This window comes from Schistocerca nitens, chromosome 8, assembly GCF_023898315.1.
Source record: "Schistocerca nitens isolate TAMUIC-IGC-003100 chromosome 8, iqSchNite1.1, whole genome shotgun sequence".
NCBI lineage: Eukaryota > Metazoa > Arthropoda > Insecta > Orthoptera > Acrididae > Schistocerca > Schistocerca nitens.
This window is the reverse complement of record NC_064621.1, coordinates 594269696-594413874: the sequence shown is the minus strand read 5'-3', so window position 1 is coordinate 594413874 and position 144179 is coordinate 594269696. Positions and strand designations below refer to the sequence as shown.

Genomic DNA, 144179 nt, shown 5'->3' with positions numbered 1-144179 from the left:
TGTTATTATTTTGTGGCTGTTCCGTATTTCTATGTCCCTCTTCCCGTATTGGGGCGCGAGTGTCCTCTGAAATATGAAATTTTTGTATTACTTGTGCCAACTGATCTTGTACTTCCCGGATATCTCTTTTGTATTGCGTATTAATTTGATTCTGATTTTGTTTGAATTTCCTAATTTGTTTGCACTCTTCTGTGTCATTAAAGACTACCGGTTTTGTGTCATTCAGATTAACATCTACCTTCGTAGATAAATTATTTAGCTGATCCGAAAGTTCAACTACTTTCTCTGATAATGAACTAATTTCCTCCATGTGTCTTTCTGAACCAATTTTCAGAGTATCTACTGTGTTCTTTAAGTTTCCCTGAGTTTTTGCAAGTTGCGTAACCGAATCGGTAGATGCAACTGAGTCAATTTTAGCTTGCAAGGTGTCGTGATTTTTATGAACAATAGTTTGCAGTTCTTTTATGGCTGCTTCGTGATTCTGTAATGCGTTTTCATGACGCAAAAAATAGGTTGGAAATGCTCACAAATTTGTGTTTTTACGTCATTACAGACTTTTTGACATTTCGATTCGATGTTATGTAACTCAGTAGTTAAATCTTCACGTGGTGTCTAACTTTTGAAGATTTTGTTCCATTGTGTCTAACTTTTTAATATTTTGTTCCATTGTGTCTAACTGTTGCTGTGTTTGTCTCTGGTGTTGTTCCATTGTGTCTAACTTTTGAAGATTTTGTTCCATTGTGTCTAACTTTTGAAGCTTTTGTCCCATTTGTTGCATTAATTGTAATAACAATGCACTGGTGTCTGAAACATGTTCCTCAGTGCTTTTCGGCATTGAATTTGCACCGGCAACATTCACATTTTGACAAACGGAAAATGTGTCTTGACTCATTTGAGAAAACGGTGAGAACCCAAAACCTGAGTCTACAGTATTTGCAATATTGTGTTCTGTCATTCCCGATTCCTGAGGCGAGCTGTTGCCAACCGATCGATCGATAATGCTTCCCTGTTCACTACCTGTTTCACTGTCTATACCATTATTTGACGCCCGCTCCATTTCCCTATGCACAGTTACCAAATTACTACTTTGAATGTCTGTTAATTCATTACACAGTGGTGCTGATAAGCTACGCTCGTCGTCACTATTATTTCTCAGTTTACTTTGGAGCCTAGTGTTACGTTTTTCACACGCCATTAGTGTCACAATATTTCACACGATAACACAGAAAATAAGAGAACACATTAACATAGCGCTGAAAATAATATCTAGTTAATTGCAAGCTGCGAAATACTTGGTGCAAATTTACATGCGTGCCACACCTGTTTTACTGTACAACAATGAAAGACTGCAACTACAAAGGAGATTCTCTCTACAATTACGCGCTAGCAATAAACAAAATCTACACTAATTACACAAACTACAAGAAAAAATCAGAAGATTCCAGTGAGGTATCCTCGGCTAAAGTTCGACATATGAAACGTCCCCTTTTGAAAAATTATATACGACTGTGCTTAACCTGACACACAATATTTTTAACGCAACGCAATCTGACTTTCAAAAATCCCTACAAAAGAATGGCTCTGACTATAACATTAACCTATACCTTTCACAAATCACTTACCTCGCAAAAATCTTCGTTACTCGAACTACTGGAATACAGCGAGCGCCACTACTGCCAGCTAAATAAAAGATTCAAACTACTGAAGGCACTAACTACTGATAGGCGTAGTTAGCAAATGAAAGATTTTGATAGAGAACAAACAATGTATTTACCTTAATAGTCATAATTGACATCCAGTCTTACAAATTTCAAAACTCCGCCATCTCTCTCCCCACATCCACCACTGCTGGCGGCTCACCTCCAACTGCGCAACGCTACGCGCTGTTAACATCCAGCTGCCGCTGCCCAACACTACAATGGCAGACAACAATGCAAACTAGCCACAGACTGCACACAGCACAGCCAGTGATTTTCATACAGAGCGCTACGTAACGTTGCCAATAAGAAAACATAAACAGCCTACTTACACGGGAAACAGGATTTTTCTTTTGGTCTTGAACATTAATTCTCTTTCCAAATTTCTCCTTGCTTCCTTTTACCGCTTCCAAATGTAGAAATTCAATAGCATAGGAGGTAAGCCGGCCGGAGTGGCCGAGCGGTTAAAGGCGCTACAGTCTGGAACCGCACGACCGCTACGGTCGCAGGTTCGAATTCTGCCTCGGGCATGGATGTGTGTGATGTCCTTAGGTTAGTTAGGTTTAAGTAGTTCTAAGTTGTAGGGGACTTATGACCACAGCAGTTGAGTCCCATAGTGGTCAGAGCCATTTGAACCATTTAGGAGGTAAGCTACAACCTTGATTCACTCCGTTCTCAATTACTGCCTTTGTTTCATGTTGTTTGACTATTATAATTTCAGTCTGGTTCCTGAACAAGTTGTTGTTAGCCTTTCGCTCCACATATTTTACCACAGCAAGTACGTATTCCAGTAAACATTGTCAAAAATTTTCATTAACTCTACAAATGCTACATATGTAGGCTGCCTTTTTTCAGTTTAAGATAAGTTGTAATTCAGTATCACCATCTGTCTTGCTACATTTCTACAGAATTCCAACCGATCTTCCTCGAGGTCAGATTCTGGTAGTGGTAGCAGGAGTATTATTAGAAGTAACAATCGTAGTCGTGGTGGGGTTGGTGGTTGGTGAGGCGTTAAATCACTTTGACAAGGGTACTGGACATTTCATAGTATTACAGTTAAAAAACGACAACAAAAATTTCATACATACATGAAATTACGTACTTAGAGGTCTAGTATGTCAAGCACGGGAAGGTAGTCAGTCACGGTCTTGTAATATGAAACACCCAGGTATTTGCGTGTAGTAGTGTAGGAAAATCACGGAAAACCCAAATCAGGGCCAGAAGGAGATTAGAACCTCAATCCTATCGAATACAAGACCAGTTTACCTAAAACAGGACAACCTTATGCTGCTTACCCCTAATTTACAATACTGTTTTGTTTATGCATACTCAAAAGGAGGTGTTTAATAATGTAATTAGCTAGTGCTACACTCTTCATTCATTTTCACTAAAATGGATAAGTTTATGAAACTGTGTGGCAGTTTGTAGGTTTAAGTAGACTATCTGATCAAAAGTATCCAGACACATCTGAGTAATGCAGAATTGACCACCACATGTCACAAGAGGTGCGTCTGCCAGAATAAAAGGAGGCGGGAAGTATTGTTCTGTCAGTAGAGAAGCAGTACAAACATAATGGGTGAGTGGGGAGACTACAGTGACTTCGAATGTGGGCCAGTCGTTGGATGTTAACTGAGTAACAAATCCGTCAGCGAATGTGGGCCAGTCGTTGGATGTTAACTGAGTAACAAATCCTGCAGCGCCATCTCAAATTTCTAAAGCTGCTCTAGTCGACTGTTGGTGACGTCATTGTGACGTGGAAATGCGAAGGAGCGACCACAGCTGAGCGAGCACCAGGCAGACCCCATGCACTTTGTGCACAGGGACCATCAAGCACTGCACGTAGAGTCTGTACAAAATCGGATGTAATCTGGAGGAGGACTCACTCGTTAGATCCAAAGTGCTACCAGCCCAATGACTGTATTTAGGGAGTGAAAAAGAATGGGATGCAGTGGTAGAGCAGCTGCTAATGAACCACACATTTCTCTAGTCAGTGCTAAGCGACACTTGAGGTGGTGCAAAGAGAGACGCCACTGCACAGTGGATGACGGGAAACGAGTAATTTGGAGTGACGAATCACGCTACACCCTGTGGCAATCCGATGGAAGGGTTTCGGTTTGGCGAACGCCTGGAGAATGTTAGCTGCCATCATGTGTAGTGCCAGAAGTGTAGCTTGGAGGGTTGACATGGTATAGGCATATTTCTCGTGGTTGCATGTGGACCCCTTATTATGCTTATGAAAACACTAAACGCTGAAGGATACGAACACATTTAACAATGTTGAATACTGTGTACGGTAGAGGAACAGTTCGGCATGGTGATACACCTTGGCATAAAGTAGCAAAAGTGAGGCAATAATTTGTGCACTGTAACATTCCCGAAATGGACTGGCCTGCGGAGAGTCCTGATCTTAACCCAAAGCGCCTCTGGAGTGAGTTACACTACTGGCCATTAAAATTGCTACACCACGAAAATGACGTTGTACAGACGCGAAATTTAACCGACAGGAAGAAGATGCTGTGATTTGCAAATGATTAGCTTTTCAGAGCATTCACACACAGCTGCCGCCGGTGGCGACACCTACAACGTTGTAGCCTAACGTGATTGCTGTTTATGGTACCACGACATTGGTCGAGATCCGTTGAATATGGAATCGGTGGGTTCAGGAGGGTAATACGAAATGCCGTGTTGTATCCCAGCCGCCTCGTATCATTAGCAGTCGAGATGACAGGCATCTTACTCGCATGGCTGTAACGGATCGTACAGGCACGTCTCGATCCCTGCGTCAACAGATGGGGACGTTTGCTAGACAACAACCATCTGCACGAACAGTTTGACGACGTTTGCAGCAGCACGGACTATCAGCTCGGAGACCAAGGCTGCGGTTACCATTGACGCTGTTTCACAGATAGGAGCAGCTGCGATGGTGTAGTCAACGACGAATCTGGGTGCACGAATGGCAAAACGTTATTTTTTCGGATGAATCCAGGTTCTGTTTACAGCATCATGATGGTCGCATCCTTGTTGGGCGACATCGCTGTGAACGCACATTGGAAGCGTGTATTCGTCATTGCCATACTGACGTATCACCCGGTGTGATGGTATGGGGTGCCATTGGTTACACGTCTCGGTCACCTCTTGTTCCCGTTGACGGCACTTTGAACAGTGGACGTTACATTTCAGATGTGTTACGACCCGTGGCTCTACCCTTCATTCGATCCCTGCGAAACCCTACATTTCAGCAGGATAATGCACGACTGCATATTGCAGGTCCTGTACGGGCCTTTCTGGATACAGAAAATGTTCGACTGCTGCCCTGGCCAGCACATTCTCCAGATCTCTCACCAATTGAAAACGTCTGGTCAATGGTGGCCGAGCAACTGGCTCGTCACAATACGCCAGTCACTACTCTTGATGAACTGTGGTATCGTGTTGAAGCTGCTTGGGTAGCTGTACCTGTACACGCCATCCAAGCTCTGTTTGACTCAATGCCCAGGCGTATCAAGGCCGTTATTACGGCCAGAGGTGGTTGTTCTGGGCACCGATTTCTCAGGATCTATGCACCCAAATTGCGTGAAATTGTAATCGCATGTTACTTCTAGTATAATATACTTGTCCTATGAATACCCGTTTATCATCTGCATTTATTCTTGGTGTAGCAATTTTAAAAGCCAGTAGTGTAGAACGTCAGATTGGATCCCAGCGATCTCTGGTTTAGGGTCTTCAGGAATGATGTGCTGCCACTCCACAGATGTTCAGACACCTCACTGGAAGTGTCCCCAGCAAAGTCGTCATAAATTATGTCCATTAAGTGTGTCCGGACACTTTTGATCCGGTAGTGTACAGTGAACATCTGGTGTACGAGTAAGGTGTGAAGTGCCTTGCAGGACAGTGTTTTCTGGCGGTCGCACGCAGGTGGGCGAGTCCCTGCTAGGCCCCAGCGCGGCCATCTTGGGCCTGCTGCGGATGTGGCGCGCCCCGCCGGCGGCCAGTGGAGTGCGCGCCTCTGACGGCGCCTGCCTGCTGCTGCTGGCCCTCTGCCCTCTGCTCATGGCTCTCAAGCTCACCACGGAGCGCTCGCATGACCTGCTGGATCTCACCTGGACCGTCTTCATTCTGTTCGCCAGCAGCCTCGTCTTCGTCAAGGTGAAGGCACCGTCTTGTTTACACAGTATGTGCAAAATGAAAGTGCCACTCTTCGAAAGTGCCAGTATACACATTTCTTAAAGCACACAACAAAGAACACGGTTAGGCTAATGGGAAAAGTCGCACGTGGTTACATGCGCCACAAAGCAAATATCATGTAAGATTTCTCACCCGATATTATATCTCATAATTGCTCGATTTTGGTTGAGTTACAAGTGTTAAAGGATTTAACGACCATTTATGTCAAATAACGTACACCATGCTGCGATAATTAACCTTTTCATGTTTATTTACACTGAACAGCCAAAGAAACTGGTACACCTGCCTAACATCGTGTAGGGTCCCCCCCCCCCACAAGCACGACATGGCCTGGAGTCGACTAATGTCCGAAGTAGAGCTGAAGGGAAGTGACACGATGAATCCTTCAGGTCTGTCATATATCTCATAATTGCTCGATTTTGGTTGAGTTACAAGTGTTAAAGGATTTAACGACCATTTATGTCAAATAACGTACACCATGCTGCGATAATTAACCTTTTCATATTTATTTACACTGAACAGCCAAAGAAACTGGTACACCTGCCTAACATCGTGTAGGGTCTCCCCCCCCCCCCCCCCCCCCCCCCCCCACAAGCACGACATGGCCTGGAGTCGACTAATGTCCGAAGTAGAGCTGAAGGGAACTGACACGATGAATCCTTCAGGTCTGTCCATAAATCCGCAAGAGTACGAAGGGGTGGTAATCTCTTCTGAACAGCATGTTGCAAGGCATCCCAGATAACCTCAATAATGTTCATGCCAGGGGAGTTTGGTGCCCAGCAGAAATGGTTAAACTAAGAAGTGTGTTCCTGCGGCCACTCTGTAGCAGTTACTCTGGACGTGTGGGTGTCGCATTGGTCTGCTGGAATTGCGCAAGTTCGTCGGAATGCACAATGGACATGAATTCATACTGGTGATCAGAAAGGATGCTTACGTACGTGTCACCTGTCACAGTCGTAGCTAAACCTTACAGGGGTCCCATATCACCCCAACTGCATGCGCCCCACACCATTACAGAGCTTCCACCAGCTTGAACAGTCCCCTGCTGACATGCAGGGTCCATCGACTCATAAAGTTGTCTCCATATCCGCAAACTTCCCTCCGCACGATAAAATTTGAAACGAGACTCTTCTGACAAGACAACATGTTTCCAATCATCCACAACCAATGTCGGTGTTGACGGGTCCAGGCGAGCGTAAAGCTGGGCTTACACTAGCAAGTCGCTTGCAGAAGTTATTGCTGCAAGTTATTGCTAGCCGCTTGCAGCTGTGTTTACACAGCAGCGGAAGAATTAAGCAAGATTCTTCCGCAAGTTCTTTGGCAAGAAACTTGCGTCAACAACTTGCTGATACTGTTTACATAGGCTTTCAGTACCACTACGAGTGTCAGCCGAAGTGTAAAATGACAAGTAGGCGAGTGAGATATGCTGCAGCTCTTGTAATTGTAATGCAAAACGTGAAAAACAAAAAAGAGAATTATTTTGGTTAGAGAGTAGATAATGAGAAGATCGCAAAATGGTGCCTGTAATAACCTTTTGCAAGAACTTAGTATCGAGAGCATGGATACTTTTGCAGAATGTCCTCAAGTGATCATGAGTATTTGTTGATGTTAATAGCGCCCGTCATATCAAAACGAGACACAAACTTCGGTACTGCTATTTTAGCAAAGGAACGTTTGCTAGTCACTCTATGATTTATAGCTACAGTTGAGCTACGAATGAAATAGGCATTTCATTTATTTATGTGAAACATACAACCAAAAAAAGTTTGAATTTTGATATCTTTTCTTTGTAGGAGACTCATACAAGTCCGTAATGTACTTGTTTCATATTCCCGTCTGCACGATTTCTCTGATCGTACCCGATGTATGTAGAGCCTTTTTTTAAAATCTTGAAAAGGGAAAATTATTTGAAGGTATGTGAAAACACAACAATGAAATTAAATTTTTATTAAAATAAACTGCATTTTACAGAATGATATGCTTGTAAAAATGTTTTTTTTTCTAATGCTCATAAAATAGAAAGTGAATAGCTAAGTAAATAGAACATGTAATAATTACACATCGTCTTTTCCTAGACTCCTAAAACAACAAGCGAGTGGATGCAGGTGGCAAAGGGGTTGTGTCTCCAAGTTATGCTACTTTCTATGTATTCTTTTATAGATGTGTCGAATATCGACGAGATTTCATTTAAAGCGCTCACCTTCTTCACTCTATCCTTAAAGTCTCGGTTATGCACGTTCCGTATTTCGGGGTAGCTCTCCACGGCTTCAATAAAATGTTCTGTATCCTGCTTCCCGTTTCTCCTCCATTTCTGAAATTTGTTTGCATATAATACGTAAGATGGTTGCATAAAATTAAGTCACCACATTAAGTAAAATGTTAAATATGAATGTTATGCAGACGACATACTTACTATAACTTGCGCTTCCTACTTGCAGGAAATAGAAATAAATCCTAAAAGCTGCAAGTTACTTGCAGATACTTCTTGCGTGGTGTTCACACTGGAAGCGGAAAACGTGCAGCAAGTCACTTCCACAATAAATTGCTACGGTCGCAAGCCGACTTGGCGATATGTTTACACCCGCAAATCGCGCGGCAAGTTCCTCCGCGCAAGTAAATTGCTTCAATAACTTGCTGGTGTAAACCGAGCATAAGGTTTTGTGTCGTGTCGTCATCAAGGGGCTCCGAAAGCCCGTATCAATGATGTTTCGTTGAATAGTTCACACGCTGACACTTGTTGATGGCCCAGCACTGAAATCTGCAGCAATTCGCGGAAGGGTGGCCTTCTGTCGCGCTGAACGATTCTCGCCAGTCGTCGTTAGTCCCGTTCTTGCAAGGTTTTTTTTTCTGCCGCAGCGATGTCGGAGATTTGATGTTTTACCGGATTCCTGATATTCACGACACACTCGTGAAATGGTCGTACGGGAAAATCCCCACTTCATCACTACGTCAGAGGTGCTGTGTCCCGGTGCTCGTGCGCCTCTTATAACACGATGTTCAAACTCACTTAAACCTTGATAACCTGCCATTGTAGCAGCAGTAACAGATCTAACAACTGCAGCAGACGCTTGTTGTCTTATGTAGGCATTGCCGACCGCAGCGCCGTGTTCTGCCTGTTTACATATCTCTTTATTTGTGTTCCCCATCTGATGATCAGCTTCGTCACAAGCAATTTGAACCAGATATGACCCATAATGATTAATAGACACCATATCAAAAGGTACCCCGGTGACAGGCTACTATCATGCTCAAAGATATCTGATCGATCTGAATTCCGTTTCGGCCGATTTGTCTGCAGTTCACATAACTTAACTGTCTTGCAGGTTCTCTTCTCTCTTTCTGGTACAAAATTATTACTCCAAGAGACCACAAGAGATAACTGCTTTGCTTGGCTATCAGTACAGACGCAAATTAATCTCACGATAATGCAAAAATCACAAAACTCATCATTTTAGAAATTACATAACATTAAGCTTGTAAACATAAATTTATTACAGTTAATGACATTTCATAAAGCAAGTTTCAACTTGAAAATACATTTTCACTGAACTGGGCACTCCAATCCAGCAATTATTGTTCCTGTTAATTAACCACGAAAGATATTAAATATGGTTTCGATCACAAGTAATAAAGTGCGGCATTACGTAAAAATTAGTTTTGGAGCAGATTCGAATCCAACACGTAATATGATTGTTAACTATGCACAATCAAATGTTAGAATCGTAATTTTTTCACCAATAGCGATCTGATTGAAATTGGAATGACGAGATGAAAAAGTTTTGGCCTACCTGGATTCGTATCTGGTACCTATCGTCGTTAACTTCTAGTCAAGAATAGGCGTTGAAAGTCGGTTTATTTCACCAGTGACGAGATGTGCACGTTTGTGAACTTCATAACATGACGTAAAGTTCTGTGCTGGCTGGGAATCGAACCCTGCACGTATTATCGCCGTTGACTACACACGAAGAGATGTTGACTTTAGAATTATTTTTCACCAGTAACTACGGATGGCATGTTTCAATCTGAAATGATATGATGGAAAGTTCTTTCTCTGACTGGTAGTCGAAACCAGTACCAATCATTATTGTCGAACACGTTGTGGTGGCGCGGTTACGTTCGTCAATTACCTGCACCTACCTGTGAACTCGTTGCGCCAGATCGCCAGTAGGAAAGTCGAGCAGAGACCTATCGCACTGCAACTCACACCAGGCTGCATACAATGTAACAATTGTAAGAATCGGGAAAAGGTCTTAATTTTGAACGAAAGGTAGAAACACTGGCAAAACGTCGGTATATTCTGCAACTTGAAAACGTACACGTTCACTGCCAATCCCGTGCTATTCTTAACACAGACGTGTATAAACCCTTTCATTCACGTTATCAAGTTTATGGTAACGTATTTCCCGAATTCTGAACAGCTACTAAGCACGGATTGTTCTTAAATGAAAATGATCGCCGTTCATCGGTGTCTAATGCCCTCAAGTTTTTAGTCACCGATCTGCTTAATTGCTGTCTTTTCACAAACACAAAATTACTTAAAAAATCGGTACTTTCTAAAAAACATACCGGAATAAGTATGCCTTCACTTTAAAACACTTTTGAAACATGTTGCACCACTAAAACAGGCAAAGTATAACTTCCTTCTGAGCTCATACTACACACGACCGTACAGTTGTAACTATTTTCATTTGCACTCGAATTAGCTTTCCTTTTACCATAAACTTACTTAACATATGATGATACAACTTGTCTGAGGTAAAGAGGGTCTGCTTGTGCTCGTTAAAAATGCTTGCCTGATGTGTGACTCGAAACTCGGACCATAAGCATGCGTAGCTAGAATCATTCTGATAGGCCACCAACCTACATACAGCAGTGGTTCCTGATTGTACCGTTAAGAAGGCTGCTCGACGCCGAAAGAGAACTGTTTCTCTGGAGGTTGATTACAACCTGTACGATACATTCACTTCGTTCACTGTACGAACTAGTGTGAGAAAGTCTTAAGACAGAGTGAACGCAGACGATGGGGATTTTTGTATCGTTTTTCATCCACATTGATATTCACTAGCTGTGTACCAAGTGAGTGTTTTTGAGTAGATTTTTTAATCGCTGAGATAAAGTCTCATAGCAGCCAGCTGCGCGAACTGACAACGCGACAGGATGCGGAAATTTTTGCCAGAAGTGTTGTTTTCTACTTGTAATTCTGTTCTGATGTATGTATTTATGGACTGCTCATAAATACGGCGCAGAATACACGCAAAGGTCAGATATCGAGCACACACTTATCTTTACATTTTTAATCCGCATTTCGTCTCATAAAATTACGTAGGTAAGGTCGTAGTGACCTTTCCTCGTGCAGCATATTATGTGAAGAGTACTGATGTATGTAATCCACCGGAGCAAAAAAAAAAAAAAAAAAAAAAGAAAAAACTGGACAAGTACGAATAGGGCTCGTGCTCAGAGGATTCCATACGTACCTAATTACGATATGTCTATAGATGATAATAATAATAATAATAATTTTGTGTGGCGCAGAACTCTGGACGAAATTTTTCTAATGGACACTGGCATTTTTATAATTCTTTTATATTTCAATTAATTATTTTTTTGTTTCCGTTTATGGGTCTCCTTGCTCCCCTTTAGCCCTTCCTTACGCTTGCCATCAGCGCATTCCAGAAGTTTCTTGAATGAAGTAATTAAATGATCTCTTCTTGAAATAAAGAGCAATGTCTTTCTTGCTGAGAACAAAAAATAAACGCCTACTACATGAGTAAAATGTTACAGGTGTAATGATAAAGCAGATTAAAAGTTCCATTCTTTGAAAATATAAGACGCATTCTTCGTAAAATAAAAAAATGTTTCTTGAAAACGTAAATAAGTTTGCTTTTTCAACATTACTTCGATGACTTGCGCGTCCATAATCCACGCCAGTTTTTTTTTTTTTTTTTTTTTTTTTTTTTTTTTTTTTTTTTTTTGAGGTCGGGACAGAGGTCACACGACATCCGTACAATTTCATCATTGATCCCTTCACTCAGCCTTTTTTTATTATTATTATTATTACAGAGGGCAGTCAGCCCTCTGGCCGAACACGCTGAACTACAGTGCCGGAAAATGGTTGGTTGCTTGATGCGTGAATCGACCTCAGACCTTAAGCAAACGTAGCTAGAATCATTCCAATAGACCACCAACCTACAATCCGTTAGACCACCAGGAGCAAGATTAATATACGATCTTCATCTATATGATTTGCTGCGTGAATTTACGAGTCTCAGAATATGGGACATACTTGGCCATATCTTTTGATTGCAATGACTTAAGAAGCTTAATTTATTTACACCGCCAAGGAGCCATAGACCTTGGATTTGACAAAAATTTCAGCTTGATACCCTTACCCGTTTTTGAGATAAAGGGATCTTTGAGAAGGCCGTATCTTCTGATTGCCTTGAATTAGAACCTCAATTTTTTTTTTTTTTTTTTGCACCGCCGAGGGACTAAAACATTAGTATTCGACATAAATTTTAAATCGATATCTCTATTCGTTCCTGGAAAATAGAGCTCTTCATAGCTGACAGCTACAGACGAACAACAAATGGCAAAAAAGTTGATTTAAGGAAATAACGGAAAATCTAAATCAGGATAATCAGACGGGGATTTGAACCACTGCGAATTAACTTCATAAACAGAAAATGACGGTTGGCCCTGACAAAAAAAGGAAAAAAAAAAACAGAATCGTATGCCAGTGTGACCTCTTAAAACGAAACGTTGTGCATCCAGTGGCACGAAGAAGAGGTTTTGTGTTAAGAACTGCATCCCAGAGGTGTATTCATCGCAATTGGCATGTGTTACAATAACTGAGGCGTCTTACCATGGCCACATTTTTGCCACTTTTAGAGAACGCCCGTCTGCACACTGCTGACTTCACTCAAAGAATCTGTCCAGGAGCTTAGGAGCTTTTGTTTTTTAAATGAGAGAATTATCATGAAATATCAACGACCACTTATTTCTTATTGTACCTGAACTTGAGATGTCGAAAACATTGTGATTCGTACTCAGATTTATCCATCGATGAAGAGCACGTGTCTCGATTCGAATCCTGCTCTGGCACAAAAGCTTCCTTTGTGTCATTTCAGGTTGTAGCATGAGCACACCAAACTACAGGTAACAAAAAGCTACGATTTTTAACACCTCTCCGTGCGTTTTCTACAATATCGATCGGTACAGGTTTCGACTCCCAACCAGACACAGAACTTTTCGTCATATCATTTTAGGTTGCAACACGCCACTTTTAGTTATTGGTTTAAAAGAATTCGATAGTCAACGTCGTGACTAGAAGTCGACGATAGGTGCTGGGTTCGAATCCAGATAGGTCAAAAATTTTCGTCTCGCCATTTCAGTTTCAATCAGCTCGCTATTGGTGAAAAATTACGATCTCTAACATTTGTTGTACATAGTTAACAATGCTGTAAGGAAATAATTCGAATCGCTGTCCAACACAAAACTTTAAGTCCTGTCATTTCAAGTTTAAACCTGCATACACTTTGTTGCTTGTGGTTGAAACCATATTTAAGATCTTTCGTAGTCAGTTAACAGGAAAAATAGTTACTGGATTGGGGTCCCGAGTCCCAGTCTGTCATTTATTGTAATAAATTTTAGTTTACAAAATGGTTCAAATGGCTCTGAGCACTATGGGACTCAACTGCTGTGGTCATCAGTCCCCTAGAACTTAGAACTACTTAAACCTAACTAACCTAAGGACATTACACACATCCATGCCCGAGGCAGGATTCGAACCTGCGACCGTAGCAGTCGCACGGCTCCGGACTACGCGCCTAGAACCGCGAGACCATCGCGGCCGGCTTTAGTTTACAGACATAATGGTTGTGTCATCTGTAATAATGTGTTTTCTGATATTTGCATTATCGTGATATTAATTTACATCTGGATTAATAGCCATTCAGAACAGTTATCTCTTGTGACCTCTCATAGTAACCACTTTGAATAGTCAAACGACTGTACCGAAAAGAGAGCAGAGGACCTGCGAGACAGTCACGTTATGTGGGTTGCATACAAATCAGGCGAAAAGCAAGTCAGGTCCTTCGGAAACTTTTGAGTATGGTAGGACATCCACACCTATACACATACTCCACAAGCCACCATATGTTGCATGGCAGACAGTATCTTGCACCACTACCGGGTGATTCTTAGTCGAAATGTACGTTGGTGGCAGTAGAAACCTTATGCAGTCAGAGTCAAATGCCGGTTCTATACGCTTTCTCAATAGTGCTTAGCGAAAAGAAAAGCTTATTCCCCCCAAGGATTCCCATCTCTGTAATGTTGATGTGTTGATGGAAATTACCGATAACAAATTTAGCAGCGTGGCTCTGCACTGCTTTGATATCTTCCTTTAATGTGACTGACTGGTGTCTCAAACACTTCGGCAGTACTCAAGAATTGGTCGCACTTGTGGTCTATAAGCGATCTTCTATATAGATGAGGTACACTTTCCTAAAATTCTCCCAGTGAACCGAAGTCAACAGTTCACCTTCCCTGCTACCATCTTTACGTACTCGTTCCATTTCATACTGCTTTGCAACGTTACAGCTAGATATTTAATCGACGTTGCTGTGTCAAGCAGCAAGCTTCTAATGCTGTATTCGAACAGTGCGGAATTTCTTTTTTCCTATTCATCTGCAATGACCTATGGTCTTTTTTTTTTTTTTTTTTTTTTTTTTTTTTTTTTTTTTTAAATAAGAGCAAGCCGCCATTCACCACACCAACAAGAAATTTTCTCTAAGTCGTCTTGTATCCTCCTACAGTCACTCCACAATGACACCTTTTCGTAAACCACAGAGTCATCAGCCAACTGCATGCTTTAGGAGAAGGTACCATAAAGTTCTCACTTCGAAAATTCTGCGAGCATTTCCTGCTGAAATATGTCACAAATGGGTTATTCATGCTGGAACTGAAGTATTGGAAGGAGATATATTGAGATTACTGAACTTTTTGGAAGAAGGAATTATGGTGTTCTTATTGCACAAAAGGTTCGTGCAGAACATTTGTCTTCCTCTAACTTCACACCCACTGCAGCAACACTTCACATAAATTCAAAGCAAGCTAAAACTCGCTAAAACCTACAGGAGAAGTATGACCATTTTGCAAAGCTCACACTCATTCGGCCAAAGAGTGCAACATAGTGACTGACAATCAATAGCGTAGCAACAACTTAAAGCTACGTAACGGTCATTTTATATGTCGAAACCGAGATTAAAATGCTGAAAACTGCTGTAAGAGAAACAAGTTCTCGTGTTCTAGCTGCAAGAAACAACATTATAAAGCTAAATATACTGACACTGCTACCTCTACTTTATCTTCTTAGCAAGTACTACTACTTCTGTAGTGAAAACCAACGTAAGTTCAGCAGTTTTTACTTATCTTCAGACAGCTCGAGTTTCCGTCAGTGGACCCAGAGGATTAAGCAGACTTGCTTCCTGCATTCAGAATAATATAATAAGTTAAGCTTCATTTGCAAGTTCCTCATTGATGAGCTGGGCTTAGAAACAATGGAACATTGCGACATATGTGTCAGCGCCTTTGAAGTGCCACCCGCAACTTCTATTCTTCTGGTCTCTACAGAGGAAACACTTTTTCACCACCAACACTACCAATCAGACTCAACCCAAAACCAATGTTGAATCCTGCCTGACGCAGTGCACTCCTCCATCAACTGTGATCCACCGCACTGACCCCAAATCACCCCTGCTAGTATTCCAGAATTTCTCAACCTTAAAGCCTGTCTCACCCCCATTCCCCAAATCCTTCAACACGCAAGCCAACTTCACATCCTCAGAAAGAGCCACAATCCACCACCTTAAAACTGATCCCAAGCTTATAATGCTACCTGCTGATAAAGGCTCCACTACTGTGTTTTGAACTGCAGGGATTACCAGGTGAAAGGACTCCACCAGCTGTCAGTTTCTTCCATCTACAAATCCTGCCACAGTGACCCCATTCCAGAAATCCAACAGGACTCCAATCTCTCCACAAATCCTTAGGCCTATCTTAGAACCTCTCCCCTGGGTCCGTCACTCTCCTTACCTGTACCATTCCCTGCACTCCTACTTTTTACATGCTTCCTAATGTCCATAAACCCAACCAACCAAGATGACCCATTGTGTCTGGTTACTGTACCCCCACTGAGAGTATCACTATACTCAGAGACCAACACCTTCAGCCTATTACCCACAGTCTACCCTCCTATATAAAAGACATCAACAATTTCCACCACCAGCTCTCCACAGTTCTTGCTTCTTTAACCCATGGTGCCCTGCTCCTCACTATTGATGCCCTCTCCCTTTGTACTAACATCCCTAATGCCCCAGTTCTTGCTGCTATTGAACGCTACCTTTCCCAATGCCCAATAGACTTGAAACCTGCAACTTCCTTCCTGGTCACCATGACCAACTACATCCGCTCCCACAATTACTTCACCTTTCAAATCACCACCTACAAATAAATCCGGGGTACAGCAATGGGCACCCACATAGCACTACCCTACGCCAACCTATTCATGGGTCATCTAGAGGAATCCTTTCTAACCATCCAAAGACCAAACCTCTCACTTGGTTCAGATTGATTGACAACACCTTCATGACTTGGATCGAGGGTGAGGACACCCTATCCACATTCCTCGAGAACCTCAACAACTTCTCCCCCATTCTCTTTACCTGGTCCTCCTCAACCCAACAAACCACCTTCCTCATTGCTGACCTCCACCTCAAAGATGGCTACATCTTTACCTCCGTCCATATAAAACATATTAACCACCAGCAATACCTCCACTTTGACAGCTGCCACCCATTCCATACCAAGAAGTTCATTCCATACAATCTAGCCACCCATGGCTCTCACATCTGTAGTGAGAAGCAGCCCCTCTCCAAATATACCAAGGGTCTCACTGAGGCCTTATCAGACCGAAATTACCCTCCCACCCTTGTACAGGAACAGATCTCCTGTGCCCAATGACCCACTAACTCCCAAAGTCTCACCATCTGGCCCCTTATGACTCAGTACTACCCAGGACTGGAGCAACTACATCACATTCTCTGCTAAGGTTTTAACGACCTCTCATCGTGCCCTGATATGAGGAATATTGTACCAACTATCCTTCCCACCCCTCCTACTGTGGTATTCCACTGCCCACCAAACCTACACAATATTCTTGCCCATCCCTACTCTACCCCTGCTCCCAACCCTTTGCCTCATGGGTCATATCCCTGCTATAGACCTAGATGCAAGACCTGTTACATGCATCCTCCCATCACCATCTTGTCCAATTTGGTCAGAAACATCACACAGTACTACTTGTAGAAGCAGTCATGTGATCTACAATCTAAGCTGCACCCACAGTGCTGCATTTTATGTGGACATAACAACCAACAAGTGTCTATCCACATGAATGGCCACCAATAAGCTGAGGCCTACAGACAACTGTATCAGTGAACAGGGTCTAACTGAAACCCGGATAGCTAACTTGACAATAAAGGGCTATATCTCATCCAGTTACTTCTGTAGATCTAAACATAAAGATGATGGAGTTTCCATATATATTAAAACAGGAAAGCCCCTAAAGACTGCAAACAGTAAAGGTGTGAGATTGCCTATAGCTAGAGAAAAAGACTTTGAAATTGCTGGTGTAGTGACTGATGACTTTAGATTGTTTTGTGTGTGTGTGTGTACAGATCAGCAAGTGACACGACTATCATTTTTCTGAACAAAATGGCCAACTTATTAAGAATCAATATAAAGAAAGTTCAATATTGACTTCAATATTGACAAGGGGAAAAATCAAAACCAAGACAAGTTTTTTTTAGTTTCTGTGATATGTGTTTTTTGGTGGTGCGGTTTATCAGCCCACAGCCCCCGAGTATCCTGGTGGGGCTGCCACCTCATGGTCTGGACACCTGCCAAGGTTTTATTTCAGGGCCTTACCCCTTAGATAGCTTGTCTTCACCACGACTACAGAACACTATCCATCCCTTCGCAGTAAGGCCTATGTGCATCAACATTGTCCTGGTTTCCAAGGATCTTCCGCTGTCCACATTAGGGGACTGTGTATGCTGCCACATAATCACAAGTAGGAAAAGGAAAGGAAGGGAATGTATGGGATGGGACAGAACAGAATAGGATAGGACAGGACACTAGATGGGACGTTGTGAGACACACTTTGTCTGGATCCTCTATGGAGACCTGTCCGGCTTGGGAGGCCCTGCCGGTAGTTACACCACCGCTGGCATAGCCCACCACTTCATTGGATCACACAAACCCCCTCGCCCACACGGACAGTGTTTCGTTAAGGTGGTGTCTCCTGAGGGGGAAGACAAGATTTTGAAGAATTGTTAATACAATACAATATAGCGGCAACAATACCTGCACCAACAAGAGTGACTTCTCTTGTCAGTTATTGACAACATCATTACTGATATTAGTAGGTCTAACTATGAGTCACATGTAGTACATCCAGAAATACCTGATCATTATGGACAGTTGATCTGCTTCTGCAGGAGTAAGGACATAATATCTGAATCAAATCAAACAACCAAAGAAATCAGGAACATCAGTGAACAAAATGTTAACATCTTTAGAACTATATTAAGCAGGGAAACCTGGAATGTAGCCCTACAGATGCAGAATGTAACTGAAAAGTATGATTCACTTATTACAACATTTAAACATCATTTTAATGTAGCATTCCCCAAAGTAAAGAGACAAGAAAAGATGCAGGATCAGACAAAGTGGATTAGCAGTGAAACAACAAAACTGTGAAGGAAGCTGCAGGATCTGAGGCAGAGGGGTCAAGCAGAAAATCATAAAATGCTACAAAAGAAGCAAAGGAAAATAACATGAGAGGCAAAATTGAGAGCAGACAACTGTAGTGAACTCAAGAAACAAGGCAGCTTGGAATGCAATTAGTGGTGAAAGACAGAAAAAAGCTGGATAAACAAAGAAATAGGTATCAGGTCAATGAAAATAAACAACACAGTGATTACAGATGGTACAGAGATAGCTAACATACTCAATGATAACTGTATAAATGTGGTAGAGAACTAAAAATTGGAAAGAAATAGTCCACAAAAGAAGGTTACTAAGATATCGCAAAAATCAAGCAGAACCATGTTCTTGAAATCAGTCACAGAATCTGAACTGAGGAAAACTATACAGAAGCTGAAGTCCAGGAAATCAGCTGGTGATGATGAAATACTGAATCATGTAATAAAACAGGTGCGCAATAATCTCACCAATGCTGGACATAGCAAACAGCTCTCGAAGAGATGGAATTTTTCCAGAAAAACTGAAGATAAGTAGGGTGATACCAGTGTACAAAAAAGGAGATAAGGACAATCTCAACAACTACAGACCAATTTCACTGACATCAGGTTTCTCAAAAATCTTGGAAATGCATATGTATCATAAATTAATTGATTACCTGGACAAATACAATATTCTCATACTAACACAGCATGGTTTCAAAAAGAGTAGATCTACAGAATCAGCATTTGCCAGTCTGACAGAATATATTATGCAGTCCTTAGATGAAAAACAAGTTGTATCTGCAATGTTTTTGGATCTCTCCAAAGCATTTGACCCTATTGACCATGAAATACTAAAAAGAAAATTGGAAAACTGTGATATTTGATGGGAAGCACGGAAGCAGATATAATCATACCTATGCAACAGGAAGCAATATGTACCAGTAGTGGATGCATATCAGACACCAAAACCATCAAATATGGAGTGCCGCAGGGATTGATAATGGGGTCATTGCTGCTTAATCTGTTTGTTAATGACATAAATGTTGAAGAGAAAATTTTGTATCAGATGACATGACAATACTGAACAATGACCAAACTGTGGCACAGCTTGAGAAAAGAGCATACATATCAGCAAACACCACAGCTCAACAGCTCCTGGAAAATGGACTTGTTATAAACTTAAAAAAGACTGTGTATCCAGTGTTCAGAAATAGAGAGAAGGCTGTGCACGTGGGTTTAGAGGTGGATGAAACAAGACTAGAAGAAGTAGAATTGACTAGATTCTTGGGTATTACTGTGATTAACAAGCTGAAATGGAAACAACATATTGATCCTGCCTGTAAGAAACTCAGCTCCATCATATTTATAATGAGGCAGCTAGCACAGTATGCAGACAAACAGCTTCTATGAAACTTCCTGGCAGATTAAAACTGTGACCCAGACCAAGACTTTAACTCAGGACCTTTGCCTTTTGTGGTCCAGTGCTTCTGCACACAGTATACCATGGACACTCTGAACCATACCTGCAGTATGGACTGGTAGTGTGGGGAAACTCAAACATTCAAGAAATAAAAAGTGTGTTCACATTACTAAAAAAGGAGTCAGAATAATATTAAGAAGAAAGACTTCTGAAACATGCAGAAACTGCTTCAAAAGACTTGGCATCTTAACTTTTTCCTTCTTTTACATATATAATACTGTACTACATGTCACAAAAGATAGTCCAGAGTGGACTACAAACACTGGTGTAAACACCCACAACACACAGAGGAAGAATGACATACAAAGCATACTCCACTGACTGGCAATGCTTGAAAAAGGACCCCAATACACAGTCATCAAAATATTAAGAAGTTTGCCTAAAAAACTGCGTGACACTAAGTTTCCAAAGAACCTAAAAGACTATCTAGTGGAAAAGGAATTTTACACTGTTGATGATTCCTGCTCACATTAAACTTGTAAATATTGTAAATTACAATCAATAATGTTAGGGTTAGGAAGTATGTGATAATGATGGTTTATGTATTTTTGGCATATCCTGTACTATATGATTTTCACTGTACATCATGTAATCCTACAGGATCAAATAAAATTCAATTCAACCACCAATTGCTGAGTACTCTGACCAACACAGCATTCATACTTTAGAAGAAGGCCTTTTGCCCAAAAGCTCACTTATTTAGGAGCCTTTTTGTTGTGCCTGTCTGCCACTCAGTATCTTCACTATTTGGTGAACAATAATCTATCCTTTTCATAATATTGTCAACCACATAGTAATATATCTAAAAACAAAGATGATGTGACTTACCAGTCCTTTTTTTCCCCCTAAGGTAAGTCTTTCCGCTCCCGGGATTGGAATGACTCCTTACCCTCTCCCTTAAAACCCACATCCTTTCGTCTTTCCCTCTCCTTCCCTCTTTCCTGATGAGGCAACAGTTTGTTGCGAAAGCTGAATTTTGTGTGTATGTTTGTGTTTGTTTGTTTGTCTGTCGACCTGCCAGCACTTTCATTTGGTAAGTCACATCATCTTTGTTTTTAGATATATTTTTCCTACGTGGAATGTTTCCCTCTATTACAACCACATAGTAATGTAGATCTAAGCATAAAAAAGCACATACTTTTGATAACAGAGCAAAGAAACACAGACAATAATCATTTGATGATGATCAACATCTTGAAAACAATATGGTGCATAGAGTACAAAATAAATAATAACCAAGGCTGTAAGTTCTCAGTCTACATTTTATAATGTCAGTGATGCAATAGATAACCAATATTTATAGCTTTTCACTCACCAATTTATGGCAGTAATGGTAGAATTCCATCCAGTTCCCCGTTGTCACTGTTGCCAAAACATCTTTATCATTGTTATCACCAGGCCAAATCATTAGTTGTTCATGGTCACTGATGATACCTTCCATTGTCCATGCTGCTTGAATAAGTTTTTTGGCATGCTCAACTTTTTTTCCAGAGCTCCACAAAACAGCCTTCCACCTCTACTATTTTAAAGGACTTGTTGTTGTTCCTGTTGTATGTCTTCACATCGCTCCATACTAACTCACTGTAGTTGAAATAGCAGTCACATGGTAGTACCCTTATCAAAGTATGATGCTGTTCCTTGGTGATTCCATCTAGTACATATATAGGCATTGTAGGCTTATTTGTTTCACAAGCAAATATAACAGAAGCTCTGCCATACGCACATCAGCAGTAATATTTTGCATCTGTAACCACTGCACCAGAACTTCTTTATGGTCATTTGTAGTTAGGGCTTTGTTCAGTATTACTGAACGCTGTGGAGCATTGTACACTACAGTTGTAGAAGGTACAGGACCATTCAACAAATCATGAATGGCCCATGTTTTCATGGTAATCACCTGTCTTGTTGGACCTAAAAACTAAAAGTGCGTCAGGGATAAAACCACTGGAAGAGCCTGCATGTACCACAACTAATCTCTAGCTCCTCTTCCCATGGCTTATGACTACTACTGCTTGGGTTGTCATCCTCCCAGCATTTACTGACAGCTCCCCCAGTGTTAATCTACATTTCATCTAGTCACATTATTGAATGTATGTCTTTGCCCACAATTTTGTGCAAGAATATGCTTTCAGCCTTAACAATGTGTGCCTTTTCTAACAGGACTTTTCAACCATCTAGAACTTTGTAACACAAACTCATACTTTTCAGCACAATTTTAGTGACATTTTCCCACCCCTGAAAAGTTTACTTTCTTTTAAAGACCCTAGAAATTTTGGTACAGTAGGTTACTATTTCCTGCTGTAGTAAGCATAAATATGGCCGTGAATAAATGTGCCATGGTGTCAGTGGTATACAACATGAGACACATGTGCCTCCCATCAGGTATACAGGGTTATGGTGTATTACAACAGAGAGAGAGAGAGAGAGAGAGAGAGAGAGATGAGTTGTCAGATATGATCTTGTGGAGTGGGAGGACGGTGGGAGGAGGATGAGGAGCGAGGGTGATACTATTACCTAGTCAGCGTTGTTCACCAGCCATGGCCAGGCAGATTGCTTTAGATCTTACTGATTATCTATTAAAACCACTACTAAAACTAAGATAACAGACAAGATGTTATAAACAATGGTTATAAACAACACTTCACAGCTCTTCATATTTCCAGTTTGTGGCTTCACATGTGGCAGTATCGTGTCGACCAGTCTCCAGTTCCAATTGTAGAGAAAAATTAATGTACAGAATATAGTGGCTGCTGTTTGGGCACATGTATCAGTCTAGCTCTGAACATCCTAAGTGGCAATGTTTGAACATCTGGTGATAAGTGGTTGACCACTTTCTGGGCTATTATGGGAAAACTATCCAGTGTTTGCATAGGCAACGGCTTGGAATATCAATGCCAGCTTTATTTATGGTGTTATAACTGTGAATGTCTTGTCTCTTGTAGGAGGATCCTAGGCTACAGAGTTGAAGAAATCATTATTCCCAACTGCTTGAAAATGGATCTGCAGTGGTCAAACTTATTGCTGGAAGATATTATTCTCAGAGCCCTCATTTGTACGAGCAATATGTTTTTACTTCTAGTAGAGTGTCCCTACAGCAGTGGTCCATGTGTGATGTGGCTGTGGAACAGCAACTGCAATTAAGTACTGATCTGTTATCATACATTTGAGCTCCCCGAGGAGGTAAATTAGTCTTGACAGTTTGAAACATATATTGTGCAGTGTGTTTGATTGTCAACTGTGATTCCTGGAAGTTTTCCAGTATAAACATTTGCTATGGGTCCACAGCCACCAAGGATGCATAACATTTTCTGGATTTTATCTTCATTTAATTTAATTTCATTTGCTTTGGACCTCTTTTTGGCTACTTCAAACAAAATGTCAACATCCTTTAGTGTTTTCTACAATTAGTCATTAATATTGTACCATCTGCAAAGAGCAGGGAATGACCATCACAGTTTAAAGTAATTGAAAAATATTAAAAAGAGCAGAGGACCAAGTTCAGAGCCCTGTGGTACACTGTGTTCAAGTACCATTTCACGAGACATTGGTTGCTGGATACGAACAGACTAGGGAGTTAGACATTTCAAAATGTGGTGTACTTTCATGATTTTTCAGACTTTAGATATTAACTGATCAATGATAGCATGGAATGTGTTAAAAAAGATGTGGCTAAAATAAAATTGAATTAATTATTGTATTTTGGGTAAGTCAGAATTTGGAATGGATCTGCATTCGCTGTAGTGTAGTATAGTGCAGTGTCATCTGCAGCATCTGTTCTGCCCTGGCAAAGCAGGTGGCATGCTTCGTTCACCAGCGAGCAGCCATGCAAGAAGCGGTGCAGCTGCTGCTGAGCTGCAAGAACTGCCATTATGGTGGAGACAATGGCAGTACCACACGGCACTCCTACCAGAGGCTTGGGTGCACCATCTATTTTGGCATACAGGTCAGTCATCAGGTACAGCACACACAATTCAGGTTTTGCATTCGCTCGAGGCTTATGTGTCGCAACATGCTAAATCTCCAAGCCACCAGAAGCAGCCCTTCAGCATCAGTTCTCACCAACTGCTGATGGTCACATGTAGCACATGTGGACTGATCAACTTTATGGCAAAGCAGGGCATGAAAATGATTTGTAAGCCCACCAGGAAAAATATACATCATTCACTGGTGCCACCTGGTTTGTATAATTTTTGCGATTGTGGCCAAGAATGTATGGAACCATGAAAAGAATTATTAACACCTGTTTAGCCAGACACACTCTCAAAGTGTTTATTAATGATTCAATATTAACATCTGTTTAGCCAGATACTCACGTTCTACTGTATTTATTAATGATTCTGTCAACAGTCTGTGTACTGTGCATTGCAGGTGTCGATCAACTACGTTTGGTGGGTGCTTTGAATCCAGCATCTATGGGATGGCCAGGATGTTCGGGTTTGTAGATCGTAGGAAGAAGGTAAAAGATGGTGGTGCATGGTTTGTGTGGGCTAAGAAGTTTTATGGATTGAGGTATTAGTACTTGTGAGGAGCCTGGGATTTTAAGAAGGGATTTCAGGTCAGTGTGAATCACAGGGACGGCATCTTGAAGACAGATGCTGTATGTAGAGGTGTCAGACAGCTGGTGTAGACCTCCACTAACATATTCCTGTCAGTCAAGTACCACAGAGGTAGATCCTTTGTCTGCTGAAAGGAGCCATCAGCTTTTAGGGAATGAATAGCATGGAGCTCTGCATATGATGGGTTTGGGTCATGTTGTAGGGATCTGAGGGATGGTTGTGAAGCAATGCTGGATGTGAAGAATTCTTAGAAGGCTTGTAAATGATGGTTTTGAGGTAGCAGTAGTGGATCAAGGTCGGAACTGTTCAAGACAGGGATGAATGTCAGGTTTGCTGTGGGAAAGGTTCCGGGATTGGGTTGCAAAGTGATATTTCCAGTTGACATTATGTGTGAAGGAAAGTAGGTCCTTCACCAAAGCAGCATTATTAAATGTAGGTTTAGAGCTGAAAGTGAGACTCTTGGATAATACAGATAATTCAGAAAGGGAGAGTGCTTTAGATGAGAAGCAGGGAATACCGTGCTGTTGTGACTCTTTCTTGTGATTATAAGCTATTATTGATCTGGGAGGCAGTGCTGATGGCTGGGGGATGTTAAGGAGTTTGGCCAAGCTCAGTGTATAGAAAAGGAGTGGTGGCTGATGTGTAGATTTTTAGGGAGCTGCAGAGGGACAGGAAGGGAAACACCACTATTGAGATAGCTTAGGAGATGGTGGGATCATTTTTTTGAGGTCAAGTCTGGCATGTTGTTGCTGTTTGAAGTTGGCTTGGCAGATGACACCATTCAAGGAAACATAAGAGGCAGATAATTGCAGGATTTTGTAAGAGAGAAGTCTGGTGGACTGGAATGTGGCAGATGAGGCATATAGGGTAAGTGAAAGAGATTGCTGTATTTGAATCTGTGAAAGAGGCTGATGTAGACTAGGACTACATCCAGAAACAGGGACTTCCAGTGTTCAGCCTTTGGGAGAAACTCCAAAGGATAACAGTATGTGGGACCTTAGTTTTGATAGCGCAAAAGCATGTTTTCGCTATCCCCCTCCCACCCCTATCACATACAATGCATGTAGCTTTTTGCTTTTATTAACTCACGCGACCCCCCCCCTCCCCCCCCATGAACCATGGACCTTGCCGTTGGTGGGGAGGCTTGCTTGCCTCAGCGATACAGATAGCCATACCGTAGGTGCAACCACAACAGAGGGGTATCTGTTGAGAGGCCAGACAAACATGTGGTTCCTGAAGAGGGGCAGCAGCCTGTTCAGTAGTTGCAGGGGCAACAGTCTGGATGATTGACTGATCTGCCTTGTAATATTAACCAAAACGGCCTTGCTGTGCTGGTACTGCGAATGGCTGAAAGCAAGGGGAAACTACAGCCGTAATTTTTCCCGAGGCCATGCAGCTTTACTGTATGATTAAATGATGATGGCGTCCTCTTGGGTAAAATATTCCGGAGGTAAAATAGTCCCCCATTCGGATCTCCGGGCGGGGACTAATCAAGAGGACGTCGTTATCAGGAGAAAGAAAACTGGCGTTCTACGGATCAGAGCGTGGAATGTCAGATCCCTTAATCAGGCAGGTAGGTTAGAAAATTTAAAAAGGAAAATGGATAGGTTAAAGTTAGATATAGTGGGAATTAGTGAAGTTTGGTGGCAGGAGGAACAAGACTTCTGGTCAGGTGACTACAGGGTTATAAACACAAAATCAAATAGGGATAATGCAGGAGTAGCTTTAATAATCAATAGGAAAATAGGAATGCGGGTAAGCTACTACAAACAGCATAGCGAACGCATTATTGTGGCCAAGACAGATACGAAGTCCATGCCTACTACAGTAGTACAAGTTTATATGCCAACTAGCTCTGCAAATAGTGAAGGGTGACGAAAATTTAATAGTCATGGGTGACTGGAATTCAGTAGTAGGAAAAGGGAGAGAAGGAAACGTAGTAGGTGAATATGGATTGGGGCTAAGAAATGAAAGAGGAAGCCACCTGGTAGAATTTTGCACAGAGCACAACTTAATCATAGCTAACACTTGGTTCAAGAATCATAAAAGATGGCTGTATACATGGAAGAAGCCTGGAGATACTGACAGGTTTCAGATAGATTATATAATGGTAAGACAGATATTTAGGAACCAGGTTTTAAAGTGAAAGGCATTTCCATGGGCAGATGTGGACTCTGACCACAATCTATTGGTTATGACCCGTAGATTAAAACTGAAGAAACTGCAAAAAGGTGGGAATTTAAGGAGATGGGACCTGGGTAAACTGAAAGAACCAGAGCTTGTACAGAGTTTCAGGGAGAGCATAAGGGAACAATTGACAGAAATGGGGGAAAGAAATACAGTAGAAGAAGAATGGATAGCTTTGAGGGATGAAGTAGTGTAGGCAGCAGGGGATCAAGTAGGTAAAAAGACAAGGGCTAGTAGAAATCCTTGCGTAACAGAAGATATATTGAATTTAATTGATGAAAGGGGAAAATATAAAAATGCAGTAAATGAAGCAGGCAAAAAGGAATACAAACGTCTCAAAAATGAGATCGACAGGAAGTGCAAAATGGCTAAACAGGGATGGCTAGAGGACAAATGTAAGGATGTAGAGGCTTATCTCACTAGGTGTAAGATAGATATTGCCTACAGGAAAATTAAAGAGACCTTTGGAGATAAGAGAACCACTTGCATGAACATCAAGAGCTCAGTTGGAAACCCAGTTCTAAGCAAAGAAGGGAAAGCAGAAAGGTGGAAGGAGTATATAGAGGGTCTATACAAGGGCGATGTACTTGAGGACAATATTGTGGAAATGGAAGAGGATGTAGATGAAGATGAAATGGGAGACACGATACTGCGTGAAGAGTTTGACAGAGCACTGAAAGACCTAAGTCGAAACAAGGCCCCCGGAGTAGACAACATTCCATTGGAACTACTGAGGGCCTTGGGAGAGCCAGTCCTGACAAAACTCTACCATCTGGTGAGCAAGATGTATGAAACAGGCGAAATATCCTCAGACTTCAAGAAGAATATAATAATTCCAATCCCAAAGAAAGCAGGTGTTGACAGATGTGAAAATTATCGAACTATCAGTTTAATAAGTCACAGCTGCAAAATACTAACGCGAATTCTTTACAGAAGAATGGAAAAACTGGTAGAAGCCAACCTCGGGGAATATCAGTTTGGATTCCATAAAAATGTTGGAACACGTGAGGCAATACTGACCCTATGACTCATCTTAGAAGCTAGATTAAGGAAAGGCAATCCTACGTTTCTAGCATTTGTAGACTTAGAGAAAGCTTTTGACAATGTTGACTGGAATACTCTCTTTCAAATTCTGAAGGTGGCAGGGGTAAAATACAGGGAGCGAAAGGCTATTTACAATTTGTACAGAAACCAGGTGGCAGTTATAAGAATCGAGGGGCATGAAAGGGAAGCAGTGGTTGGGAAGGGAGTGAGACAGGGCTGTAGCCTATCCCCAATGTTATTCAATCTGTATATTGAGCAAGCAGTGAAGGAAACAAAAGAAAAATTTGGCGTAGGTATTAAAATCCATGGAGAAGAAATAAAAACTTTGAGGTTCGCCGATGACATTGTAATTCTGTCAGAGACAGCAAAGGACTTGGAAGACCAGCTGAAGGGAATGGACAGTGTCTTGAAAGGAGGGTATAAGATGAACATCAACAAAAGCAAAATGAGGATAATGGAATGTAGTCGAATTAAGTCGGGTGATGCTGAGGGAATTAGATTTGGAAATGAGACACTTAACGTAGTAAAGGAGTTTTGCTATTTGGGGAGCAAAATAACTGATGATGGTCGAAGTAGAGAGGATATAAAATGTAGACTGGCAATGGCAAGGAAAGTGTTTCTGAAGAAGAGAAATTTGTTAACATTGAGTATAGATTTAAGTGTCAGAAAGTCATTTCTGAAAGTATTTGTATGGAGTGTAGCCATGTATGGAAGTGAAACATGGACGATAAATAGTTTGGACAAGAAGAGAATAGAAGCTTTTGAAATGTGGTGCTACAGAAGAATGGTGAAGATAAGGTGGGTAGATCACGTAACTAATGTGGAGGTATTGAATAGGATTGGGGAGAAGAGAAGTTTGTGGCACAACTTGACCAGAAGAAGGGATCGGTTGGTAGGACATGTTCTGAGGCATCAAGGGATCACCAATTTAGTATTGGAGGGCAGCGTGGAGGGTAAAAATCGTAGAGGGAGACCAAGAGATGAATACACTAAGCAGATTCAGAAGGATGTAGGTTGCGGTAGGTACTGGGAGATGAAGAGGCTTGCACAGGATAGAGTAGCATGGAGAGCTGCACCAAACCAGTCTCAGGAGTGAAGACCACAACAACAACAACAACTCATGCACAGTGTTTTAGCAGTAATCTCTATCTTGCATATTACCCTATTTTCCACCTTTAAGCTCTCAGGTTTTCAAATTTCATCTGTAGCAGTTCCCAACTATCAGTCTTCCTTCTAATCCTGTCTGGTAAGTCTCCCATGACCCAGGATTCTGGATGACTTTCCCAAACTCTACCTTTTTTCTAAACCTTACCAGTCCTTTTCCTTAACCCTTCTTCTTTTCCATTCAACCCTTCTGCCAGAAGAAGGAGCCACTGGCTCTGAAAGCTTGCATATGTAATACCTTTCGTATGTGTATTCTCCTGCTGCCACTTGGTGAATAGTTTTTTTATGCATCCAATTACATTATATTTCCCCCAATGATGTATGCTTCTGCATCCCTATATTTCTTGTCTAGCAGTTCCTGCTTTGTCATTGTGCACTTCGTGGCAATCTCATTTTCTAGATGTCAGAATTCTCTGTGTCTTCTCCATTTCCTGCTTTTTTTAATCTCTTTTCATCTGTTAGATTCAATGTCACATGTGTTATCCAAGGATTTCTGCTTTGCTTTATCCTTTTCCTGTTTGATCCTCTACTGCCTTCACTATTCTATCTTTCAAGACTCCCCATCTGTCTTCTGCTGTGTTACTTACCTCTGTTTTCTTATGCTTCCTTTGAAATTCTTGGCCACCTCTGGTTCTCTCAACTCATCTAGGTCCCATCTCCTTAACTGCAGTTCATAACCAATAAACTGTAGTCAGAATCCACATCTGCCCCTGGAAACATTTTGCAGTTTAGAATCTGGTTTCAAAATCTCTGTCTCACCATAATGTAATCTATTTGAAACCTTCTTGTCTGTAGTCTTTTCCATATATACAATTTTCTTTCATGATATTTAAACCAGCTACCAGTGACAATTAAATTACAAGGGTGGTTTGAAAAGTTCTCAGAATCACCACAAGAGGTGAGCACTAGCGCAATGAGTTGTTCACGTGATATTCATTGGACTGTTGCCTGTAAACACATGCTATGGCAGTGCTCTTGGAACAGAGCTGTGGCAGTGACATGGCTCTGTTGTTCCCCCCTAGTGATGTTCAAAGATGGAAAAAAATTGAGATTCAAGCAGTGATTAAGTATTTCGTAAAGAAAGGTATGAAAGCAAAGGACAAACATGCCGATTTCCAGAATACACTGGGGGACTCTGTTCCTTCATATTCAGCTGTTGCCAAGTGGAAAAATGAATTTAAATTTTGTCAGGAGAGCTTAGATGATGATCTGTGCTGTTGTTGGCCAAGATGTCTCACTCCCCCAGAAATCATTGCAAAAGTGCACAAAAAGGTAACGGAGGATCGCCGATTGAAAGTATTTGAAATTGCTCACGCTTGCCAGATGTCATCTGAAATGGTATATCACATTTTAACTGAAGAATTAGAAATGAAAAAAATTATCTGCCAGACGGGTGCCCTGATTCTTGATGCTGGATCAAAAACACATGAGAATGGACATATGGGAACAATGTTTGGCCCATTTTAGGAGAAATGAGTAAGATTTTTGGCGCCAGTTTGTGACCACAGATGAAACTTGGGTGTACTAATATCTCCCAGAGACTGAACAACAGTCAAAGCAGTGGAAACATGCTGATTCTCCATCACCAAAGAAAGCAAAGACAATTCCTTCAGCAGGAAAGGTCATGGCTTCTGTGTTCTGGGATGTGAAGGGGATTCTGTTTGTAGATTATCTCCCCACTGGGCAAACAGTTACTATAGAATATTATGCTAACCTTCTGGACAAATTGCAACTAAAGATACATGAAAAAAGGCCAGGTTTAGCAACAAAGAAAGTCATCTTCCATGAAGACAATGCGCGCCCGCACACGTGATGTTGCCGTGGCCAAATTACACAAACTAAGGTATGAATTGTTGCCATGCCCACGTTATTCACCTGATATGGCACCATCAGACTTCCATCTCTTCCAAAAACTGAAAATTTTCCCTGGTGGATGAAGATTCACTTCAAACAAAGAATTGATAGCCGGAGTTGACAACTATGTTGCAGGCGTGGAAGAAGCTCATTTCTGAGATGGGATCAAGGGATTGGAACATCATTGGACCAAGGACATTAATCTACAAGGAGACTACATTGAAAAATAAAAAAAGTTTCAGTGATGTAAGTACTCCTTTGCCATTCTCTTCTCAGAACTTTTCAAACCACCCTCGTACTTTCTCTGCAAATTTCCACCATGTGGCTTCCTATTTCATTCCTTTCCCCTAGCCAATTTTCTCCTGCTATTTTCCCTTCTCTTATTTTGCTTTCTGTCAAATTCCAGTCCCCTATAACAAATAAGTTTTCATCTCCCTTAACTATCATTTACCTCATCACACATTATTTAAATTCAGAGCTAGTTGGTGTATAAACTTGAACTACTTTGGTGGGTGCTGGCTTCGTGTCTGTCTTTGGTACAGTAATGCATTCACTATGCTGTTCATGGTAGCTTACCCACATTCCTATTTTCTTGTTCATTAACTGACCTACTCCTTCATTACTCCTGTTTGATTTTGTGTTTTTAGCCCTGCACTCAACTGGTCAAAAGTCCTGTTCTTTCTGCTACCACACTTCACTAATACCCATTATATCTGACTTTAAACTATCCATTTCCCACTTTAAATTCTCTAGCCTATCTACCAGATTAAGGGCTGTAACATTCCACACTACAACTCAAAGATCGCCACTTTTGTTTTTCCTGGAGATGACATTCTCCTAAGTAGTTCCCACTTGAATATCTGAATGGCAAACTATTTTATGTCCGGAATATTTTACCAAGAGGAAGCCAGCATCATTTAAGCATACCAACAGAACTGCATGCTCTTAGAAAAATAACAGCTGTCCTTTATTCTTGCTTTCACCCATTTATGGACCACCATAGTGAGGTCAAGTTGACTAATGTTACATGGCCATATCAGTCGATCATTCAGACTACTGCCCATGCAACTACTGAAAAGGTTGCTGCTCCCCTTCAGGAGCCACTGATAAGTCTAACCCCTCCACATATAACCCTCTACAGTGAGTGCAACCTCAGAAGAGATATCTGTATCACTGAAGTATGCAAGCAACACCACCTCGGTAAGGTCCATCTTTCGTGGGGGATTCAAGTTTATACCATCTAAATTTAATCAAGTTCATTAGTGAGAAAGCTGCTGCTGTACTTTGAAAACAACTGCTGAATCTTCAGTTTTATTGTATCGCTGCCATTTATATGCTATTAATAGCTTAATATTTACTCAATTACAAAGGTATTTTTGAAAGAAAATATTTTTTTACGTCTGTAAATAATGAGTGCTATTTACAATATATTACTACTTGTTGCACAACTTTATAATGAATGCTGCTAATTCCTAAGTGGTGTATCCTATATTAAATATAAAACTTCTTATATCTTTTGTGTCATAATGAACATAATATAAAATATGTGGGGCTAGTTAGTTTATGAGAGGGACTGTTGGCCCCAATCTTACCAAGTTAAATAAATCAATTAAAAATAACTAAATAAATAAAAAAATAAATGCACTCTTTCCTTAAAAACAGACTTGCTGCCAGGCCGAAAATCTTTTTCCTTTCACTCATATCTGTGGAGCTGGCAACGGGAGATACTCATGATTTTGTTGCTGATGTACTTTGGAACTGCATACAAAGTGTTTAATTTCAGCAGGTGATGGTTACGATGGCATGGATGGGCGTGGTCTTTCTACCACTTCTGAATCATGGAATCTCTACCACTGGAGAGGAACTGACAGCCAAAGAATATGCCCCACTGCCCATTTGGTTGCCTTTCAAAGTGCACAGTTCACCTTCTTATGAGTTCACATATGCTGTTCAAGTGTTATGGCTGGCATTTGTTGCAGAAACATCTATTTGTATAGACTGCATATTTATGAACCTAATGCTAATGATTACAGCAGAGCTCCACATCTTGAATAGCACATTATCAACCCTGCAGAAGAACTCATTTGTTAATAAAGTTCCAGTGGTTTCTACAAATGAAATTACAGAAAACATGTTGCCTTTCACTCACAGAAGAGGAATCAAATACAGTAAACAAATATATGAAAATCTGATCCCTGTTGAAGGGACTGAAGATAGCCCATCTGATACTTGTAATTCCTACTACGCCAATTCACAGGGAGAAATAAAGCAGCGAATGTACCAGCAACTACTAAAAAACATACAGTATCATCAAACAGTTATCAAGTAAGTATTGATTTATTGTCATTGTTCGCAGTTATCAGTCAAAGAAAATAGTTGCTGTGCATTCTCCTGATCTTTCTCACTAGTTTTATCATTGAAATCCTTCACTAAATGCACTTACAGAGTTTTTTCAGCCCATAAATGTTTATATACCAGATTTCTATCCATGGGCTTCACCTGAATATGCATATGTCACAAATATTGAGCATTTATATGTTTGAATCTCTGCTGTTTTGTACACAGGACTCGAGGTAAGATGTTAAAATTATCTATCATATTCAGCATGATCTTCGGTCTTTAAACACACAGACAAAATTATTGGCTTGTCCCAGTGCTTATGCAACCTGGTTGACACACCAAACAACACAAATAAAACGCAAACTGCACTTCCTACAATTGAAGTATTCCAAGTCAACTAAATATAAAAAAGAAATATGAAAATCATTTTAGCATAATTTTGCATGTCAACCCCTTCTCATCCCTAGCGACAGTACGGGCCTCTTACTCTCACAGTACTTTTATACACATAATGAGTCTTGTAAATTTGGTTGAAACTGTTCCAGATATTTCTGAGTTATGCTTCTATGTCACCACATTTTCACCCCACCCCCAACGAAAGTTGGTGATTCTTACTTATAATTACACAGTGATTTTCTTTCCAGTTAGTAAATGACATGTGTATGAAGTATGGCTAAGCCTGACATGGTTTAGCATGTGATGTGGTACATTCATACATACATATTTTTATAATATACTAGCTTCATGTCCTTGGTTTTACCAGTGTATGCACACACCACAGACATTTCACATGTAATTAAAATACTCCACTCATATTTGTACATGGATTTCATCTGCATGCATAGCAAATTTTTCCCAGCAGTTTCATAAGAATCCTGAGGAAACTTGTAATCCTGCAATGCTAAGAAGTATGCAAAATATCATGAGTCATATATGTACCAAATTGGTTGAATTTGCTCCAGGTATTGATGAGTCATGCTTTTATGTCATACCTTTTCACTCCCATCCTCAGTAAAAGGGGTACTAGGAATATCTTAGTAACCAGAGCATTTTTTTCAGATATCAAGTGACAACTGTGCCAAGATTAGTGGATATTACTTAAGGTGTTACAGTAATATGCTGATGTATCACTGTTTTGCACCCCATTACACATCATAAGGGTGAAACATCACTGGGACAGTGACCATTGAGCTCAGGGACACAGAAACAAAAACTAAAATCAAATGATATGGAACAGTTTTACATGCCATTGCTTCTCATCCCCTCCTCCACCACTAAGGATGGCAAGGATATATTTCCCCCACAGTATTTTTATACAAATAATACAAAGAAGATGTGATATATACACCAAATATGACTGAAATTACTCTGATGTTCCTGAGTTACGCTTCTATGCCATCCACCTATCACGCCCATGATCACTGTTATGGAAGAAAGGAAGATTAAGAGTTTAACATCCTCAACATCATGGTCATTAGAGGTCGGCCACAAGCTCAGATAATGAAAAGATGGGGAAAGAAAGTGGCTGTGCTTTCAAGTGAACCATACTGGCATTTGTGTAGGTTTAGGGATATCATGGAAAATTTAAATCTGGTTGGATGGATGGGGATTTGAACCCTCCATCTTCCTGAATATGATTTCAGTGTGATGACCACTGCACCACTTTGGTTAGTCACTCTTATGGAAGGTAAATGGTTCTTCCACCCTACAGTGCTCCTTTCCAGTTAGTAAGTACTATGTGACAAAGGCAATAAGAGCTTGTATCTTAGGAGGACACCAACAAATGGGCCCTAGAGGAAGTACTGGGGAAAACTACTGAACATCATTTATTACCAACTGCTCTTTAAAACACTTTATTAACCAACAATATAAGGCTCAACTAAAAAACACATTAAAGGTAACTTGAGCTTCCACCCTTTTACAAAAGGGATTAAATGTGAAACACAAGAAGCAAACAATTTAGATATTCTTAAAAGCTTTTTCAGCAAGGATTACAATTAATCAAAACATTAAATTTTAATAATTCAACTGAAAGTCATGCCGAGGCACCCCATAATCTGAAAATTACAATAAAGTCAGGTCAGGGCACAAACCCACAGATGACACAACAGACCCCAGATGTAGACATTTGGATCCAACCCCATGGTGACAACAAGCCGAGAGAGGATAGGTAGTGCTCTACAACATACACAGCAAAGCTCTTTTAAGCAGTGAACAGTTCAAACAACACCCAAATCTTTGCTCTGGCTCTAAAAGAAATCCAATAACAAATACAGAGGGGTGCAGAAAAATGTAAACATTCTTTGATAGTTCATATCTTTGAAACAAAATGACATACCGTTGCAATTTTGCGTCGTAGCACAGTCCATTGTTTTCTAGCAGATCTTGGCATGCATGTCCAAGCAGATGACAGTACAGCAATGAATGAAGTAAGATTGTCATTTGAGCATTGAGCATTGCAAGGCCATATTGAAGTGCTCCTGGCAGTACAAAAACATGATGGAGGTACAGTGGCAATTGCATCATGTGTATGGAACTCAGCCACGAACAAGTACAACAATTTATTGCATTCAGGACAAATTTGAAGCTGATGGTACTATTCAAGATGTGCATAAGGGAAGGTCTGCCCAACCAAAAACATCAACAAGTCCAGCTTCCAGTGATGTTGTGTTGCAACATTTTACTTGGTCACCTCAAAGACCTAAGAAGCAGGATGCACTTGAAAGTGGGTTAAGCCAATCAAGCGTACGATGAATTCTGAAGGCTGCAAAGAGGAAAGTGTACATTCCAAGATCACTGCACACTATGAATGAAGACAACCCAGATCGAAGGATCAAGTACGGTGAGTGGTTTGAAGGTATGCTTCATGAGGATGAATGATTTTCAGGAATGGTTATCTGGTCTGATGAGGTGCAATTCAAACTGAAAGATACTGTAAACTGCCACAACTACAAGTACTGGGCTCTTGTAAATCCTCACATTCATCTAGACAAACATGTTAATTACCAGGTGTTAACGTGTGGTGTGATCTGTCACTGCACAGTTTGACTGGCCCATTTCTCTCTGAAGATAGCATAACTGGTGAGGTGTACCTTTATATTCTGTGAACATCAACGTTACCTGCCTTCCAAAAGGTGTTTGGAAATGAAAGACTTTACCCATATGGGAACAGGATCAGTAATCAGGATAGAGAAAACTTAATTCCCATATATGTCATATCTCACGTATATTTACACTTGACACTGTGTCCATACAGAATTAAGTATAACAAAGAACTGACTAAAATAAAGTTAAGATGGAGGCTCGACAGAGCACTTACAATTCGCATATATTAAGTTTCTTGGTCGTTACGAACTGTCGATGCCACACAGCCCCCCCCCCCCCCCTTCCTTGCAGTATGGAGTACTACAGATGTGCAAGGCTGAGGGCGTGCGGGCGTCGACGTCGTCAGTGGAAATTGTGTGTGTAGGCAGGTGCACCACAGGTACTTCCATCTCAAACGAGATGGGTTGTGCAGGCGGAGCGGCGAGAGGCAGGTCCACTTTGTAGTCAGTCAGCCACCATGGCCAGATGAGACGGTGGCCAGCGTGGGAGTAAGGCGGCGGGGCAGTCGACGGCGTGATGGAGGCGTGTGTGGCCCTTAAGTGGATCAAGCCGTCCATAGAAATGAAAGCACGTAGAGATGCTCGGTCATACTCGTGCGAGAGTGTGAGGTTGTGTGCAATGTTGACATACCCCTTGTAGGGGCCAAAATAAGGAGGTTGAAGAGGCTGCCTAACCACATCATCGCGCAGCATGATGTGGGAGCAGTCGCAGAGTGCCGTGGGAACATAAGTCCCGGGCCCTGAGTGACTGATGGGCGGGTGCAAACGCAAATGCGTGTGCATCTGGCTAATGAAATCTGGCGAGGGGGGGGGGGGGGTGATTCTTGCTAAACTGGGGAAGAATAAGTTCCCCCAGTAGGACCAGATTCTCGCTGAAAACAAATTCAGATATAGTCCCCTGTAGGTCAGGTTTATAGGTTGAGTGTAGACCAAGTAGCACCCACGGGAGAACTTCCGACCAGAGACAATAATGGCATTGAAGGGCCGTCTTGAGGGTGCGGTGCCATCTCTCCACCAACCCATTGCTTTGTGGGTGATAGACAGTAGTGTGTATTTTTTTAACACCGCAGATCTAGCAGAGGATGGTGAAAAGGGAGGATTTGAACTGTTGATCCTGATCGGTGGTGATAGTGGTCGAGCACCCAAAATGAGCAATCCACGAGCCAATGAAAGCCTTGGCTACCATCTCAGCAGTAATGTTAGGGAGAGGGACAGCCTCGACCCCGCAAGACAACCAGTCGATAGTTGATAAGATATATCTATGGCCCTCTGAAGGAGAAAGAGGCCCAATCAGATCAATATGTACGTGACAGAATCATCCTGTGGGAATGTCGAACTTTCCCAGAGGCAGGGAGGTGTGGCGGATGATCTTGTTGCACTGGCAAGTGACACAGCTGCATGCCCAGGTTTGACAGTCCTGTTTGATATTCTTCCAAACAAAACATCCTGACACGAGACGTGTTGACTCAAACGCCCGCGTGGGCTAGGTTATCCAGGGCGTCAAAAACCTGTTTGCGCAGCCCAGTTGGGAGCAAAGGGCGTAGGGTGTCAGTCAAAGACTCACACCACACCTCATCGGAAATGCCAGGAAATTTAGCCTTTGTGAAAACAAGTGATGTTTGTGGGTTTTGTAGGAGAGCCTGAGAATCTTCATCAGAAGCATGGAAGGAGGCCAGATCGGAAAGATCAACGATGCAGGAAGCAGCACTGATCCATGAGAAGCAATCTGCAGCAATGTTACCTGCACCCTTGATGTAACGGATGTCCATTGTGAATTGAGAAACCAGGTAAAAGTGGCGGTAACATAGTGGGAGTGGGTCCTCAGGTGGGTTGCAGAACACTTCTGTCAGTGGTTTGTGATCGGTGAGGACGAAAAACAAATGTCCCTCGACGTCAGGGTGGAAATGCTTGATTGCCTCGTAAACAGCAATGAGCTCTCTATCGAATGCATAATATTTTCTCTGAGCCATAGATAGTGTCTTGGAGAAGAAATGAAGGGGAGAAACCATGTCCCCCTTGCGTAATTGCAACACTGCCCCCACCGCGATGTCACTGGCGTCCATAATAATGAATAACTCGGCCGAGGGGTCGGGGTGGGTGAGTGTCACAGCGTGAGCTAAGAAATTCTACAGAGCCTTGAAGGCCTCTAGCATCGGAGCAGTCCAAGAGACGGGTTTGATACTGGAAGTTTGTTTGCCTGATAGCACGTCCATCAGGGGTGCCTGAACAGTGATGGTGGAAGGCGGATCATGACGATAGTAATTGATGCTGCTGAGGAAACAGCGTAGCTCTTTGTAAATATCCAGGGGCGGCAGTGATGTGATATCCTGCACATGAGATTTGGGAGGCTGTATTCCATTAGTGGAGACGGTGTAACCTAGGAAGGAGACTGACACCTGGCGCAACTGAAACTTGCCTTTGTTGACCTCAACACCATTGGAGTTCAAGGTCTGGAGGACCATACACAGGTGATTTTCATGTTCCTCCACTGAGTTGCTGTAAATGAGAATGTCATTCAGATAAGCAAAGCAAAACTCGAACTGTCGCAAGATAGATTCAATTAAACGTTGCCATGTTTGCACTGCGTTCTTTAAGCCGAACAGCATGAAGTGGTATTGGAATAAACTGAGCGGCGTGATAACAGGCGTCTTAGCAATGTCTTGCAGCGCCATGGGAATCTGTTGGTAGGCGCGTTTACAGTCAATAACACTGAAAATTGTGGCACCAGGTAACATATGAGTGAAGTCATTAATGTTCGGCACTGGGTAATTGTCCATGACGGTACGAACGTTTAAGCATCTGTAATTGCCACACGCAGTGGTTAGCACACTGGACTCGCATTCGGGAGGACGACGGTTCAATCCCGTCTCCAGCCATCCTGATTTAGGTTTTCCGTGATTTCCCTAAATCGTTTCAGGCAAATGCCGGGATGGTTCCTTTGAAAGGGCACAGCTGATTTCCTTCCCAATCCTTCCCTCACCCGAGCTTGCGCTCCATCTCTAATGACCTCGTTGTCGATGGGATGTTAAACACTAACCACCACCACCACTGATTGCCACACAATTGAAAAGATGCATCGTGTTTGGGGAAGAGGTGGGTTGGTGAAGACCAGTTGCTGTCTGAAGGTTGCAGAACACCTGCCGCCAACAGTTCATTAATCTGCTGCAGGCAGAGAAACTTTGAGTTGTCATCGGACACATAATGTAACTGTAACAGATGCTCGACGAGCGTGAACCATGATGCCAGGTTGTCCTCATATAAGAACGGTAGCTTCAGCAGGCGGCCAGGAGGGGGTGAAGTTGGCAGCTTCGGCGTCTCCTGGGGTAGTGGCTGAACTGAGTTTAAGTCGGAGGCTGGCACGGTAGGCCCGGATTTTAACCAGGTGAGCGAATCCATAGTAGTGACAGCTGGCATAGTTGACTGTGTGTCACAAAAACATGGTGCGGCAGGCATGGACAGTACTATGGAAACAGGTGCATGGACAGCACACAAGGGGGGCCCAGAAATTGGACCGTGAGTGACGAGTGCTGGATGGAAATGACCCGCCTCTGGAACAGGGCGAGAGACTGGCGCAGCAGACACAGGTGGTGCTGCGGGAGCGGCAGGCAGCTGAGCGACCAGAAACGGGGAACCCCACAAGTGAGGGGGCGGGAGGGGGGGGGGGAGCAGGAAGGGTTGGGAATACCACCCACATGGAAACTATCTGATGCATAACATGCCTGTAGTGCATGTGGCAGGCCACTGAGGCGAGGGAAGGGGTCCATGTTAAGCGAAACACTGAATTGTGCATGTAAATTAGTCACAACTGGAACACCAAGTGTGCAGAATGGATCTGGCATGGTTTGTAGTAGTGATGGAATTGCACACGGCTTGACAGTAACTGATGTAGCATGCCAGTGAGTGGCTAAACACGTGTTCGAATGGAGAACACTTTGTTCTTGACACACTCGATTTGAAGAGAGACAATTCGAAATATTGTTCAGTTCACATTTCACTGTCAGAATTACATAATCCGGTGATGTGAAGCCTGAGTCCCTTGTTTGCTCTAGCGGTGTAGTTGTTGGCAGTTGAAAACTAATGAGGTTAGCACACGGTGTTGGTTGAGCACGAGAATCACTGTGCATAAATGATGAATACACCATTGGCAAGGAAATGACAAAACTCTGTGAGAGGAGTGGTGCTTCCACATCTTCAAACAAGGCATTGTTTGGCATGGTCATTGCGTAGTGCATAAAACCTGTTGCATAAACACTGGTGCAGAAGACGCGAAACAGGAACGAACTTCGTGTCCACCACAATGGGAGTGGGATCGGTAATTGGGATATAGAAAACTTAATTCCCATATATGTCGTAGCTCATATATATATCTAAAAACAAAGATGATGTAACTTACCAAACGAAAGCGCTGGCAGGCTGATAGACACACAAACACACACACAAAATTCAAGCTTTCGCAACCAACGGTTGCTTCATCACGAAAGAGGGAAGGAGAGGGAAAGACGAAAGGATGTGGGTTTTTGTCATTCAAATCCCGGGAGCGGAAAGACTTACCTTAGGGGGGAAAAAGGACAGGTATACACTCGCATACACACACATATCCATATATCCATCCATCTTTCCCTCTCCTTCCCTCTTTCCTGATGAAGCAACTGTTGGTTGCGAAAGCTTGAATTTTGTGTGTGTGTTTGTGTTTATTTGTGTGTCTATCAACCTGCCAGTGCTTTCGTTTGGTAAGTCACATCATCTTTGTTTTTAGATATATTTTTCCCATGTCGAATGTTTCACCTCTATTATATTTGTAGCTCATATATATTTACATTTGACACTGAGTCCATACAGAACGAAGTATAACAAAGAACTGACTAAAATAAAGTTAAGATGGAGGCTCGACAGAGCACTTAGAGTTCACAGATATTAAGTTTCGTGGTCGATACTAAATATTGACGCCACACCTACAACAAGAGGGCACTCCATCTCACTACCACAGAGATGTCAGAGCCTGCTTGTATAACAATCTACCTGGACAGTGGGTATGTCAAAGAGGGGCTGTTGAGTACTCACCTTTGTCTCCAGATCTTACAACTCCTGATTTCTATCCATGGGGAACGATGAAAAATGAAGTTCAGAAGCCATCTGGTCTGAATGAGCTACAATAAACCGCTGAGGCATCCTGTATGGCTATTGCACCTGCAACACTGACAGCTATAGTTCAGTCAACAGTCAACAGTTCAGTGGTGTCAACATTGTTTCTCTCTTAATGGGGGTCACTTTGAACACATAAAATAACCCAACCCAACCCCCCCCCCCCCCCACCAATATGTGTGCATCTCCTTCTTCACCCTCTGTCTGTCCATGTCCTCCTCATCCCCTCCATTTCTCCATCCATAACCATGTTATCACTCCCCCCCCCCCCCCCCCCCCCCCCGCCACCACCAATACTAACAGGCGACGTGGTTCTTACTGCCACAATATTTCTTTGCAGAAAGTATATAATATATGTACCAAGTTCAGTTTAAATTGATCCAGGGGCTAAGAAGAAGCTTTCTACCCATAGCTTTGGCTTCATTCACATGTCATATACATTTCATATATTTAATGTATTTCACCTGTACCTGTGGTAAATTTTACCCTGCAGTTTTGTTTTCACGCAGCTCAATATTTATGACCTAGTATATCTCCTAAAACATGTGTTGTATAATGATATAATTTTGTAGGTACTTTCAGTGGTATATGTAAACACTGTCTGTGAAAAGTGTTGCAAGTACTGTTAGTAGTAAAGAAGTAATAAATTAAAATGTCATGCCTGATGCAGCACTTTTATTGTATGAACAGTGAAAGTGCAGTAAGTGATAATTTTTTTCCTTTTCATCATTTTGTGGGGGGATGGGGGGACGGTGTCAGCAATAAAAATTTTTGTAAAGATTTGAAATCATGTGTAAAATTTGTTGCAAATCATTAAGTGCTCTCATTCTCCAATATTGGAAGAATATAGTCAGGATATTTGCATGTCGTGAACTGTCCTTCTTTTTCAACGCCATCCCCATGTGAATACCAAATTTGTTTGAAATCAGTCCAGTGGTTTAGGAGGAGATGTGGAACATGCAGACATACATCCATTTTATGATATGTATAGATACAGATATTGATTTTTCTGGCATCAGTTTTTCAGGAGTTCAAGTATAAGTTTCATTTTTAAATACTCCTTATGTCCCAGTTATGTTCCTGTAATTCACTGCCTGTTTGTTGAAATTTTGCGAAGAGCGTACGAATGGTTTCCGCATCGGGTCCTTTTGGAACATTAAATCATGCTTGAAAACTTCGCCTTGTTGCCGTAGGACTCTCTTCTAACCTGTGGTACTCTAGCACCAGAAAAACGCGTTGTTCAATGGCGTACATGGTTTTAATTTCTTCCTTCAGTACGCTAACCTCCTTTCAAGTTTCAATAGTGGAACTGATCGCTCTGGGCTTCGGATCACTATTTATACTAGGCATTACGTATGGCGATTACAGTGCCATCTGTTAGCAGCTTTTGTAACTATTATTTCAAACTGCTGTATAAACTTCTTACAGCTTTCACAATAAACATACCATTTACTGCATTCTTCTATCGATCTTTGTTTTCGAGATATTTAATTTTGAAATGAGGGAGTCATTTCTGGACACCCAGTATGAGCACAATATAAAGGTTAAAAAGAACCATGAAGTTTCATCCAAAATAATAGACTGCATTTTATGTGGAGACTTTGAAACTCATTTACATGAACATGATGAAAAAGTTGATTCAGTTTATCTATGAGTAGTTAGAGGATTCATAAATTCTGCATCTAAATTAGATTCAGATTTGAAGAATGACTTAGACATCAGTGCAGTGTTCAAAAGTGTTCCAAAGACCATTCGGAATGAAATATTTGACTGCCTGCAATATACATACTATGAGGAAATAAGGGCAGAAATTTGGAAAGCTTCCTTTGTAGCCACTGTGGCTGATGACACAACATCTGTTTCAAAACACAAACAGTCCTTCTTTTACAGTACATATTGCATGGAGAAATAGTGGGTCTCTTTTGAAGACTCTTTATTCCAGAAATCAAACTACAGATGGCATATCAAAACATATTTTAGGACAGTTGGGCATAATCCCTCAAGAAAATTGACAAAAACTGATAGCTCAGACATTTGATTATGCAAATGTCATAAAATGTAACAAAGCAAGAATTCAAGCAAAAATAAAAGCAGTTTATAATAATGTACATTTCATTCATTTTTGTGAACATCAACTTAATTTAATCATGTGACATGAAACATGTATTAATCAGAAATCAAGAATGTTTTTCCATAGCACATCCATCCTCTACTAGGTGGCAGTTCATTGTGTGGATCATAAACAGAGAGCGACCTTTAAAAAGGTGCCTAGCTGAAATCCTGTCAATATTAGATGCAGGTCAAACAATTGCATAAGCAACAAGAATTTTAAAATACCTGATTGATGATAATTTCCACATTGGTTAGAGACTTTTCATCAGATTATGCCTCATGCTGAAATAAATTTCATCCAAACACGATTTTGAGCAGTTGGTGTGTTTAAAGTTAATGACTATATAACAAATTCCAAGACTCAGAAACTCAAAATATACTGTGAGAATCCTTCAAAAACACTCATGGCAGAATCTAAGGAATGTGTGACTGTATATGTGTAGGTAAAATGGACAGACATTCTCCCACTAATCACTTAGTAGCTGCTTAGCAGCTCTTCAACAAGAAATGCTTCAATAAGAACAAGAGGGGCTGGGGGGGTAGCCCCCAGCTCTCAGCAAAAGGAAAAAAATATATAGTGTAATCAGGTGTTTTTACTTCAAGAAAATGATCTGAAAGCCAGTAATATGTAGGCTTTTGGCAGGGGTGGAACTAGAACATTTTTATGGCTAGTTACAGGTCATCATTCATCTTCCAAATTATTAAAAATACTCCATCCCCTCCCCCCCCCCCCCCCTCTATGAACTATCAACCTTGTCATTGGTGTGAAGTTTGTGTGCCTCGGTGATGCAAGTAGCTGTAAGCTGTACCACAACTGCAACCACAATAGAAGGGTATCTATTGAGAGGGCAGGCAAACGTGTGGTTCCTGAAGATGGGCAGCAGCAGGAGCAACAGTCTGGATTATTGACTGATCTGGCCTTGTAACAACCAAAATAATCTTGGGAAACTACAGCTGTAATTTTTCCCGAGGGTATGCAGCTCTACTGTGTGATTAAATAATGATGTTATCCTCTTAGGTAAAATATTCCAGAGGTAAAATAGCCCCCATTTGGATCTCCGGGTGAGGATTACTCAGGACAATGTCATTATCAGGAGAAACAAAATTGGCATTCTACGGGTCGGAGCATGGAGTGTCAGATCCCTTAATCGGGCAGGTAGGCTAGAAAATTTAAAAAGGGAAATGCATAGATTAAAGTTACCGTATTTACTCGAATCTAAGCCACACCTGAAAAATGAGGCTCGAAATAAAGGGGAAAAAAAAAAATCCCGAATGTAAGCCGCACCTGAAATTTGAGACTCGAAATTCGAGGGGAGAGAAAAGTTTTAGGCTGCACCTCCAAATTGAAACAAAGTTGGTCCATTGTAATATGAGACACAATTTAGGTCGAATGAATGACGATACAGCTACAGTAGTTTGGTTCGAGTCGTAAACTTAGCAGTTAAGCTTTACCAGGTAGCCATTGCTATGCGTCAGGCGCTCCGTCCGTATTGATACGGGTACCCTTCCTTTTTCACGTGCTTCGTCTGGTTTGAATCGATTGTTTATTTTGCTTTGATCTGATAAGTGCTCTTTTCTTTGTTATAGGTGTTTACGTCACTCTAAGCTGAAAATGCATTACTGTACTGTGTCATGCATTGTTTGTCGCACTCTGATAGTGCGTGTTTACGGCCTGTGCCGCTCGTGGCATGGCCTGCTTTTGTGTGCGCTACCGCCGCTTACAAAAAAAAAAAAAAAAAAAAAAAAAAAAAAGAGGAATTGTCTCATTAGCGAAACAATGGCAAGAGACTGCTATTTGTTGTTACTTACACTGCTGCTTTCTTTGATAATGATCAACAAGAACCAAATAATAGACTGCGTATGATAGAACATGTTCTGAACGAGAGTTAGGCGAAAATTTTTCTCCGTTTGAAAATCTTTGCGGCCGCTTCTTTAGTACATCAAATTCTGCACAGAAATTAGAGTCATCTTAGATTTAAAAATCTAGTCAGTTGCCTTGCTTCATTTCTGACTGTATCACTATTAGGCACAAGAATAATACAAATATAAACATGACACGATACGTATATTCTTCCACGTTTGCTGTTGTCTCACTCTAGTTTCGTAGTTTATTAGGCAGACAGGATTTAAATGAGATAGCAGCAAACATGAAAGAATACATGGCAAATGTTTATATTCGTATTATGCTTATGGTGAAGAGAATACTGCATGTGATTGACATTTCATCAGGTTCCTATTAGCAACCATCTCTTCTCACAGGTAGGAAAAAATTCAGAACGTAGAGTTGGCCATATTGACAAACATCCCAAACAGTTTTGCCAGTCGGATTTTCATAGTACATTGAAATTCTGCTACATTCGAAGATGAACAATACAGAATTTGTATTTACTTTGTTGGATAATGCATGAAAATGCAGTGGTTGAAACTTGGGGCGGAAAAAAAAGCTCGTCTTCAACCTTTTTTTTTTTTTTTTAATTTATTTACTGACGCAGAGCTTTTGGCACCAGTATTTATCATTGTGCCTACAACGCATGCCTGTGTAGCGCTACATATATTCGATGGCAGAAGTTAGTTGTGGCGGCACCTATCAACATTTTTCAGAACTTCCACTTGCTTTGCACTCGATTCTAAGCCGCAGGCGGTTTTTTGGATTACAAAAACCGGAAAGTGCATCTTATATTCAAAATTAATATAAAAATATCCAGTGTTTGATTTAAAATTCCCCCTAGTGTTAAAAATGGGCATATATTTAACCCATGAGAAACCTATCTTTATTAGCCAACATTGGATCCAACTGGCAGCAGCAGTGCAATGAACATGAGTTGCAGGGACTTATGGGCTTGCTAACATTGTCTCCCTCCCCCTCCACCATCACAAACTCAGAACACTCTCTGGCCTATGGTGCATCCTTGCAGTCTATGGTGCCAATGAACTGGAATTGAAAGTGATATTTGTTATTGGTAACAGTACAATATTTTTGTTAGTAGCATGGTCATAATGGAAAAAATAAAAGATATTCATATGATGCAGGCTATAAATTGAAAGTACTAGCATATGCAGAAGAACATGGAAACAGAGCAGCTGAGTGCCATTTTGACCTTCCACCAACAGAAAAAAACCATTTGCAATTGGTGAGCTAGTAAAGAAGAACTGAAAAAAATGAGGAAAGGTAATGTGCAGATAGAGGACTGAATGTAAAATGGCCAAAACTAGAAGATGGTGTATTGAAATGGATTCAAGGACACCATCAAAGTGGCATTGGAATTAATACAGGGTGTATACGTGGTTCAAATGTCTCTGAGCACTATGGGACTTAACTTCTGAGGTCATCAGTCCCCTAGAACTTAGAACTACTTAAACCTAACTAACCTAAGGACATCACACACATCCATGCCCGAGGCAGGATTCAAACCTGCGGTTGTAGCGGTCGCGCGGTTCCAGACTGTAGCCCCTAGCACCACTCAGCCACTCCGGCTGGCTGTATACGTGGACAAGGAAAAAAAATTCCTGCGTTTTTCCTGGATTTCCCGGTTTAAAAAAATACTCTTTCTCCCGGGTGAAAATACACTTTTTCCTTGTTAAGTGACAGTATACTTTCACTTGGGATCGTAAAACTTATCAATCCTTTGAATAGTTAAGATTTTGTACACCGGTGTAGAGCCTCCCACCACTTTAGGAAACGAACCCCAGAAAAAAAATGCATTTTTGGAAGGATCTTTGATTTGCAGCAACATGTATGCTGCATATTTTAGTATTACAAAAGTATATAGTGGGGCCACCAAACACAGAACATTAGTTTCCGAAGCATTGAAATCGAGATCGTGATGCACTTTTGTAAGCCAGTCATAGCTCATGTTACGTGATATCGCGAGCCAATGATAGAAGATATTCATCGCGTTTGCGAGGGGCTCCCAAAACAGGATTCCGTAAGCCGATCTCCCAATACCGCTCCTGAGTGGTCTCGTAAACACTTCAAAATCGATTCTGGAAATACGATTCTGGATGCTGGTTTTCCAGTTCCGCAATCGATTTTCGCTGCATGTAAACGCAGCTGGTATTGAAAGTGCTTGGGCTTTGTCTAACTGAAGAGAAATAGTGATTGTACTGACTAAATCAGAAATTACATTTGCTGTTTTCCAGGCACCTAGTTAACTGGGCTAGCAAATCCGCTTCAGACCCTCACATGCAAATACACCAGCGAAAAACGGTTTCTGATATTCAGTTTTCGTCTTTTGAAAGATGTTTCGCATGTAAAAGTAGGGATTCAGAGCATAGGACACGAGATGTAGTCAGCCTATAGTAACATCACTGTTAAGTAGCGCGAACACACAAATAGGAAAATTAATGTGCATAGTGTAGCTACAAGAAGATCTAAAGTTTCACATATAATATTTGTCTGTTTTGCTTGTGTTACACTTCGATACATCACACAAATTTGCCAGTAAAATTTTAAGTAATGACGTAAATGTCTGGTCTTCTGGGCTCTTAATTCATCTAAGTGGCTGCAACTCAAAGTGTTAAGCTTTAAATGAAAATCAAACACACTGCAATTTAAGAAATTCAAATCTCGCTCACACACTTATCATAACTCATATTGTGTAAAATCAAATGCACTTTGAAAGTAAAGCTTTTCAAATTACCAATTGCAATATTTTCCTGTGACCTGTTAGAACTCATTTCCGCAGTTGTCAGTCAGAGAGTGCCAGAAAATGGTGTTACTGTGCTTGCGGAGCCACGATGAAGTGGGCAGCCCATATGTTCATACGTATATGGTATTAAGAGATCTTACATTGCATTATAAATGAGACAGGGCATCAGAGGATACTCCAACAGCATTGGAATTTCGTAAACCATATTAAAATCCATAATTCAACTTAAAGAGCACATTCGTCATTCGTACATCCAGATTCGCAAAGCAGTAGGCCCCATGCTGATATTAAACTTTTCAGTGTGGTTTTTGGAGTGAAAATTTTGTTGAAGTACCAGTACTGTATTATCTCATGTTTAGTTCTATGGTATAAAGCCATACATCGCAAAAGATAACAATGTGCACTTGAAATAGCACAAATATTTGTCTGCTCAAACGAACCTAATGTTAAGCGTTGTGACGTCATGCCCATAGGAAGCAGTTTATTGTTATGAAGTATTGCATAGTCTTCACCCTAAAGCCTTTGACATATTTTGCTGTTGGCAGATGCTTGTGTTTGTGCTGTGTTTTGTTGCTGTAAATGGCGCATTTCCTTTGCAACTTAGATTTTTTTTTCTCGTTTATGTTTTATTGCTGCAGTATTACATTGCAGTAATGAGCAAAAGGAAAATTCTGATTTACAGATCAGTTATTACCAGCCAAAACTACAAAAAGCTAAATCTAAAACAACGAAAAATTCCCGGAATTCTTAAAAATTCCTGGGTTTTCCCCCAGATGTAAAATTCCTGGTTTTTTCCCGGTTGTCCCGGAGCGTATACACCTTGTAATACAAAAATGATACAAACACATGATCGCAAGCTACTGCTACAATGGAACTTCATACTTTAAGTTTGGAATTGTTTGATGCTCCAGTTTTTTGAAGCATCATTGATTTACCATACAAACCAAAATCAAAATATCTCAGAAGATGCTACAGGAGTTTGAACAGAAAATACGTTTCCATTGCTTTATTATTCAACATCAAAAGAAAACCAATGTGTAACTAAGCCAAATAGCGAATTTGAATGAAACTCCTTTGACATTTGATGTGCTCAGTAACAGAACCATTGCCATGAAAGGTGCTAAAACTAACTATAAAACCAATGGAGATGAAAAAAATGCACTACACTGCTCTACTTTCATGTTATGCTGATGGTACTAAACTTAATCCAATGACTATTTTCAAGCACAAAACAATGCCAAAACCTTCTGAAATACCACCAGGTGTCATTCATGTACATGACAAGGGTTGGATGGATGAGGCTGGTATGAAATTATGGATTAATACAATGTGGGAGAGAAGGAAAGGTGCTTTTTTGAAGAAGAGTTCTCTTCTTGTGCTAGATCAGTTTGGTAGTCACTTGAAAAATTTTGTGAAAAAGAAATTGAGACAGGGAAATAGAGAGGTAGCTGTTATTCTGGGAGAATTTACTTCACAGTTGCAACCTCTTGATGTCTCGATAAATAAGCCTTTAAAGAGTATATGAGAGAGGAATGGAACAAATGGATGATGGATGAAACCCAACACGAACTCATGCCAAAGAGAACGTTAAAAGGATCTACAATCAAACAAGTGTGTCAGTGGATAATAACAGTCATGGTCTAGAGTGAGAGAAGACATTATTGTTGAATCTTTCAAGAAGTGTGGCATAAGTAATGCCCTTGATGGCAGTGAAGACCATCTTATTTATGAAGACGACAACATCTTATGCATGAAGATGAAGAAGAAGAAAAAGAAGAAGAAGAAATTTCAGATAACCATTTTCAGAGACTTTAAATGTCAGTTTGAAAACAGTCAAATTGTGGGAAAAAAAAGATAATTGGACAGATTAAAAAAAATCTATTCACAAAGTGGTGGAAGAACACACACATAAAAGATTATAATTAGGCAAGCTTTTGGAGCCAGTGGCTCCTTCTTCAGGCAGAAGGGTTGAAGGGGAAGGAAGAGGCATGAAGGAAAGGGACTGTAGAGGTCTAGGAAAAGGGGTAGATTTCAGGAATGTCACTCAGGACCACAGGTCAGGGGAGACTTACCATCTGGTAAATCTCATCTGGTGCAGTCTCCAATGATCAGACTTTCCTTCTCATCCCGTCCGGTAAGACTCACCTGACACGCGGTTCCGGGTGACATTCCCAAAATCTACACCTTTTCCTAGACCTCTCCTATCCTTTTCCTTCACCCCTCTTCCTTCTCCTTCAGCCTTTCTCCTCAAGGAGGAGCCACTGGTTCCGAAATCTTGCCTAATTATATAAACTTTTGTGCGTGTGTTTTGTGCCGCTTTGTGAGTAGATTTTTTTATCTATCCAATTACCTTAAAGATCAGTTCAGTTTTATAAGCTATGAATTATTTTATTCTGACTTGCAATTTAACAATTAAAATTGCTTAAAAATTAAGGTGCACCTTATAGTCTATAAAATATGGTAAGGGTAATGCAGGTGTAGGTTTAATAATGAATAGTGGTAGGACTGGAATTTGATAGTACGAAAAAGCGGAGAAGGAAAAATAGTTCCTAAATATGAACTGGGGGAAAGGAATGAAAGAGGAAGCCACCTGGTAGAATTTTGCACAGAGCATAATTTAAGCACTGCTAACACTTGGTTTAAGAATCATGAAAGAAGACTATATAAATGGAAAAGACCTGAAGACGCCGGAAGATTTCAGGTTGATTATATAATGGTAAGACAGAGATTTCAGAACCATATTTTAAATTGTAAGACATTTCCACAGGCAGATGTGAACTCTGACACAATTTATTGTTTATTATCTGTAGATTAAAACTGAAGAAATTGCAAAAAGGTAGGAAATTAAGGATATTGGACCTGGATAAACTGAAAGAACCAGAGGTCATTGAAAGATTTTGAGAGGTGCATTACGGAATGATTGACAAGAAGAATGGGTAGCTTTGAAAGATGAAATAGCAAAGGCAGCAGATATTGAATTTATCTGATGAAAAGAGAAAACATAAAAATGCAGTAAACAAAGCAGGCACAAGAAAATACACACATCTAAAAAGTGAGATTGACAGGAAGTGTAAAATGGCTAAGCAGGAACGGCTAGAGGCCAAATGTAAGGATTTAGAAGAATATATCACTAGGGAAAGATAGCTACAGCCTACAGGAAATTAAAGAGGCCTTTAGAGAAAGGAGAACCACCAGTATGAATATCAAGAGCTGAGATGGGAAGCCAGTCCTAAGCAAAGAAGGGAAAGCTGAAAGATACAAGGAGTACGTAGAGGATCTATACAAGGGAGATATACTTAAGGTCAGTATTATAGAAATGGAAGAGGGTGCAGATAAAGATGAGGTGGGAGATATGATACTGTGAGAAGAATCTGACAGAGCACTGAAAGACCTAACTTGAAACAAGACCCCGGGGCAGACGATGTTCCGTTAGAACTACTGATAGGCTCAGGAGAGACAGCTGTGACAAAATTCTTCCACTTAATGAGCAAGATGAATGAAACAAGTGAAATAGCCTCAGATTTCAAAAAGAATGTAATAATTCCAATCCCAAAGAAAGCAGGTGCTGACAGTTGTGAATGTTACTGAACTATTAGTTTAATAAGTCATCGTTGCAAAAACTAACATGAATTCTTTACTGAAAAGCAAAAAACCTGGTAGAAGCCAACCTTGAGGAAGATTAGTTGTATTCCAGAGAAATACAGCAACATGCAAGGCAGTATTGATCCCTATACCTCTCACAGAAGGTAGATTAAGGAAAGGCAAACCTACATTTGTGGCATTTGTATACTTAGAGGAAGCTTTTGACAATGTAGACTAGAATACTCTCTTTGAAATTCTGAGGGCAGCAGAGGAAAATATAGGGAGTGAAAGGCTATTTACATTTTGTACAGAAAGAGATGGCATTTTGGCAATTATAAGAGGTGAGGGGCATGAAAAGGAAGCAGTGGTTAAGAAGGGAGTGAGACGGAGCTATAGCCTCTCCCTAGCATTAATCAATCTGTACATTGAGGAAGCAGTAAAGGAAACAATAGAAAAAATGTGAGCAGGAATTAATGTCCAGGGAGAAGAAATAAAAACTTTGAGGTTTGTTGATGGTACTGTAATTCTCTCAAAGTCAGCAAAGGACTTGGAAGAGCAGTTGAACAGAATGGATAGGATGTTGAAAGGGGGATATAAGATGAACATTAACAAACGCAAAACAAGAGTAATGGAATGTAGTCAGATTAAATCAGGTTATGCTTAGGAAATGAGACACTTAAAGTAGTAGATTTGTTTTGCTGTTTGGGGAGCAAAATAACTGATGATGGTTGAAGTAGAAAGGATATAAAATGTAGACTGGCAGTGGCAAGGAAAGCGTTTCTGAAGAAGAGAAATTTGTTAACATTAAATATAGATTGAAGTGTCAGGAATTTTTTTCTGAAAGTATTTGTATGGAGTGTAGCCATGTATGGATGTGAAACTTGGATGATAAATGATTTAGACAAGAAGAGAATAGAAGCTTTTGAAATGTGACGCTACAAAAGAATGTTGAAGATTAGATGCGTAGATCACATAATAAGGAGGTACTGAATAGAACTGGGGAGAAAAGAAATTTGTGGCACAACATGACTAGAAGAAAGGATTGATTGGTAGGATACATTCTGAGACATCAAGCGATCACCAATTTAGTATTGGAGGCAAGTATGGGGCGTAAAAATCATAGAGGGAGACCACAAGATGAATACAGAAAGCAGATTCAGAAGGATGTAGGATGCAGTAGTTACTTGGACATGATGAGGCTTGCACAGGGTAGAGTAGCACAGATAGCTGCATGAAACCAGTCTTCTGAATAAGGAGCACACCCCACATCTTGCCTCTCCCTCCCCACCCCCTTACAAACTATTGTATGTGTGTTCTTGGTACAGAAGAGAGAGTGCTAACCACTGAATCATATCCTATGACTGACAAAGAGAATTTTGACACTGAGCTAAAAGTATTGTACTATACGTCTGATATTTATAAATATTAATTGATTTGCTGAAATTTATCTTGGAAAATAGTCTGCATGATGTTGTTGATGAAACTGTGAAACATAAAAATCATTTTGACAGTCCCCATGACTACATTAGAGGCAGAATACCATTTGACACAAGTGAAAAGAATAAAAACTTTCCTAAGAAGCACTATGTATTCAGAAAAACTAAATTCACTTACAGTGCTTTCAATGGAAAAATTTCCTTACCCCAGAGATAAAAAATAAAATTATTGACCTTTCACACAAATTAAAACAAGAAGAATGGATTTCATTTTTAAATGAATATATCAAGCTTGAACTGTTAAAATTTAGGTCAAAGTGGGTAAAAAATGTTTGATTTTTTTTTTCTTTTAGGATTTTATGACGTTTATGAATAAATTTTCTTTTTATACTTGTTTTTTCTTTTTTCACAATTTTAAAAGAAAGGCTAAAATTTTTTGGGAGCAGCACCCCCACTAATTTTAGTTATGAGATGCCACTGTGTATACTGAAAGGTAATGTACGTAATGTCAGTTATTCTTCTTCTTTTATTGGTCTTTTATACTCAGTGTGTCTTTCATCAAAAACGTTCAGTACGTTGTTCTCAATCAAAAGAAATTGCCAAATGTGATCATAGCTTCACAAATAAAGAATGTATCCAAATCAACTGTAGAAGAAAGTATTATTGAGTGTACTACGTGTTAAGGCTTATTCTTATTCTATTAGTATGAGTGTAGGAAAATGAGTGGTTGCTTGCCTTTTTGTAAACTATTATTAGTCAAATTTTATCTTCACAGTCTCTGTAGGGTTGGTATTTATGGACCTGAGGGATACTCATAGGGTCCATTCCAAATGCTAGTTCTTATTTCAGTTGTGCAACATATTTGTTATACCCTCCTTAAAACTAGTTGACAACTAATCCAGTCATCTTCTTTAGGTACTACAAGCTATATTATGCAAACCCACTGCTGGACTCCAACCAGACTGTGAAGAATTTTTGGCGTGGAACCACTATTCATAACCAAGTTAGACTCGTAGTGCTCCTATATCCTTTCATGTTCATTGTGTTTGAGAGTTCACATTGTTAGTCCATGAAAATCAAATTCCTTCTGTATTTTCCAGCTCTAGTGGATGAGACAACTGGTTAAATCTTAGTAATTTGAGTGCGGGATGCCAAGCCTTGTTTAAATTTAAACTGGCATTCTGATTTATTATATTTTCCAGTGTTTTTATTTCAGAACATTTATGAATTATGCTGTCCCAGAAACTTAGGATTTACACCACAATTTCATGATTATATGTAAAGCAGAGCTTGGCAACAGCTATTTGCTTCGTTGGTTTAATCAGGTGTGTCACTGAGGTTCCTTGCACCTGAAACTACCTGGCAGATTAAAACTGTGTGCCAGACCGAGACTCGAACTGAGGACCTTTGCCTTCCTTGCAACTCTCCCCAACTGTTCTAATAATCTTCCCCATGTAAGACATGCCACATTCATATGGAGTGCAGTATACACCCAGCTTTTGGAGTGTTAGATCATTCTTAACATTACAAAGAAGACTACGATGGGAGAAAAACACACTGGATGCCATGTTTCTGAAGGAGTCTAGAGAACTTTTCTGACATCAAGACATCATCATCTGTCGCAAAGAAATTCTATGCTAAATAATCTAGTGTATGGTAGGTTTTCCTAATCAGTATTAGGAGATGTACCATAAATGGAAACAACACAATATAGTGTAATATGCCCTTCTTAACACAGGGCACAAGACAACACAGCCACGTTACATCAGGTTCTAGACTCAGCTGTCTTCCTATGATGGCCACTGATACTCCACATCATTGTGGAAACTCTCTGATCATCAGTACTGCTGGCACTGATATCCCCAAAAGTCCATAGAGCTCAAATGCTGTCATATAAGTAGAACCTCTGTCAATATAACCTTTCACCGTTCAGTACTCCAGCAATGTGTTGGTGCTATTTAGAATAATTAATTCACAACATTCCCTAGCATGTGAACTACCTATGTAAGTGGTATAATTATAACTGGTTGATTCTGGGAAAGTAATAAAGTAATGTAGCAAATTTTGAAACTTTATTTAATACATTGAACAACACTGAAACTTCAAGTTTTTTTTTTTTTTCTTTTTTTTTTTTTTCACATACATATTAAACAAAAGTGGAATGAGACCGAGACAACAGCAAGCCAAGGCAATTGCAAACTTCTTGCTCCTAAAAATCTACAAAGGGGCTACAATAACTTTTGGAACAAGTTAATTAGAATGGAAAATTCACAACCAAAATCGCCAAGATTTGTTATCCTCTTAATCTCCTAAGAAATAGATTGCCAAATTTGTATGGTCCCACAAGTATCTGAAAGTATTTCTCAAGTGTTCTTTTGTCCATCCACATATAATTTAAAGAAAAATTTGGTTTTGGTAACAGATTAATCCCACCACAGTATCAAAGCAGTTCCTTCACAGAAAAATGAAGATGACTCAGAAAAATATAATAGCAAAAACTTTAACAACAGCAGGAATTAATTATTCTCAAATACAAAAAAGAGGTTTTAACCATCATTTAATGTGCTCAAAAATTCAAAGATTCAAAGTCCTGTGGTGTCGATAGGTGACATCGACCACACAAATTACAATCTTTGGAATATTAACTGCCCTGACGAGATGCCATGTTTAATTCAGTCTGTCTTTGTACTTCATGCAGTGTTCATGTGTATTGGTCTTTATGGTAAAATATATGTGTATATAGGAAACTTGGGGACTGTTTATTACGTATATTTTGATCCATATCCAGAATCCCATATTAGTGAACCTGGACAAAAAGTTCTACGTCTTCCGCGACTTCCGCACTGGTCATATAGAATCAACAGGTTTCACATCCGACACCATGGCTACATCACCGAATATTCTTCACGAAGATTTGGAGGCCCAGCTCTTACGAACAGGCCAACACAACCCTCCGCCATTGGTTATTTTGCAGGTAACAGACAATGATCTATGATTTTTGATGAGGAACATTTTCTACTTTAGTTTACAGGCCCTCATTATGTGCTACTCGCCTATTCGCTCCCACGCTACCGGCCATGCCTGCCGCGTCATGTTTTCGGGCATCTTCAGAGACATTACAACCAGCCGCTGTTCCAAACGTGTGTGTTAGTAACATTTTCTACTTTAGCAACTTCACAATGACCAAGTGTTACGCAGTTACCTCAGACAATGGACTCAGGCTTTGTTTTGCTGGATTGCGCACAACAACAAGTGAAAAGTGAAGTGGATGATCTACTAAATAGTGTGACGATCGATCCCTCATATGAAGTTCAAAGGGACCGAAATTCGCACACGTGCTTTGATCCTCTGCGCGCCACGACGTTGGTTGCAGTAGTGCCATGTGCAATGCCGCCATTTGTGCAAAATGCACATGCAGTCAACTATTACCAAGCTACGCCAGCCTCACCTTTCTCACAAATCAGTAACAGATATTTTTATGCATCCAGTTTGCTAGAACAAACCACCAAATTGGCGGCCCAGTTTCGCGACCACGTGGATATGAGTGCACCCAATATAGCCTCTTCACCCAGCAATGTTGTACTACGACAGTGTGACCACCAACAGGTTTCACCAGTGTTTTATGGTCCTACCACGAATGGTGCATGGCCAGTGTGCACGGAAAACTCTTGTTGTTGCCACTTTAAGCTCCAGGCCACCCCCCCCCCCCTACCCCCCCACCCTTCACCCACGGATGGCCTCGATTCCAACAATACAACCACTCACTCCTTCTGCAGTACCATCTGCATCTGCCGCACCAACCTTCCACATCATTTCCGAGTAGGACAATGTCAGTGCTATTCTTGCAACTTCGGTCCAGTTTACAGGCCCTCATTATGCGCTACTCGCCTATTCGCTCCCATGCTACCGGCCATGCCTGCCGCGTCGTGTTTTCGGGCATCTTCAGAGACATTACAACCAGCCACTGTTCCAGACATGTGTGTTAGTAACATTTCCACTCCGGGGATGCTGGATCCCAGAATGAACTCTTGTGCAGCGGGACCGCACGCCTTCCAAGACACCGAAGCCACCTTCATTTCCGTCTCCAGGCTGCCTACCCAAGCTACCTCCCCTGTAAGAGGACAATGCAGTTTCACGGTTCGCAATGGTGGAGCACCTCTTCGAGCAGCATCAAGTGACTGATGGCAACTCCAAGTTCCTATGTTTGGTCACACACCTTCACGACCACTTGGATTTAATTTGTGATCTCCTACTTTAGCCTCCACTGCCACCGAAGTACGAGTTCAACAAGGAAATGATATTGGACCGACCTGACTGCTTGCCACAGGAATTGATAATCGAGATTCTGTATGAGGAGCACCTGGGGGACTGCACTCCTTCACAACTTTGGCACCACCTCAGGTTACTCATGAGTGAACACATGTTGCCAGACGTCACTCCCTGGGCGGTATGGTCTGCCAAGTTACCTACCGACCTACAGATACACCTAATGTCACACTCTTTCAAGTCTATTCGTTCTCGCCTATGCATCACAGATCAGCTGTATGCGCTCCTGCGCCAGAAACACCCAGCTCATCCCCCATTGCTGTGTGACACTACACCTCCTGTTTACTGGCCGTCTGCAGGCAGGAGCAGGGCCCGTTCTGCTTCCATGCCTTCTACGCAGCCAGGCAGTATTTGCTCTCTCCTCTTTCCGAGCACTCAAGACTCGCCCACACTCCATACGTCCCGGTTTACATCCCAGAACAGATCAATGAGGACAAGCCTCCCCAACAATCACAGTCACCACCACCGCCACATCTGGCTCATCCGTACTGTCGGTACCACAAGATTTTTGGGGCTGAGGCCAAGAAACGCAGGTTACCTTGCCAACACCCAAACACCAACTGCAAGAACTAAGTGATGTCGAGTCCTCCTAGGAACTTCACAGGTGTCCCTTAACACTGCACTCAGTCCACTCACCATCTTGGCTGAGCGGTCGTTTACGCACGACAGACATTTCATCGCAGTTTGTCTACCTAATTGACACTGGCACTGATGTGTCTATCATTCCTCGATCGTTGGCTCCTACCGACTTTTCACCGATGAAGTCTCTCCTATGATCTGTCAACGCATCAACGTTACAAACTGTTGGTTCTGTGAAAGTGATGGTGCACTTATCCCCTTCCCTGCATTTCCCATGGACCTTCTACATCGCTGACATCGATAAACCAATTCTCGGTATGGATTTTTTGTCCCATTACAAGTTCTCGCCAAACATAATCCAGTGTTCAGCGTTACACCACCCGTCTGTTTCTGGTACAAAATAGGATTTAGTTCACGAGTGTTCCACCCTTGCGGGCAAGATTGTGACCTGCGTCACTAACCTACTTTCAAAATACGACTCAGCGATGCACCTCTGCCGGGAGTACGACGAGCTGAAACAATGCAGTGCTCATACTTACAATGAGCTTGCTGTGGCCCACACCTCGCTGTTGAAACTGCAATCCGCAGTTCCTTGACCAGATCGAACTTAATCGCCAAGCATCTATTCGAACACTCATCAGGTTAGTTCAAAAACATTCATTGTATGTGATGATTCACGTTCAGTGACCTCCGCACCGCCCAAGTGCCCACTAAGCGCAGTGCCTCGTGTTTCAAACAGTATCTCTAATAAAGGTCGCTCACACAGCACGGCCACACCCACTATGCAGGCAGCCACCCCGCTTGTTGATAAATATTGCCCCTCTCCTGCATGCCAGCCAAGCAAATTGGTGGCCATCGCTGTTGCTCGTGCGACGCCAGCGCCTCTCTTAACAACAGACAGTCGCTGCGCACCCCACTCCGCTCTGTGCTGTGTGCACAGCTGACCTCTACAAACAAGCACACGCCGCACTTGCGTAATAGGCATGTGACTTTCGTGCTGCCTTTTCCCACTCATGCTAACAGCTACGCCTCATCGCGTCCCACTCATCCCAAAACTCCACGTCAGAACGTTGCTCAGCCTCGTGTGCAGTTCTCAGTCTCTTCCGTCACTGACAGAATGGCACAGAAGATAATTACCACTGCCAGCCCTCCTATTAGGTTAGATGGCTCAACCCCTTTAAGTTGCATGCGGCCTGGCAGCAAATTAACAGACTTCTGGAGGCAGGCATTCTACAGCCATCAGACAGCAATTGGTCTTCACCAATTCACCTCGTCACCAAATACGACAGTTCTTTTCGAATGTGTGGTGATTACAGACGTTTAAATGCTTCCACTGTCATGGACAATTATGCTGTGCTAAACATAAACAATTTCACTCATATGTTATTGGGTGCCACTATCTTCAGTGTGATTGACTGCGAACGTGCTTATCACCAGATTCACTTAGCACCAGAAGACATTCCATAGACTGCGATCATCACACTGCTCGGTTTGTTCCAGTACAACTTCATGCTATTCAGTTTAAAGAAAGCGGCACAAATGTGGCATATTTCATTGATTCAATCTTACAATAATTCGAGTTCTGCTTCACATACCTGGATGACATACTCATTTTCAGCAAATCGACTGAAGACCACAAAGATCATTTATCCCAGGTCCTCCAGACTTTAGCATCCAACGGTGTCGAGGTCAACAAAGAAAAATTCCAATTGCATCAGTCTTTGCAACATTTCTGGGTTATACTGCCTCCTCAGATGGAATACAGCCTTCCAAATCCCATGCTAGAGGCTTCCAGGGCTCTTAAAACAGCTTTAGCTCATGCAGTCATAGTCACCCACCCTGATCTGTTTGCTGATTTGTTCATCACTACGGATACCAGCAACATTGCAGTTGTGGCAGTATTACAACAGAGCAAAGGTGACACAGTTTCACCACTTCATTTCTTCTCCAAAAAACTGTCTACAACACAGAAGAAATATTCTGCTCTTGATAGAGAGCTTCTGGCAGTGTATGAGGCCGTCAAACATTTCCGCACTGACATCGAGGGCCTTCCTTTCTTCATTTTTTCTGATCACAAACCACTGGCAGACGCCTTCTGCAACCTGCCAGAGGATTCCCCCCCCCCCCCCCCCCCCCAACCCGACGTTTCCACCACTTCGACCTGGTCTCTAAATTTACTACGGACATACGTTATATCAAAGGCACAGAAAACATCCCCGCTGATTTCCTCTCACGGATCAATGGCGTTTCAAGTATCGTCGATTTACGCAACCTCGCCACTCTACAGGCTTCGGACAAGGACACTCACGTTCTGCTCATGGATCCGCAGTCTTCGCTCGTGTTTACTAAGGCTTAGTTCCCTGGCATTTCAGACGAAGTGTGGTGCGACTCTCCTATGGGCATCCTGCGGCCTTTGCTCCCACCCACGCTGTGCTGACAGGTTTTTGACGCCTTGCATAATCTTGCCCACCTCGGGTCCGAGCCTCGTCACTGAGCTTTTTGTGTGGAAATATGTGAAACAGGACTGTCAAACATGGGCACGCAGCTGCATTTCCTGTCAACAAAACAAAATAGGACATCACGCCTCTCCACCATTCGGCAAGGGACGTTTCCGTCATGTACATATCGTCCTTATCGATCCCCTGCCTCCATTGGAGGGCCACAGGTATATCCTGTCCACAATAGACCGAACATCTCATTGGGTGGAAGCCATCCCCTTACCCAGCATCACAGCAGAAACTGTGGCCAAAGGATTCGTTTCTTCTTGGATCACTAGGTTTGGCCATCCATCCACCATCACAACTGACCAGGGTTGACAGTTCTAATCTGCACTTTTTACAATTCTCTGTAATCTTTGCGGTATTAAAAAGATCCATACGACAGCCTACCACCCGCAAAGCAACAGGTTGGTGGAACGATGGCACCACACCCTTAAAACTGCGCTCAGGTGTCACGACTGTCTCTGGTCCGAGGCACTTCCTTGGGTGTTGCTGGGCCTATGTTCTACATTTAAACCAGATTTACACGGGACGATTTATGATTTCATTTTCGGCAAAAACCCGGTTTTACCTGGGGAACTAATTCTCCCCCAAGATCCCGGGGATTCCCCCTTCTTCCTAGACTTTTTCGGAAGGATGCATGCACATTTTAGAGACACCCGGCTACACCCATCTGTCAGCAATTCCCCACCTGACATTTATGTGCTGACCACTGTCAGTTCTTGCTCACACGTCATGCTCAGGGATAACCCTATCAGACAACCCTTACAAACCCCCTTACCTCGGCCCCTTCGAAGTACTCCAGAGGGGCAAGATGACAATTTACATTATTATAAAAGATCGCCCGCAAACTGTTTCTCTACACAGGCTCAAGCCTGCCTTCGTAGACTCCGACACCCCTCTGCCATCCCAGTCAGACTGCCTGAGCACATGTTCTTTTGACGAACCTGCTAACGAGTCTGTTCAACCTACGGCTGGGTTTTCTCCATCCAACGATTCACCACCGCAGTTCGTGGGTTCCTCAGGCTTGTCATCATCATCTCCATTCAGAGGTTTTGAAGACATTTCAGGTACTAGAGATGCGGGTACCCTGTCCTTTGGTTTGTGTTGCAACGTACCACCTGACCGCATCAACGATGTTTCGATTATCGTGTTAGATAATTGTGTGCTTGTACTGCTCACCGACAGCACAGACCTGACCCTCACTGAGGAACTCAATGTCAAGATAGTGCACAGCTTGTCCCTCCCACAAGAGTGCGACCCATCATGTGTTCAAGCTTTCATTTCTTCGGATGGATCAGTCTGCATTCGGGGAAGGCATGCTCACACGCCACCTCCTCTCCCATACTGCTTCTCCTGAGTTGGCCAATGCATCATTCCCCCCACTGGTTCTCGGATTACGAGTTGGACCAGTGGCCACCCTCCACACGCCGACCTGACAGAGATGGAGCTTCCGGTCGTGCACCTGCTGCCTTGGACACAAAAATTGCAATCTTTGGAATATTAACCACTCTGACGAGCTGCCATGTTTAATTCAGTCTGCCTTTGGCCTTTGTACTTCATGCAGTGTTGATGTGTATCAGTCTTTATGGTAAAAAGTACGTGTATATAGGAAACTTGGGAACTGTTTATTACATATATTAAGATTCGTATCCAGAATCCCATAGTCCTATTACATGACATTAAATTTCATCTCCCAGTACCATATCTGGCCCAAAAGAATATTTGCTACAAAAATGGTGAAATAATTGTTTTAGTAACTTCCAATAATCAATTCATAATGGTCCCGTGGTACAGCAGCGGAATGCTGATGCTTTAGGAAGCATTCCAGTGGATTCAGATGCCAATTTAGACTGTATTGAAGCAATTTTTTTTCATCTAGACCCAGCTTTATCGCCATCACTGGACAATTGTCATCTGACATCAAGAGAAGTGATGGACACTACTGTCAAGGTCCCATTAGTGTGGGTACTGGGCTGATTTCTTTCCCCGTGTCTCTGTGGACCTTCTACTTGCTGTGACCAGAGGTGTTGCACCTACTTGATCAGTCACTTACAGAGTGTGCCATGGATGAAGAACTTATCCCAATATACTGCATATCAACTATGTACTGATACAGAAACTATAAACACAGTCTGTGTCTGTGCAAGCTATGGGCAGAACCAGATAGTGTTGCAGCACCATTACTCATTGTGACCAGTCTCAGTGTACTTATGGGAGGGCATCCACATAGATTTTGCAGGCTCCTTCTTGGGCACCATGCAGCTCCTGATGGTGGATGCCTTGTCCAATTTTACATATGGCATCCATCACAGTCACAGCAACCATCAAAGTTCTGGCTACTATTTTCACCGCTGAATGCACCAAATAATGGTCCACAATTTACAGCAGCCCAATTTGCAACTTTTTGCAAAGGTATGGCATTCAATAAAAATATGTTCCCTTTAACCCTATATTAAAATCATAGACTAAGTTGATTGCAAGACCATTACTCACAGCTGAAACACATACTACAGATGATATCAAAGAATGAAGCATGGACAAGTGTCTCAGCTACCTACATGCTCATAGCAGTCAACAGGCAGCCTATTCAAGATTCTTCATGGCTGCCACCATTACTCCTTGTTGGACTTCCTTCATCCCTCGTCTCGAGCAACATACACAAAGAAACCGTTTTTCCAATTTGGGATGTCAGCTTAGGCATGGATATTAAAGCCCAGGTCTTGATGGATTCTGGCAGTGATCATCGGTCACTGATGATGGGATGTGGGCTGCAGCCAAGGCACAACACTTATGTACCACCAGAACCAGCTGAGGCCACAACCATCAGATGATGCTTCTGCACTGGGTCCAGCACAATGTCAAGACCACAGGTGGCTTGAACACCATACCAACCAACAGGGCACTCATGACACCACTGCCCAACCCTGCCGCCTCCTTTGCCCATGCCACAGTATTGCGATGACCCACCGCAGCATATGTGGACTCTAATGGAGACACAGTCATTAGCTCCACCATAGTCCCTGGCATTTGCTGCAGGGGAGTTCAGCAGCTACCAGAACTACCTGCTGCAGCATCTTCAGTGCAGGAGACTGTGGTGGGGAACTCAGCAGCTCTTCCTCTTTGTAATTGGTCCAGATGCCATCGTAGCCATATTCATTTCTAAGCTCTAGTTACAGTGTGAAGAGATTTGATATCCCTGACAGACAGCAATATAAGGCTTGCAACTGTTTGTGCATCACTGAGGGACTACCAGTGCAGTAGTAGTAGTAGTAGTAGAATGGTATTCTGCCTTGCGGCAGGTCTTGTCATGGGTTAAGCCTCTTCCACTTTTGTCTGTCATAGCTAGTCTTTTCATTTCTGAGTATTTGTCTCCTTGGATATATTGTCCATCATTTGATATCTTTCCTCTTCCACTTTTTCCCTCTACCATTCCTTCTATTCCTTCCTTCAATAAACAGTCCCCCCTCAAACAATGTCCAATCCAATTCTGTTTTCTCTTTCTGATGACTTTCAGCATGTTTCCTTCTTCTCCAACTCTTCTTAATAGTTCTTCATTCCTTACTCGCTCTTCCCATTCCACTTTTTTCATTCTTCTCCATATCAACATATCAAGTGCCTCCAATCTTCTTTCATCTTCCTTCCTCAATGTCCAGGTCTCTGCACCATACCGTGCAACCCTCCAGATGTAACATTTGGCAAGTCTTTTTCTCAGATCTTTGTTCAGTGGTCGGCAAAGTAATTTCTGTTTCCTCATGAATCCTTCTTTTGCCATTGCAATTATTTCCCTAATTTGTGTTGAGCAATACATATAATCCATTATTACACTTCCCAAGTAATTGAAGTTATTCTCTTGCTCTATTTCCTCTCCCTCTATTTTCATACGGAATTTTCTCCCCATTCCTCCAATTACCATGCTTTTTGTTTTCTTCTTGTTAATCGTCATTCCATATTCTTCTAATTTTTTGTTTAGATCATTTAACATTTGTTCCACCTCTCTTGCACATTCTGCCATCACAACCATGTCATCTGCAAATCTTATACACTCCACTCTCCAACCTCCTTCACAAACTCCTCTCCTTCCATCAAAACTTTCATTAATAACTTCCGCCAGATAGGCATTGAACAGTGTTGGTGATAAACAACAACCTTGTCTTACACCTCTTCCCAGTTCAACTGCTTCACTCATCACACCTGCTATTCTTACTCTTGCTCTAATATAAATTTCTAATTAGCCGTCTACCCCTCCAGTCTAATTAGCCATCTAACCCTCCAGTCAACTCCATGTTTCCTTAGGATTTCCATCAGTTTGTCCCATATGACACAGTTAAAAGCCTTCTCAAGATCAATGAACACAACATAGACCCTCCTTTTCTTCTCCATGTACCTCTCCCATAACACTCCCAGTAGCCCAATAGCATCTCTAGTTCCCACTCCCACCTGAAACCAAATTGTTCATCTTCTATTACGCAATTCAGCATTCCATACAGCCTTCTATTGAGGGTCCTCAGCAAGACTTTGGCTGTATGTGATATCAGACTCACTGTTCTATGTTCCTCACACTTTCTGCTGTTTTTTTTTTCTTTTCTATAGGTATTAAGATACTTTCTATAAATTTTTCGGCCATTTTCCTGTCATGTATATTTGATTACACAATTCAATCAACTCCCTTTTCCCTTCTTTCTCCAATGACTTTAACAATTCTGCAGGAATCTTATCAATTCCCATTGCCTTTCCATTTTTCATCCCCTTCATAGATGCTTCAATCTCACTAGTTAGTATTGCATTTCCTTTGTCATCATCTGCAACTTTATCGTCTTCTTCTATCCCAAGCTCTTCTTCACTTGGTCGGCTGTCTTAGTCCATTGTTGTTTCTCTTTTCCCTGAATGTCAAATCCATTGCTTCTTTGTACATCAAATCATATTTTCCTTCTTCCTACCAGTGCAACACTGTAGACGTTGTTGCAAGTGTTGCCCTCATCAGATCTCGTGGACAATGCCTTTGGCTGTAGTCTGTGCATAAAATGGCTTACTCTGCAGTACGCGGTCAGTGCTGTGTTTACCTTAAATGTCACCTGTATCTTATTGCTACATCAGGGCTTACTCTGCAGTGTACAGTTAGTGTTGTGTTTCCCTTGAATGTCATCTATACCTTCTTGCCACACCACATGCTGACTCACTGTTACTGAATTCTTTATCTTGGACTGCAATTCAGCTGTTTACTTATAACTCTGGTATTAGAACATATTCTACAGGCTGGTTCTGGTTGGAATGCTCCTGCAACATATTTCTCTTTAGCCTTCGTTTTGTTTGCAGATGATACAAGTATTGCAATAAATAGTATGTCGAGTGTAGTTCTAGAAAGATCTGCTAATGATATTTTCATGGATGTTAATAAATGGTTTAAAGCCAACTCATTGACATTGAACTTTGAAAAGACTCACTATATGCAATTCAGATCCTGTAAGAGGTTTCCACCCAGCATATGCATAAAATACGAAGAAGAGCAGATAGAAGAGGTTGACAGTCTTAAATTCCTGGGATTACAACTTGATAATAAATTCAGTTGGGAAGAGCACACCACAGAACTGCAGAAACGCCTTAACAAATCTGTATTTGCAATTCGAGTGTTAGCAGATATAGGCGACATAAAAATGAAAAATCTTGCATACTTTGCCTACTTTCATTCCATAATGTCATATGGTATAATATTTTGGGGTAACTCGTCAAGTCAAACAAGAGTTTTCAGAGTCCAAAAGCGTGTAATACGTATTATAGTAAATTCATGGAAATCATGTAGAAACCTCTACAAAGAACTGGGTATACTAACCACTGCCTCTCAGTATATTTACTCCTTAATGAAATTTGTCCTAAAGAATATATCTCTTTTTCCAATAAACAGCTCAGTTCATACATACAATACCAGGAACAAAAATGATCTGCACAAAGACTTAAAAGCACTTACTTTAGTTCAAAAAGGGGTCCACTACTCAGGAACACTCATCTTCAATAATTTGCCAGCAAACATAAAAAATTTAGTTACAAATAAAGATCAATTTTTTAAAAGGAGCCTGAAAGACTTACTAGTGGCCAACTCCTTCTATTCCATTGACGAATTTTTTAATAGAAACAAATGATGTATTGTATATATTCATACTATTAGTATCGTTATTTCAGCCAAAAAAAAAAAAAAAAAAAAAAAAAAAAAAAAGTTGACATGTTCCACATCCACGAGGATCTCCTCAGCATGGATCTATGGAACGAAAAACTAATCTAATCTAATCTAATCTCTAATCTCTATGATGCCTATGCTGTTCTAAGCTTATCATCTTTTTTGTCTGCTCCTTTGGAGCTTCTAAATATGCATTTGTAATAACAAAAGATATTACTAATGGAAAACTTAAGAAAAGGTTTGCAGAAATAGAGAGTAAAGGTAAGTTTTAACTGTAAATCAGTTTAGTGTAATGTGCAGTTCTTAAAGTAATGCAGATAATAATATACTCTTTCTGTCCCTTACAGGTGCACAGCATCAGCACAAAAGGCAATGAACTTTTCAGTGTTTGTACTGCTCTCCACTAACATTATAGAAATATGTAGTTCTATATTTAGCACAGCCGAGGTAAGCATGAAACTTGAAAACTGGCAATAACGTGATACTGAGCACATAAAACAGAGCACTATAACTTCCACACAAAGTATGTGCATTCTGCATGAAAATTTTGTTGAAACATTTAATATTACAAGGAGGCAGAATAGGTAGTGAGTGTTTACTTTCAGAGAACAAAATACCAAGTATTGTTCATAGGCACATTTAAATATAGAAAAAGCTGTATGTAACTTTTTGAAGCATAAGTTCCTTCTTCAAAGTGAAAAGAGGGATAGATTGGAGAACTTTGGAAATGATAGGCAGGTAACTCGATCCCAGCATGAAAGGGACCCACCTGTTGTGAGGGTATGAGGGGAGGAAGATGAAAGGTGAGTTTAAAGATGGATTAAGAACAGAACTAAAACATGGAATGAATAAAATAGTTAACAACTATTATTTCTCAGCTTGTACTCCTATCATCTCTGGACTGAAGCTAGCACAGTGCTTACCAATGTACCCTCTTGATACCTCTCCCTTTATATTTGTCTTCCCTTCTCCTACCAATAGGTGGACACTTCTTAATATGGGGTCTGAGTACCTTGTCCCTTCTTTTCCTAATACATCCCTCTTTCCTTCATGAGAAAGAAAGTCCAGAAGCATGGTACAGTTTTTTAGCACTTTTTTAATGTATATATTGGTACTACTTGAAATTTCATACCTTGAAGGCAAGTACTGGCCATTCATCCTTCCTCCTTATAATTATACTGTTCTCTCAAGTGAATTTTCCTTTTCAAACAATTTCCATAATTTAGTTACATAGAAAACAGCTTAGAATGATTGCTCCTATTTCAGCAGCATTTTAAAGTAACATATACATATTAACAGTTTGGCTTGCTGAACTTGTTTGAGTTTGTAACAGATTTCTGAGCCATACATGGGTTTTTCTTGCTAAGTCTTTATGCACAAACACCTACTGGTCTCCATGTTTGATGGGAGAGCTTTTCCGAATGGAACTCATTCTGAGACTGAGATGCTGTGCTTCAGGACAACTGGTTGTGTGGGTGCTGGCAAGATCAGTTCTCCCAGAATCCTCAAATGCTCACCATAGACCATTTGTGCTGGTAGGCTCTGGATCTCCTCCTTCACTGCTGTTCTCAACCAGATTAGAACCAGTGACAATGTTACTGACCATGACGATAAACTACACATTAGGGCCATTTTGAGTGTATGTTGGAATCATTCTACATTCCATTGCTCCCTGGATGGTAGCTTGTAGTGGTTGCAGCCACACAACTGGAGAAGTTCATTGAAAAGTTGGCTTTCAAACTGTTTCCTTGATCTGTAGTTATGTCTCATGGTACATCAAACCTGGAGAACCAAGTATGCAGCAACACATATGTAACCAATTCAGCGAATAGGAGATATACCACATATCATGACGACCTCTGGTCACCTGGTGAAACAATCAATAATTGTTAGTAAATAACTTTGTCTGGCAAAGTATGGTAGTGGCCCTATGATGTCCAAATGTATGTGCAAAAATCTGGCAGTTGGGAAGTTGTAACGTGCCGGGCTGTATTCTTGTATTAGTGCCACTTAAAGTTCACGTCACAACCGGATGTATTTAAACATTTCCTCACCCAGTAGATAGTGCGCAGTGTTCCCGACCTACCTTGCTTTGCTTATTCAATATTGTCTTCCCCGTAGCTGCGTCCGTCTCACCTAAATCACACTGAAATTAAGAAGCCAGGATCCTAGATTAAGTTTTCCAAAATCAAAAGTCAAAACCGTATTCATTGTTGAACATTTATGACAACCACAGTGCGATTTATTTGTTATCACTCACACACACAATATTCATGTGACCAGGCCTCTTACACTTAATCGTCACATTAGGTAGGCCAAAAACTTCCAGTCTTTAACAATGTTCACAATTACACTTTTTTGGTACCGACCAAAAAAATTAACCGACTTGCTGAACTTGTTTGAGCTTGTAACAGATTTCTGACTCATTAAAGCCTCTGATGCAGTAGTGGAAGATGAAATGTTAGGCAGAGTGTTATGCCTTGGACCGTGGCCTTATGCCAGTATTCCCGACTTATAACCATGGCAGCCCTCTTGAACAATAATATTTTTATTATTCAAATTTACTTAATTCTTAATTAATGCACTTACAAAGTTGAGACTGGAGTCATTTTACGTAGAAAAATAAAGGTAGCAAGAGTATCAAAACAGATCTCGGAATTATTTAGTAGTTTGGTCACAATTGGCACTGAAAGTCGTACAGGCTACAGATTTCAAGTCTTAATATCTATTTAACTAATAGACTTTAGCTTAATTTAAACACTTTGCTGTAATCAGTAAAATTTAGGCTTTCTTATGGATGCAGTCTTATAGCTGAATTCGATCTATTAGCTCACTCAAATTTTACTTAATATTTATTGCACAATATATGTCATTGTTCATAACTTTTAATAGGATGTGTTTCCAATAAAACTAATTACCTCATTACTTTCAGAATAGACATTAGAATGTACTGAAATAATATATTTTACTACGGGAATTTTATTTAAACTATTTCTGAATTCTGTACTATGAGGCTGAAGGCCACAGAATCTGTAGTTGGAACCTGAGTAGTGAAAATGAAAAAAAAAGTTCATTGCTTAACTAAGTTACTGAAAGAGTGTAAAACCAAAACAGGATAGCTGTGAGCAACCCTCCTTCATTACAAAGTGTGCAACAGGTGTGATCTTATTACATTGGCATGTATGTGCCCATGTGCGACAATCTTTATGCACTTCTGGCCATATGACTTTAGTGGAGACTAACGTGGCTGCTGCTAAGACTCCTGGGTGCTCTAAGTTATGCAGCACATCAAAAACTTTTCAACAATATTGTTCCAGTATGTGGAGTCACTGCTTCCCTCTTGCTACATTACACTAAAAACCATCTGGCATACCCTGGGCTGGCACACATTTGAGCTGCAATGCAGTTCATTGCTCCTGTGTGAATCTGTGCAAAAGGGACTCCTCCATTTGTTTTAACACTATTTTTGTTCAAGAGTTTAAAATGGCATGGTTCGGAGACAGGCAATCTACAATCAGGTTATCTTTTCCTGATTTGTGCCACACATTATTTGCGAACTGTGCAATGTATTTGACCTGTGTGATCAGTAAAAATTGCAAAATGTCTTCCTTCAGTGGATGAGTGGAGATGCAACAATTCATGGTCAGTTCTGCTCTATTTTTGCTGTTGATGAGTCATGTTCTTGGAGAAAAAGGCAAGTGATTGCCAGTTGTTGTTGGACTATCTGTTATGAAGCTGCTCCCACTGGTGTTTGGCTTGCATCTACTTTAAGTGTCAAGGGGCATTCAATCTTGGGTGTTCCAGCAGTGTTGCCTGTTCTAGATGTTTCTTGAGGTCCTGGAAAGCTGCTTCAGTAACCAGAATTTCCTGCAGTATTCTAGCTGTCGATTAATAGTATGAGCGGATCTTACGTGGTAGCTAAGCAAGGCAGGTGCCATCAATAATAGTTCAGCAAGCCTGACAATCTGCATCTGTCATATTGATTTGACCCCCACAGGTTATGGTGACAATCCTGCCAGGGAGACCAAATATCCCAGAAACTTAACTCCGCATTTTTCCAATATACATTTTGCTACATTAATAATTATGCCATATTCTTGTCAGCAGCTGAAAAGCTGCCACAGGTATGCTGCATGCTGTTCTAATGTATTAGAAAATACAAGAATGTTGTCCATGTAGCAAAAAACAAATGGTAAATCTCTAAACACTTAGTGCATGATCTGTTGTCAAGTTTATGCAGAATTCCTGAGCTCAAATGGTAAAAGTTGTACTCATGCAAGCCGCATGGTGTGGTCACCAAAGTTTTTGTTACAGGTATGTCAGTTGGCTCCATGAGAATTTGTGAATGTCCCTTGGTGCATCTGTCACACTGAATATTTTTGTGTTACTAATACTGCTGTTAAAATCCATTTTGTTGTGTAGAAAGTAGCAGTCTGGAATGGTGCATCTCTTAAGCCACTATAATCTACACATTTCCTCCAGAAATTATCCTTTTTTATGAACAATGTTGAGGCCCACTGACTTCACACCTGGTCACAATACCTGCTTTCAGTAGTCAGTCGACCTCTGTTCATGCTGCAAGTAGCTTCCCTGTATGCAGACACTACAGGCGGAATGCAACTGGTTGACCTTGTGTCATGTGGATGTGATGCTGCTCATTGTATGAGTGTTTTCTGGTGGTACAGAATGGTTCAAGGAGTGCTGGAATGTCCAGGAGTACAATATGAAAAGTGACTCTTCAGATGACGCCGTATAGTACATGAATGATTGTAACTTCCAGGGTTCTTCTTGCATGACACATATGTGCACCCTGCATTGTTGTGAGTATGAAAATTAATCAATACAGTCCAATAAAGATGATGCATTAGAGGTGCTGGACGTCTTTGTGCAGAAAGCCACGGGCATATCATATTGTGTTAGACATAATGTAGGAGGCACAGTAGGGAATATTCATTTTGTGGGCACTGGTACTAACAGATGCTTGACCAGGTCAGGGATAAGCCAATAATGCTGTAAAAAGTCCGCCCCAATCATGTAATGAGGAATATTTGATATCACAAAAGTTTGGATCCAGGTATAGTGCTAAACATGTTTCATTGTAGGTAGTGATTCTGAATTCATTGGGTGCAGTAAATTTTGTGTTAGCAGAAGAGCCAACACTGTGTCAGGAGTGGAGGCTGAAATGAACGCGTTTTAGCTCACGCAGGCTGACGTGAGGAGGGAAGAACTATACTGCCATGAGATCTGGAACATGACAAGGAATGAGAATTCAGAAAGCAGATGTAATTAGTTTGATACTTAACTTTAATCCATTAATGATGAACGTTGCTCCTGACGGTACATGATTCACAATATTATGTGTTCAAAATACATTCTTGAAGATAGTAATTATAGTAAATGAATATGGCGCCTTGCTAGGTTGTAGCAAATGACTCAGCTGAAGGCTATGCTAAACTGTCGTCTCTGCCAATGAGAGTGTATGTAGACAGTGAACCATCACTAGCAAAGTCGGCTGTACAACGGGGGCGAGTGCTAGGGAGTCTCTCTAGACTAGACCTGCCGTGTGGCGGCTCTCGGTCTGCAATCACTGATAGTGGCGACACGTGGTTCCGACGTATACTAACGGACCACAGCCGATTTAAAGGCTACCACCTAGCAAATGTGGTGTCTGGCGGTGACACAACATTCCTTCCCCACAAATCTGCGTACAGTTGTGGTATAAGGCCTCCGCCCACCGTGGGGAGGACCCCATGTTGACGTATGCGACAAGGTGGGGAGCCTAACAACAGGCGAGGCTGTGCCACCCGCAACCTGCCATTCGGACCGCAGGGAGCTAGGGAACGCCTGAAAACCTATTCCAGGGAGCACGCCAACATGCGGTATAAGCGCCTGTAGAGAGACAGGAGGGGTCGAAGGGTCAACCTCCATTGGGCCGGGGCACCTAACGGCGAAGACAACATATGGTCCAGAGCAGGCAAAAGTTCCATGTTGGAGGACAACTGGTCACGGGGAGCGATCGGCGGTGCGTGACCCAGGGGGGCGCCCGGCAGCTGCAGCGATGCGTCCACTGCGGGCATCACCGGTGGGAGAACAGGCGGCAGCGCGTTGCCATGGGACAAAATGGAAGGCAGCGTCGGTAACACCTGGGGCTGAGGTGAGCCAGTAGATGGGTCCCCAGGGTGCTGACCAGACAGCACCGTTGTTGAAAGCAGATGGTGAGCGGCAGATCCCATGCGACGACAGAGGCGCAGCTGATTGAGATGCCGACGCACCTCACCAGAGGCCCCCAAAACCAGATACATAGCACGTCCGAGGCAGCAAAGAATGCACCCTTCAAGCCAATGCCATGAACCTCGACAGTGTTGGTAGTAGACAATGTCACCTGGGGCAAAAGCAGGTGGCTGCCGCTCCACATGAACCTGATGCAGCGGATATAGCAATGACATCAAGGTTCGATGATGGCGACCGTGGAGCAACTCAGCCGGCGAGCGACCATCTCGGGGCTGAGAGCGATACGAGGATAAAAAGAGCAATAACGCGTCCTCCTGAGAATGCAACTCTTTCAACTTCAATATCTGTGACTTGAAAGTCCTGACCAATCGTTCAGCGGCACCGTTTGACTGTGGCAAAAATGGCGTGGACGTCAGATGTTGAATACTATTGGCCTTGCAGAATGACTGAAATTCTGTGGACATGAATTGTGGGCCATTGTTGGAAACAATTGTCTGTGGAAGACCTTCAATGCAAAAGATAGCAGATGCCGCTTGGATGGTGGCAGATGATGTCATGGAAGACAGCCGGACAACGAAAGAAAAATTACTGAATGAATCTATCACAACCAACCATTGAGCATTCCAGAATGGACCAGCAAAATTGATGTGTAAGCATTGCCAATGGGAAGTGGCTTTTGGCCATGCAAAGAATTTCCGCGGTGGTGCTGATTGTTGTTCGGCACACACCATGCAAGAAGAGCACATATTAGTAATCGCAGCATCGATTCCAAACCAAGTACAGTGCTGACGAGCAAGTTGTTTGGTTCGCACTATACCCCACTGGCCTTGGTGGAGAAGCCGTAAGACAGAGGACTGTAACGAACGTGGGACCACGACCCTGGACTGATCATTATCAGAACACAACAGCAAAACACCACGTCGTACAAAAAGTTTCTCCTGGTGAGCAAAAAATCGGCGAACCAATGGACCCCCGATCCATGACTTTCACAAGAGCCATTGTGTAGCAACGAAACGCAGAATGGTGGCAAGGACAGGGTCAGCAGCTGTGGCTGTATCTACACGACGAAAATCAATCGGAAAGGATTCGACCACGTCATCGGTTGCCGAATCAATGAACATGCAAGCAAGTTCGGAGGAATCGAATGCTCTATCCTCAGCAACAGGCAAACGGGACAACGCATCGGCATTTCCGTGCTTAGCAGTGGACCGATACAAGATATTGTAGCGGTACTGCGAGAGGAAAATAGACCAGCGAATGAATTTCTGTGCTGTACGTGGACGTACAGGCTTGTTCGGATGAAAAAGCTATGTCAAAGGTTTGTGGTCTGTGATGATGGTAAAGTGATGACCATACAAGAAGTCATGAAACTTCATAACACCAAATACGAGAGCCAATGCTTCTTTCTCAATCTGTGAATAATTTCTTTGCGCAGACAAGAGAAATTTGGGCGCAAAGGCAATAGGGCGATCGTGCGAGCCATCTTTGTGCACAAGCACAGCACCGATCCTGAAATCTGATGCATCTACCATCAACAAAAGGGGCTTCTGGGGATCGAATGCCATAAGACAAGTATGGGAAAGCAATGCCGATTTCAACCGGCGAAAGGCGCATTCGTGTTCCATTGTCCAGACGAACAGAACAAATTTACAGCGTAAGGGATGAAGCGGAGCGAAATGGAAGAGGCATGCGGCACATATCTGTGATAATAGTTGATTTTTACCAGCACACTCTGTAGCTGCATCAAATTCTGTGGCGAAGGCAAGTCTTGTATGGCACGGAGGTGTGTGGGACTGGGATATATGCCTTGGGCATTGAGTACCTGTCCCAGGTATGGCAAGTCACAAGCAAAAAACACACATTTGTCCTTCCGTAAGCGAAGACTATTTTGTCGCAAGACCTGAAATAATGTTCTGAGATTGGCCAAATGTTCTTCTTCCGTCTTTCCGGAGATCACAGGACCGACGCACAAACAGTTTGTAGACATTGCTGAAACAATGCAGGGGCGGATGCACACCCGAATGGCAGTCATTTGAATTGATACAAACCAAGATGCGTGTTAACCACCAAAACACGCTGGGATTCTTCATCCACCGGTATTTGCAAGTACGCATCTGCTAGGTCCAACTTCGAAAAATATGTGCCTGGGCACAGTTTGTCAAAAAGATCTTCCGGGCGGGGTAAAGGAAAAGTTGCAATCACTAGTTGTGGATTCACTGTTGCCTTGAAGTCCACACAAAGTCTCAATTTTCCTGAAGGTTTTGGCAATATTACTAAGGGTGATGCTCAGAGAGAAGCCTGCACACGTTCAATTACACCTTGTGACTCTAAATCGTGTAATGTTTTTTGACCTCATCACGCAATGCGTGGGGAACATTGCGCGCTCTGAAAAATTTCAGTTGTGCCTTTACTTTCAGTTCCAAATGTGCTTTATAGTTCTTAGCAGAACCGAGGTCCAGTGCATAAATGTCTGCAAATTCTTTACATAGACAAGAAACACTGTCTGAAGGCACAGTCTGGTTCACTGATAGACCCTGATTTACTATAGACAAGTTAAACAACTGAAATGAATCGAAACCAAACAAGTTCACCACAGAAGAAGAACGAAGGACGTAAAATGACACAAGTTTTGTTGGTCCTTTGTAGGTTGCAAGAAGGCTGCACTGTCCTAACACAGGGATCTCTTGACCTGAATAGCTAGTTAACTTAACATTTGCAGCATGCAATGGAGGTGTGCCCAGCAGTTTGTAAGTGTCTTGATTGATCAGTGAAACTGCAGCTCCGGTATCGAGCTGGAATCGTATCACTTTGCCGTTAATGTCCAAGTCTACAAAAAGTTTATTGTTCTGCTGACGACAAGAGTGACTGTCTCGTGCAACATGAACTGACACTGGTACAAAATCACTTGCGACTTGACGGGAGTTCTGGCGATGTCGACACACACTATTGGTGGGACGAACACAGTCACTGTTAGAGAGAGTGGCACTGGGCGGAGTGGAATGAACGACATGAATTTCCATGGGCGAAGTTTCGCGACCCTGAGTATCCTGGGTTCAATTCCAATTCCGGCGTGAAGCAAAGGGCCTGGAATGGTTTTAAGTTTCCGATCTGAGCTGTTTCTGGCAAACACTCTGAACATGTCCTTTTTTATTACAGTAAAAGCAAATAGCTTGGTGTGATGGGCAATTCTCACACGAATGTTTAGTAGCGGGCATGATTTGAGCACTGCATTTGCTTGCCGCGCCGCACACGTGGCTGAGAGCCTGGCAGCAGTGGCGCGGCCGGGTGCGAGGGCTGTTTACTGCTCCATGCAGCTCGCCCGGCGGGCCGGTTAACCTGACACATGGCTGGCGAAGTTTCAAATGATTCCTGAGCAAAGTCAAGTGTGTCCTGCCAATCCAATATGTCCATCACTTGTTCTGTGCAATTGCATCACGTACCATAGTATCTGAATAAGGGAGTCCACATTGACACTCAAAAGCCCAATCCCTAGTAAGGCCTTGCAAGGTTGCAACCCACTCCCGATTAGTCTGACCTGCCGTACGTTGTGTACAAAAGAAGGTATACCGTTTTGCAACTACATTGACTGATTGTTTGAAATATGCATCTAATGCAGACAAAATTTCTTTGTAGGACAGAGTTGCTACGTCGCATCAGGGAAATAATTTGACTATCACACAGTAGGTTTGCACACTGACGGACGACGAAAGAAAAGGCTGCCACTCGGTACCTTGAATTCTGTAGGCGGCGAGATGGAATCCAAATTGGCGTGACCACTCCGTCCAGCTTTCCAGTGCAGCATCAAAAGGTCTGAAGGTCGGTGCAACTGCGTGTTGTGGCTGCGTTAGCGGTGGAGCGGCGGCTGCCGCATCGTTTTGCATTGCACGTTGGCCCTGGACGAGCTGTCCAAGAGCATCCAGTAATGCCTGTGTCTGCTGATTCTGTAAGTGATAAAATTCGGACAGTACATCTGGATATTGTGGGGAAGCCATTACACAATGAAATCAGGGCAGTCTCAATGACTTATGGCAGTATAGTTAAGAACACCGTTTTTAGTCCTTGTTGCCAATTTTGTGTTAGCAGAAGAGCCAATACCGTGTTACGAGTGGAGGCTGAAATGCACGTGTTTTAGCTCATGCAGGCTGGCAGGAGGGAAGAACTATACTGACGTGAGATCTGGAACATGACAAGGAATGAGAATTCAGAAAGCGGACGTAATTAGTTTGATACTTAACTTTAATCCATTAATGATGAACGTTGCTCTTGACGGTATATGAATCACAATATTATCTGTTCAGAATACATTCTTGAAGATAGTAATTATAGTAAATGAATATGGCGCCTTGCTAGGTCGTAGCAAATGACGTAGTTGAAGGCTATGCTAAACTGTCGTCTCTGCAAATGAGAGCGTGTGTAGACAGTGAACCATCGCTAGCAAAGTTGGCTGTACAACTGGGGCGAGTGCTAGGAAGTCTCTCTAGACTAGACCTGCTGTGTTGCAGCACTCGGTCTGCAATCACTGATAGTGGTGACACGCGGGTCCGACGTATACTAACGGACCATGGCCAATTTAAAGGCTACCACCTAGCAAGTGTGGTGTCTGGTAGTGACACCACAGCAAATATATGTTGCTTTGTTGCCATTGGTGTTTCACTGGCACCCCTTGGATAGACACTGATGTTTGAACATATATTGATATGAAACATGTCACCTGGTAACAGGTCCTGTATAAACAATCAATGTGACTGACTGCTGCTAACATGGCATTTGTATATCTTCTTCTTCCCACACTTTGGTCTGGGCATTTGTGTTGTTGCCAATGGATTTTAATACCCATGTCTGAAATTTGGGTAATCATAGGGTTGTGTGCATTGACATGCTGAGTTGTTGAAAGGCCTATGATGCCAGCACAACCATACTGGTAAGTCTTATCATGTGGCAGTCTTCCTATTTTTCAAACTTGGACTTCATAGCTGCTGTTGTGTGTTGCTGCCTGCATGTTTAGTTTTGCCACTTTTGCTGCTAGTTGCTCAATGGTGGTTTTGGTCAATGTATACTGTTGATGAGAAGTACTTGTGTATATTACAGGACCACTGGCATCAGATTCCACCTCTCTGCCTGTTAATACATCCTTGTCTTGACTGCTGCTAATTTTTGCACATACTGAAACCTCAATTAAGCTGTTTGCAATGGTGTCTGCTAAATCTTGCAATGGCATGTCTGTTAGTGATGCAAAGACAGCATGGATTGTGGCTGGAAGTTCACAAAGCCATCAGGTAGAATTTCCTGGCCTGAAAATGTGCATAAAGTTTTAAGCAGTTTTTATGGAGCCTAATTACCATGTTTTCAGCTGTGACAAATCTTTTGAGGTTGCATCAACCACAGTGCAAGAAGCTTAACATTTCCGTGTCGTGTGTTTGTACTCTCTATTTACATCTGTCGTGTCACTTTGTAGAGAATTAAAAGTCATGGATGGTGATCCATGTTACAGTGGGAAACCTTGTTCTGTTACAACTTAGATTTCTGGTGCTTGCATCAGTGGCTTGACAATACATTTCATTGTTATTCTTTGTTTCTTTTTCCTTTTTGGGGTCACCATTATGGGAACTCTATCTTATTCTCACATTACCTATAAATATTGTTCAGTATTCGATAATGAACTTTATTATCCAAGCATAGGATGAAAAAAGAACAGAAGATGAACAACAACCATAAATATGCTTAGTATAATTCATGATGATTTTGTTCACTTATTGCAGTGAAGTTTCTTCGCTCAAAACAGATAACTAACTGTATTTTACCTGCACAGTAACCAACGTGTGGTATCATGATTTGCAGCTGGCATGGAATTGAAGTATTCTGAATATGTTGTTCAGTTGTGCTACATCACAATGACACACAGAGATTGCTTAGTAGTGTGTCTTTAATCGTTTGTCACACAGTGTGGAAGTGCAAGATTTAAATTGATCCTTTACAGATATAAAAATAAAAAATAATGCTTTTAACATTTTTGTTTACTGATACTCTTATGGTCTCTTCATTATTGACAGCTGCTGAAGAATGATATGCCTGTAGCAGCAATGAAGACACTTTGTATGATCCCAGTTATCTTGTGCCAAAGTGGAATGTACTGCTTTTTTGGCCAAATGATTGCTGATGAGGTATGTATTAGTACTTAATTATGGTTGTAACTTATAACAACAAGTTCCCCAATATATAATTTATGCTTATTAATGAGAGATAATGTTCACCACAGCTTAATATCACCACTGTGGGGATAAAGTTGTTATTATCAGTCAGTTGCTCTCCATAACATGTGACATATTTGGAATTACTGTAGTGCAGACATTTTCTTCTGTTCCTTGTGAAACATAACAAATGAATTTGTTATTGTCTTGGTTTGGTATGGTTTTTTTACATTTACTTATTGAAAGATTTAACTAGTGCACTGATCATTTTGTTTACTTCACACTGTACAAAAATATACTTTGATAAACAGCACAGGTGCATTACTTGTCTCTACAAAGAATCCATAACAGAAGTGCTGTCAGTCTTTTTCAATACTCGATTAAATGTATAAATATATACCAGTAACACTTTGACTTACTTAATTAAGAGAAAAGAGATGGAAGACTAAGTTTTTGACATAAAACTAGGTCTTGGTTTTGCAGGGACTCTGTCAGTAAATCTGCCAACTGATCCTCAGTTGAGACATGCTGAATGCCTTACCCACCTTCCAATACCTTTTCTCAGATGAAAAAACATACTTTATAAGTTTTGTGTGAGGATGGAACTTGGGACTTTGTACAAGTTTCACTGTTGACTGATTGTCAACCTTATTGACTGTAACTTCCATTAGCTTTCTCATTCCTCTAAAATGTCTATACAGACTGTTGCAGCTACCTGCTCTGCTTCTCTTGTAGATGTGGTAGTTATTGCCTGTCTTTGACTGAGCCCGGAGTTAGCACCACCTCCATGTGCAATATCTACATCAGATATCAACCATTCAGTATTGTTGCACACTCCAAAGCCCACAACACTGTAGTAATCTAATATGCCACTCCATAAATTTGGACAAAAGTTTGTGTCTAGGTCACATGTACCAGCTACATACCAGAGTACTTGCTTTACTATTACTTCATCTTCTCTAGATGCCAAGTTAAGAGTTCAAGACAAGAAGCTCACCCTGTAAGGCAGGTCAAGGTCTCATTCCAAGCATCAGGTAGATCAGTGCTCCACCTGCCTCTTAATAGGAAAAGTTGCACTTCCATGCATTCTTTCTTTCTGCTTGTAATGTATGTGGCTATTTTATAATTAGTGTTGAGACAGGGTTGCAGCCTTGAAAACTAAAGTGCTCTAGAATCTTATTTGCATAAGCTTGTTGGCTTATCTTGATTTCACCATCATTAAAGCACTTTATCTCAAGTTTTTGGAAATATGATGCTGGTTTCACAGTGATCTTGCATTCCCACCCTTCAACTCATCAATAAACTCTCTTGCAGCCTGCTGATCACTTGCCATAAGTAACCCACTGTCTGCATAAAGAGCAACTAAGTTTCCCCTTAATGACAAATCTCATTTTCTATTTCTCGATACTTCCATTGGGATTAGTCTTTACAAGATTCTCTTGTAGTGATGTCATATTGTTTTTCCTAGCTTGCTTCCAATGGAAATTTTGTGTATTACTTACAGCTTCTTTATATGATTCTGGCTCTTCATTTGTTTCATTAATCATCTCTTCAGTGAGCATTACAGAGACATGTAGCCAAGACAGTTTCATTAATGTTAAGCAATTTTGCAGCTATTGATGAGGCTGCTTAAAGAGTTCCCCTTCTCTGATATCAACAATGTCCCCTTCAGTCTCTAATTCTCCAGACTCTGCATTGCTGGAGTTTGCCTCATCTTGTTTTTCAGCTGCATATTTTCCTTGATTACTTTGCTCAATATCCTGCAATGGTAATTTGACTGATTCTTCACAACTTGCAGGCCCTTCATGCAAGATTACATTTCTGATGACAATGGGCTTGTTTCCTTCTTTCACCCAACTTCTGTAACACTCTTCTCCATCATACCCCTATGAGATAACCCTTGACAACATTCTTATCCCTTTTCTTTCTACTTTGAACCAGGATGTGTGCACAGCATGAAGCGCCTATTATACATAAATTGATTATTCTTGACGTTTTGCCTGACCACAGCTTGGACGAATTCCTGCAAAAGATGATTTTGCAGTTTGATTTAGAATGTACACTGACACTTCAACCAATTCTGCCCACACAGCTGCTGGAAAAATAGCTTCTTTATTTGAGTACTTGCAGGTTCTTGCCATCTCATGCTCACTTCCACCATTTGGCTGTGATGTGTAGGGTTTTCTCAGCTTCTGAGAACACCTTCTGCATGCAGTATGTCCTGAATTTCCTTATTGTCAAATTCTTCACCATTGTCACTTAGCAGCTCTTTGACTATAAGATCCAGCTTCTTTGAATGTTGAAGAACATATTTCAAAGCATCCTTAACTTCAGATTTTTGACTTGTTATGTCAGTACCAAAATTCCATGTAGCTGTCTTTGAACACAAACATATATCTCTTCTTCTGAAAAGATTCATTGAAAGGTCCACAGATATCAGCTGTCATCAGTGCACCTGGCATTGTTGTCTCCTCTGTCTGACCAAATGACAAGTGATGTGCTTTGCCATAAACATGTGGATCAAAAACATACCTTTTCCAAGGGAACACTTACGCCTAAACCTCTTTGTAACATTCCTCTGACATGGTGTTTCCTAATTCTCTCAGTATCAGCTGATTTAATTTGACTACATTTCATCACCATTGTTTCATTTTTGTTGATGCTCATATTATATCCCCCCCCATGAACCATGGACCTTGCCGTTGGTGGGGAGGCTTGGGTGCCTCAGCGATACAGATGGCCGTACCGTAGGTGCAACCACAACGGAGGGGTATCTGTTGAGAGGCCAGACAAACATGTGGTTCCTGAAGAGGGGCAGCAGCCTTTTCAGTAGTTGCAGGGGCAACAGTCTGGATGATTGACTGATCTGCCTTGTAATATTAACCAAAACGGCCTTGCTGTGCTGGTACTGCGAACAGCTGAAAGCAAGGGGAAACTACAGCCGTAATTTTTCCCGAGGCCATGCAGCTTTACTGTATGATTAAATGATGATGGCGTCCTCTTGGGTAAAATATTCTGGAGGTAAAATAGTCCCCCATTCGGATCTCCGGGCGGGGACTACACAAGAGGATATCGTTATCAGGAGAAAGAAAACTGGCGTTCTACGGATCGGAGCGTGGAATGTCAGATCCCTTAATCGGGCAGGTAGGTTAGAAAATTTAGAAAGGGAAATGGGTAGGTTAAAGTTAGATATAGTGGGAATTAGTGAAGTTCAGTGGCAGGAGGAACAAGACTTTTGGTCAGGTGATTACAGGGTTATAAATACAAAATCAAATAGAGGTAATGCAGGAGTAGGTTTAATAATGAATAAAAAAATAGGAGTGCTGGTTAGCTACTACAAACAGCATAGTGAACACATTATTGTGGCCAAGATAGACACAAAGCCCATGCCTACTACAGTAGTACAAGTTTATATGCCAACTAGCTCTGCAGATGATGAAGAAATTGATGAAATGTGTGACGAGATAAAAGAAATTATTCAGGTAGTGAAGGGAGATGAAAATTTAATAGTCATGGGTGACTGGAATTCGTCAGTAGGAAAAGGGAGAGTAGGAAACATAGTAGGTGAATATGGATTGGGGGGAAGAAATGAAAGAGGAAGCCGCCTTGTAGAATTTTGCACAGAGCATAACTTAATCATAGCTAACACTTGGTTCAAGAATCATAAAAGAAGGTTGTATACCTGGAAGAATCCTGGAGATACTAAAAGGTATCAGATAGATTATATAATGGTAAGACAGAGATTTAGGAACCAGGTTTTACATTGTAAGACATTTCCAGGGGCAGGTATGGATTATGACCACAATCTCTTGGTTATGAACTGCAGTTTGAAACTGAAGAAACTGCAAAAGGGTGGGAAATAAGGAGATGGGACCTGGATAAACTGAAAGAACGAGAGGTTGTAGAGAGTTTCAGGGAGAGCATAAGGGAACAATTGACAGGAATGGGGGAAAGAAATACAGTAGAAGAAGAATGGGTACCTCTGAGGGATGAAGTAGTGAAGGCAGCAGACGATCAAGTAGGTAAAAAGACGAGGGCTAATAGAAATCCTTGGGTAACAGAAGAAATATTGAATTTAATTGATGAAAGGAGAAAATATAAAAATGCAGTAAATGAAGCAGGCAAAACGGAATACAAACGTCTCAAAAATGAGATCAACAGGAAGTGCAAAATGGCTAAGCATGGATGGCTAGAGGACAAATGTAAGAATGTAGAGGCTTGTCTCACTAGGGGTAAGATAGATACTGCCTACAGGAAAATTAAAGAGACCTTTGCAGAGAAGAGAACCACTTGTATGAATATCAAGAGCTCAGATGGCAACCCAGTTCTAAGCAAAGAAGGGAAGGCAGAAAGGTGGAAGGAGTATACAGAGGGTTTATACAAGGACAATGTACTTGAGGACAATATTATGGAAATGGAAGAGGATGTAGATGAAGATGAAATGGGAGATACGATACTGCGTGAAGAGTTTGACAGAGCACTGAAAGACCTGAGTCGAAACAAGGCCCCGGGAGTAGACAACATCCCATTAGAACTACTGACGGCCTTGGGAGAGCCAGTCCTGACAAAACTCTACCATCTGGTGAGCAAGATGTATGAGACAGGTGAAATACCCTCAGACTTCAAGAAGAATATAATAATTCCAATCCCAAAGAAAGCAGGTGTTGACAGATGTGAAAATTACCGAACTATCAGTTTAATAAGTCACAGCTGCAAAATACTAACGCGAATACTTTACAGACGAATGGAAAAACTGGTATAAGCCAACCTCGGGGAAGATCAGTTTGGATTCCGTAGAAATGTTGGAACACGTGAGGCAATACTAACCTTACGACTTATCTTAGAAGAAAGATTAAGAAAAGGCAAACCTACGTTTCTAGCATTTGTAGACTTAGAGAAAGCTTTTGACAATGTTGACTGGAATACTCTCTTTCACATTCTAAAGGTGGCAGGGGTAAAATACAGGGAGCGAAAGGCTATTTACAATTTGTATAGAAACCAGATGGCAGTTATAAGAGTCGAGGGGCATGAAAGGGAAGCAGTGGTTGGGAAGGGAGTGAGACAGGGTTGTAGCCTCTCCCCAATGTTATTCAATCTGTATATTGAGCAAGCAGTAAAGGAAACTAAAGAAAAATTCGGAGTAGGTATTAAAATTCATGGAGAAGAAGTAAAAACTTTGAGGTTCGCCGATGACATTGTAATTCTGTCAGAGACAGCAAAGGACTTGGAAGAGCAGTTGAACGGAATGGACAGTGTCTTGAAAGGAGGATATAAGATGAACATCAACAAAAGCAAAACGAGGCTAATGGAATGTAGTCAAATTAAATCGGGTGATGCTGAGGGAATTAGATTAGGAAATGAGACACTTAAAGTAGTAAAGGAGTTTTGCTATTTAGGGAGTAAAATAACTGATGATGGTCGAAGTAGAGTGGATATAAAATGTAGACTGGCAATGGCAAGGAAATCGTTTCTGAAGAAGAGAAATTTGTTAACATCGAGTATAGATTTAAGTGTCAGGAAGTCGTTTCTGAAAGTATTTGTATGGAGTGTAGCCATGTATGGAAGTGAAACATGGACAATAACTAGTATGGACAAGAAGAGAATAGAAGCTTTCGAAATGTGGTGCTACAGAAGAATGCTGAAGATAAGGTGGGTAGATCACGTAACTAATGAGGAGGTATTGAATAGGATTGGGGAGAAGAGAAGTTTCTGGCACAACTTGACTAGAAGAAGGGATCGGTTGGTGGGACATGTTTTGAGGCATCAAGGGATCACAAATTTAGCATTGGAGGGCACCGTGGAGGGTAAAAATCGTAGAGGGAGACCAAGAGATGAATACACTAAGCAGATTCAGAAGGATGTAGGTTGCAGTAGGTACTGGGAGATGAAGAAGCTTGCACAGGATAGAGTAGCATGGAGAGCTGCATAAAACTAGTCTCAGGACTGAAGACCACAACAACAACAACATCTTATATCCTCCTTTCAAACCACAACTTACCTTCCATGCCCTTCTACAGTTATAGCTGCTGTCTGTTTTCTGTACAAGTTGTAAATACACCCCTTTTTTTCTCCTGCTGCCTTCAGAATTCCAAAGAGTGCATTACAGTTATCACTGTTAAAAGTTTTCTCTAAGTCTGCAATGACTATAGACATAGGTTAGCTTTCCCTTAACCTTTCTTCTGAAAGAAGTCCTAGGGTCAGAATAGACTCACATGTATCAGTTTTTCTCTGGAGTCCAAACCGATCTTCCCTGTAGTTGGCTTCTACCAGGTTTCCATTCTTCTATAAATTATTCGTGTCAATATATTGCAACTATGACTTATTAAACTGATGGTTTAGTAATATTCATGTCTGTCTGCACCTGCTTTCTTTGGAATTGGAACTATTAAATTCTTTTTGTAGTCTGAGGATATTTCGCCTTTCTCATACATTGGAATGGCTGGGTCATGGGTGGTTCTTCCAAGGTTATCAGTAGCTCTAAGGGAATGTTGTCTATCCCAGGGGGCTTGTTTTGACTTAGGTCTTTCACTGTTGTATCAAATTCTTCTCATAGTATCTTGTCTTCATCTACTTCCTCTTTCCTTCCTATAATATTCTCTTCAAGTCCATTACTCTTTTATAGCTTCTCTACATACTCCTTCCAATTTTCAGCTTTCCCTTCTTTGCTTAGTACTGGTTTTCCATCTCAGATCTTGATGTTCATACTGTTCTTTCTTATTTCTCTAAAGGCCTTTTTAATTTTCCTATAGACAGTATGTATCTTTCACCTTGTTATATATGCTTCTAAAGCCTTGAATTTGTCCCTTCAGCTATTCCTGCTTATACACCTTTCATTTTCTGCCAATTTTATTTTTTAGACATTGTATTCACTTTTGCCTGCTCCATTGGCTGCATTTTTATATTTTCTTAACAGAATGATGTAGTGCAACAGCAATTAATAATTTATTTCTAAATCTAACTGTATTTCACGATAAGGATATGAGACCCATAATAAATGGTTTATCTGATTGTAGATTGCAGATTGTATTTTATTGGTCCTGTTGTCTACATAGCAGCTTATGCATTAGACATTGGAAAACTCAAGTTATAAATATACAGGCTGAAAGTAATTTCAAGGCATACATATTTAAGCTTACAATAATACACTTTACACGTAAGTATTTATATAACACATTTCATAAATTTAAATATTCTTCAATGGAGTAAAAGCAGTGATGCTGTAAATATGACTTTAGAGATTTTCCAAATGTATTGACCTCAGTGATAGCTTTTATGTTTTCAGGAAGTTTGTTATAAAGCTTAACTCCCATGTGAAAAGTACCTTTTCGGCACAGTGCTGTGCTGATTTTAGTTATATGTATGTTTCTGTTTTGTCTGGTAAAGTGCTCATGTATATCACAGTTTTTTAGTAGTCTCTGGTCCTTGCCTATTACATTTAATTTAAAGAACAGAAGGGTTTCCATAATGTATACACACGGTAATGGGGGAATACCAGATTTCTTAAACAGGGGTTTACAAGAGTCTCTAGGCTTGCACCCAAACAAGATTCTAATGGCCCTTTTTTGTAGTTTAAAAGTGCCATTAGCTATTTTAGAGTTTCCCCAGAAGGTGACCCCATATCTAAGACGAGAATGAAAGTACGCATGATATGCATTCAATACTGTTTTCTCACTACAGCAAGATTTTAATGAACAAAGAAGATAACATGTTTTGCTCAGTTCTGCATTGAGATATTCAATATGCTTATTCCATCTGATGTTACTCTGCAGCCAAAGACCTAAGAATTTGGTTTCAGTACTGTTAACAACTGGTTCGTCATTGATAGAGACTAACATGTCCTTGTTAGGAACATTGTGGAATTTTAGAGCAACGGTTTTCTTACTGTTTATTACAAGCTGATTACTCTGTGCCCAGCTGCTAAGTTGTTTCGTGACCGTGTTTACTGTCTGCTGTAACTGTTCATCGTCGTCTCCTTTTAGTAGAATCGTGGTGTCATCTGCAAATATGATTGATTTGTGTGCATCAATATTTATAAGCTTAGATCATTTATGTACAGAAGAAACAGAAGGGGTCCCAATACGGATCCTTGGGGTACACCACATTTTATTTGTTTATAGTCAGATAAGTGATTAGATACAGTTTTTAGTTCAATATTTGTGTGCTTGACGCACACTGCCTGCATACGATTTGTCAGGAAGGACCTGATCCACTTGTTGGACAGACCTCGAATACCATATATTTCTAGCTTTGATAGCAGAATTTTATGGTCCACCATGTCAAAAGCTTTTGACAAGTCAATAAAGACTCCTATTGTTTCCTGTTTTTTGTCCATCAGGTTTAGGATGGAATTGATACACTCATAGACAGCAGTTGTCGTTGACCTCTTATTTCTGAATCCATGTTATTCATGACATAGGATGCTGTTTTTATTTATAAATTTCATAAGTTTCTCATACATAACTTTTTCCAGTACTTTAGAGATGCAGGAGGAAATTTTGATGGGTCTCTAGTTATTTACATTGTCTTTATCCCCTTTTTTATATACAGGAATAACTTTTGATGTTTTTAACACATCAGGGAAAGTGCCTGCCTGAAGTGAGCAGTCGCATAAATGTGTGAGTACTTCAATTAGGTTTGATGCGCTCTTCTTTAACATTGTTGCAGGTATACCATCAATACCTGCCGATTTGGAATTTTTTAGTCCTTTTATTGCTTTAGCTACTTCATCTTGTGAAACAGAACTGATGTACATTGATCCTCTACATGCACTTATTTTATATTCATTTGCCTGGATGCTCTTAAAGTGTGATTGTAATATATTTTCAGCAACACCTGTGAAAAAGTTGTTAAATGTGTTGGCTACTTCTAACGGGTTTGTTACTTTTTTATTTTTATGTGATAGTGTTATATTTTCCCAAGGTTGTCTGTATTCTCCACATTCTTTTTTTATAACACTCCACATAGCCTTTGATTTATTAGCTGAATTATAAATGATTTAATCATTGTGCATTATTTTTGCTGCTTTTATTACTTTTCTTAATATTTTGGAGTATTTTTTATAGTATGGCTGTCATGCGATAATGGTCAAATAGCAGTGATAAACCATCCCCATGAATCAGGTTTAACCAAAAAGGGAAAACTAAAATTTCACTGATTTGTAAATGCTGACTCAGTTGTATTATTCAGGGAGAATTCACAGAAAGGTGAAATGGGAACACGGTAGATGAGAAATTTAATTTCTACATAAAATATTCTTATGATATGAGGCAGGGACAATTACAATGATGTCAAGAGGAAGGGATCAAAGTATTCTGAGCTAGGAAGAGACACTTTCCTTTACAGTAGAGGATTAGTTGCAATTAAGTCTTGAAAGTGCTCTACAACCAATATTACAAAATCTTTCACTGTGTCATCAGAAGGGTACACATATATTAAGTAACTCCTATTAACTGCCATGTACAGGGAGCATCACAGGTTAATTCTCACAGTGGAGAATAAACTATTATAAAGATATTTAATAGGAATGAATAGTGTCATTACTGGCTTCCTACCAACAGGTTCATCTTCGGGTGGCTGTTCACATTTAAAATTATGTTATTCTTTACATATGACATTTGCCAATAGCGGTGAAGATTTCTTCTGTAAAAACACACCCACCCACCCCCACCCTCACACACACACACACACACACACACACACACACACACACACACACACAAATATTTTTCACTGTATATATCTGCTACTCTACTATGTGGTGAGTAGCAGTTTATCCTTTTCACAATGTTGAATCATTATCAATTTAGAAGAAAATTAAAAACATTCCTGAGTAGCTACTCCCCCTATAAAAGATATTATTAACTAAATTCTTGGACAGAAAACTCTAATTAGCTGTATGACAAATAATATACATTGCAAAGAGACCTTTAGTCTTATGGCACATATATAAATGATATTCTTTGAAAACTATGAATGTAATTTTGAAATTATTAATCAAGAAATTCTTGCAATCCCCTGTCCTAAGCTTCCAGTACTTTTGGCCATCAGCTTCTCACTCCCCCAACCTTTCTGGTCATTTTTTACCCTATCCATTGCTGTGCCCTGACACTGTATTCATCATTCTTATGCATCTCTCCTCCCTCACCCCCCTCCTCTCCTCAGCCCCCCGCCCCTTCCCACACACACACACACACACACACACACACACACACACACACACACACACACACACACACACACACACACACACATACACACTCCCTTTCTCTCTCTTCTCCCCTTTTGTGATTCTCACCTAATTTAATTACTGTGTTGCTGCTGCCATTAAAAACCACGCACATCCACCTCTCCTGGCTCTCTAAACCTCACTAACCCCTGATGTTTCAGTTTTTATCAGTGTGATTGATTAATGGATGTTCTACTCAGTTGTTTTTCCATTTCATACATATATGAATTTATAAAAAGGAAACAACGACGCAGCAGAACACACAGAGGTGCATCATCACCAGGGTAAATTCTTAAGTGTCTGTCTATGTAGATGCGCACGAGTCAGTGAAATTTTCTGTGCTATTACATGTAACAATGATTATCCACCAATCAGATACAAATAATGCAACAGAACAGTCAAAATTATGCATAATTAGTACATAAAGTAAAGCATGTGTATGTCAAATATGGCTTCAGATCATAATGGGTAACCTTTAAATGCCATGGACAACACACATGGTTCAGTGTACAATGAGCTGTTATTTTTATTTATTTATTGTATTTTTTTGCATGGAGGCACCAACTAGTGTCTTTTGCAAACGTCATAGCATTTCTTTACAAGTGTAATACAGTCATATATACATATGTGATTACATATACATGATACAAATGTACCATTGTACCTAATAAGGCACAGTATTGGGTGTTACATTGTACCTATTACAAATATTCAGATTTTAGACAACTATACGATAGACACACAAAATTCAAGCTTTCGCAACAAACTGTTGCCTCATCAGGAAAGAGGGAAGGAGAGGGAAAGACGAAAGGATGTGGGTTTTAAGGGAGAGGGTAAGGAGTCATTCCAATCCCAGGAGCGGAAAGAGTTACCTTAGGGGGAAAAAAGGACAGGTATACACTCGCACACACACACATATCCATCCACACATATACAGACACTATATATATATATATATATATATATATATATATATATATATATATATATATAAAAACAAAGATGATGTGACTTACCAAATGAAAGTGCTGGCAGATCGACAGACACACAAACGAACACAAACATACACACAAAATTCAAGCTTTCGCAACAATATATATATATATATATATATATATATATATATATATATATATATATATATATATATATATATATATATATATAAAAAACAGAGGGAAACATTCCACGTGGGAAAAATATATCTAAAAACAAAGATAATGTGACTTACCGAACAAAAGCATTGGCAGGTCTATAGACACACAAACAAACACAAACATACACACAAAATTCAAGCTTTCGCAACAAACTGTTGCCTCATCAGGAAAGAGGGAAGGAGACGGAAAGACGAAACGATGTGGGTTTTAAGGGAGAGGGTAAGGAGTCATTCCAATTCCGGGAGCGGAAAGACTTACCTTAGGGGGAAAAAAGGACAGGTATACACTCGCACACACGCACATATCCATCCACACATATACGGACCGTGGTTTTGTGGTGGCAGATTATGAAAATGAGGCTAACAATTGTCTGACGAAGAAATAATGACGTTAAAACCTGTGGGAAGCGGCTAAAAATTATCAGGGATGTGGGAAAAACGGAAATGGAAATAAAGCGAAAGTTATTAGAAATAGCCGAAATGGTTGTTTAAAAGGTGAAAGGAACTGTTTGTGAACTAGAAATGATGGATTTTATAGCAGCGGTAGTGTTGAAAGCGGCAAAAAATTTTTTTGGTTATGTCGTGGAAGTGGGTTATGCATTATTGAGTATATATGGCGGGATAAAATTGTATAGCAGATTACGGTAAAAAGGAGAAGGTGAATACAAAGTGAAACTACTGGCAAAAACACAAAGAGAAAATAAGATGACAGGAAAGATTTCAAAATGCAACAGTGACAATAACAAACGTAATTGTTGGGTTCAAATTAATGATATTAATATAACAGAGGGAAACACTCCACGTGGGAAAAATATATCTAAAAACAAAGATGATGTGACTTACCAAACGAAAGCGCTGGCAGGTCGATAGACACACAAACAAACACAAACATACACACAAAATTCAAGCTTTCGCAACAAACTGTTGCCTCATCAGGAAAGAGGGAAGGAGAGGGATAGACGAAAGGATGTGGGTTTTAAGGGAGAGGGTAAGGACTCATTCCAATCCCGGGAGCGGAAAGACTTACCTTAGGGGGAAAAAAAGGACAGGTATACACTCACACACACACACACACACACACACACATATCCATCCACACATATACAGACACAAGCAGACAATATATATCTAAAAACAAAGATGATGTGACTTACCAAATGAAAGCGCTGGCAGGTCGATAGACACACAAACAAACACAAACATACACACAAAATTCTAGCTTTCGCAACCAACGGTAGCTTCATCAGGAAAGAGGGAAGGAGAGGGAATGACAAAAGGATGTGGGCCCTAAGGGAGAGGGTAAGGATCCACTCCAATCCCGGCAGCGGAAAGACCCACCTTAGGGGAAAAAAGGACAGGTACACACTCGCATACACACCCATATCCAACCACACATGTGTGTATGTGTGTTTGGATATGGGTGTGTGCGCAAGCGCACACCCGTCACTCCCTCCCCCCAAGGCAAGTCCTTCCACTCCCAGGACTGGAACGAGTCCCCACCCTCCCCCCCAAAACCCACATCCACACTTGCCGTGCAGGGGCGCTGGCGGGTCGATGGACGCACGGACAAGCACGGTCATGCACGCAAAGTTCTGGCTTTCACGGCCAACGGTTGCTTCGTCAGGGGGGAGAGGGGGGGACGAGGGGATGTGGGTTTTGGGGGGAAGGGTGTGGAGTCGTTCCAGTCCCGGGAGCGGAAGGACTTGCCTTGGGGGGAGGGAGGGACGGGTGTGCGCTCGCGCACGCACCCATATCCAACCACACATACACACATGTGTGGTTGGATATGGGTGTGTGTGCGAGTGTGAACCTGTCCTTTTTTCCCCCTAAGGTGGGTCTTTCCATTCCGGGGATTGGAGTGGCTCCTTGCCCTCTCCCACGTGGAATGTTTCCCTCTATTATATTCATATCATTAATTTGAACCCAACAATAACGTTTATTATTGTCACTGTTGCATTTCGAAATCTTGTCTATCGTCTTATTTTCTCTTTCTGTTTTTGCCAGTAGTTTCACTTTGTATTCACCTTCTCCTTTTTACCGTAATCTACTATACAATTTTATCCCACCTATATATACTCAATAATACGTAACCCACTTCCAAACCATAACCAAAAAAATTTTTTCCGCTTTCAACACTACCGCTGCTACAAAATCCACCATTTCTAGTTCACAAACAGTTCCTTTCACCTGTTAAACAACCATTTCGACTAGTCCTAATAACTTTCGCTTTATTTCCATATCCGTTTTTCCCACATCACTGATCATTTTTAGCCGCTTCCCACAGGTTTTAACGTAATTATTTCTTAGACAGAGAATTGTTAGCCTCATTTTCATAATCTGCCACCACAAAACCACTCCTTTTAATACATTTACATGCAGTTTTTTCGAAATTTTCCCGAATTTCTCCGTCCTTTAACGTGTTTTGGCGGCAACACAACCACCTAACCTTTGTGCACATCGTTGTCTACCAACCCAAGTCCAACATAGCCCAGCTGTAACCAACACCTTTTCGCATTTTTTCACACCAGATCTCCAGTTACTTTTCAGTTCACCTTTATCTCTCCCCATATATTTTTATTTTCATTTCAGCCTCATGTTACACTTTCCACCTTCTAATACCATGTCACCCTCACAACACCCCCACAACGACCCCATTAAGTTTTATTTACATTCCCTCCGCAAACATGCCTTCGCCCTAGCCAGATTACACTCCCATATTCTATTTTCTCTGGCTTGTCTGACATTTGGCATTACCCCCAAAGGCCTCACACTTAAAGTTCCCATCTCTGGCTGCAACCCTTCTTTCCATCAGTCCCTATACCAGTTCCAAACTGAACAATCCATTGCCCTCACCCACCTAATCCTTCACCTACACATCAACTCAGCCAATGAACACACCCGTCAACTCCTATCCTTAATAAAAGTCCTCAATCTTTCCTCTCCCACATCCACACCGGCTGTTCAGAGCATCCTCCTACAGGCCAACCGCAAATTAGAACAGCATGCCACCCTCCACCTCAAAAAACTATCCAATCTCCTGGTTTCCCACCCCCGGAAAGGCACAACCTTTCCAGCAAACCTCAACCTCCTCTCATTGCACACAAACCCAGTCCCTCCCATCTACTCAATCTCCCACATCCAGCTCCACTCCCTCCAAAACCTCAAAATTCCAATCAACACAATCTGGAACCACAACACCCCAATTCAGTAGTTAACCTTTCCTCCAAACCTCTCTCCCAATCCGAAACCTCTGTCCCATCCAAAGGCCTCACCTTCAGCCCCACTCCCAGATTCAACCAAACAGCCCTGGTCAAAGATTTACTGTCCTACACTCGTACTCTCTGCTGGAAATATCACTTTGCCACGAAGAAAAATGATCCTAATCCTACTCCTAATGATCCAACTCCCCAAGACACTATCCAAATTGGACCCTGCCTGGAACAGTTCCGTCCTCCATCACAGCGGGACCCACCTCCTCTTCCTCAAAATCACCCTCTCCAAACCTTCCAGGAATTTCTGACTTCCAGCCTTGCATCTCAATCCTTCTTAAAAAACCTTAATCCTACTCCCAACATCACCACTGCTGAAGCCCAGGCTATCCGTGATCTGAAGGCTGACCGATCCATCGTCATTCTTCCGGCGGACGAGGGTTCCACAACTTTGGTACTTGATCGTCGGGAGTATGTGGCTGAGGGACTGCGTCAGCTTTCAGACAACACCACATACAAAGTTTGCCAAGGTAATCCCATTCCCGATGTCCAGGCGGAGCTTCAAGGAATCCTCAGAACCTTAGGCCCCCTGCAAAACCTTTCACCTGACTCCATCAACCTCCTGACCCCACCGACACCCCGCACCCCTACCTTCTACCTTCTTCCTAAAATTCACAAACCCAATCATCCCGGCCGCCCCATTGTAGCTGGTTACCAAGCCCCCACAGAACGTATCTCTGCCTACGTAGATCAACACCTTCAACCCATTACATGCAGTCTCCCATCCTTCATCAAAGACACCAACCACTTCCTCGAATGCCTGGAATCCTTACCCAATCCGTTCCTCCCGGAAACCATCCTTGTAACCATTGATGCCACTTCCTTATACACAAATACCCCGCACGTCCAGGGCCTCGCTGTGATGGAGCACTTCCTTTCACGCCGATCACCTGCCACCCTACCTAAAACCTCTTTCCTCATTACCTTAGCCAGCTTCATCCTGACCCACAACTTCTTCACTTTTGAAGACCGGACATACCAACAATTAAAGGGAACAGCCATGGGTACCAGGATGGCCCCCTCGTACGCCAACCTATTCATGGGTCGCTTAGAGGAAGCCTTCTTGGTTACCCAGGCCTGCCAACCCAAAGTTTGGTACAGATTTATTGATGACATCTTCATGATCTGGACTCACAGTGAAGAAGAACTCCAGAATTTCCTCTCCAACCTCAACTCCTTTGGTTCCATCAGATTCACCTGGTCCTACTCCAAATCCCATGCCACTTTCTTTGATGTTGACCTCCACCTGTCCAATGGCCAGCTTCACACGTCCATCCACATCAAACCCACCAACAAGCAACAGTACCTCCATTATGACAGCTGCCATCCATTCCACATCAAACGGTCCCTTCCCTACAGCCTAGGTCTTTGTGGCAAACGAATCTGCTCCAGTCCGGAATCCCTGAACCATTACACCAACAACCTGACAACAGCTTTCGCATCCCGCAACTACCCTCCCGACCTGGTACAGTAGCAAATAACCAGAGCCACTTCCTCATCCCCTCAAACCCAGAACCTCCCACAGAAGAACCACAAAAGTGCCCCACTTGTGACAGGATACTTTCTGGGACTGGATCAGACTCTGAATGTGGCTCTCCAGCAGGGATACGACTTCCTCAAATCCTGCCCTGAAATGAGATCCATCCTTCATGAAATCCTCCCCACTCCACCAAGAGTATCTTTCCGCCGTCCACCTAACCTTTGTAACCTCTTAGTTCATCCCTATGAAATCCCCAAACCACCTTCCCTACCCTCTACCTCCTACCCTTGTAATCGCGCCCGGTGTAAAACCTGTCCCATGCACCCTCCCACCACCACCTACTCCAGTCCTGTAACCCGGAAGGTGTACACGATCAAAGGCAGAGCCACGTGTGACAGCACCCACATGATCTACCAACTGACCTGCCTACACTGTGACGCATTCTATGTGGGAATGACCAGCAACAAACTGTCCATTCGCATGAATGGACACAGGCAGACAGTGTTTGTTGGCAATGAGGATCACCCTGTGGTTAAGCATGCCTTGGTGCACGGCCAGCACATCTTGGCACAGTGTTACACCGTCCGGGTTATCTGGATACTTCCCACTAACACCAACCTATCCGAACTCCGGAGATGGGAACTTGCTCTTCAATATATCCTCTCTTCCCGTTATCCACCAGGCCTCAATCTCTGCTAATTTCAAGTTGCTGCCACTCATACCTCACCTGTCATTCAACAACATCTTTGCCTCTGCACTTCCGCCTCGACTGACATCTCTGCCCAACCTCTTTGCCTCTGTATATGTCTGCTTGTGTCTGTATATGTGTGGATGGATATGTGTGTGTGTGCGAGTGTATACCCGTCCTCTTTTTTCCCTAAGGTAAGTCTTTCCGCTCCCGGGATTGGAATGACTCCTTACCCTCTCCCTTAAAACCCAAATCCTTTCGTCTTTCCCTCTCCTTCCCTCTTGCTTGATGAGGCAACCATTGATTGCGAATGTTAGAATTTTGTGTGTGTGTTTGTGTTTGTTTGTGTGTCTATCGACCTGCCATCGCTTTCATTCGGTACTGTATGTTTAGGTGCATGAGCCTTAGTGGTATTTTTAACTGGTCACTCTGATTATCTTCCTTTAAAATGCACTGAGTTAGTTCACTTACATAAGTTCTGGATCCAGGCATTAAAAGTGTTCCTGTTCTTTGGCAATCTTGCATTTCTCGATCTACTACCGAACCTGGCTTCTGTCTGTCTAGTTCGTCAAGGTAGCTGTTGAGGTGCCTTCTTGCTCCGTACAGTCCGAGGATTTGCCGAACTGCCTGGTGTTGCAGTAACTGGAGTTGTATACTCCACCACATTTGATTGAGTAAGTGATGCTGAAGAGTCTGCAGTTGATGCCACAGCTTCTGTTGTTTTAACTAGCTGGCTTGGCAAGTTGTTTTTATCCAGTCCTGGGAATTTGTTAGTTGCTTTACTTTCCCACAGAAACATGTCACTTTGAACTCTGGGTTTTATTGGTCTTGACGATCTTCTAGGAGCACAATGTGTTTCTGGACTTTTGAATATCCTGTTGCTGCAAACTGATCTTCCTACTCCATTGTTCATTACTGTCCTCTTGACAACATTGAGGATGATTTCTGGTACTGTAATTTTTTCTTGCTGTGGTATTATTTGCTCAGTTCCATCTGGATCCTTCCACTCAAGTGATATTGCAGGCTTTAGTTGATTTTTTGGAGAGATGACTGCAAGTAAAGTTGTCACCACTACTGGCATGTCAGCAAAATACGTTTTGCAAGGCAAAATTACGTACAAGTTAATCACACTAAAAAGGCATTTGATTTAATTTTAAGTGTAATAAAACTGTTTGCACCAAGATTAGCTGGATGAATGATAGAATGTCATTACATAACTGCACACAATGAAACACGACATAATTTCCTCACAAAATACATACTAACTGATTTCGGAACACTCAAAGAAAAAGACAAAGGCACAAAATAATAGGCCACTGTATGTTGTAAGAAACATTACCTTCAAAGAAGTGACTGTAAAGGGAAGAAACACATTCACTTACAGAAATGTACCAGCATAGCTACATTGCATTTAGGTGCATACACATAGATTATAGCATGTAGCTAAGGTAATCACTGCAAGTACGTCATAACTCAGTGAAAGTTTTGTGAAAGGCAACCATTAGTTTTACCCAGAACAATTTAAACAAGCTACATAGTGGAATGCAGCATGAAATAATATTTAAACTAAGACCTTTTTATGGCAGGACAGTGCTGGTAAGTAATCACAAACATCGAAATTTAGTTTGTTTTAGTTGTGTACTGTAATAATTGTTATCAAATTACTCAGGACAGAGGAACTGATTTTAGTGAGCTAGGACACAAAACAAAACTGAATACATAGTTTTAATTGAATGGCAACATATTTATTCAGAAACATTGATTCTAATCTAGTCTAAATCCAAAGTTATCGTAATCCTCCTGGCCTCAACCTTTGTTAGTCATTGTCCTCTCCCATCCAACCAGTTCTCTGTTTCCATTCCAGCACTACACAGCCCTCATTCCTCCTTTGCATCCAGTCTTTTTACTTCTTTCCTTTTTTGATATCCCCCCTCCCTCCCCCTGTGCACATTTCCACTGCCCTCCGTCTAACCTCCCAACTGTGCACAGCTTCCCTACCCTCTTTCCACCTCATTCCTGCATGTTCCACAACAGCATGTCACTGTCCCCCACCCCTACCCTACTATCCCTCCCCCTCCCCACCCCAGTCTCCTCCTTACCCCCACTCAGTCACCTCTCCCATCATGCACTGGTGGTGCTGCTGCTCACAGTGTGGCCTCAATCGCCTCAGACTGCAGTCATGTGTGTGTATGAGTTGCATTTGTGTGAGTGCGTATGTGCATATTTGTTGTCTAATTTTGGTGAAGGTCTTACTGGCCGAAAGCTATATTTGTGACAGTCTTTGTTGTTGTGCCTATCTGCAACTCAGCATCTCCACTGTATGGTGACAGCTACTTTCCTCATACAAAATTGTTACATTCTATCTTGGGTTTTCCATTGTTTGATTCTAATATAGTGATTCATATTAAAAATAAGCTAGGCTCTATATGAAGTTGTGGAAACAATGCCAGTGTGCTATCATTGGAGACATCCTGAAGTTTGAGCATCCAGTGCCTCTGGTCTCATAATTATATCCAAGTCATCACAAGCTTAATCATCACAGACACACTTCTGTTTCAGCCTAGACATATTTAATAGACCAATGAACATTTACCGTGCACTCATTGCAACATGTGGCCCAGCAAACTTCAACATGTCTGATGGAATGGGATTGTACTGTATCTCACCTTTGTACTGCAGTCCTGGGCAGCAGATATCAGAATTAAATCACAAAATCAATGCCTGCCTGAACACTGATTTCAAGTATGTATGTTAACAGGATTTACAAATATATAATCAATGCTTCATTTCATAATTATTCATTGAAGAATTTTTGTACTGTAACTTTGTAAACAAAATAAAGAATTGGATAAAAAGTTCTCTGTTTACTTGACCCATCAAATTTTGATAAAATCCTAAGATAATAAAGAGCTAACAGTTTTGATTTAAATTATAAAACAGGAGCCAGAAAATGAAATGAACTGATCATATGGCATTACTGACTGGGAGATCCCAAGTGGGGTAGTTTGACCACTTAGTGCACATCTTTCTATTTGATGCCACTTAGGGCACTTGTGTGTCAACAATGAAAAGATGAAACAACACAAACACCCAGTCCCTAGGCAGAGAAAGTCTCCAACCCAGCTGGGTATCGAACCCAGGACCCAGGATCTAGAGGCAGCAGTGCTAGCCGTTAGACCAAGAGCAGCCAGGGAATGTTTCATGAATAAATCACACAAGATGGAGCATTCAAATCCAACACATAATAAGCAAAACATGAAAGTTTAATTGGCATCTACTACACCTTGCTAGTATGATTACATTACATACTCAAAGAAATATGAAACACTGCATTGGTAATTTAATATTTTATTATTAGTAGTAGAATTAGTACTAATTGAGAAGTTTTGGAGTTTTTTTATGATTTGTATCCTTTGAGTTCTGTGTAAATCTTAACCTATCATAATTATAATAATAAATATTGACTATAATAATAATAATCATGTAATATCTTACAGAGTGAGAAGTTGTTGCAGTCAGCCTACAACTGTGGCTGGTATGAGTGTGATATTCGCTTCAGGAATGTATCATTCATCCTCATGCTGAGAGTAACAAGTCCACTAAAGATTACAGTTGGAAAAACAATGTCACTGTCCAGGCAGACCTTCCTTCAGGTTAGATATATATCAAAAATTTGGTGTTTATGTGACCAGTAACACACTAATTTTACAGGCAGTCATGCTTATCAGATGGTACTCAACAATTTACTAATCAGTTTACTTCCTCAAAAACAGTTGAGACTATTAAATTTCTAGACTGGTTCAAATTGTGTCATTTGCATACAATTTACAATACTTCAAAAGACTACTAATAGTCAGATAGAACTGACAATTACTGTATTGTTTTCATTATTGCTCTAAATATTAAATTTCTCGAACTGGTAGGAGTTGCAGCATAACACACTGAGAACACATGGGTATTTTTGAGTGAAAATTTGCCTCCTGGATGTATCATTGAGTGAAAATTTACCTCCTGCAAGGCTCAATAAGAGCAATTTAAATGCAAATAAAAACTTGGAAATATTACATTATGTTGATAAATTTTATGTACAAATAGAGATAAATGTCCATGGTCACAAGTTTTATGCAAATATTCAGATGACCAGGAATGAAGTAATACTTTCTGATGGGTAAATGACAATGTAAAGAAAAATTCTTCCCATTCTGTTCCTGAAAATTCTCCCTTATTCTGTGACTAAATACAAATTTATTCCTAGTCATCGCAGGGTAGATCAAAACTACTTTCTCCATGATATGAAACTTTCTACATGTTGATATTCTGGTAACCCAACTAAAAATAGTAAATTGTTCAAATTTGCTAGTAATATTTGTAGATATGGTAAGCCAAAAGCCATGGCCATTGCAGTTACTGTAAACAGTTCCTATAAAGAGTAGCGTTTTGTGTCACATTAATTTTCACTTTTAACAGGAGTGTATACTGTCTGCATTTATTGTAAATGAATGCTATTTTCAAATCTGTTAGTGACCATAACCTCAAAAACGTTTCACAGAAATAGTAAATTTTCTACAAGGTTTTTGTTGTTGTCATAATAGATATCCTGATTTGCCTGTTAACTGATTGAGTTCTAAAAGACTGCTGGTAATACTTGTAGCATATCAGACTCATAAACTTAAAGAGAATCAGAAAGCTTAGTTTAAAGGTATTTGCCAACTATTCTGCAAATTACTGCACCAGCCACAATGCAGCCCCACTGTGCCTGCCGTTCTCAGGTATGGAACAAGTTAGTTGCTATTCATAAGCAGCTGGAAATCCCTCTGACTATCGTCAGCTGATTGGAGGATGCTGCAAATGGGTGTGTCTAGAGGTCTCCTGAGAGTCGTGTACTAGAGATACCAAGGGTACCTCAAGTACTGTCCTCTCCTGTGGATGCTGTCTCCTCTGCATGTACTTTGGATCTCTCACTACTCATCGAATTGACTGTAAGTGGTGTGTCAGTGATACTGCTAAGTGCCCTGTAGAGGGGAGACAGGGACAAGTGAGAGCTTAGGGAGTTATACCCATGCTCCTAACCAACAAGTTTGAGGTGCTGTCTTCCACTGAAATTGAAACTGAGCCAGTGAAACTCACTTCATGTGTTGGGAAACATACTGTGTCCCATAAATTTCTGCAATTACAACAAGATTTATACAAGGGTGCTGAAAAAAGCAAAGGTGTCTGGGATGCCATACAACAGGCAACAGGGAAAGAAAAATAAAAGCATAATAAAATACAGATAAAGGATGGGGGCAAAGTAATAAATGAATCAAACATTGAAAATTGCAGGTTGGAATATCAACAATATTAGGAAAATGATAGATTGCTACTCACTGTAAAGATGGACCCTTTGAGTAGAGGACAGGCACAACAAAAAGACTGTTACACATCATTGGCCAAAGCCTTCTCCAGCAAAGAAAACACATACACACTCACACAAGCAAGCACACCTCACACACACGTGACCGTTACCACTGGCAACTACAACCAGAATGTGACTGTCACATGAATAGCAATTTGGAGTGTGGCAGGGAAGAGGGAGGGATAGCAGGGTATGGGTTGGAAGAGAGAACAGCACTGTTTGGCAGGGCGTGTACAGACTAGAGACTGCCAGGCACTGCATCAGGAGGTGGGGTGTGTGGGGAACCACAGGGAGTGAAAAAGGAGAGGAGCAGGGAAGGCAGAAGGAGAGGCAGTTACATTGGCAGAGAGCAGCACACAAAGAGAGTGAGGGAATCGTCCCTTTCAGATTCTGTCATTCTATTTGTGTACCACCCTCTGCCCATCCTTTCCCCTTCCTTGCTCCACTCCTTTTCTGTTTCCATTTTTCTGCTATTCATGTAACAGTTGCATTCTGACTGGAGCTGCCAGTGGTAGGCTGTCATATGTGCACGAGGTGTGCTTGCTTGCGTGAATGTGTGTGCGTTTTCTTTGCTGAAGAAGGCTTTGGCCAAAAACTGTAATGTGTAATAGTCTTTTTGTTGTGCCTGTATGCAACTCAATGTGTTATGTTTATGGAGGGTAGCAATCTATCCTTTTCCTAGTACTGTTAATAAATGAATCAGCTACTGCAGACAGGGGATAAATCAAGAAAATCGCAGAACTGAGTTAACATCGCCATAGCTTTCTTTGACCCTGTAGGCACATTCTTGTGCAGGAATGAGGCAAGTATGTTGACTTTAAATGTAGAGCAGACTACCACAGGAAACCAGGTCATTTCAGAAAGGGAATAAGTCAGTGACTTGTCCCTTTTATGCACTGAAGTAACTGAAGGGCACACACATAACGGTCAACAAGCGAAGTTCTGGTAAAATCTTGAATAAACTGGATTTAGCAGAAAATTCACAGAAAAAAATGTTTGATTGGTAGTACACTTAAGTTTAATGAAAGTGATTATTCCACAAATACAATCAAGAACAGAACGTGAACAATACGCAACAAGTCAACTGGGTTGGAAAGTCTGTACTGACCTGGGAAAAAGAAAGAGAAGAAGAATGAGAAGAATAAAGAAAGACAACCATGTGAGTAACTAGTAAACTAATAGTCAATACACGAATGAAATGATGAATTCATGCTTGTAATTACAATAATGAACTTGTTTGCTAACAAAAATGACTAAGAAATTCACTTATGAAGACTGGAAGATCTCCAAAAACCAAAATTGAGATGACCAAAGTCATTGAGTGCGATTTTATGCAAAGGTTCTTATAAATACCATGTCATCTACATCTAAATTACACAAGCCATCCTTCAGTGTGTGGCAGAAGGCACTATTGTACCATTGACACTTCTCCCTTTCCTGTTCCATTTGCAAATGATTTGTGGGAAAATCGATTTTTGCAAGTTTCCATGTGTGCTGGAATCTCTCTACTTATACATTCATGGTCTTTTGGCAAGATGTATGTATGATGAAGCAATGTACTGATTGACTCTACTGGGAAGATATGCTCTCAGGAATTTAACAGTAAACCACACCAAGATGAACATCTCCATGACATTTTCGCACTTACTACAAGAATTTGTAACAAAACGCACTGCTCTTCTTTGGATCTTCTCTACTTCCTCTATCAGTCCTGTCATTACAGATATCAGAATGAAGAGCAGTATTCAGTTAATGGTCAAACGAGGGCTTTGTAAGCTACTTCCTTTATGGGTGGATCACGTTCTTCCAAAAAATCTGGCATCTACCTTAACTGCAATTAGTTTTAAGTGATCATTCCCTTTTAATTGCTCTGTGTGCATGTGCATACTCCAAGATATTTTATGGATATGATAGCTTCCAGTGATTGTTCTGAAATCAAGTAATAATACAATAATGGGTCTCCCTGCCTATTTATGCACAATATGTTACATTTGTTTATATTGAAAGTCAACTACTAATCCCTGCACCAAAAATCGATCCTGCCCATGTCTTCCTAAATTTCCCTACAATTTTTTAGCAGTGCAACCTCTCTGTATCTAAAAGTATTATCTGCATAAGACCACTTGGAACTTCCGATGTAATCTGCTAGCTCATTTATATGTACTATGAAAAGTAACAGTCCTATAACACTCCACTGAAATAAGCATGAATTTATTTTTACGTCTAAAGATTTCTTGCAGTTAAGAATGACATGCTGTGTTCTGTTTGCCAGAAACCCTTCAACCCAATGACATGGCTGGTCACATATTCTTTACGTTCATATTTTGTTCACTAGGTTGTACTGCAGAACTGTATTGAATGCCTTTTAGAAGTCAAAAAATATGGTATTAACCTGGGTGCTGGTATCTGTGTTTTCTGGGTCTCATGGACAATGGTTGTTTTTGGAACATATGTTGCCTCTTAGAAAGAAGATTTTTGGTCTCCAAAAAATCTTGTAATACACAAGCATACAAAACATTCTAACATACTACAACAAACCCAATGTCAAGAGATCTAGGGCTATAGTATTATCTGTCTGTTTGATGACCCTTCTCGAAAATAGGAAAGATCTGCACCTTTCTCCAATCACAATGAACACTTTCCTACTCCAGTGACCTATGGCACACTGTCACTAGAAGAGGAGAAAGTTTTTCTCATACAAATGACAATAAAAAGGCAGAAGTATGTCAGAAAGGATTTGCTTGTCTGTATGGTATAGAGAAGAAACAAATTGAGTGCTTGTATGTTGTGCTCTATCATTGTGAATCCCAAAAAGACAGATGGGGAGGACAGAATGAAAAATGGAATACTATAACATGAGAAAAATTACAGTTGATTCAGAAACATATCCAGTCTGTCACATCTAAAGATATATACTACAGCAGCAAAACAGTAAAGTATTTAGATGCTCATCTCAGTGTAAAAATAATGTATGGCCTCTTTATTGCAAAGTACATGAATAGTGGAGTGAAATAAAAGTTTGATTTAAACTACTTTTGTGAAAATTTTTCAGCCAAATTGGATGTGTGCGGCAAGTGTGAGGAGTTAGGGGTTAAAATAAAAAGTTAAGATTAGTATGAATGTGTCAAGAGATCTGCTACTGGATGACTTACGGTTAATAAATGTTGCAGTATGGAATTTTATTGTAAAATTCAATCAAGAAATTCATAAAAAACATATAGAATGAGATGATGTTCTTGGAATATGTTTCAGTTTTATGCAAATCTTCTTTGGAAAATACGCCAGTGCATGAAATCATTTATTATAGACAGCTGTGGGTGAACATACTTGCCATTCAGAACCTTAAAAAGACAATTAGGTATACTTCTATTCATATCATGAAGGCACTGGCCATAAATTTCCAAATGAAGTATGTTTGTTTCTGCTTCATTACATTCAGAATGATATTCCATCTTTAATGGAGGAACTGTGTATTTTTTCAGACAACTGCAGGGATCAAAAGGAACATCATAATGTTAATAAACTTCAATTTGCACCAACTTACTTGGGAAGCATTAGGAATAACAGGTGTATCTAATGACTGGTTCTGGTCATAACTATCAGAAAGGATACAAAGAGTCAAAATAAGGCAAAACTTTTATTGTAACACTTATCAGAACCAAAACAGATTAATATAGAGTTCCTTATGGTAGCATACTAAGCCCAGTACTGTTCCTGATAAACTCAAACGAATTTCTTTCTACTGTTAGTCTTGGTAAAACATGACTCTCTTTGATGATGAGAGCAAAATAACAATAACTGAAAAAACAAGAGAACTCCTTGCAAAGAAATCTAATGAAACGCTCAAGGAAGTTTACACCTGGTCGATATGCAAGTTACATTGCTTGTATAAAATTCTCATGAATTTCAGTTTGAAGAGAGAAAATGACACTCATAAATTAAAGTAGATGGTAACTCTATAGATTGTGTTAAAAATTTAAAAAAAATTCTATGAATGAATATTATGAAAAGGATAGCTCCTACTCACTATACAGCAGAGATGCTGAGTTGTGGATAGGCAGAACCAAAAGACTATCAGAAAATGAGCTTTCGGCCAACAAGGCCTTTGTCAGAGGTAGAAAACACACACACACACACCACACACACACACACACACACACACACACACACACACACACACAAACACGCACACATGTGGCCTCAGCAGCCAGAGACTGCAGTCATATGTGTGTGTGTGTGTGTGTGTGTGTGTGTGTGTGTGTGTGTGTGTGTGTGTGTGTGTGTCAACGAAGGCCTTGGTGGTTAGAAACTCATTTTCTAACAATCTTTTTTTTGTTCCTATCTGTGATACAGCATCTCCACCATATGGTGAGTAGCAACTATCCTTTTCATAATATTGTTACATTCCATTGTGGATTTTCCACTGTAGGAATGAATATTGATTTTCAGATGAAGTGGTTGGAATATACAAAAATATTTGCAAACAGAATGTCACCAGCATGTTAGGCCATCAGGGTCACATCATCAGTGTATAACAGCCAGTACTTTTTAGTTACACACTATTCATGTCTACACTCAGTTACAGGGTCGGACAAAATTATGGAAACACCATGAGAAATGCTAGCTTGGCTAGCCAAGCTTGCTGAATTTGACCATGAATGGCACCTGTGCAATCTCCACAATATGTAGCAACTGTGTCATAGTCAGAACATTGTTCTGTGTAGTTACATGTGCATTATGTCAGAGCAAAGTGAATTTGAACATGGGAAAATTGTTGGTGCTTTCGTAACCAAGGTAGATGAAGCATTTGGTGTTTCAAGAGGCACAATATAGAATATTTGCACATACTGCATACAGGAAAAGCAGGGGTACATCTCATGGTCCAATATGTGTTCCCCAATCTTGATACTGTGTTCCAAGGCAACAGGGCCCCTGTTCACATGGCTCACACCATGCAGGACTGGTTTTGCGACCATGAGGATGAACAGTCACATTACCAGATCTCAATAATATTGAACCTTTGTGATCTACATTGGGGAGATGTGTGTGTGATCGTTATTCACTCCATTCTTGTTACCTGAACTTGCCACTATTTTCCTGGAAGAATGGTATAAGATTTGATTTGATTTGATTTGATTTATTTCGTATTCCATAGGTCCAACTGTGCTGAATACACAAGGACGTGGAACGAGTCAGTTTTTTACAAATACAATTTGATAATCTTATAGCATATACAGAAATTTAAGCACATAATTATATAAAAATTTATACAGTCAATTCTTTGGGCAGCAATACAGAAAAAGAAAATACATATCTTCTTAGAATCATTAAAACACTACAGAAAACAGATACGGAGCACACACAGATACAGAGCTCAGGTTAAATAAAATTCTTAGTGGCATTATGTCAACTTGTATTATACAATATTAAAATATTACAATTTATTTAGTTAAAAATTCATCTAGAATGTAAAAAGCTTTTTCTAGCAGAAATATTTTTAGTGCTTTCTTAAACTCACTCTTGTTATGAATCTTTGTCTTTATTTCGGGAGGAAGAGCATTGAAGAGTTTTGCTTCAGTGTAGTGGACACCCTTTTGTGCCAAGCTCAAATTTCTGAGTTCACTGTGTATGTCATTCTTCCTCCGTGTGTTATGCTCATGATAATTACTGTTTGGTTGAAATATATCTATATTTTTACAAACAAAACACATGAGAGAAAAAATACACTCCTGGAAATGGAAAAAAGAACACATTGACACCGGTGTGTCAGACCCACCATACTTGCTCCGGACACTGCGAGAGGGCTGTACAAGCAATGATCACACGCACGGCACAGCGGACACACCAGGACGCGCGGTGTTGGCCGTCGAATGGCGCTAGCTGCGCAGCATTTGTGCACCGCCGCCGTCAGTGTCAGCCAGTTTGCTGTGGCATACGGAGCTCCATCACAGTCTTTAACACTGGTAGCATGCCGCGACAGCATGGACGTGAACCGTATGTGCAGTTGACGGACTTTGAGCGAGGGCGTATAGTGGGCATGCGGGAGGCCGGGTGGACGTACCGCCGAATTGCTCAACACGTGGGGCGTGAGGTCTCCACAGTACATCGATATTGTCGCCAGTGGTCGGCGGAAGGTGCACGTGCCCGTCGACCTGGGATCGGACCGCAGCGACGCACGGATGCACGCCAAGACCGTAGGATCCTACGCAGTGCCGTAGGGGACCGCACCGCCACTTCCCAGCAAATTAGGGACACTGTTGCTCCTGGGGTATCGGTGAGGACCATTCGCAACCGTCTCCATGAAGCTGGGCTACGGTCCCGCACACCGTTAGGCCGTCTTCCGCTCACGCCCCAACATCGTGCAGCCCGCCTCCAGTGGTGTCGCGACAGGCGTGAATGGAGGGACGAATGGAGACGTGTCGTCTTCAGCGATGAGAGTCGCTTCTGCCTTGATGCCAATGATGGTCGTATGCGTGTTTGGCACCGTGCAGGTGAGCGCCACAATCAGGACTGCATACGACCGAGGCACACAGGGCCAACACCTGGCATCATGGTGTGGGGAGCGATCTCCTACACTGGCCGTACACCACTGGTGATCGTCGAGGGGACACTGAATAGTGCACGGTACATCCAAACCATCATCGAACCCATCGTTCTACCATTCCTAGACCGGCAAGGGAACTTGCTGTTCCAACAGGACAATGCACGTCCGCATGTATCCCGTGCCACCCAACGTGCTCTAGAAGGTGTAAGTCAACTACCCTGGCCAGCAAGATCTCTGGATCTATCCCCCATTGAGCATGTTTGGGACTGGATGAAGCGTCGTCTCACGCGGTCTGCACGTCCAGCACGAACGCTGGTCCAACTGAGGCGCCAGGTGGAAATGGCATGGCAAGCCATTCCACAGGACTACATCCAGCATCTCTACGATCGTCTCCATGGGAGAATAGCAGCCTGCATTGCTGCGAAAGGTGATATACACTGTACTAGTGCCGACATTGTGCATGCTCTGTTGCCTGTGTCTATGTGCCTGTGGTTCTGTCAGTGTGATCATGTGATGTATCTGACCCCAGGAATGTGTCAATAAAGTTTCCCCTTTCTGGGACAATGAATTCACGGTGTTCTTATTTCAATTTCCAGGAGTGTATATTGGCATGTAGTTGTGTATATTTTAAGATTAAGAAAACTATTTCTACAAGAGTCTCTTGGGCGCAATCCACATATAATTCCTAAAGCTCGCTTCTGTGAAATGAACACTTTCCTTGCTAATGGCTGGTTGCCCCAAAAACTAATTCCGTACTCAATGAGAGAATGAAAATAGCTATAATATGCCACTTTTGCAGTGTTAGGTTCAACACATGTAGTGACAACCCGTAAAGCGTAGGTAGCAGAGCTAAGCCTCTTACAGAGATCAATAATATGTGAAGACCAGTTCATTTTCTTGTCAATGTGCACTCCAAGAAATTTTGTTGTTTCCATTCTAACTATTGGTTGATTACCACATGTCACACTAATCTCTCTCTCTTTTTCTGTTTTTGTACAGAATTGAATAAAGCTGGTCTTACTGGAATTTAATGAGAGACCATTCACCTTGAACCAATTAACCATATCTGAGAGTATGTGATTAATGAGTTCCTCAAGATTGTTGTCTGTTCTACTGTTCATAAAAATTGTGGTATCATCAGCAAATAATATAAATTTACACGGCAGGCTTGTACATGATGGTAGATCATTTATAAAAATCAGGAATAATAGTGGCCCAAGAATTGAGCCCTGGGGCACTCCACATGTAATGGAACTCCATTCAGAATCTGAGGAAGTGTCACATACTCCACCCGAGCTATTCAACACAACTTTTTGTTTTCTGTCTTGGAGGTATGACTGTAGCCAATTGCCTGCAACACCACTTATTCCTACTAATTTTGCTTTTTGCAAGAGAATCTGGTGATGAACACAGTCAAACGCTTTGGATAAATCACAGAAGACACCAAGTGCTAGCATTTTTTCATTAAGGGTTTCTAGGACTTCATTTGCAAGTGCGTAGACTGCGTCTTCTGTTGAACGGCCCTTTTGAAAGCCAAATTGGCTCTTGCTGAGAACTCCATTCTTCATGAGATGATCAGCAATTCTTACATGTATTAGCTTTTCTAGAATTTTGGAGAAAGCTGTCAGCAAAGAGATAGGTCGATAGTTAGTTAGTTCAGCTTTATCGCCCTTTTTGTACAGGGGCTTCACAATGGCATACTTAAGTCTACTGGGAACAACACCTTTCTGAAGGGAAGCATTGAAAATATGACAGAGAATGTCCCTTATCCACACACAAGAATATTTCAATAAATTACTAGATATATTATCAACCCCTGCAGAATTCGTACTTTTTAGAGACATGATGATTTTTTGAATTTCTTCTACAGTGACAGGATTAAGGTGCATTTCTGAAATTGTGTTCAAATATATGGCTTGACAAAGGATTACAGCTTCATCAACATTGGGCTTGCAACCAATCTGTTGAGTTACTGATAGGAAGTGTTTATTAAAAATCTCAGCCACCGTTTTGGGGTTATCTACTAGGATACCTTCATATCTGATATTATTTATATCTTCTTTACTTGTTGTATCTCTTCCTGTTTCTTTTTTTACAATGCTCCAAACTGCTTTTATTTTATTATTAGAATTATCTATTTTCTTCTCATAATAAAGGGCTTTTGATTTCTGTATTAGTTTCTTCAAAATTTTACAGTATATTCTATAGTGTTCCCATTTCTCTACATCTTTACAGAATCTTATTGCAGCATAAGTTTCCCTTTTGGTTTTACATGACTGTTTTATACCTTTTGTAATCCAAGGCTTGCTTACAGAATTGGAAGCACTGTTTCTGACCCATTTCTTGGGAAATATTTCTTCAAAAAGAGCACAGAATTCATTTATAAAACAGTTAAATTTAGTATCAACATCATCATGGCGATATACTAAAGACCAATCCATTTGCTGCAACCTGTGGTTGAAAGTTCCTTTCACCTCTTCATTAATTACTCTTATGAATTTCCATCGAGGAAATTCTGTTTTGAACAGATTAACATCATAAATAGTGAGAATTTGTCCATCATAATCTGAAAGCCCACTTATAACCTGCCTGACAATATAATTCTGATGTCTATTTACATCTAAAAAAATGTTGTCTATCATAGTTTGGCATTCGGATGTAATTCTTGTTGGGAAATTTATTACTGATGTCAGATTGTGTAAGGTCATCACAATCTCAAAGTCTATTTTATTCTTATTTTCTGTCAAAAAGTTTATATTGAAATCACCTAATACTACAATATCCTTTGCTTTTGAAAGTAACCATGACAGAAGGAGTTCCATTGAATGCAGAAAAGTTTTTATGTCACCTGAAGGAGCCCTGTAGACAGCCAACACTATTATTGGGTGGGATTTAGTTGTTATTTCTGTGGCACATGCCTCAAATTGTTGTTCCACACAATATTTCTTAATAACTATAGCTTTGTGTGCTACACTATCCTTAACATAAATTGCTACTCCACCTTTATCTTTACTTTCCCTACATTAGTATGTTACTAAAGTATAACTTACTATAGATGGCAAGGCACATTTATCAGTAACATGGTGCTCAGTTAAGCACAAAATCTGGGCATTATTTATACTGTCCTTATCACTAATGTTAATAAGGAGTTGATCTGTTTTGTTTAAGAGGCCCCTTATATTTTGATGAAAGAAAGAGATGCCTTCCTCTTGATTTTTCATTCTATTAGTGCTGTTACCTGACTGAGAATCCATTGCAGTCTGCCTTGAGACAGGAGAGAGGAGACACCTGACACTACCTACTGTTGTCCCTTCTTTTTCTTCAGGCCCACACATAAAAAATCGTTGAGATGAGAAGGAGGCTCAGCATTTCTTCTGTCCAACAGCCTTCTTTTTGTTGTTGTTGATGGTGGTGCTGTTTCTGACACTTCAAATGTTGGTTCTACCACTACTGCTGTGTTTCCTTGTGAACTTGGAGTCTTCTCGTTTTTGTTATTTTCGTCTAAAATAATACTTGGCTGATGAGGAACAGTAGTTCTTTTGTTGTTAAAATCGATGTCCACTGTTCTTTCTGTTAAAATTTGGTCTTTTTTTACATGTTTTGCTGCTGCTGATGAAGTTTCTAATGAATTTTTTTGAAGCATTTTCGTTATGGAGTCAGGCGATGGCGATGCAATTATCATTTTGGTTTTGAATTTATTTTGCTGGTTTTTTATTACCCTGGTTATCAGGCTTGTCAGATATTCTTTCCCCAAGCCATTCAGGTGAAGTCCGTGTTTCGTGTGGAATCTACGTCCAATACTGCTTATATCAACGTATTTCACGTTTTTAAATGTCTGCAGATTTTTACAAACTGACTGTTGGCACTTTCTATTTCCATGTTAACACATGACCATCTTACAGGATCATAGCGATGCGGAATATTGACAAGTATTACGTCAGTGTGAGTGAGGTTCCTCAGACACTGTTTAAGATCGCGCGTTGCACTCGCTGTTTCATTTTTGTAGACATCATTTGCGCCTCCCATAAGTACAATGAAGTCTTTATCATGCAGATTTTTTGCCTCTGAGGATTCGGTCATTTTTTTAATTTCGCTAAGTGGGGCTCCCGGTTTCACTATACCACACGAAAATGTTTTAGTTGTTTCTTTTAGTTTACTCGGAAGTCCACGACCATGGCTGTCTGAAAACACAAACAGTTTCCTGCTATTGGAGTTCACAATTTCTGAATCGTTTTGTATTGTTTTACTACACACTTCGACACAATTTTTGGTCGGCACATTTATATTGACCTCCTTCACAGTTGTTTGCGTCAGTAAATTTTCTTCTCTTACCTTATTCCCCACAGTGCCTTTTTGCTTTTCCCATCGTTCATGCGAACTGTAAGTTGCACTTTCACTATCGGCGATCGAAAGTACTTGAAATGTGTTTTCGTGCACAAAGCTTGCGTAACTTTCGCAGGTTTTCCGAATTGTGCCCCTGAAAATCATGCAGGACCCATATTTATCCATTCTGAGACAATTGGAAGCTGTTCTGAATGCCAATGTTTTCCTACACCTTGTAAGGTATGGTAAAGTTGTTCCTGGTGTTACCATATTTTTATCCACCACCTGTATTACCTGTGGAATTCTTATCCAGGAAACAATTATGTAAAGAATGATGACAGTTTTCAAATTACAAAAAAGAGTCACAAGAATAAATATCAACAGTAATCAGATTCATAGTAAAAGTCTGATCAAAACACGGGATTTTAACATCATCATCAATACATTATCAGTCAGACATGCATACAAAAAGTAACCTTTATAATTAGTGCACAGACATCTCTGTCCATGATCATGGAACAAAATCTAGAGTAAATGTGGAATAGATGTGGAATTCCAAACAATATTTTCTGCAAGGAAATAAAACTGCCAGTGAATTTTTTAAGGAGTTTAAAGTGCTTACTGAAACAAATTTATTTAAAAATGCAGTTAGAAAGTACCTATTAAGCAATATATTCTACCCAGTGAAAGATAATACAGAGAAGAGATTTGCCACAAATGTGTCAAAAGTAAATAATAATAAAGTGCCCACTTTCATGCTCTAATTTTTTCATTACAAATATTAAACCAAAGCTCTGCAATGAATAATACCAAAATTTTATCCCCTTTCCGAGCTTAAAATCTCACTTATTACGGAGAGATGCTCATTCAGTTTTTTCAGGCCAGCAAATGGGGAGTTGCGGTACATAAAATGGAAATAAAACATTACCATCATGGTCCTGACATCAGCTGATAGTGTGTTCAGTGATGATGTTGAGAAATGAATGAATGCCATTGCACTAGCCTTTTATATTATCAAATAACTTTCTGGCAAAAAAGTATAAACAAAGCAGTATTATACGGTAGGGATAAACAGAATGAGGTTGCAATGTTTTAAACAGACTGATGCTGTATTATGGAAGACGGAGTCTCTAGCATACATGCACCCACCCTACTTTAGGTTTCTCATGGTTTCCATAAATTACTTCAGTAAATGATGGGATGGTTTCTTCAATAGACCACAGACAACTTCCTGTCTCATTCTTGTCAAACTAGACTTGCAAGTATGTAAGTGACTCTACATACGAATTACATTATTTGATCTTAAACTGTAATACCCGAACATGTCCAGTATCATTCTAAAAGTGATTCACAGATGAATAAAACAAAAGCAACAACAACAACAACAACAACTACTACTACTACTACTACTACTACCATCACTACTACTATTATAATTAGAATGTGTTAATGACAAACATATTTTAGCACTCTCAGCAAACATCTGGCATTTGCAGTAAAAGTCAGTACCTTCATTTAGAAGCAGTCTTTATCAGGAAACTGTCACAATTAGCAGTTGGCAGCAACACCACTGCCATGCATTTAAGTCACTATAGAGTGACACTTTGATGTTGCTGAAGTAAGACGTCAGAAAGACTGTACACATTCATGGTAGGATAACTAATTTTGTATCCAGCAACAGTTATTATCTTGCATTTTTACCTGTTAAAGAAGAAGAAGAAGAAGAAGCAATACAGAATTTGTCTCAAGTAACAACGAGTAATAGCTGACATATTCTGTGTGTCAGAATATAGGGAGGAACAAACGCTGTCTCACACTTGTCTCTTTGTGTAAAAACATATCTGTCAGCGTAAATCTCAATGAGTAATACATAACATTTTCTGCCTGTCAGAATATAAAGAGAAGCAAGTACTGTCTCACACTAGTCTTCAATTGTGGTTAAGGTATTTGATTGTTTATTGTCAGAATGAGTTACAAGCAGAGCACTCATCTCTGAGAGCAGAAGGTAATACTCAGGAACCAGGAATTACTGGAGAGGCCTAACATCTAGGGCAGCAGGGTGTACTCATTTCCAAAGATAAACTGCCGCTATAAGACACCTCTCAGAATAAAGTTGAACTACTGGGAAAATAAATTGGTCTTAAGTTGAATCCTTTAGTGTTTGCACCCTTAGTCACTCACTACGAATCACAACTGTCCTCTCCATTCCAGAATCACCAGTGCTCAGCATCTTTGGAGACTTTCTCCCTTTCACTCCATTAAATGTGATTTAGTAGACCTGAGTCTACATTGTCATCAGTGTTCTTGTTGCGCTGCTCAGATCACACCTTCTACCAAGCTGGTGATAGAATCTGTGCCGGGATGCAACACATTACAATTGCCAGTTACCCTTTATTTTAGTCCTTTATGAATATCTGCAGCTCTTTGTAGAATTTCAGCACCTAGATATATATAAACTAGAATGTTTTCCATCAAATATCACTTTTTATGTTTAAAAGAAGACTTGCTTATTTTCTGTTACATGCTCTAAAATTTGTAATACTGTTTTTAATGTTTTTCTTTACACCTAATCTTACATCTCAATTTGCTCTCTGCTCTATTTTTATGTAACACAACTTCTGTCATATTTTTAATTCTACCTGGTATTCATTTTTTGGAACACTTCTCATAACTCTACCAGATTTAATTCCTCTTTCAACTCCACTAACCTGTATCTTCAGCCCACTACTTCCAAATTCCTTCAACCAGGCCAGAGTACTTGTGGCTCAGGAACTTAAAAGTGCCACTTAGGATATGATAACACTACATCTACATCTACATTTATACTCTGCAAGCCACCCAATGGTGTGTGGTGGAGGGCACTTTATGTGCCACTGTCATTACCTCCCTTTTCTGTTCCAGTCGCGTTGGTTCGCGGGAAGAACGACTGTCTGAAAGCCTCCGTGTGTGCTTGAATCTCTCTAATTTTACATTCGTGATCTCCTTGGGAGGTATAAGTAGGGGGAAGCAATATATTCGATACCTCATCCAGAAACGCTCCCTCTCGAAACCTGGACAGCAAGCTAAACCGTAATGCAGAGCACCTCTCTTGCAGAGTCTGCCACTTGAGTTTGCTAAACATCTCCGTAACACTATCACGGTTACCAAATAACCCTGTGACAAAATGCACTGCTCTTCTTTGGATCTTCTCTATCTCCTCTGTCAACCCAACCTGGTACAGATCCCACACTGATGAGCAATACTCAAGTATAGGTCGAACGAGTGTTTTGTAAGCCACCTCCTTTGTTGATGGACTACATTTTCTAGGGACTCTCCCAATGAATCTCAACCTGGCACCCGCCTTACCAACAATTAATTTTATATGATCATTCCACTTCAAATCGTTCCGCACGCATACTCCCAGATATTTTACAGAAGTAACTGCTACCAGTGTTTGTTCCGCTATCATATAATCATACAATAAAGGATCCTTCTTTCTATGTATTCACAATACATTACATTTGTCTATGTTAAGGGTCAGTTGCCACTCCCTGCACCAAGTGCCTATTCGCTGTAGATCTTCCTGCATCTCGCTACAATTTTCTAATCCTGCAACTACCCACGATATATTATCCTGACAGATAATGAAGAGTTTGGCAAGTCTTGCAAATAGTGCTAAGCCTCAGTACAGCTATACTCAGAGCAGTTTCAGACTTGGCTTGACTGCTTCTAAATCGCAAGGCCCTGGAATCAACAAAGCCAGTCCAGGCACTGATTATTTGGCAGCAGGTGATTCACATCAATGTTAATTATCAGTCATTCAGTCTTTGTGTACATCCAGTCTAGAGGGAAGGAGGCACTGACTCACCACACTGTGAGCACTATGGTTCAATGTGCAAGTCATCCACATTTGAGGAGCCAAATATCAAAGATGGCCAAGTCTACTTTCAACTTTTTTACAAGAGAGGCAGAAAACTGCTCATACTTGTGAAATTTTTTGTCTGTTCTCTTTCATGCCAAACAAATGACTTTCAGTAACAAAAACATGGCAAAAATCAATAGTTAAGTTGTAAAAATGGGTTAAAATCTGGACTTGGCCGGCTTTGATACCAAATACTGGATTTGTGCTTTTGAAACTAAACCAGAATGTACACACATATTTCTCAGATTAGCTTTTGCAATAACTTTTTTAAAAGATAGTTAGCAGTACATGCCTTATGCACTTTTGTTTTAAGAATGACCCTACTGACAGCTCATACAAAATAAACATACAACACAGAAATGGGAAAAAGTTGTATTCACTTGAATTTCAGCACTGATTGGTCTTAAATAAAAAAGATACATACTGTGTTTCAAACATTTACATTATCTTTTGCATGATTCATTTGGAGGACTTATGACATTCATTTCTATTTTCCAGAAGAAAAAACTGATATGAACCTGAACAAAATCACAATAACAAACAGCACTCACTTACACAGTACACAAGTAAACAGAATGAGGTGGGTGCCATGTACTGAGCCCTGTGTCATGTTTGCTATTGATGGAGTTGGCCACTTTTGAAACAACACCTGCTAGGGTTTAGCCATTTCTGAAGCAAAGCCACACTTTTAAACAGCTTTTTAAATTATTTTCGAGCATTTTTGACATTCAGTGAGGCTACCATCCGATTTGGTGTGGAAAATACTATAAGCAAACTTCAGAACTTGGTTTTCTTTAGTACTAGGCTCCTCATTTGTTCTGCATAAAGTGATCCATCAAATTGTACCTTATGAATATTAACAGCTGTGTAGCAGGAACATCTGAACTAAACAATGGCAACTACTTTGGTTGCATTCCTTTATCATCACTAAGATATAATTTAGTGTCACATTTTGCAGTCAGTCTCAATTTATTATCCATATGTTGTCAAAGAATCAATGTACATGAAATAAATGTTTCAGTTTACTACTGGTGCTGATTGTGAACAATATCCCACTGACAAAGAAAATAAATTCCCAGAATGAAACTATGATCCTTATGAACTTTTACAAATAGTACAGTCTACACCAGTCAGTGATTTGTTTATATTATTTCAGAACCTGCTACAGTCACAGCCATCACTAGAAGGCTGTAATTAAGAACATCAAGAATATAGAAAATGAGAAGTAGTATTTATACACTATCAGTCAATACCATCAAGTTTCATCCACCAAAGTTGTGAAACAAAGTGCACTGTCAATGTATAGTAAAATCTTGGCTGAAGTTGATTGTGCTGTGTATATGTGCTATCCATGAGAGCTTCTTATTCACCTATAGTTTTATTATCTTCCATTTTGCTAACCATCACACTGTTGTAGAAAAATGGAACATTAGTGCAAACAGAATTGCTGACAAAAAACTGCATGTATTGTATTTTGTTGCAATTAAAGAGTCTCTCCATCAGCTGTGACCCAAGTATTGCTTCTCTTTACAACTGATGCTTGCTATTTGTAGTCTATAATTATCATAATCAATTTAAAATTACTGAGTCAATCCTACTAGTGCAACTTTCTCATAAAATATCAAAGTGAGCAGCTGTGATTGGTAAATTATACTATTATACTATTATACTATTCTGAAGGTGGCAGGGGTAAAATACAGGGAGCGAAAGGCTATTTACAATTTGTACAGAAACCAGATGGCAGTTATAAGAGTCGAGGGGCATGAAAGGGAAGCAGTGGTTGGGAAAGGAGTGAGACAGGGTTGTAGCCTCTCCCCAATGTTATTCAATCTGTATATTGAGCAAGCAGTAAAGGAAACAAAAGAAAAATTCGGAGTAGGTATTAAAATTCATGGAGAAGAAGTAAAAACTTTGAGGTTCGCCGATGACATTGTAATTCTGTCAGAGACAGCAAAGGACTTGGAAGAGCAGTTGAATGGAATGGACAGTGTCTTGAAAGGAGGATATAAGATGAACATCAACAAAAGCAAAACAAGGATAATGGAATGTGGTCGAATTAAGTCGGGTGATGCTGAGGGAATTAGAGTAGGAAATGAGACACTTAAAGTAGTAAAGGAGTTTTGCTATTTAGGGAGTAAATTAACCGATGATGGTCGATGTAGAGAGGATATAAAATGTAGACTGGCAATGGCAAGGAAAGCGTTTCTGAAGAAGAGAAATTTGTTAACATCGAGTATAGATTTAGGTGTCAGGAAGTCGTTTCTGAAAGTATTTGTATGGAGTGTAGCCATGTATGGAAGTGAGACATGGACGATAACTAGTTTGGACAAGAAGAGAATAGAAGCTTTCGAAATGTGGTGCTACAGAAGAATGCTGAAGATAAGGTGGGTAGATCACGTAACTAATGAGGAGGTATTGAATAGGATTGGGGAGAAGAGAAGTTTGTGGCACAACTTGACTAGAAGAAGGGATCGGTTGGTAGGACATGTTTTGAGGCATCAAGGCATCACAAATTTAGCATTGGAGGGCAGCGTGGAGGGTAAAAATCGTAGAGGGAGACCAAGAGATGAATACACTAAGCAGATTCAAAAGGATGTAGGTTGCAGTAGGTACTGGGAGATGAAGAAGCTTGCACAGGATAGAGTAGCATGGAGAGCTGCATCAAACCAGTCTCAGGACTGAAGACCACAACAACAACAACAACTATTATTAATGTTGTAAAAGCCCAAAATATGTTTCACCATAATATTGTGTCTTTATTGGAATTTGATACAATTATTTCATCTTGCAGGTGCTGAATGGAGCATATGCATTACTCAACATGGCTTACCATGTCAACAAGTGAAATAAAACAAGGGGGACAGGCTTACTACCGAAAATGACTATCATTGTACTATATTTTTAAGATGCTTTCCCATTTTTGCAGAAAAAGTTCTTCTTTACATGACTCTTATCCATACACCTAAGGAAAAAATTTCATAAATGAATGCTAAACAAATTAAAGCTATACAATACTATTTTAACAGACACAAAATATTATGCTTCAAACACTGTATATTGCACTTGTTAATTATACGAATGAGCTCCAGTTTTTGATTTCTTACATTACAGTGTATTTCACTTACAGCATTCCAAAACAGTGGTACTTACGCATTATACATGGTTTCAAACATTATAATTTTTTAATGTAAGATTATGAAGAAGACAACAATGTACAAAGCTGGAGACTCAAGTAACCACTAAGAATTTTTCATAATACTGTCATTATTTCATCCTTGATTTTCCATTGTTTGATTTTACCTGAATTTCAAAATATTGGTGGGCATTTGCTGTTCTTTTCATTGTAAACAAATCTGAGGCCTCTTAGGGAAAATCCACTCTGCATTTGCCGATACTTCTTCTGACACAGCTGCTATGCTTCACTAATGGCAAGATTCAATCAACGTAATCTGTAAAAGCATTGTATACATGTGTTTCAGATTTAAAATAAACTATAAAAAAGTTGTTCTTTGTTTATTAATGAATTATTCCTAGTTTGGATACTGTTTTTCTCTATTCAGAAATTTCCTGCCATTTCTTTGCAGCCTTATCTGATTTTCAGCAATCTTTACAGTGTATTTAATGATTATTTCATGTTGTTATTTTCTGTACATTCTTTCAGTGTCCTATTTGCCTGTGTACTGAAACATTTCACGTAGTTCTATTCTTTTCTTAATTTTTTCAGAAGTTTTATTTTCACCAGTCTAGATCACTAATCTAATCATGTTCCCTAACCTCATACTAAAATAACAACATTCCTTCCACAAATATGATCTCACCATGGCCAGACAACACTCTGGCAGACTTTTACTCTAGTCTTCCTGTATTCAGATATTGTCCCTAAAGGCTTCAGACCAAAATCTCCCATCTTTGACTGTAATCCAGCTTTTGATCAATCCCTCCTTAAATTTCAAACTGACTAATCCTTCCCCCTTGGTCACCTTGTCTTTGAGTAATTCACTATCTCTGTCAACCACTACACCCAACGACTGCTGCCTCTTTAAAATCCTCCACCTTTCATCCCCTGGATCTGCTACTAAACTAAGAACAATTCTCCACATAACCAGTTGATCAAGTGCGTCAAAAAGTGGTGCCCTCTATGTCTCTCACAACAACTCGCCGCCACCTCCCCCACTGCTGCTTCCGCTGCCGCTACTACTACTACTACTACCACAAACAACAACTTTATTTCCCCCCATCCCCTCGTTCTCAATCTTCCCAGCCAACAAGCAAGTCTGGCTTCTGTATGTAATCTATCAAACCCAGCCATAGTGAGTATCAAACACCAACATCTCATAATCATGGCTTGCATTCAGTCCTAAACTTCTCATCCAGACCCCTCACCGGTCCTGAATCACCAGTTGCAAACGCCTCATTTTCAGTCCCATAGTCCATTTCAATCACACTTGTCCTAATCAATGATCATAATCTTAATTGTACATAATACTTCCTCACTCAGCTTCAATGAATCCTACCTAAAACAGTTCCATCACAAATCCCAAAGGGATCCTCACTCTCTCCAAGCCTTCCAGGAATTCTTCACTTCTATCGTAACCTCCTAATTCTGCCTGAAAAAATATCATTGAAACCCAGACCTTAACCACAATTAATTCCAAGCTGTCCATTACCCGAAGGCAGGCCACTATACCATCATCCTCCTGTTGGACAAAGGCTTCGCTACAGTAGTTCTTAACTCATTCCTTTCACGAAGACTAAGCTGGATAAAATTATTAATATGCTAAGCCCATCACAAGGACTCAAAACTGCTTCCATACAACTCCTTATCCTTCCAGATTCACACAAGCACACCTACCCACTTCACAAAATCAATCATTCTGGTTGCCGCATTATAACTGGTTTTAAAGTCTCCACCAAATGGAATTCAGCTCTGGTTGTCCAGAAACTCAAACCCCTCACCCAGAGCTTAACTCAAAGTCACCTGGTTCATTTTCAAATTCAAAGCTACATTTTCTATTTATAGTGTCCTGTAGCCTGTATGAAGATGATGAAGGACATTAACACACACACTGTGCCTCCTGGAAACATAACGGGGTGCCCAGTGGTGTGTGTGTGTGTGTGTGTGTGTGTGTGTGTGTGTGTGTGTGTGTGTGTGTGTGGTTGTGTACTCTACCTTGACAAAGAATTTGTTCTCTTTCTTTGCATATGCCTGTCAAAGGCTCAATGCTTCTGATATTCAGTGAGTGATCTTTGCTCCTCAATTATTTACATTCTACCAGAACTTTCCAGCTATGAAGGGGTGCTGAAAAGTAATGGTTTCGAATTTTTTATTCTCTTCGCAATATCGGTTAATGTATCACATGTTAAGCATATTACTTGGTTGACTTTATCAGCTTTGCTGATGCAAGTTCCAGCCTTCTGTTGCTAGAGGGCTCCAAACTGTAGTTAGTAACGTGGCAGTGTGTAACGTAACTGTGTTGACGCATGAGAAATAGCATGCTGTAATTGAGTTTCTAATCACAGAAAACATGCCTCCAACTAGAATCCATAAAAAAATGAAAGCTATCTATAGTGACGATTGTCTTGACATCAGTAATGTACAGTTTTGTGTTTTTCATGATTCTAATGAAAGAAATGGTGGTGCTAACCTCAATGTGTGTAACAGAACTTGGAATGAATGACCATGTACAGCAACTGATAAGACTCATCAGAATCAGTTCGATGAACTCATCAGAGAAAATCATTGGATAACACAGACACAGCTCTCACATAAGTGTGGCATGTCATGAGATCATATAAGAGCCATCAATTTGGAACTGTGGCACAGAAAACTGTGTGCATGGTAGGTGTCTCGAATGCTCACTCCTGGCATGAAATTGAGGAGATAGGACATCTGTTAGCAATTTCTTTTACGTTTTGAGGATGTGGGTGATGGTTTCTTTAAAATCGTTGTGATATATGATGAAAGCTGGGATCACTGTTTTTACTTGGCCCAATCCTATTTTCATCTGTTTCCATGACTTACTGAACATATTTGAGTGCTTAACTTTGATAAAGATGAAGTAGTGCAAGCAGAGATGGAATTGTGGGTCTGTCAATAAAATCGAACATTCTACAGCAATGATGTCAACGAACTAGTCTTGTTGGGAGAAATGTGTTAGTTGCCAGGGTGACAGTTGAAAAATAACTTTGCAGACATTAAAAATAAAGCTGTAGAATGTTAATAATGTTTGTTTTATTTAAAAAGTTTTCACACAAAAAATTCAGAAGCCAGTCCTTGCGTATTTATTGTCTGTGTTTTGGTTGGCAGGAGAGCCAACACCGTGTTACTAGAGGTAGCCGAAAGGCACGCGTTTTAGCTCACGCGTGGAACAGGACAAGGAAATTAGAATTTAGAAAAAAACGGACGTAGCTGGTGGAATACTTAACTTTAATCCATTAATGGTGAACGTCGCTCTTGACGGTACATGATTCACAGTATCAATAGTAACTGGTAATGGCGCATTGCTAGGTCGTAGCAAATGACGTAGCTGAAGGCTATGCTAACTATCGTCTCGGCAAATGAGAGCGAATTTTGTCAGTGAACCATCGCTAGCAAAGTCGGTTGTACAACTGGGCGAGTGCTAGAAAGTCTCTCTAGACCTGCCGTGTGGCAGTGCTCGGTCTGCAATCACCGATAGTGGCGACACGTGGGTCCAACGTATACTAACGGACCGCGGCCGATTTAAAGGCTACCATCTAGCAAGTGTGGTGTCTGGCGGTGACACCACAGTCTGTATACACAAAAACAAGGCTGCTTCTTTTACTGTTTATTTGCCGCCAGTATACAAACACTATGATTCATCAAAGCTACATTTCTTGACACTGACCTCCCTTTCACTAATGCTCACATCCAAACCTGAATCAGTATAAAATACATCAATAAACAACCAACCTGCATTGTGACTGCTCCCATCCCTTTCACACTATGTACTCCCTCCCGTAAAGCCAAAGCGTCCATGTGGAAGGTGGTTCCACACAGAGCACATCCGTATCTCACCACTGACTTCTAGTATCAGCCACATGCAGTTGACATCAACAAGTGTATGGGCCTGAAGATGATGTTGTCACAACGTTGAAACTAGTTGCCAAAATAAAATTGACACCTTAAATACAGCTGGAGGAATTTCTTCAATTTTAATATAAATTTATACCAACTGACATCCCACTGTCCCCCATTTCAACTATGGAAGTACAAAGATTGAATGGATGCAGGTGATCAGGCAGGATGCTTACATACATGTCACCTGTCAGAGTCATATCTAGACATAACAGGTGTCCCATATCACTCCAGCCACATATGCCCCACACCATTACAGAGCCTCCAAGAGCTTGAACAGTCCCCTGCTGACATGCAGGGTCCATGGATTCATGAGGTTGTCTCCATACCCGTACACATCCATCTGCACGGTACAATTTGAAACAAGACTCGTCCGACCAGGTGACATGTTTCCAGTCATCAACAGTCCAATGTCCTTTGTATTGTCATATATTATATACTAAATTATTTCCTTTATTACTTTTTATCTCCCACCTCTCTCTCTATTGCTCTCTCTCCATCATACACTATCCCTTTGCTCTATTCACTTCACTTCTCTGACTATCTTTCTTTCTCACTCAAGGTGAGTTTTGCATGCTGCAGCGTTGCTGATGTGGGCCACCAGGTAGAAACAAACTGGTGGGTCCACTTTTGCATGAGACTGCATGCACCTGTAGCTCAGCCGGCCACCACTCCAGACAGTTCTTTTTTTGTAGAGATGTTGTTTGTTTTGTGCTTTGTCATCAACTTGTAGAAATCAATGTATCAAGTTACTGACAGATGAGTAAGTTGCGTGAAAAAAATCTTCAGCTTCCTTTGGCAGTTCCTGAATGATCCCTGGCATAACTAACTCACCCCTTACAAAGTTCATGGAGTCTTATCTGTCTTCTAATTCTGAACTTCCTCTGAATTATTATGCTTAATTAAATTATTCATTAGTTGTTGATGTCTTCTTTTGGAAAATCCCTTGAATTGTTATCTTTCTTCACTTCGTCTTAAAATTATCCTTCTCACTGCGCATCACAACTGGCTATATTACAGATGCCCTTGAGATATTTCCAAATTAGGTATAACAGTATCAATTACATTGGTCTTTCACAGTGCTGTACCCAATTTCCATCACTCTCTGCAAATGTGAGTGTCGTTCTGTGACAGGTGCCTCCACTGAAGCTGAAGTCAAGCCCAAGACAATAAAGCTGGGATGTTAGGTCTCACTTGAGACAGATGAAGCCAGTCCTAACCATTGAGCAGACTGCATGAACTGAAGGTGAAAATAAAGTCTGAATGTTGTAGGAAAGTTCTTGCAGAATGTAAACACTTTTGAATTAATAGAGAGCACTTACCAAAAAGCAGAAGTGTTGAGTTGTTGATAGGTATACACAAAGGAAAGAGAACTGGCTAGCCTTTGGAGTTATACCTTGACAAGCTAGAATAAAACAGACACACATGCACACACACATGCACGCACAAACACGCGTGCACACACACGCGCACACACACGCACATGTACCAGCGCGTATGCCCCTACATGGTGTCAGCTGAACTAACAGTGCAAATACTATTTACCAATAGGTGGGCTGGTTGCGGTTGGGCAGTGGCACATGGGGTGGGTAGAGGGGGTGGAAAGCAAGGAGAGGGGCTGGGTTTGGGAGGCTTTTAGCTCAGAGTGAAGCAGCTGGTTTGCCAGCTAGGAATATGGGAGGGAGGGGTGGCAGATATATGGGGTGACATGATTGCAGCAGCCAGTGAAAGCAGTACACATGGAAGGCAATGTGGGGATGTGAATTGGGAGGAGTGGCAGGATGGAGGAAGGTTGTGGGGGCACTAGGTTACCTGAGATTGAGGCCAGGATGATTAAGGGGTGGTGGAAGTGTTGTAAGGTTAATTCCCATCTGTGTAGTTCAGAGAAGCTTGTGGCGGAGGGAAGGATCCATATGGCTTATGATGTGAAGCAGCCATTAAAACTGAGTATGTTGTGCTCAGATGTGTGTTGTGTCACAGGGTGGTCAAGTTTGTTCTTTGCAACAGTTTGGAAGTGGCCATTCATATTGTTGGACAGCTTGTTGATAGTCATACCCATATAAAAAGCTGTCCAATATTTGCAACACAGTTAGTATATGACATTGCTTCTTTAACAAGTGACCTGAGGTAGGACAGGCCTGTGACACAACTGGAGTAGAACACGCTGGGTGGGTGGATTGGGCAGATCTTACTCCTTGGTTTGCCACAGGGATCATATCCCTGTGGCAAGGGTGTGGGTGGGGGAATGGCATAGGGATGGTTTAGGATGTTGTGTTGGGTGGGGAATGGAACACCACTTATCAAGAGATGGGAAAGATCTTGGGTAGGATATTCTTCATTTCAGTGCAGGATGAGAGAAAGTCCAACTCCAAGTGAAGGATACAGTCCAGTTGTTGCAGTCCAGGGTGATATTGTGTGACGAGGGGGTATTAATTTGTAGCTGATTCTCATAGGTGGTGGGAGGATTGGAAGTGCATGAGAATACAGCATGGGATATTTGTTTGTGGACTAGTTTGGAGGGTATTGCCTCTCTATGAATAAGACCTTTGTGAGGCCTTCGGCAATCTGGGCAAGGAAGTTCTTGTTACTGCAGTTACACAGTCCATGCGTGACTAGGCTGTATGGGAAGGATTTGTGGTGTTGAATAGATTGCAGCTGTCAAAGTTCAGGTACTGCTGGCAGTGAGTGAGATTAATGTGGACAGGAGTGTGGCTGGAGCCATCAGACAGGTGGAGGTCAACATCCAGGAATGTGGCAAGTCAGGTAGATGAAGACCATGTGAAGAGTGTGGGAGTAAAGTGATTGAGGTTGTGAAGGAAGATGGGTAGGGTGTCTTGGCACTGAGCCCAGATCATACATGCATCATCAATGGACCTGAACCAGATTAGGGGTTGGGAGTTTGAGGAGACTTGGAAGGTTTCCTCTGGATGGTCCATAAACAGGTTGGCATAGGAGGGTGCCCACAGCTCTTCTGTGGATTTGTTTGTAAATCCTCCCTTCAAAGGATAAATTGTTGTGGGTCAGGATATCATAAAGCCCTGTATATATAAAGTAGCACCAACTCCATTTCTGGGCCAAGTGGCTGACACCCTCCTTTAGCGTACCAAAGGCCCACTGCTTTACAGTGGTTTTATAAGCACTTTACAATGGATCTGAAAGTGGAAATGATAGTGTAGTAGTTAAAATATGCACTGCATTACAGTTTTGCATCATTAAGTGCCACAACTACAGATAGAAGCAGTCAACACTATGGAATCTGTAATCTTTCTGGCAGAGCAAGTTCTTAAACACAGGCTTTCATTTCCATGTTGGTAGGAATGAAATCATAATAAATTTTTGTCCAAAGAAATATTAAATATGTTCCCTAAACATTCTCAAAAATTTTTGTAACAAGCATTTACAATTACTTTCAAATAACGTGCAGTAATATAACTCTTATGGAGCTGTAAGTTTTTCACAAATGTGTCACTGCAGAATCAGAATGAAAGTTTCAGATTACAACTATATTAATGTTTACATCTTTTACTGCTAATAAACTAATAAAAAGAATGGAATATAATAACAAATAATTATTTTAATGTTCTGGCACTTATCATGATGTTTACTGTTCTGGCAGCTACCATCACATTTACAATTATTTACAATCTTGAAACTTCCTGACAGATTAAAACAATGTGCTGGACCAAGACACAAACTCGGGGCCTTTACCTTTCGGGGGTAATCTCATTTTGCATTTTTCATGCTCATACTATTGCTAATGTATTGTGATTTTGTTGTTATCAGAACAAATTGATTATACTTCTTGAGAAGTATATGTATCCTTGTTGTAATGAATACATGAACAATTTTGTCTACAGCGGAATGACAGAACAATATATTGTGAGCAAAGTTCTTTGTAGCTGAGACAGTGTCAGTCTCTAATACACTTGTTGACAACTGAGAGCCAAGAAGTAGTTTTTCATTCACACCAAAAATGTCCACCACTTTCAACATGTTTAAAACCAATTCTGAAGCATTCATTAAATGGTCACTGACAGCATAGTTTTTAAGCTCAGTTATTATACAGATTACTTCACATTCTGGTTAATATACAGATTTCTTCACATTCTGATCCTCTTGCTTAAAATGGTCCCTCAAATTCCTGACATATGACATACCCAGTGGTGAGGCATGGCACTTTTTACTGATAGGCTGAGAATTACGAAATCCGAAAAAAGGAAAAAAAGATCTTAAAACAAACTTGTAAAATAGAAACACTGCAAAAGTAACTTAGCTATATATTTCTACTAAGATTGACACTATTACAAAAATTGTTATAAATAAATGCATAAAAATATTAAACATTTAAGAAGTACAACACAGAGTAACTCAGCTTTACATCTTTTTATAAATTGGTTCTATCCTCCTGTCTTTTTTCTGGGTGTAAAAATTGATAGTACAAGATATGAAATTCTATCATTTGGTTGAAGATTTCACAGTTCCCTTCTCTATAGCCAAAACTGCCGAGTTTGACAGTCTGTCATTGGTCATTGTGTTGTGAAGGTAGGTTTCACTATCAAAGAAAGGATATATTTTAAGTAGTTTTCCAACTTCATCTATTGGGAAATTATTTGGCCCACTATAAAAAAATGATTCAAATGGCTTTAAGCACTATGGGACTTAACATCTGAGATCATCAGATTGCTTCTGTTTTGTTAAAATTAATTCCAAATACTCTTGCTGAATTTATGAAGTTCTTACCTTCCACTAAGCATTTCAAAATAATTTTCTCACAACATAGTCTTTCAACAGCCTTAATGTAGTTTTCAGTTTCGAGTTTATAGCATCTTAGGGATTACTAAAGAATGGGATACAACCCGTCAGCTTTGACCAATGATGTCAGAAGTTACCAGAGATGCTGTATTGCACATATTTAACAGCAAAGGCAAATGTTGAGGAACAAAGGAATGTTGGACACAGAAAACAGATGGTAGACACATATCACGTTCATAATGTTAAGTACTTCGCTTCTTTGAGTACTAGTATCCTATTCTTCAGTTGCCCAATATAGCTCTACTGAAGAATGGGATACTAGTGCAAAAAAGAAATAAAAAAAAAGGGACAGAAGTAACATTAGCATGAAATACCTCAGTTGACATATAAGAGTGTAGGTTAACTGCTGTACAGGATACAAATTTAGTGTAAGTTGACTTTTTCACTTTCACTGGTATTAATACGTCGCCTGAAGAACGGCAGACAAATTTTACATGTACTGCTATTTTCACCTCTGCTACTACTAGCATCCTTTTCTTCATCTGATACTAGGACTTATATAGGTCAACTGAAGTACAAGATACAAATTTTTCATGTGTCAGTCTTTTCGCTTTGATAGTACTAGTATTGACTGAAAAATATCGTATTAATACTAATGATACCAAAGGCAAAAAAAAAGCGACAACTGTAAAATTTGTATTTTGTACTGAAGTTGATGAATCCTACTTCAAGTCATCTATATTCGTGGGAATACATAAATCCATACCTACAAATGAAAATCAAAAGGTAAAAATTGTCCAGAGTGAAAGACAATTCTTGCAAAATATCTCAAACTTACTAAGGAAGAAAATAAGTACCAAATGAATGGGAAAAAACAAATAATTCAAATTAATACAAGTAATAAAAATCACGCACAATGTTTAGCCCTGTCTTTTAAAAATACATTCATACATTTCAATTTAGAATGATGACACCTCACTACAGAAGAAAACCTATTTATTATCTATGGCTCAAAAATAAAGATATTAATATCTATGAGTAAACTATGACGACATTGGTCAAAGCGGGTAGTTTGTATCCCATTCTTCAGTCGACCCACATCTTATGCCCACATTTTTACTTTGGAAGGTGTCAAACAAGATACTTGTATGCTGGAAAATCGAATTGTACAGCTGCAGTAGAAAAAGAAAAGCTTGATCATCCAGTATGCTATTTAGACCAATTGCTTGGTGTAAAGAATTGTCATCCCAATCTTCTTTATTTATCACCTCATTAAATACTCCTCTTAGTTCTGTATAGTGAAGAATAATGGTTTGTACTCCACGTGAATGAAAATTGCACGTTGTATAACAAGGACTTGGCAGTTTAAACTCCCTTTCCATCAGACATTCACTTCTTTTACTGCAATGGCTAAAAAATGCATGAAATCCTGATAGATTTGCCACAAAAACTTTTACTTGAGTAATTATTTACAAGCACAGAGGAGGACTAGGTTCAACCGATGTGCATAGCACGAAATAAAGAGAGCTTGAGGATATGCTTGTTTCACAACAGAATGGGCACCATAATTCGTCCCTGCTATTGCATAATAGCTGTTGTATGTTTGCAATACTAATTTGTTTTTATTAATATTCCAACTGTTTAACACTTGCAACAACACAGTGGCTATGCCTTGATCACTCCGGCCTTTGGATAGGTCAAAAAACCTATGAGTCTCTCTTGTGTTTCCCCTTATTTGTTATTTGCAAAATGAAAAATTACACTCATTTGACTTCTAGTTGAGACATCTGTTGTTTTATCGGCTTTTACTGATATAAAAGGACTATTTTTAACCTCACTTGAAATTTGTTCTTTAACACCATCCGTAACACAAGATATTATTTCATTCTGTGTGTCAGAAAAAGTCCCTTTAAATACTCTGTCGGATGCTAAATAATCTTTCATGTACGAATCTTCTTCTAGCAAGAAATCCAAAAGTTCTAAATAATTTCCTTTATTGACTGGCACCTCCAATTTGTCATGACCTCAAAGACCTACTAAAAAGCAGGTAGTCAAAATGTCTCTTCATTATACTTCTGTTTAGATCAACCTTCTCTCTATGTTTCAAAGCTTCCAAGCATTTCGCTTGTAAAAGAACATGGCCATTTCTCACTGTACCTTGCTGATTATGTTTAACAGTTGCTGTGATTTGTGAATTGGAACATTTATGCACTTTAGCTTTCGATAGGAAATTTTGAAGACTCTCTTTGCCTACTCCCCACTTACACCACTCAAAACCATCATTACCCATTCCAATTAGTACACAGTAAAAACTAAAAAGTTTGTTCCTTCAATGCTACCACTTAACCACAGTTTTGAATTGTACCATCGTGTTTGGAAACATCTTAAAATTTTCAATAAGATTTCTTAGTAGACTGACTTAGTGTCAGCTTTCATTCTGTTACTATGAGTTTATCTTCGAAAGAAAGACAAGAGGAGAATGCAGGGTTTTCATTTAAAAAATTCATTGGCTCTACTGATGAAATAAACACATCCATGGCAGTTTGCAGTAGTCAGCAATACAATGCATTACAAGGTAATGATTTAAATATTAGACAACTTACAGATTTTCTTTTGACAACACAATGAAATGACAAGCTGATGATGACCCATCATATGTGACTGGACAAACTGAAATACACTTCAGTAATCAGTGAATCACAACTGTTAGTTCCTACATTTTAATTACGATATTCATGTCCCAGGTTTCACCATAAACATGCCTAGTACTATTATATGAAAACCTACAGACACACTATGAAACTACGAGTGTTTGAAATATGTAAGGCTAATAAATTTTATTCAGAGAAACAATGAAAATACATAGGCTATTTCTTGTCTTTTGCAACAACATCCAATACTGTATTCACATTTATTTTTTATGAATTATGAATCTCTTCTTATTCTTTGTGTTTTAAATAAACTCGTATATCAACAGTTAATGGTTTCACATTTAGCCTGGTTTGCTGCTAGTGTGCTAGACAAAGTGAAGTAGTGCTATCTATTAGGGAACTGCTGTACAACTAGTCATTCTGCTTAGGCATGTATCCACCTGCTGGCAAGAAGTAGAAACAAATCAAAAGCCAGTTTTTAAGAACCATATCCATCTTATAATGGTAATGCAGGAATGAGTTTAATAATGAATAAAAAAATAGGAATGTGTATATCTACTACAAATAGCATAGTGAATCCATTATTGTAGCCAGGATAGACATGAAGCCAATGCCAACAACAGTAGTACAAGTTTATATCCCAACAAGTTCTGCAAATGATGAAGAGATCAGAGAAATATATGATGTGATAAAAGAAATTGTTCAGATATTTAAGGGATACAAAAATTTAATAGTGATGGGGGACTGGAATGCAATTGTAGGAAAAGGAAGAGAAGGAAAAGTAGTAGGTGGCTTTGCACTGGGAGTAAGGCATGAAAGGCGAAGCCATCTTGTAGAATTTTTCACAGAGCATAACTTAATCACAGCTAACACTTCGTTTAAGAATCATGAGTGCAGGTTGTATATATGGAAGAGGTCTGGGGGCACTGGAAGGTTTCAAATAGATTATATAATGGTAAGACGGAGATTTAGGAACCAAGTTTTAAATTGTAAGACATTTCCAGGGGCAGATGTGGAATCTGATCACAATTTATTGGTTGTGAAATGTAGATTAAGACTGAAGAAAGTGCAAAAAGGTAGGAATTTAAGGAGATGGGACCTGTATAAAATGAAATAACTAGAGGTTGTAGAGAGTTTCAGAGGGAGTATTAGGAAACGATTGACAACAGGGGAAGGAAGTACAGTAGAAGAAGAATGGGTAGCTTTGAAAGATGAAATAGTGAAGGAAGCAGAGGATCATGTTGGTAAAAAGACAAGGACTTTCAAAAATCCTTGGGTAACAGAAGAGATATTGAATTTAACTAATGAAAGGAGAAACTATAAAAATGCAATAAATGAAGCAGGCAAAAAGGAATACAAATGTCTCAAAAATGAAATTGACAGATAGTGCAAAATGGCTAAGCAGGGATGGCTAGAGGACAAATGTAAGGATGTAGAAGCATGAATCACAAGGGGTAAGATGGATATTGCCTACAGGAAAATTAAAGAGCCCTTTTGAGAAAAGAGAACCAAAGGTGGAAGGAGTATACAGATGGTCTATACAAGGGCAATGTACTTGAGGAAATGGAAATGAAAGAAGACGTAGATGAAGATGAAATGGGAGATATACTGCATGAAGAATTTGACTGAACACTGAAAGACCTAAGTCAAAACATGGCCCCAGGAGCAGACAATATTCCATTAGTACTACTGATGGCCTTGGGAGAGCCAGCCATGACATAACTCTTCCATCTGGTGAGCAACACGTATGAAACAGGCAAAATATCCTCAGACTTCAAGAAGATTATAATAATTCCAATCTCTAAGAAAGCAGATGTTGACAGGTGTGAAAATCACTGAACAATCAATTTAATAAGTCATGGTTGCAAAATACTAACACAAATTCTTTGCAGATGAATGGAAAAACTGGTTGAAGCCAACCTCAGGGAAGATCAGTTTGGATTCTGTAGAAACGTTGAAACACGCGAGGCAATACTGACTCTATGACTTACCTTAGAAGGCTGGTTGAGGAAAGGCAAACCTATGTTTCTAGCATCTGTAGACTTACAGAAAGCTTTTGACAATTTTGACTGGAATACTCTCTTTCAAATTCTGAAGATGGCAGGGGTAAAATACAGGGAGAAAAAGGCTATTTACAATTTGTACAGAAACCAGATGGCCATTATAAGAGTCAAGGGGCATGAAAGGGAAGCAGTGGTTGAGAAGGGGGTGAGACAGAGTTGTAGCCTATCCCCGATGTTGTTCAATCTGTATATTGAGCAAGCAGTAAAGGAAACAAAAGAAAAATTTGAAGTAGGAATTCAAATACATGGAGAAGAAATAAAAACTTTGAGGTTTGCTGACAACATTGTAATTCTGTCAGAGACAGCAAAGGACCTGGAAGAGCAGATGAACGGAATGGACAACTTCTTGAAAGGAGGATATACGATGAACATCAACAAAAGGAAAACGAGGATAATGGAGAGTAGTCGAATTAAATCAGGTGATGTTGAGGGTATCAGATTAGGAAATGAGACACTTAAGGAGTAAATGAGTTTTTCTATTTGGGGAGCAAAATAACTGATGATGGTTGAAGCAGAGAGGGTATAAAATGTAGACTGGCTACAGCAAGGAAAGCGTTTCTGAAGAAGGGAAATTTGCTAACATCAGGTAAAGATTTAAGTGTCAGGAAGTCGTTTCTGAAAATATTTGTATGGAGTGTAACCATGCATGGAAGCGAAACATGGACGACAAGCAGTTTAGACAAGAAGAGAATATAAGCTTTTGAAATGTGGTACTAAAGAAGAATGCTGAAGACTGGATGGGTAGATCAGGTAACAAATGAGGAGGTACTGAACAGAACTTGGGAGAAGAGGAATTTGTGGCAAAACTTGACTAGAAGAAGGGATCAGTTGTTAGGACATGTTCTGAGGCATCAAGGGATCACCAATTTAGTACTGGAGGGAAGTGTGGAGAGTAAAAATTGTAGAGAGAGACCAAGAGATGAATACACTAAGCAATTTCAGAAGGATGTAGGTTGCAGTAGTTATTTGGAAGTGAAGAAACTTGCACAGGATAGAGTAGCATCGAGAGTTGCATCAAACCAGTCTCTGGACTGAAGACCACAACAACATCCATGCTGTAGCTATCCCAGTCCTCCACGTGAAAGAAATGGGCTTACTGTGCAAGCTCGTAACAGGCACTGAATTCCAAGCTGCTATTGTCTGACAAGCTGGAGGAGTGATGTATTATGCTGGTAGGTGCATATACGATGTTCAGATGTAAACTGATTGAAAGCTTTTATGAGAGCACATAAATCGACTGCAGTAACTTCCCTTTGGATGAATTATTTTGGAATTGTTTTGGTAGGCTCAGCCTTAGAGCTTTGATGGACATACATCCTTTAATTTATTGTATAGTTCTCCCAGTCAGATAATAGAGAGATAGTTCTTCCTCTGACAACATGTCTTCCATGTGACAGACGTCTATGACTTCAAGTGCCGTCGCATCATTTGTACAGTTCGTTTCATGAAATGTACACCTGTATTCTAGACAATCTGCAAGAAATTCAGCATCTGCTTTCTTGTAATTCCTGTACTGACTCAAGCAAACATATTGTGAAACATCTATAAGGTGTAAAGTACTTTTGAATGCCACAGCATTAGGGACAGGTATGTTTGTATGAACTGTGCTGAAAAGATTTTTGATTGCATGTTATGGCAGTCTGCACAATAAAATGCACAGAAACCTTTCTCATTTAAAAGATAATCTAGGAGATTAGTTGCAATGGTAGTTGCGAGAATGATTGCACACTGGACTGGTTTCCAAGCACCTCTTTTGCCTATTTTAATATTCTCAAATAAAACAATAAAATCCTTCAAGAATGGCACAGCATCATCGTGTTTCTCCTCTCCTGCATTGTATATAGCAGTTTCTCTGTTTGTTGGGGTCATTAATTTCAGCCAATGAAAGATGGTTTCTGCAAATTATGGTGACGTCATGGCAAAATCATAAAGTATTTTCTGCTCAGCTGCATACTATGTTGCCACCAAAACACCATTGTTCTGGAGTATGTAAGCTAGGCCAACTTCCATTTTCTAATAATGCCCTGTTCTTAACATATTTTCCCATAGATCCCATGCAATGTCTAGTTTGTTCTTCACATCAGCATTATACAATTTATGGAGGGGTTTGACTGAAGCAACTGGAACTGTACAATATCATTTGTAAGTAACATGATGTCTGAATTTGTGAGATAATTCCTCAAATTCTTCAAAATGTGTGGTACACATCATGCATAAAATATAGCTTTCATTCAAAAGAACAAGGATGTTAGCATCAGTTTTTTGTTTTCTGATATCTACCAGTTATAAAGCCACATTCAAGCCACAAGGCTTGATTTTGTCCATAGATATCAGAGACAATCAAATAGATCATTAGGCCATTATCTTCATACATATTAATAAGCTCCCACAAGAATGACTTCAGAGCCACAGGTGAAATAGACTTTCCCATTAAATGATACCTACAACTTGCTTCCATCATATACCTGTCCATGTAACTTGAAATCAGTATGTGGGCTCCATATTCGAGCCCTGATGGTGTGCTCATCTCAGCTAGCATAAGGGCTGCATGTTTTCCCTGAGGCTTCAGGGCATCCATTTTAAATTTCAATCCAGATACCATACCCTCTAAAATACCTGGTGTAAACAGCAGTAGCCCCATATGCCTTTGGAACATGCTCTCACCAGGCAGTGGTTGTCCCAGTTCCCTCACTATATTGTAGATGATGCTTCTGCAGGCTAAATGGATCTCAGCACTTTTTTCATAATTTCCAAAGACCATTTAGTTCCCCTCACTGTTTTCTTGTCCGGTGTGGTTAACTGATCTTCATTTACAAAATGCTTCAACGAAGCACACATACTTACAGTCTGCTCATTTTCACTGTGCAATATCTTTTGTAGTAATTGTATTTTGCACTTTAAATCTTTAAGTTCTGATTGTAAGGTGTTTTCAAGAGGTCTTTTCAAGTTTGTTCCACTGTCATCTGATGAATAATCTCAATCGAATACATAATCTACTTCATTCACTGAAAATATGAGAAAAAGTAGTTTGTTGTACTACAATAAACATTTGATTGTCTAAAATTGTAAGGAGTGAGGAAAAAGTTTGTAATTTGTTTGGTATTTTTAAATGTTACCTGGTTAGAGATCAGCATGTAAAGTGCCCTCTAAATCACTTGAGCATTTCTATTTTTCTGTGGTTTTCTTTCCTTCTTTGCAGGACTATGCTGAAAATTTATAGTAAAGCATTTGGGTTTAGCTTTCTATCGCCATCCTTTTGATTATTTTCGAACTGATTGAGTGTAAAATGATGCCGAGAAAAGAAAAAAATTAAAGCAATTAATGGTAGGACCTATATTTGAACTTCTATTGTTGCTAACTTCATTAACTCTATCAACTCAGTGGAGGAAAGTGATATCGTTCATTGATGGGACACAACAATTTTACATAGGTGTTGTTCCTTACCTCATCCACTTTAGGTGATGCTTAAGAGAACTGATCCTTTCACCCTCTTCTGTGCAATGACACCCTGTGATGTTCTGCATTTCTTTCCCTCAATGTGATTTTGAGTAGCATGATCTGGCCTTGAGCTAGAATTAATGGCACAACAGTGAGGCATTATTACTGAAAGAATAAACACACACACACACACACACACACACACACACACATGACTTAACTAAAATTCTCCCCAGACAAAGAAAAATGAGCATTATTACATGGTGTACCACAGTAATTTAAATACAAAATTTTTATATCTAGCCTTGAATAAGTACATCTTTACAGAATACATTCTTGCTTATTTTTGCTCAGATATGGCTACTGAGTACCACATGACAGTCAGTGACCAATGGAAAGATTATTGGCAAACATAAAAGGTTGACACTACTTTTTATAAACAGGGTATGGCAAATTCTGTCCCTCAGCCATGTGATAAAGGAGTCAGAAACCACCAACACTTGATTATAATAGGACACTGAAAATTCACTACAGACAATAAAACAATGAAGAAGCACATGAAAACCTGTGAACAGGAGCAAAGCAAAGAATATCAGTCCAAGAGAATTTAAGAAACACAACACAGTTAATGTTCTTGTGGTCAACATTTTTCACAGGGACCCCCTCCACTCCCTTTTGATTGAATGGTGGTGGTGGGGGGGGTTTGCTGATCAGAGTGGGATCCAGAAACTGGGGTTGGCAAGGAACGGCAATTGAGAATGTTCCATCGCTCAAGGCCTTGGCTGTGATTAGGTCAAGGGCACATCTGCAGGGAGCTCAAAGCAGCCCAACAGCTACCTGTTGGATGTCACTGAGGCATCTTGTTGTATAGATCAAGCGATCCCGAAAATGAAGACGATGTGCTCATGAATCTCGGTGGAGAGGCCATCCAAACTGAGATTGCTGATATCGATAGTAAGAACTATGGGTTTAGGAGTAGACGACCTAGAGAGTGAGGAGTCACACAGATGTGCAAAATCATAGTAGGCATCTGGCATTGCATTTCATAGAGAGTTGGTGATGAAATCATCAGAGGGAGGTGTCCTAGACTGGGGCAGCTAACATAGGCACAGTCAGGAGGGGTGCTTCTATCAATGACCAGGCTGGTTTCACTCTATTCACAAAAACTGTTTGACATTTGCTATTGAAGAAAATGTCCAAGTTATTTTTCCCTTGATTGAGGGCCTTGTGTGGGCCTGAGTAGGGGAAGCTGGAGAGAGGCACAGGTAGGGTCATCACGCATCATGACAAAAGTACAGTGTATGAGATACTTTTGTATGAAGACTCATGGTATAGTGTGAGGCCTTGGTTGTGGAGTGCGGATATGGGAAATACAATTGGTATATGCTTGACCAGAGTGGGGACTTTGTTGTCATATGGGGAGTGTGATCGACAAACTCAGCGGGAAGAATTAGGGGCTCCCCCTAGAGTATACTGGCAAGTGAAGCCTAAAAATCTTCATTGTGGGTGGCATGTACTCTTGAGGAGGACCCAGTGAAGTGCCTCTGACCAGGAACCACCATGGCACCTGAGTGCCACTTTAAGGGTGCAGTGCCAGCACTCTACAAGGTCACTGTAGAGGCAGTGGTGTGGAATTTGTCAAAACTGCAAAATTTGGCAATGAGGACTCAAATTGATGGTCATGGCCAGAGGTAATAGAGAAGGGGCAACTGAACTGAGAAATCCAAGATTTGACAAAACCATGGGCAACTGTATCAGTAATGACATCTGTTGACCCATCTCATATTTTGGTTAACAATGGAGAGTATATAGTGGAAGTAATCAAAGGGAGAAAGTGGGTGGGCAAACAATGTTGATGTGTATGTGGCACAGGTATTTTTTTGAGGTATTGAACATACATGGGGGGGGGGGGGGGGCAGTGCATACCCTGCTGACTTTACTCCGCTGGTTGGGGATGCAAACATGAGTCCATTTGTGGCAGTCACTCTTGATCCCTAGCCAGATGAATCATTTGGTGACCAGTTTGGTAGTGGCTTTGGTGTGAGGGTGGGATAGATTGTATCTGGCTGTGAACACTGTCCTTTGAAGAGATGGGGGCACTACCTGGCAAAGGTTACCCGTCGAGGTGTCACGCACAGTACAGGTGAGAGTCAATATGTAATTCGGGTTTTTGAGTCTGCCTGACAACTCAGTGCCATTGGTCTCTTGACAAACCAGTTCATTCATTTCAAGAGGGGATATGATAATGTTCACCCTGTACAGACAGTTGGCAACCACATTGTCAGAGCTGTGTATATAGCAAACATCCACCGAATACTGGCAAATTTGATCCATGTGGCACATACTTGCTGTGATTGTGAATGGCATTATCAAGATGACAGTGATTGGTAAAGACAGTGGACTCATACCCATTTATGTCCTTGTGGAAGTATTTGACCACCTCCTACACCTCAAGGAGTTCAAGGTTTTACATTGACCATTTATGTTGGGCAGATGAGAGCTCTTTGGAAAACAATCTCTAAGGGATTCAGTGGTGTAACTGGCATGCTATTGCAGTGCTATGCCCATGGATGTATCTGTCACATCGGTGGTGATTGTGATGTGGGTGTCAGTATCGGTTGAGATAGTGTGACAGTGCAAGCAGGGGCGGACTTTAGACGGTCAAAAGCTTGAAGCATCTCATATGTCCATGGCACTTTCCTTGCACCCAATGTGTTTTTTCCGATCACAGTGTCAATAACTGGGGCTTCCATGGAGGCAGCATGGGGGAGATGCCGATGGTAGAAGTTCATAATGTCGAGGAATCTGCAAAGTAAGCAGTAGTCTGTGGGTAGAGGGAGATTACGAATAAATTTGACACAGTCAAATGTTGGTTCAATACCATCAGGTGATATAACCAAGGACAGTCACACTGACACTACTTAGCTGGGATTTATCATGACTGATTTCGACACCATTGTTACTTCTACCACGTGCTGTTAACGTTTCTCAGTGGTGATGGGGAAAAAAAGGTTAAACAGCATCAGATTTATAAAGTGTTGCCATGTCTGAGCTGTGTTTTTGAGGATGTATGGCACGAAATAGTACTCAAACAGTCTGAAAGAGATGATTAGTACAGTCTTAGGAATGTCAACTTCGCCTTGCAGCAATCAAGTACGCTTAACACTTACACTCTATTGAGCAGTTGAGTGAAATACTGAATGTGAGAAATTGGATAATCCACTGGTGAAGGCATTGAGGACTCTGTAATCGCTGCAGAGGTGGAATGACCAGAGGGAGGGGATATCGCAGCATGGGAGGTGTGGGCACCTGTCACAGGTGGAACAGCTGTGGCTGTAACAGTCATTAATGGAAGTTGTGTAGAATAAGTGATCAGAGGCATATAGTCTCTGTGTAGTATGTTGAGCAAAATAGTTCACTGTATGCTGCCACTGAAGGTTGATGACGAAGTATGAAATGCACTTAGCAGTGAGATCCTGTCCGAAACATGTGTGAGCAGCAGACTGTGGAACTTGTGCGGTGGTGATGTCAGTATGATGTGGTGTAAGCTTGGAAGACAAAGCACTGGTTTCATGTCACTGTGAACTCAATGAGGTTAGAGGGCTCAGTTGTGTCGTGCGAGGAGGTGAGCGCTCCAGTTCCATTTTAACAGCTGCTTGTAGAGGATAATACACTTGAGCTTCACAGTTTGAAGGAGCAGTGTAATGCAAGAACACCAGATATGATAAGTTAAATGGTGGCAGGCTCATTGTTTGTAAGATGCAGCACTTCACAGTAACCTGTCACCAAAATAATGAGTGGAGAGATGAAACAACTCTGCGGTCACCAATGTGGTAATTTCAATCCCTGGGTTGTGTGATAAGGGAGTCAGAAGTCACCAACACTCAATTAATCATAGAAAACTTTTATTCACTAGAGACAATAACACCACGAACAAGCATGTGAAAACCCGCAAACAGGAGTGAAGCAAAAGACATCAGTCCAAGAGAATGTAAGTGAAACAAAGAAGTTAATGTTCTTGTGATTGATAGTCACTGCAAGGACTTTAGAATATAGGTGGTAAGGTGTATAAGAAATAAAGTGGTGGGTTTGGAATCTGAAGGACATTGGTAGAGATAGTGTTTGATAGCAGCAAGGCCATGGGCACAAAGGTTGTTGGTTTATAGGGAGGTGGCCTCAACAGTGACGAATTGGGATGTAGGAGGTAAAAGGAGCAGATGGTGGAAAGTCAGTGAAGGAAGTGATTAGTACCTTTGATGAGGGAGGCTAGGTTTTGGGCAATTCATTGGAGATGTTGGTCAGCAAGGGCGGAAATTCTTTAATTGGAAGTGCAAAAGCCTGCTACAAAGGAGTGTCCGGGATTGTTGGGGGTGTGGATTTTGGGGAGCATGTAGGAAGTAATTGTGGAGGGTGTTGCTTCCTTATACACTTACCAACTAAATCCCACCCCATAACTACTTTTGTTTAAGGGGAAAGTTTCCAAACAAATTTGCAGCACAGTTGTTGGCGCTCTCCTATGCCAACCTGTTTACTGGCCATCTGCAGGAATGTGTGTTATGCCTTTGATTTTACTTTTCATTACACTTCCATCGTAAATTTAAACACTTAAATTACCATTTGACATAGGGACAGAGAAAGCAGACTTGTCTCACCTGCTCTAGATACACCCCTACTAATCTAACAATTATTACTTTTTTCCTGTTTCCTGGTTTTAAGTGTGATTTCCTGTAAATGCCTATGTGACATAGGCATAAATCTCTCCATGTATTATTTAGGTCAGATTTCATTCTGTTTCATTATAACAGTTGTAGTCTCAGATAATCTGATTATAAAAATATAATTAGTTTTGTTTAAAACATTTACTAAAAATTCTACTACAGCATGTAATGGTGAAAACATTTTGAGCTAATACATACATTTGATAATGATGACATCACTCATCATAAAGACTGGCATTCTGCCCAGTAACATAGTTAAAATTCTGTGGAACTACTTAACTTTTGAAATAATTAATATGAAAGATCAGAAGTAGCCACATTTTCCATTGCAGATTTTGCCTCTGTGCTTGTTAGATTCTGATCTTTGCCTTTATACTTTTGTTAACCTAATTTTTATGCACAATATGGCATACTTCATAAGTGATTTATTCATTAATTAGGATTTTTGCATAATTTACCACAAATTTCATGAAGATTGTACTTGTAAATAGGTTATTCCCAATGTATATGCATTAAATAGTCCCATAAACTTCCCCGAATCCCTAGACCATGAAATATTTTGTAATCATATTATTGTCATTAGCTATAGTCTATCCAGAGTAGCAGAACCCAAACAAGCAGCTTTCCAAATGATTGTATAGTTTCCAAAATAACAATTTGTTCTTACCTTAGTTTTTAGTTAAACATCAGCAGGGTGTACATGTGGCCGAGAAGAAAAAAAAAATTCCTTGATTTTTCCCGGATTTCCCGGTTAAAAATACACTTCCTCCCAGATGAAAATACACTTTTTCTGTGTTCAGTAACAGTATATTTTTCCTCAGAACTGTAAAAATTATCAATCCTTTCAATGGCTGTGGTTTCATACACTGGTATAGAATTTCCCGGCACTTTAGAAAACGAAATTCAGGGGAAAAAACACGTTTTGGAAAGATGCCTGATGTGCAGCAGCATGTACACTGCATATTTTAATATTACAAAAGTATAAATTCCAATTCCACCAAACAGCGCATGTTACTTTCCAAAGGATTGAAATCAAGATTGCGATGCACTTTTGCTGGCCAGTCATAGCTCATTTCAAGCGATCTCACCAGCCAATGATAGCGGATATTCAGAGCATAGCAGCCAATAGCAACATAACTGTTAAGTAGTGCGAACACACAAATAGGAAAAGTTAATAGTTTAAATTAATATACACAGTGTTGCTACATGAAAAGAAAAGCTTTCACGTATAATATTGGTCTCTAAGATTAATAAGCTGCAAGAGAAGCTAAGCTTTCACACATAATGTTGATCTTTTTTACGCATGTTACACTTTAATATACATCACACAAAAGTGCCAGTAAAATTTTTAACAATGACATAAATGTCTGATCTTCTGGGCTTGAAAATATTCTAAATGGTCGTCCTCAAAAACATGATTTTTGAATGAGAGTCAAACGCTCTGTGATTTAAGAAATTCATCGGACAGTCATGCACAGAGTTCATCTTGCGTAAAAGGAAATTTACTTTGAAAGTAAAACTTTTCAAAGAACCATTCAGAATTTTTCCCGTGACCTGTTAGAAATAGATTCGTTTCAGCAGTTGCCAGAGAGTGCCAGCCAGATAACATGCATTGCCACGCTTGCGTAGCTACGATGACCCAGGAGCCCATACGTTCGTACATGTAAAACATTAAAAGATCTTAAATTATGCCATAAAAGAAACAAGACATTAGAGGATACTCGAAGAGCATGAGAGTTTTGTGAACCATACTGAAATGCATAATTCGGATTAAAGTGCACAATCGTATGTCCAGATTCAGATGTAAATTTTCTTGGAGTACCAGTACTGTATTATCTCATGTTTGGTTCTTTATTAAGGCACAATGCCATAGGTGCTAGAAGATGAAAACGTGAACTTGAAATACAGCGAACAGTTGAAACGAGCCAAAAGTGTGGAATTAAACATGTTGTTTCAAATAAATAGACTGCCTCCGTGGAAAAGATTAATAAAAGCCAAATTTCTGTAGCAAGCTGACAAAAATAATGTCTGTTGTTCTGCAAGATGATTACTGCTTGACTGTCAGGAAGGTGGACATAAAATAAAATCTGAAACAAATAACATATTTTATCCTTCTGTAATAATGTGAATTTATTTTAATTCACTTGATAACTCCCAGCCACAAAAATCCGTTTTGTTTTCATTTGATGTGAGAGCAATAAATGAGGAGGGAACAGCAAAATCATTTAACATAAACACGGGTCATGTGGAGACTACCACCTCCCCAATACAACTCAGACCGCTCAGTGCATCATGTACAGATCTACAATATTTCCAAACCGGGGCAATATTAGATAGTGGCACTCCCCTTCCCTCGAGTATTTCAGGTAGGATGCAAAAAATTTAAAAAAATCAATTTTTCAAAAAATCTTCATTTTGTAGCGAACATCTTTCTGAAGAGTCTGATACATAAAACATATATGTTCGAGGGAACGTAAGATGTTATTTGATCTTAAGTGTGCCAAAGTGCAGTGCCACGCCTCTTCACACAGCATTCATACATCACACGTCTCTTTATTTCACTCTGTGGAATTCAAACGTGTAATATTTTGTTAGATTAGATTAGTTTTTCGTTCCATAGATCTGTGTTGAGGAGATCCTCATGGATGTGGAACATGTCAATTTTTTAAAAAAAAAAAAAAAAGCTGAAATAACAATACTAATAGTATGAATATATACAATACATCATTTGTTTCTATTAAAAAATTCGTCAATGGAGTAGAAGGAGTTGGCCACTAGTAAGTCTTTCAGGCTCCTTTTAAACTGATCTTTATTTGTAACTAAATTTTTTATGTTTGCTGGCAAATTATTAAAGATGAGTGTTCCTGAGTAGTGGACCCCTTTTTAAACTAAAGTAAGTGCTTTTAAGTCCTTGTGCAAATCATTTTTGTTCCTAGTATTGTATATATGAACTGAGCTGTTTGTTGGAAAAAGAGATATATTATTTAGGACAAATTTCATTAAGGAGTAAATATACTGAGAGGCAGTAGTTAGTATACCCAGTTCTTTGAAGAGGTTTCTACAAGACATCCGTGAGTTTACTCCACAAATAATACGTATTACACGCTTTTGGACTCTGAAAACTTTTGTTTGACTTGAAGAGATACCCAAA

The 144179-nt window shown here is 40.5% G+C and overlaps 1 protein-coding gene across 1 annotated transcript; it reads left to right on the top strand.

Moving 5' to 3' along the window:
• Positions 1-23988: 23988 nt before the first annotated feature.
• Positions 23989-119734, top strand: LOC126199688 (odorant receptor coreceptor-like). The gene is made up of 6 exons (XM_049936614.1): positions 23989-24108; positions 32757-33295; positions 67258-67357; positions 79192-79302; positions 99645-99800; positions 119102-119734. Exons 1-6 carry the CDS (start codon positions 23989-23991, stop codon positions 119153-119155), a joined length of 1080 nt encoding a protein of 359 aa, XP_049792571.1. The 3' UTR covers positions 119156-119734.
• Positions 119735-144179: the final 24445 nt, after the last annotated feature.

Coding starts and splice junctions, on each gene's coding strand:
- LOC126199688 (XM_049936614.1), top strand. CDS start 23,989: ATGCAAGAAGCGGTGCAGCTGCTGCTGAGCTGCAAGAACTGCCATTAT. Junction 24,109..32,756: donor CCATCTATTTTGGCATACAG/GTCAGTCATCAG, acceptor TAATTTCAGCAG/GTGATGGTTACGATGGCATG. Junction 67,358..79,191: donor CTATATTTAGCACAGCCGAG/GTAAGCATGAAA, acceptor CATTATTGACAG/CTGCTGAAGAATGATATGCC.